We start from the raw sequence: 142,875 nt of genomic DNA, 5'->3' as shown, positions 1-142,875 counted from the left end.
CACACACATACACACACATACATACTTGTGAAGCAACGTGCTCCTCATGAAAATATAAATATCTGTGGTGAGAAGTCACAGTGTAAAGACAATAGTCTGTCTGTGGCTGAGATGACTACTGGAAGATCAGCTTAACATTGACTAGTGTCAGTGTGTAACAAGCTAAGGTCACTTCTAGCAGACCTTTTACACTGATTGTAATGTATGTTTTCTTCCATTCTTTGAATCTTCATGTCAGACAGAAAGTAGGATTCTATTTGTATTGACGTTGGTATCGATTGGTTGTTGGGTTTTTTAAAGGCACAGTCCACAGTTGAAACTATAAAAAAGCTGAATCCCGCCTCTGTTTTTGTAAAAAGCTGCGGGATGGGGCTGGAGAAATGTAACCGCTCTCAAAGACAGAGCTATGCATGCAATGACTGACCATCCAACGTTATAGCTTTATCCATGTTTTGAGGCTATACGGTGTTTGTTTACATTTACAAACATTGGAGCAAAACAAGCTTATATTTTGGGTTCTGATGGGGTACAACAGTTGAACTAAGCACAAGAAGCAGTCATAAGTTATATTCTTCTAGATCAAAAAATGGATGTATTAACTGCGGATTGCCCCTTTAATTGATTAACAATAATTGTTTTAATAAAGTTAATAATAACTTTGACTTTTGAGACGATAGTGGCCCTTGTTTCCAGAAACACACACATACACTTTAAAATATTTCTTTCTAAAATGTATTCACCTGAAAAAAGGCCTGTGTTACGTGTTCTATTGACCTTTCTTCCAAACACCAATGGACCAATGTTAGTAAAGAAATGACTGTCTGGTCTGCATTATGTTCTAATAGTCTAACTGAAGATGAGTCATGGTGATAATAGGCTGCTCATGCATGGTTAATGCTCTCTGCTGGCTACTAGGTTTTCTGTCTTCTCACTAACAAACGTATTTTCCAACCACAACGTTGTTTATCGAGAACTATTTCCCCTCAAACAACACACACACACACACACACACACACACACACACAACACACACACACACCACACACACACACACACTAACACTGGAACTAGTGATTGACCAACGGGTGTAGTTATTTTCCATCAGGCTTGTGTTCACTATTCAGCCACTTAAGATAACGTTGTTATCTCATCTGCCTCACACCTTCCTCATTCCTCCCCTCTGTGTATGCTCTCGTTCTCTTTCATACCTGGTTCACTTTCTCACGGTCTCGAGGGAGTAGCAGCTCTGATCTTTAGCTCCACACAGTCCACAGTACCTCGTCTCCTCCAGGACTCCTCGTCTGTTGGAATCACATGCTGCCAGTCGCAGCGGTTTTTGACGATTTTAATCATCATATTCCTGGTAAGATAATGATGTCTTGGTTAGTTTTCATGTTTAGTTTTAGTTTCTGTAGCGGACGAAAGTAATAATAATAAACCTTGGTTGGGAAAGGGGAAAGGCGATACAACTGAATACATTCAACTGCATTCAACCCAACGCCTCCTTAATCGACGTCCACGGCGCCTGGGGAGCAGTTGTTGTTGGGGGTTAACTGCCTTGCTCAAGGGAAGAACGGCAGATTGTTTCAGATTATAGGCCCAGTGCTTTTAACCTCTCTAGGCTATGTGTCACCCAGTTGTTGGCACTTGTAATGAGCTGTATGCACTTAAGATTGAGACTAAGTTAGTACTTCTGTTTTTAATCATTCTGATCTCTGCATGTTTGGATGTTCAACAGGCAACATTAGGACAGAGGGACAAATTACCCAGATTGCCCAGGACTAAATAGACAACAACAACGTGAGATATGAAGATAAGCCTACTATCTTTTTTAACCTTCAAGTTCACAACGTTATTTGAAATGTTCCAGGGTTTTGGAAGAACAGGACGAGGACTGTCACGGTCACTGAAGGATTAAAACGTAAGGGCGCTGGAGTAAAGCCTAGAGGCAGCATCCATCTAGGTGTGGTGCAGGCCATTGAAAACCCATACCCTGAAGGTATGGATTCTGAGGCTTGGAAACATCACAAGGGGGAAGTCTTGAGGAAACATCCTGAGACTCTGATAGTGGATTACAAAAAAGCACTGAGGAACAGAGTCAAAACCAACTATGTTTTCTACACGGCGCACCCCACAGCCTGGCGTAGTGCCCTGTGCCAAGCCTACCCCAACACTAAAGAGAGAGACATCAACAATGCCATACAGGTCAAAGCATATGTGGATGACAGTCACTTTAAGGATGTTATTACAGTGAATCTTTATCACACCGGTACCGTCGTGGTCCAAGGCTCTCAGACCCAGCTCAACAACTTTCAACAGGACTTTCAGGAACTGAAGGAAAAAGCTGAGCTGAATAAAAGTATTGTCACATACCAAGGAGCTTGTTAGAATTGCAAATTAATTGTGTTACAGTTGTGGCATATATAGTGTGTGTTTAGATAAGAAGCATTTTAAAAGCATACATTTGTACTTAATTGTCAATAATTGTATGCACTCATACATGCAATAAAATATGTATTTAAAAAGAAAGTGTCTGTGTTTGTGTGTATAATACATGCGTGCATACATCCGTGCGTGTGTGTGTGCACGTGTGTGTGTATAATACCGCACTACCAAGCAAAATAACATAACCCCAATTTTCACCAGAACACAATAGAATAGAGGCAGGATACTTGTCCACATGATTAAGCATGTATTTAATGTAGCAAAAATTACATTAACACATTTTTGACCAAATGAGCAGTTACTGACTTTTTGCTTGGTTGGGCAGAATACAGCTACTCACTGGTCCTGTAGGGTGTCTGAGTTGGGGTGGTACTGTGTGTATTATACAGCTACTCACTGGTCCTGTAGGGTGTCTGAGTTGGGGTGGTACTGTGTGTATTATACAGCTACTCACAGGTCCTGTAGGGTGTCTGAGTTGGGGTGGTACTGTGTGTATTATACAGCTACTCACTGGTCCTGTAGGGTGTCTGAGTTGGGGTGGTACTGTGTGTATTATACAGATACTCACTGGTCCTGTAGGTTGTCTGAGTTGGGGTGGTACTGTGTATATTATACAGCTACTCACTGGTCCTGTAGGTTGTCTGAGTTGGGGTGGTACTGTGTGTATAATACAGCTACTCACTGGTCCTGTAGGTTGTCTGAGTTGGGGTGGTACTGTGTGTATAATACAGCTACTCACTGGTCCTGTAGGTTATCTGAGTTGGGGTGGTACTGTGTGTATAATACAGCTACTCACTGGTACTGTAGGTTGTCTGAGTTGGGGTGGTACTGTGTGTATAATACAGCTACTCACTGGTCCTGTAGGTTATCTGAGTTGGGGTGGTACTGTGTGTATAATACAGCTACTCACTGGTCCTGTAGGTTGTCTGAGTTGGGGTGGTACTGTGTGTATTATACAGCTACTCACTGGTCCTGTAGGTTGTCTGAGTTGGGGGGGTACTGTGTGTATAATACAGCTACTCACTGGTCCTGTAGGTTGTCTGAGTTGGGGTGGTACTGTGTGTATAATACAGATACTCACTGGTCCTGTAGGTTGTCTGAGTTGGGCTGGTACTGTGTGTATTATACAGCTACTCACTGGTCCTGTAGGGTGTCTGAGTTGGGGTGGTACTGTGTGTATTATACAGCTACTCACTGGTCCTGTAGGTTGTCTGAGTTGGGGTGGTACTGTGTGTATTATACAGCTACTCACTGGTCCTGTAGGGTGTCTGAGTTGGGGTGGTACTGTGTGTATTATACAGCTACTCACTGGTCCTGTAGGGTGTCTGAGTTGGGGTGGTACTGTGTGTATTATACAGCTACTCACTGGTCCTGTAGGTTGTCTGAGTTGGGGTGGTACTGTGTGTATTATACAGCTACTCACTGGTCCTGTAGGGTGTCTGAGTTGGGGTGGTACTGTGTGTATTATATAGCTACTCACTGGTCCTGTAGGTTATCTGAGTTGGGGTGGTACTGTGTGTATTATATAGCTACTCACTGGTCCTGTAGGGTGTCTGAGTTGGGGTGGTACTGTATGTATTATACAGCTACTCACTGGTCCTGTAGGTTGTCTGAGTTGGGGTGGTACTGTGTGTATAATACAGATACTCACTGGTCCTGTAGGTTGTCTGAGTTGGGGTGGTACTGTGCGTCAGCCTTGATGCAAAGTGATCAAATGTGATGAATAAAAAAGGAGAATACGTTTGGGCTTCTATGCCTAAACATCAGTGCTGTTTATCACCTGTTAGCACTTTTCACTGGCACGTTTTGCATCTCGGCCTCCTTGGTTTTTCCTTTGCATGCTTTGTGGGTGAGTAGCTACGTATTACAGACAGTAGGGGGCGCCATAGGACAAAAAAAAGGACATTGTTACCATAGCAGGATCATTATTCATTAGTGCATACATGAGCAAAACGTAGGCAAACAATTTCCACTGGAAAACGAAAACGAGCGTTTCTTATTGGACAACCTCAGGTAGTCCATTTTCCTGTGTTTGGTACCTAATGAATAGGCTGCAACCCGGCTCAGCTGCTGCAAAGATGCCTGACAGAAATACTAGGATGGAAGCAAATGTAAGGGATTATAACGTCATAACGGATCATGCAAAAAAAATTACAGTCGTCAGGAATATGTTAGTTAAAGTAGAGACAAACGATTATGCATATTTTTTTGTCATAAAGTTAATTTGCGAAAATCGCGATTTAGCAAACTAGCGGACTAGCTAACAGTAGCCAGCTGGCTAGCTTTATGGGTGTTGTGACATGAGTATGAAATTGTAATTCGTGTTGTTTGTTTTAGGGACTCCTGAAACAACCAGCAAACCAGGCTGTCGTCTTGTGAAACAGTGGATCTAAATAATCTAGCTAGGTAAAGCATTTACTGCAAATTGAATGTACAATTTTGTAAGCTTGCCTTGTTGATAACGTAACTAGCAAACTATTTTCTTGTTTATTGTGTAGTGGAGGATAAAAATACCTGTATGCCTATGATGTGTAGCCGATCTGTGTATGGACCCAAACGTTTGGTATACATATTAGTTTAGAACCTAGCTATGAACCTCAGCTATCATAGCCGGTTGTATCAACTTCAAAACAGTCTGACTGGCATCAATGAAGCCTATGGATTGAGTAGAATATAATATAACTTTGTGCCAAGGATGCAAGTTATTACCAAGCATGGTATCCCCACATTGTAGCCTGTACATTGAATATATTCACTGATCATGTACTCTACCTTGGCAAATAAAGCTGCGGTTCAGGTATGAATGTCTGAGACATTATTTTCCAGTCATATCAAACGGCATTCTTTGAATGATGCTGTGTCTGCATGTATGTATTACAATTATACACTTCAACAGTGTTTACCAATCCTGGTATTGGGACATCAATGATTGGTTACACATTAACAATGCAATAGACTAGAAACATGATTAAACTAGTTAAAAGGCTGATTTGTAATTCATATATAATGTTCACACTTCCTTTGCATCATGTAAATAGGTTCATCTATCTAATTTCCTTCACTGAACTGAGGACAGGTGTGGTGTGGTATTTCATCAAATGAGAGACTTCATTCAAACAGTAGAGAATGTGAAACGTTTTATTGAAAGAAGTTCATTATCCAAGTGTTATAAATATTATAATTCTAATATTATTTTAAAATATTAGTACAATCTGTACTTCAATGCATAGCTGGTACAAATTATAATAACAGAGGAAGAAATGTGGGGAGAGAGGTGTGAGTGTAAAAGACAAAGGGAAAGAGGTAAGAACAGAGGAGCAGGGAAAGATTACAGTGCTACTACACTTAATTACATACGTGTCTCCTAACCAGCCTTGGGCCCCAAGTTGGCCTGAAGGTTATCTTAACAGCGGGTGAGGTGGCGATGATGGAACTGGGGGTTGGCATCCTCTCTCACATCAAAACATACCAGCAGACGAGAGACAGAAAAAACAAAAAAAACAAGGCTTAATCATGCCATCACTGTCAGTCATAATAATCAGGATGTGAAATTCTAAACTCTGGGACTACTACATCTCTATCTGTATTTCAATGTAAAGCATCTCTTTGATAATACTTCCTGTTGACCCAACCAAGTGACCTCTCACCTCTGATCATGCTGTACCCTCTATGTAGCCAGTTCAGATGCGGGAGGGGTTCACCGACACAGCTGATATAACCTACAGCAGGTATTCCCAAACAAAAATGTGATTCACATTTCAATAACACATTTTTTTTTTTTTTAACCATTATCGATTAACAAAAGGTTTTATATGTAAGATGGTTAAATAAATAGCAAATTTATTGAATTTTATTATATTATTTTGTGCCCTTGTCCTATAAGAGCTCTGTCAATTCCCATGAGCCAGGTTGTGAAAAACTCACACTCATTCTTATGTTTAATAAATGTATAGTGTGTGTGTGTGTGTGTGTGTGTGTGTGTGTGTGTGTGTGTGTGTGTGTGTGTGTGTGTGTGTGTGTGGGGCAGGCTTACAATGATGTCACAAATGAATACATAAATACCACTTGAAGCTTGATGATGACTTGATCATTTGAATCAGCTGGGTAACACTAAGGCAAAAATAAAAATGTGCACCCCTTTGAGACCCCAGGAACAGGACTGGGAACCATTGCTCTTCATCTGCAGACAGGGTTTTCACAGCTCTGTATCTGAGGACAGAAAACAGACTTCATTATACTAAAATTAGACCGCACTGAATATTATGTTACTATTATCTCCGTCCTCACTTCTTACTATGGAGTGGAACTACACAACAGTACCTGCCCAACCAGAATAGCCTACTCTGCCTTCTTTAACAGTTGGAGCAGCTTTCCTTTCACTCTCTTCCATGGCTGTTAGCTAGCTACCTACAAATGCATTTGGAGTTTGTTTTACAATTACATCAAGATAGCCATTATGAAGTTAGGTAACTGGTGATATTTAATTCAGTTAGCTAGCTATACAGTCTGTAAAGTTGGCTAAATAGCTAGCTACGTTAGCAGCTCATTTGAGTTAACTTGCACTGTAGCTAGTTAGCTAATAATACATAAACTATGTTCAAATACTTATACTAACCATACTGTAACCCAGAGTCATTACAATACTATTTGTGAAGTAAATTGACTGTAGTATGCTTATTGTTCATAGTATGGGTATAGTTAGTTTACCAAAAGTTCCCGCATTTCGTACTTCATTACCGAAAATACAAAGTATACAAGCAGTGGACAACATTTCCGTGCTTTTATGGCCCATAATGCAGTTCTTTCGAAAATGGGCTTCAACGTTTTCAGATTTGAAGAAAATGGCGAAAATATGCTGGCGAAGTCCGACGAGAAAAGATACGAATTCATTGCTTTAACTAATTATGACAAATGTTAAGGAAATGTCGAGCAATATAATAAAGTAATTACTTTTCAAATAAGTTACACATTATGTTGCCAGACGATTTGTTAGCTACGCTATCCTTACTTTTTTTTTTTTTTTACACTCAATAAGATTATTTATATTATTGTACAATCTGCATTTATAACAAATAATAGAAAAAGATTAGTAACTTGTACAGTATTCGAATGATCAGATCTGGACCGATGACCCCGCCTACCAAGTCTTCTCTAGTCCAACCAGAGCTCCAGTGATGGAAAGGGGAGGGGCCAGGGAATGGCGCATGTAGAAGTGATTGCATGGTTGTGGGTGTCTGCATTCGTGTGTTCGGCCACACGTACGTCCCTATGTGTGTGTGCGCTAGAGTGTTGGCTGGCGAATTCATGAAAATAAGGAGGGAGGTGGTGGATGGGATGAAAGGATAAACGCAAACAAAAGATGGAAAAGGAGAGTAGTAGCGTGGGCTCAGTTGGTGTAGATCTGGCCCTCTGGTGGCTGAGGGAGCGTCATGTTCTCCTTGCACACCATGAGTCGTCTGAGCTCCTGCAGGACTACACGGATGCTGTAGGAATTCTGCCACTTGGCCAGTGCAGACACTGCTCGTGTATCAACCACACCATTCAAGTTTATCTTAATTACAAATCTGACAAACGGTGGTGCCTCTGGATATCTCGGCCCACATTCAACCGCACGTAAGCCCTACGCTATCCTTACGAACCGCATAGCATATCAATATAGCACTATGTGCCGTTACGTTAGCTAGTTAAGTTACCCGTTAGTTGGCTACTAATACATCGAACTTGCCAGTATATTAACCAACTTATATGCTATCTACCCAACTGTGTTCGTAAATTGCGTTTAGATCTTGAAGCGTTCAGAACGCACACTGGACGCTCACAATGGCAGTCGAGCTAACTGGCTCGGTAACGTTACTTAATTTTACTCGCCCTAGCAGAACTGGTTAGGTTGTTTTCATGTTGTCCAGGGCGTTGGTGGCGAACTGTGCTGCTGGCAACAATTTAATTACGCCTTTCTGTCGATGTTTACTGATGTTCACCCGCCATATTGTATGGGTGTTAGGCGTTCGTAGATTCGTCAGTTATTCTTCGCTGTGGCACACAGACGAGACTGCTCTGAAATCGGAGTAGAGTGAATTTACATACGCAACCTATTGACTTAATTATTCACGTAATTCTTAGCTTAGCGGTATAGTCGTTGAGCTTTCATAATGGACATTGTTTTAATGAAGTTGTAAAATGTCTTGTCATTTGTTTTACTAACAAGCTAGCAAGAAGCTGCATAGTAACAGCATCAACTTCCGAATTGGAAGGATACCGTTCGTTTACAGTTTCCTAAAATTAACGAATAGTATATACACTCATTTAATATGTAGTATACAGTATGTTATGGGTATTCGAACACGGGTATAGTCTTTTTCACAAATTGTATATACTTACTTGAATAGCTTCTCCCAGCAGCAATGTGGACGATTGGAAACAGGGCGACAACGTTCGTCACCAGAGCGGTTTAGAGCACACTACTATTTAACTGTCTGTAAACTATTTACCCATTTAATAACCAGATCGTCATACAAACTTAATATGTTGAATTATTGTTGCACAACCGAACTGCTGCTGCCAGCATGCCCACAAGCGAGCCACGCCGTAGTGTACAGGCCATAACAAATATTATTTTAATTTTATGCACGTTATCACTCACTTTGCACTGTACACATAATATAAATGACGATGCGACACACAGCTTTTGTTTATATCGTAACTTAACTGTATTGCAGAAATACAGTTTGACATTTGCTATCATTGTTTTCTATGTTGCGTGAACGCTTCATAGTTTACGTGGTAACAGTCATTGGTATAATTTAACCATTATCATTCTCAAGTAAATAGTCACAGTTCAAAGTAATGTCTTGTTTACGTCTATTCCTCAGCAGTGATGGATGCCGCGGTGTTCTGATAAAGGAGGTCCGACCTGAATCCCAGGGTTAAAATACGGTTCCGGAAGGGCGTTGGGAAATGCCCACCCTCTGTTCATCCCAGGGGAATAATTTTTTCCCTTTGACGAGTTTAAAACAGCGAAGTACAGTAGTACATTTATATTGTGTAATGTTATTGTTAAAATAATGCTTGTATTTAACGTTATCATTATTGTAGAAATGTAAAACTTGATGGTTAGCAGACTTGCCTTGGAGCTCCCCTTATAGTCTCCGTGGAACGTCCCATCAGTGAGTTGATTTTTGGTTTATGTACGTTCTGTTGCTGCACGTTATAGCTTAGTTATTTTTAAGTTAATACTTTATAGGACAGTCCGTTTTTCAAGTAATTTAGCCCTTGGTATATTTTAAAGCACTTTGGTTTATTTCCTTGTCATAATTTGTATCATCCAAGTTTTGATAAATAAAAACCCTTATTGTTTAATTGTGACACTCACTTGATTTGATTGACAGCCTGACTCAGCGTTCTCTTCAACAGAGCCTGGATGCTCCTGATCAGCTCAACTTCCTGTGGCCCACAAACACAACCATCACGTTATTTTCAGATTGGTTTCTAGTGAAATAACGTCGAGGCAACATTTAGTAATGATACAAGTATTTAGGTGAACTAGAGCAAAGACAAAACATTTGTTTTATTTGTATCATCAGCAGCTCCTCTTCTACGCGGTCACTGTTACCGACAGGTTAGGTTATCCGTGGCGATGGCGAACGGGATCTCGGTGGCGTCCAGCGCCTTCAACAGCCTCCTCTTCTGCCCCAGGAGGAGGTCTGTCTCTGCCACCAGCTGTTCCATGTGCCGCTGCAGCTCTGACTTCCAAAAGTGGATATTCTGCAGTCTCTCGCCCAGGTGCCGCGTCCCCTCAGCTTGGGTGTGCAGAGCCCCAGCCTCGGTCTCCGTATCCAGTGTTTTGGACTCATGGTGAATCCTCTCTGCGTTGTTTCGGTCTGTAACCACCTGGTGAAGGGTAGAGAAAGGCTTGAAGTGCCTTTCCTCCGGGATGCCATTCCTCTGAACGGTACCCCGCGGTAGCCAAGCCGGAGGAGGGATACAAGTGTATGTGAGCGGGAGGCCACTCTAAAAGTGTGCAATGCCAAAGATGTCTTGAGGGAGCATGCAATTGGCACACTGACTGCAGGAATGTTCACCAGAGCTGTTGCCAGAGAATGTAATGTTCATTTCTCTACCATAAGCCACCTCCAACGTTGTTTTAGAGAATATGGCAGAATGTTGAATAACCACGCCAGTCCAGGACCTCCACATCCGGGTTCTTCACCTGCGGGATCGTCTGAGACCAGCCACCCAGACAGCTGATGAAACTGAGGACTATTTCTGTCTGTAATAAAGCCCTTTTGTGGGGAAACAAATCATTCTGATTGGTTGGGCCTGGCTCCCAAGTGGGTGGGCCTATGCTCTTCCAGGACCACGTATGGCTGCGCCCCTGGCCAGTCATATGAAATCCATAGATTAGAGCCTAATGAATTTATTTAAATTGACTGATTTACTGTAACTCAGTAAAACTGTTGAAATTGTTGCATGTTACGTTTATATTTTTGTTCAGTATACATTCTCAGGTAACAACAAATGGTGGATGGATGAACACACACACTTTTCTAAAATGTATTCACATGAAAATTGGCCTGTGTTAGGTGTTCTAATTACCCTTTTTCCAAACACCAATGGACCAATGTTAGTTAAGTTATATCTAGTCTGCATTATGTTCTAATATAACTGAAGATGACTCATCTCACCAACAAGCATATTTTCCATCCACAGCAATGTTGTTAATCGAGAACAATAACACATTAACGTTTAACACTGTGACTCACCACAGCCACTATTTCTGTGTTAAGCTCCCCCTTCTTTCCCTCATCTCTCTCTCTCTCTCACACACACAGACACACACACACACACACCATATTCACACCCCTCCACTACTTAATTTGAACCCTTTAGTGAGTCTGAGGTCTCTGGTCTATTGATGGGAATCACTGTCTTCAGGGCTGCGTCCCAAATGACACCCTGTTCCCCAGATACGGTAGTGCACTTATTTTGACCAGGGCTCAATGTCATTTGGGAAATGCCCTCTGGTGGAATATGTTTTTACCTCATCTGGCTCACACCTCCCCACTGTGTATGCGCTCGTTCTCGCTCTCTTTCCTACCTGGTTCACTTTCTCACGGTCTCGAGGGAGTAGCTCTGATCTTTAGCTCCACACAGTCCACAGTACCTCGTCTCCTCCAGGACTCCAGTCCACAGTACCTCGTCTCCTCCAGGACTCCAGTCCACAGTACCTCGTCTCCTCCAGGGCTCCTGTTCACAGTACCTCGTCTCCTCCAGGGCTCCAGTTCACAGTACCTCGTTTCCTCCAGGACTCCAAAAAGGTAAGGGGCAGTGTTGGGGGGTTTCAGAGTGGTTCTTTGCAGAATATAATAAAATATGAAAGAGTTGTGTGTAGGACTAGGAATATCTGTGTTTGTTTTGTGTGTGTTGCTATGTGAGAAGGAAAAGACTTGTTAGAAGAGGGGTGTTTTTTAAATTGGTTTAAAGAAAACAGCACCAGTCACCCTACCTTCTTCTAACTCTGTCTTGGTGCCTAATGTTTGACAGCGCTGTTAGATGTGTACACAGCCAGCGCTGTTAGATGTGTACACACAGACAGAGGGGAAAACAGTACTTCACACATCAGATATGGTTCCTGCCCATGGTAAATGGGTATAGTAAAGGTCAGGTTTGGGGTCAATTCGAATTGAGGTCAGTCAGTTCAGGAGATAATCTGAAACAATCTATATTCAATGACTTCTCAATAAATGGAAGAGAAGCTATTTATTTAAAAAGTTGTAACATTTTGTATTTAAAATTCAAAACACTTCCGGAATTGGGTGTCTTTAATTCTAATTAACCCACTGTTGACCAGGGCCCATAGGGTAGTGTACTACTGTTGACCAGGGCCCATACGGTAGAATACTACTGTTGACCAGGGCCCATACGGTAGTGTACCACTGTTGACCAGGGCCCATACGGTAGCGTACTACTGTTGACCAGGGCCCATACGGTAGTGTACTACGGTACTGCGGTGTGCTTTAGGACCATGCGGACGCCTCCGAGCGGTCAGGTAGGTTGTTTGGAGTGTTTATCCGAGTGGATAAAAATAATACAATTATGTCCCCCCACTTATAAAACCAAAGTTGCTCCCCTGGTTTTAACAGTGATCAAGTAGACTACTATTTGGTCATAATGTAGACCTACCAGTTTGGTCTACCATCAAAAACAATGGAGAAAATGCATCCCATAACATTTTAACATGGAAATAGCTGTTCTCTCATTCAGACAACAGTAGCAGCCAATGTGTGGTGTTCAATATAGGCGTACATTCTATGAGACGTTTGAAAAAAACATTCAGGGCTTAACATTAACCTGTTTATCCACTTGTCCTTCAGACAAGGAGGTGACTGAAAATGTTGTTGAGTCATTTGATGCAAGAAACCATTTTATTCCCATACCATTATTACAGAAAATCTGACAAATACAACAAAATACAACACTGCCCCTTTAAGACAAAAACGCTCTTTAACTGACTCAGGCCATTTGAAATGGGCACCTTTCATCCAAGCTACTCCTGCAGCCATAAGAAGTTAACTGACTCCCTTTTCAAAGATGTCTAGAAATGCACACGTGTTGTGCTCTTGTAGGAAGCAACCACTCCCCCATTGCTGACTCAAACGTATCTATAACTGGGCTAATAACTCACTAACTAGCAGAGGATATGAACAGATGTGGCTACATGCAGCTCTCGCTTTGATCTCAGAACAAGCTCATCTACTCACGACCGCTGATTCTGTAAAGACAGTAAGTTCAAACAGTGTTGCCAAATCCTCAGTAAGGAAAGTAGCTATTGGCTGTCCTAAAAGTCGCTAAATGACGCCATCACCTAATTTGCATAATTGGCCTTGTGCATGTAATTGTGATGGACGCCGTAGGAGAGAGGAATAATGTCGTGGGAGGGACAAAAAGTGAGTAAAAAACACCCTAAATATGTTTAGAACTACAAATGAACTTTCTTCTGTCGATTCTTGTTTTTTTTAATGTCACAATTTCAACCCTCCTCCTTTATCCGGGCTTGGGACCAGCAAAAGTGACCCAAAAGAGACACTCTGGCGGAGTTATTTAAAAATATATATATATATATATTTTTGTTTTTTTATTTTATTTTTGTGCAGTGATTTATTTTAGACAAAGAACATTTTACATGTACATCCTGCCCTGAATGTAAGCCAGGACGGGATCAGCCAGCGGCGGCTTCCCGCATGCGTGATTCATTTGCAGTCTGGACGTGGAGGGGTGAACATCTCCTGCTCTGACTGCAGCTGGAAGGGACTGCTGCGCTTTGGGACTAGAGCTCTGTCAGAGTGACCATCAGTCACCTCCCTGACCATGGTCCTTCTCCCCCGATTGCTCAGTTTGGCCGGGTGGCCAGCTCTAGGTAGAGTCTTGGTGGTTCCAATCTTCTTTCATTTAAGAATGATGGAGGCCACTGTGTTCTTGGTGACCTTCAATGCTGCACATTCTTTTGGTACCCTTCCCCAGATCTGTGCCTCGACACAATCCTGTCTCGGAGCTCTACGGACAATTCCTTCGACCTCATGGCTTGGTTTTTGCTCTGACATGCACTGTCAACTGTGAAACCTTATTTAGACAGGTGTGTGCCTTTCCAAATCATGTCCAATCAATTGAATTTACCACAGGTGGACTCCAATCAAGTTGTAGAAACATCTCAAGGATGATCAATGGAAACAGGATGCACCTGAGCTCAATTTAGAGTACATTTCATAGCAAAGGCTCTGAATACTTATGTAAATGAGGTATTTCTGTTTTTTTGTTTTTTAACATTTGCAAACATTTTTACGAACCTGTTTTTGCTTTGTCATTATGGGGTATTGTGATGTCATTATGTTGTATTGTGTGTAGATTTTGGAGGATTTAAATTTATTTAATCCATTTTAAAATAAGGCTGTAACTTAAATAAATGTAGAAAAAGTCAAGGGGTCTGAATACTTTCTGAATGCACTGTATGTATAGCGCAGTAGTATAATCTATGCATTTCCTTATAATACTTTGTTTTTAACGACTGACCTGGTTACTGTAAGTAAAGGTTATTGATGAGCCTGAGGTTAGACTGAATCATGAAGTTAGAATTTGTATTTATTTATTGAACCTTAATTGAACCAGGAAGTCCCATTGGGATCAGAAGACCTGTTTCCTAATGGAGACCACATAGTTCAATTATGTTTAGATCATGTGATGTATTACAGCTGATTCCAGATGACATACTGTACTGTGTATTATAGCTGATTCCAGATGACATACTGCACTGTGTATTATAGCTGATTCCAGATGACATACTGCACTGTGTATTATAGCTGATTCCAGATGACATACTGCACTGTGTATTATAGCTGATTCCACATGACATACTGCACTGTGTATTATAGCTGATTCCAGATGACATACTGCACTGTGTATTATAGCTGATTCCACATGACATACTGTACTGTGTATTATAGCTGATTACAGATGACATACTGCACTGTGTATTATAGCTGATTACAGATTACATACTGTACTGTGTATTATAGCTGATTACAGATGACATACTATACTATGTATTATAGCTGATTCCAGATGACATACTATACTATGTATTACAGCTGATTCCACATGACATACTGTACTGTGTATTATAGCTGATTCCACATGACATACTGCACTGTGTAATATAGCTGATTCCACATGACATACTGCACTGTGTATTATAGCTGATTCCACATGACATACTGCACTGTGTATTATAGCTGATTCCACATGACATACTGCACTGTGTATTATAGCTGATTCCAGATGACATACTGCACTGTGTATTATAGCTGATTCCAGATGACATACTGCACTGTGTATTATAGCTGATTCCAGATGACATACTGTACTGTGTATTATAGCTGATTCCAGATGACATGCTGTACTGTGTATTATAGCTGATTCCACATGACATACTGTACTGTGTATTATAGCTGATTCCACATGACATACTGTACTGTGTATTATAGCTGATTCCACATGACATACTGCACTGTGTATTATAGCTGATTCCAGATGACATACTGTACTGTGTATTATAGCTGATTCCAGATGACATACTGCACTGTGTAATACAGCTGATTCCACATGACATACTGCACTGTGTATTACAGCTGATTCCACATGACATACTGTACTGTGTATTATAGCTGATTCCACATGACATACTGTACTGTGTATTATAGCTGATTCCAGATGACATACTGCACTGTGTATTATAGCTGATTCCACATGACATACTGCACTGTGTATTACAGCTGATTCCACATGACATACTGCACTGTGTATTATAGCTGATTACAGATGACATACTGCACTGTGTATTATAGCTGATTCCACATTACATACTGTACTGTGTATATAGCTGATTCCAGATGACATACTGCACTGTGTTTGCCTATGACTGACTAGTGTCTAAAAACTATCTGAGGGGTCCATAATATGGCTTGGAACCTTTTACTGCAGTGAGTGATTTTTGGTAGTCTTTAACAAATCTACTTTGAAACCAAAGTATACACCTCACACACATGGTTATGGTCTTAAAAAAAGAAGACACCTGTACCATGTCAGGTATAGAGTTGAAATGTATTCAGTTTTGAGTTTGCATCCCAATATTACACTTTATATACATCACAGAAGACTGAAATATAACAAAACAGTTTGACATAGAAACACTGGATTTTCGTCATGAATAACATTCCACCCATGAGGTCACAGAGGGCACTTCTGAACATTGACTGCAGGAAAGGGCCATGAGGTCACAGAGGGCACTTCTGGACATTGACTGCAGGAAAGGGCCATGAGGTCACAGAGGGCGCTTCTGGACATTGACTGCAGGAAAGGGCCATGAGGTCACAGAGGGCACTTCTGGACATTGACTGCAGGAAAGGGCCATGAGGTCACAGAGGGCGCTTCTGGACATTGACTGCAGGAAAGGGCCATGAGGTCACAGAGGGCACTTCTGGACATTGACTGCAGGAAAGGGCTGCCTCTGTATTTTGTATTGTCAATTGATGTGTCATTGTGGATTGACACTTAAACGTTTTCTAACTGACTCTAACTGTTGATCATTCACCAGTAACATAGACCAGGGTTAGAGTTATTCTGATAGATTTAGTGGGTGTGTGGCATTCATTAGTGGTGGTGTTGTTTTTGGCTTGTACTACTCAGAGTCTACAGGCCAAGTCTTTGTCCCATGAAATGTCACCAAACCTGCCCGGTTGAATACATGGGTGTGTGTCATTGTTATAAGCAACAGCTTGAACAAGAAGTGTGTGTGTGTGTGTGTGTGTGTGTGTGTGTGTGTGTGTGTGTGTGTGTGTGTGTGTGTGTGTGTGTGTGTGTGTGTGTGTGTGTGTGTGTGTGTGTGTGAAGACAGGGGGGAGAGAAGGTGGGGGCAGAGACATATGTTTTCTCAATGTGATATTTTCATAAGGTGCTCACTGTCTTCCTCTCTCTCTCTCTCTTCACCCCAGACAGTATGGAGAAGAGCCAGTATGGACCCCCGCAGGACGTGTCTGCTCCCCCCTACCCCGGCCTCCCAGCGGGCTACCAGGGAAGTGGAGGGGGAACAGCCTACCCCCCTCAGCCTGGCTACCAGGGAAGTGGCGGGGGAACAGCCTACCCCCCTCAGCCTGGCTTCCAGGGAGGTAAGAGATCAGATCTACACTGATACTCTTAGGGACAGTTTAAGCTTACACTCCTAGAAAATAAGGTGATGTCTAGAACTTGAAAGGGTCCTACGACTGTCCCCATAGGAGAACCCTTTGAAGAGCTTTTCAGACCAGGACTAGGTTTCATCTGTGTTCAAGAAACCAGACCTTATTCTTTATGTATTATGTATATTAAAAATGTTCCTGGACAGCAACTCCCTTCAAAGTGTTTTCATTAAGCGTTTTGGAAGTGTCTGTTATGATAGCCATAGATGTCATGAACATCATTGTTAAGGGCTGGCCAACCACTCTGTATCCCTGGGTTTGTGTTCGCATAATGCCAGCCAACCACTCTGTATCCCTGGGATTGTGGTCCCATAATGCTGGCCAACCACTCTGTATCCCTGGGTTTGTGTTCCTGTAATGCTGGCCAACCACTCTGTATCCCTGGGTTTGTGTTCCCATAATGCTGACCAACCACTCTGTATCTCTGGGTTTGTGGTCCCATAATGCTGGCCAACCACTCTGTATCCCTGGGTTTGTGTTCCTATAATGCTGGCCAACCACTCTGTATCCCTGGGTTTGTGTTCCCATAATGCTGACCAACCACTCTGTATCTCTGGGTTTGTGTTCCCATAACGCTGGCCAACCACTCTGTATCCCTGGGTTTGTGTTCCCATAATGCTGGCCAACCACTCTGTATCCCTGGGTTTGTGATAAATGACACAGTGTATTGATGTATTTATTTATCCCTTATTTATCAGGTCCCCAACCCGGCATGTACCCACCACCTCCCCAACCCGGCATGTACCCACCACCTCCCCAATACGGCACGGGCATGGCACAACCTACAAACGCCCCCAGTGGTGAGTCACACACACACTGAAGAAAACTCCTAACTGTGTGACCAAAACTACCTCAATCGGGTACCCCTACTCCTACCCCGTGAAAAGAGAACCAAGTTGTACACACACAAGGTATTGGCTGGACGTCCTGGCCATAGCAACACCCATCCTTAGCAACCCTTCTAATCCTCTACCCTCTGTGGGGGGGTGAAATATAGAACAAAGAACACAATTTTGGGGGGGCCTAATTGGTTGTATCCAGTTCTGTTCTGTTATATTGTGTATTGTCCGGTTCTGTCCAGTTCTATCCAGACTATCCAATTCTATCTGGTTCTGACCAGTATTTCCCTCTCCCTACAGTAACCTGGGTGGTGGTGATTCTTTCTAGTCTTGTCCAGTTCTATCCAATTCTATGAAGTTCTATCCAGTTTTATCTGGTTTTAACCAGTATTCTCTTCCTTCTGCAGTAACCCAGGTGGTGGTTCTGTCCTGTTCTAACCAGTATTCTCTTCCCTCTGCAGTAACCCAGGTGGTGGTTCTGTCCTGTTCTATCTGGTTCTAACCAGTATTCTCCTCCCTCTGCAGTAACCCAGGTGGTGGTGATGCAGCAGCTGCTGCCTAGAGACGTACCCGGCCAGATGACGTGTCCCCACTGTCAGGTCCCGGTTCTGACAGAGACCACACACACCCCTGGACTGCGCACCTGGGTCCTCTGTGGAGTCCTCGGCATCTTTATGTAAGTTGGTACACGTGGCAAACATTATTTTTTTCTCTCTCTCATAAACAGCAAAGATGTCATCCAGACGTGGCAGGGGGTATTGGTCCACATGCAACATTGAATTCACAGTAGAGATGGATACACACACTGAATCCCTTCTCTCTCTCTCTCTACCCCACCTCTCTGTCTCTGTCTTTATCTCTCTCTCTCTGTCTCTTTGTCGCTCTCCTTCTCTAGGTGCTGGCCATGCTGTTTGATTCCGTTCTGTGTTGACTCCTGTAAGGACGTAGAACACCACTGCCCCAACTGCAAGAGAGTGATCCACATCCACAAACACATGTGAACAGACCAAGATGAGACACCTGCCACAAAGTGATCCACATCCACAACTAGCCCCGGCCCACAGATACTGCTGCCACAAAGTGATCCATACCAATACACCACTACTCTACACCACTAGTCTACACTACACCACTAGTCTACACTACACCACTAGTCTACACTACACCACTAGTCTACACTACACCGCTAGTCTACACTACACCGCTAGTCTACACTACACCGCTAGTCTACATCACAACTCTACACCTCTACACCACTAGTCTACACTACACCACTAGTCTACACTACACCGCTAGTCTACACTACACCGCTAGTCTACACTACACCGCTAGTCTACATCACAACTCTACACCTCTACACCACTAGTCTACACTACACCACTAGTCTACACTACACCACTAGTCTACACTACACCGCTAGTCTACACTACATCACTAGTCTACATCAGAACTCTACACCACTACTCTACACCACTAGTAGATCAAGAACGCTTTTAGTACCTGAGTAATGGTGACTCATTTCCAACCATAACACACACACACACACACTTGTGAAGCAACGTGCTCCTCATGAAAATATAAATATCTGTGGTGAGAAGTCACAGTGTAAAGACAATAGTCTGTCTGTGGCTGAGATGACTACTGGAAGACCAGCTTAACATTGACTAGTGTCAGTGTGTAACAAGCTAAGGCCACTTCTAGCAGACCTTTTACACTGATTGTAATGTATGTTTTCTTTCATTCTGTATTTGTATTGACGTTGGTATCGATTGGTTGTTGGGTTTTTTAAAGGCACAGTCCACAGTTGAAACAATAAAAAAGCTGAACCCCGCCTCTGTTTTTGTAAAAAGCTGTGGGATGGGGCTGGAGAAATGTAACCGCTCTCAAAGACAGAGCTATGCATGCAATGACTGACCATCCAACGTTATAGCTTTATCCATGTTTTGAGGCTATACGGTGTTTGTTTACATTTACAAACATTGGAGCAAAACAAGCTTATATTTTGGGTTCTGATGGGGTACAACAGTTGAACTAAGCACAAGAAGCAGTCATAAGTTATATTCTTCTAGATCAAAAAATGGATGTATTAACTGCGGATTGCCCCTTTAATTGATTAACAATAATTGTTCTAATAAAGTTAATAACTTTGACTTTTGAGACGATAGTGGCCCTTGTTTCCAGAAACACACACTTTAATATTTCTTTCTAAAATGTATTCATCTGAAAAAAGGCCTGTGTTAGGTGTTCTAATGACCTTTTTTCCAAACACCAATGGACCAATGTTAGTTAAGTAATGACTATCTGGTCTGCATTATGTTCTAATAGTCTAACTGAAGATGAGTCATTGTGATAATAGGCTGCTCATGCATGGTTAATACTCTCTGCTGGCTACTAGGTTTTCTGTCTTCTCACTAACAAACGTATTTTCCAACCACAACGTTGTTTATCGAGAACTATTTCCCCTCAAAACACACACACACACACACTAACACACACACACACACACACACACACACACACACACACACACACAAACACAGCATATTCCCACCTCTTCACTTTAAAACCCTTTAGTAAGTCAGAGGTCTCTGGTCTATTGATGGGAATCAGTGTCTTCAGGCCTGCGTCCCAAATGACACCCTGTTCCCTAGGTACAGGAGTGCACTGCATTTGACCAGGGTTCGTTGTCATTTTGGAAACACCCCTGGTGTGAGTGGAATTGACTGTTTCCTATTATACTGGGATTCGTCGTCACACAGTGATGATGCAATTACACTGGAACTAGTGATTGACCAACAGGTGTAGTTATTTTCCATCAGGCTTGTGTTCACTATTCAGCCACTTCAGATAACGTTGTTACCTCATCTGCCTCACACCTTCCTCACTCCTCCCTTCTGTGTGTGCGCTCGTTCTCACTCTCTTTCCTACCTGGTTCACTTTCTCACAGTCTCGAGGGAGTAGCAGCTCTGATCTTTAGCTCCACAGTACCTCGTCTCCTCCAGGACTCCAGTCCACAGTACCTCATCTCCTCCAGGACTCCAGTCCACAGTACCTCATCTCCTCCAGGACTCCAGTCCACAGTACCTCGTCTCCTCCAGGGCTCCAGTCCACAGTACCTCATCTCCTCCAGGACTCCAGTCCACAGTACCTCGTCTCCTCCAGGACTCCAGTCCACAGTACCTCATCTCCTCCAGGACTCCAGTCCACAGTACCTCGTCTCCTCCAGGGCTCCAGTCCACAGTACCTCATCTCCTCCAGGGCTCCAGTCCACAGTACCTCATCTCCTCCAGGACTCCAGTCCACAGTACCTCATCTCCTCCAGGGCTCCAGTCCACAGTACCTCATCTCCTCCAGGGCTCCAGTCCACAGTACCTCATCTCCTCCAGGACTCCAGTCCACAGTACCTCGTCTCCTCCAGGGCTCCAGTCCACAGTACCTCGTCTCCTCCAGGACTCCAAAAAGGTAAGGGGCTGTCTCTCTGCTCGAGGCTGGGTAAGGGTGCTCTCAGTTGAGGGGTTTCAGAGTGCTTCTTTGCAGAATATAATAAAATATGAAAGAGTTGTGTGTAGGACTAGGAATATCTGTGTTTGTTTTGTGTGTGTTGCTACGTGAGAAGGAAAAGACTTAGAAGAGGGGTGTTTTTTAAATTGGTTTAGAGAACAGCACCAGTCACCCTGCCTTCTTCTAACTCTGTCTTGGTGCCTAATGATAGATGTGTACACACAGACAGAGCTGTTAGATGTGTACACACAGACAGAGCTGTTAGATGTGTACACACAGACAGTGCTGTTAGATGTGTACACACAGACAGCGCTGTTAGATGTGTACACACAGACAGAGCTGTTAGATGTGTACACACAGACAGAGCTGTTAGATGTGTACACACAGACAGAGCTGTTAGATGTGTACACACAGACAGCTCTGTTAGATGTGTACACACAGACAGCGCTGTTAGATGTGTACACACAGACAGAGCTGTTAGATGTGTACACACAGACAGCGCTGTTAGATGTGTACACACAGACAGCGCTGTTAGATGTGTACACAGACAGCGCTGTTAGATGTGTACACACAGACAGCGCTGTTAGATGTGTACACACAGACAGAGGCAAACTGTACTTACATTTAAGTCATTTAGCAGACGCTCTTATCCAGAGCGACTTACAAATTGGTGCATTCACCTTATGATATCCAGTGGAACAACCACTTTACAATAGTGCATCTAACTCTTTTAAGGGGGGGGGGGGTTAGAAGGATTACTTTATCCTATCCTAGGTATTCCTTAAAGAGGTGGGGTTTCAGGTGTCTCCGGAAGGTGGTGATTGACTCCGCTGACCTGGCGTCGTGAGGGAGTTTGTTCCACCATTGGGGTGCCAGAGCAGCAAACAGTTTTGACTGGGCTGAGCGGGAACTGTACTTCCTCAGAGGTAGGGAGGCGAGCAGGCCAGAGGTGGATGAACGCAGTGCCCTTGTTTGGTTGTAGGGCCTGATCAGAGCCTGAAGGTACGGAGGTGCCGTTCCCCTCACAGCTCCGTAGGCAAGCACCATGGTCTTGTAGCGGATGCGAGCTTCAACTGGAAGCCAGTGGAGAGAGTGGAGGAGCGGGGTGACGTGAGAGAACTTGGGAAGGTTGAACACCAGACGGGCTGCGGCGTTCTGGATGAGTTGTAGGGGTTTAATGGCACAGGCAGGGAGCCCAGCCAACAGCGAGTTGCAGTAATCCAGACGGGAGATGACAAGTGCCTGGATTAGGACCTGCGCCGCTTCCTGTGTGAGGCAGGGTCGTACTCTGCGAATGTTGTAGAGCATGAACCTACAGGAACGGGTCACCGCCTTGATGTTAGTTGAGAACGACAGGGTGTTGTCCAGGATCACGCCAAGGTTCTTAGCACTCTGGGAGGAGGACACAATGGAGTTGTCAACCGTGATGGCGAGATCATGGAACGGGCAGTCCTTCCCCGGGAGGAAGAGCAGCTCCGTCTTGCCGAGGTTCAGCTTGAGGTGGTGATCCGTCATCCACACTGATATGTCTGCCAGACATGCAGAGATGCGATTCGCCACCTGGTTATCAGAAGGGGGAAAGGAGAAGATTCATTGTGTGTCGTCTGCATAGCAATGATAGGAGAGACCATGTGAGGATATGACAGAGCCAAGTGACTTGGTGTATAGCGAGAATAGGAGAGGGCCTAGAACAGAGCCCTGGGGGACACCAGTGGTGAGAGCACGTGGTGCGGAGACAGATTCTCGCCACGCCACCTGGTAGGAGCGACCTGTCAGGTAGGACGCAATCCAAGCGTGGGCCGCGCCGGAGATGCCCAACTCGGAGAGGGTGGAGAGGAGGATCTGATGGTTCACAGTATCAAAGGCAGCCGATAGGTCTAGAAGGATGAGAGCAGAGGAGAGAGAGTTAGCTTTAGCAGTGCGGAGCGCCTCCGTGACACAGAGAAGAGCAGTCTCAGTTGAATGACTAGTCTTGAAACCTGACTGATTTGGATCAAGAAGGTCATTCTGAGAGAGATAGCAGGAGAGCTGGCCAAGGACGGCACGTTCAAGAGTTTTGGAGAGAAAAGAAAGAAGGGATACTGGTCTGTAGTTGTTGACATCAGAGGGATCGAGTGTAGGTTTTTTCAGAAGGGGTGCAACTCTCGCTCTCTTGAAGACGGAAGGGACGTAGCCAGCGGTCAAGGATGAGTTGATGAGCGAGGTGAGGTAAGGGAGAAGGTCTCCGGAAATGGTCTGGAGAAGAGAGGAGGGGATAGGGTCAAGCGGGCAGGTTGTTGGGCGGCCGGCCGTCACAAGACGCGAGATTTCATCTGGAGAGAGAGGGGAGAAAGAGGTCAAAGCACAGGGTAGGGCAGTGTGAGCAGAACCAGTGGTGTCGTTTGACTTAGCAAACGAGGATCGGATGTCGTCGACCTTCTTTTCAAAATGGTTGACGAAGTCATCTGCAGAGAGGGAGGAGGGGGGGGGGGGGGGAGGAGGATTCAGGAGGGAGGAGAAGGTGGCAAAGAGCTTCCTAGGGTTAGAGGCAGATGCTTGGAATTTAGAGTGGTAGAAAGTGGCTTTAGCAGCAGAGACAGAAGAGGAGAATGTAGAGAGGAGGCAGTGAAAGGATGCCAGGTCCGCAGGGAGGCGAGTTTTCCTCCATTTCCGCTCGGCTGCCCGGAGCCCTGTTCTGTGAGCTCGCAATGAGTCGTCGAGCCACGGAGCAGGAGGGGAGGACCGAGCCGGCCTGGAGGATAGGGGACATAGTTAGTCAAAGGATGCAGAAAGGGAGGAGAGGAGGGTTGAGGAGGCAGAATCAGGAGATAGGTTGGAGAAGGTTTGAGCAGAGGGAAGAGATGATAGGATGGAAGAGGAGAGAGTAGCGGGGGGGGGGAGAGCGAAGGTTGGGACGGCGCGATACCATCCGAGTAGGGGCAGTGTGGGAAGTGTTGGATGAGAGCGAGAGGGAAAAGGATACAAGGTAGTGGTCGGAGACTTGGAGGGGAGTTGCAATGAGATTAGTGGAAGAACAGCATCTAGTAAAGATGAGGTCAAGCGTATTGCCTGCCTTGTGAGTAGGGGGGGAAGGTGAGAGGGTGAGGTCAAAAGAGGAGAGGAGTGGAAAGAAGGAGGCAGAGAGGAATGAGTCAAAGGTAGACGTGGGGAGGTTAAAGTCACCCAGAACTGTGAGAGGTGAGCCATCCTCAGGAAAGGAACTTATCAAGGCGTCAAGCTCATTGATGAACTCTCTAAGGGAACCTGGAGGGCGATAAATGATAAGGATGTTAAGCTTGAAAGGGCTGGTAACTGTGACAGCATGGAATTCAAAGGAGGCGATAGACAGATGGGTCAGGGGAGAAGGAGAGAATGTCCACTTGGGAGAGATGAGGATCCCAGTGCCACCACCCCGCTGACCAGAAGCTCTCTGGGTGTGCGAGAACACGTGGGCAGACGAGGAGAGAGCAGTAGGAGTAGCAGTGTTATCTGTGGTAATCCATGTTTCCGTCAGTGCCAAGAAGTCGAGGGACTGGAGGGAAGCATAGGCTGAGATGAACTCTGCCTTGTTGGCCGCAGATCGGCAGTTCCAGAGGCTGCCGGAGACCTGGAACTCCACGTGGGTCGTGCGCGCTGGGACCACCAGGTTAGAGTGGCAGCGGCCACGCGGTGTGAAGCGTTTGTATGGTCTGTGCAGAGAGGAGAGAAGAGGGATAGACAGACACATAGTTGACAGGCTACAGAAGAGGCTACGCTAATGCAAAGGAGATTGGAATGACAAGTGGACTACACGTCTCGAATGTTCAGAAAGTTAAGCTTACATTGCAAAAAATCTTATTGACTAAAATTATACGGTACTGCTGGCTGGTGAAGTAGGCTAGCTAGCAGTGGCTGCGTTGTTGACTTTGTTTGAAAGTGTAGCTGGCTAGGTAACCTCGATAACTGGCTAGGTAACCTCGATAATTACTCTAAACTACACAATTATCTTGGATACAAAGACAGCAAAGACAACTATGTAGCTAGCTAACACTACACTAATCAAGTCGTTCCGTTGTAATGTAATAGTTTCTACAGTGCTGCTACAGTGCTGCTATTCGGTAGAAGTTGGCTAGCTGGCTAGCTAGCAGTGTTGACTAGGTAGGAGAACGGCGGCGCGGCAGACGAAAATAGCTGGCTAGCTAACCTCGATAATTACTCTAAACTACACAATTATCTTAGATAGAAAGACAGCAAAGACAACTATGTAGCTAGCTAACACTACACTAATCAAGTCGTTCCGTTGTAATGTAATAGTTTCTACAGTGCTGCTATTCGGTAGAAGTTGGCTAGCTGGCTAGCTAGCAGTGTTGACTACGTTAGAAGGACGAAAATAGCTGGCTAGCTAACCTCGATAATTACTCTAAACTACACAATTAACTACACAACTACACAATTATCTTTGATACAAAGACGGCTATGTAGCTAGCTAAGAAAAAATTGCTAAGATCAAACAAATCAAACCGTTGTACTGTAATGAAATGAAATGAAATGTAATACTACCTGTGGAGCGAAGCGAAATGCGACTACTCGCTCCAACACATCAGTGAATTTGATAGCTAACCAAACCATGTTATCATTTATGGGGAAATGTCCAGCTGTTTTGTGAGATGTTGGATTAAGGAAATGAAAATAAAGCCTTGCGTAAATGATTAACTGACTAGGATGTGTGAGTTTGGGTTTCTGCCCATTGTAAATGGGTATAGTAAAGGTCAGGTTTGGGGTCAATTCGAATTGAAGTCAGTTAGTTCAGGAAGTAATCTGAAAAAATCTATATTCAATGACTTCTCAATAAAAAAAATTAAAAGATGTTAAATGTTTTACATTTAAAAATAAAATCACTGTGTGTGTCTTTAATTCTAATTAACCCTGGTAAATATTGACAACCAGATTATAATATCCTCTGGGAAATGGCTAGAAGTGATGGTGAACTGGTGTGTGTGTTATGTGTTTAGTAGATATGGTGAATTGGCGTTTGTGAAAAACAGCAGGTCCAATTGCATAATTCTCTGCATTGTTGGAAAGGGCCTATAAGTGAGCATTTCACTGTTCTTTATGAAGCATGTGACAAATACAATTTGATTTGATTACCATAATGAACTTTCCCAACTTCACAGTACAGCCCCCCAACTCACAGTCTGTCTGTCTGTCTGTCTGTCTGTCTGTCTGTCTGTCTGTCTGTCTGTCTGTCTGTCTGTCTGTCTGTCTGTCTGTCTGTCTGTCTGTCTGTCTGTCTCTCTCTCTCTCTGTCTCTCTCTCTGTCTCTCTCTCTGTCTCTCTCTCTCTCTCAAATACGGTTTGACACGCATTAACACACAGACCTCTTTTGCATCATTTTATCTTGTCAATCACATTAGCAAGAAACACCTCATCTAAGAATTTAAACTTCCCTTGATGGCCCACCCAACTTTAACTGTCTTGATCAGTCTCTCTCTCTCTCTTTACTCTCTCTCTCACACACACCATACAGCGAGCGGGCAGTCTGTATCAGGCTCCATTGTGTAGTGTATTTGGCAGCTGATTGTTGTTCTGTTTGGCATCCCTAATGGCCCCATGTTACCTTTTGTAGTGGACTACTGTTGACCAGGGCCCATAGGGTAGAGGACTACTGTTGACCAGGGCCCATAGGGTAGAGGACTACTGTTGACCAGGGCCCATAGGGTAGAGGACTACTGTTGACCAGGGCCCATAGGGTAGTGGACTACTGTTGACCAGGGCCCATAGGGTAGAGGACTACTGTTGACCAGGGCCCATAGGGTAGAGTACTACTGTTGACCAGGGCCCATAGGGTAGAGTACTACTGTTGACCAGGGCCCATAGGGTAGTGTTACAGATACAAGTATTCTGTGTGTATCCTGTGTGTATTTCTTTTCTCTCCTTCTCCCCTACTCACAGGTGACAATCATCATTCCCCAATCAGTCATCAATCAGTCGCTAATCGGAAGACACCTGCTCCTTTTCCCTTACCCAATCACAACCGCTCAATCTCTCTGTAAATGCCATATGTTTGTAGATATCTTGTGTGGTTTAGGATACATGTCACTTTGTCCCCACCTGTGAGTATTGTTTTTGGTTATGGTGTTGGAGTGTTTGTTTGATGGTGGGAAAAGGGTGTAACCAGACAGGTCGCCCATGGGCATACACTACCCGTAGGTAAACTGTTAAATACACTAGTTAGAACTGGGCGGACCACCCCCTGTATTTTTGGTTAGTTAGCTGTTGTTGAAATAGGCTAGTCTAGTTTAGGGGTGTTTTTGGATTATTATTCATTCTTTCCTTGGGTCCAACTCAGCCCCTTTTCCTGCCCCCCTTTACCGTGTGTTTAGAAATAAAACCTGAGTGTTTGACAGTAATTAAGTTGTCTGTGTTATTTCGTTCTCACCGTTACTTTGTCACTGTTACACTTTGCATGAGTTATGTTACGGGTCTCGTTACCATCCCCCCCTAGACTGTCGGGCCAAAGGGATTCGTAACAGGTAGTGGACTACTGTTGACCAGGGCCCATAGGGTAGAGTACTACTGTTGACCAGGGCCCATAGGGTAGAGGACTACTGTTGACCAGGGTCCATGGGGTAGAAGACTACTGTTGACCAATAGAGAAGGTGGGGGCAGAGACATGTGTTTTCTAAATGTGAAAACACAGCACCAGTCACACTACCTTTTAACTCTGTCTTGGTGCCTAATGTTTGACAGAGCTGTTAGATGTGTACACACAGAGTGGAAAACTGTACTCACACATCAGTGAATTTGATAGCTAACCAAACCATGATAGGGTAGAATACCCAGGGCCCATTATGTGGACATGTCCAGCTGTTCTGTGAGATGTTGGATTAAGGAAATGAAAATGAATCCTTGTGTAAATGTTTAACTGACTAGGGTGTGTGAGTTATGGTTCCTGCCCATGGTAAATGGGTATAGTAAAGGTCAGGTTTGGGGTCAATTTGAATTGAGGTCAGTCAGTTCAGGAAGTAATCTGAAATAATCTATATTCAATGACTTCTCAATAAATGGAAGAGGAGAAGCTACTTATTTAAAAAGTTGTAACATTTTGTATTTAAAATTCAAAACACTTCCTGAAATGGGTGTCTTTAATTCTATTAAGCCCACTGTTGACCAGGGCCCATGGGGTAGTGTACTACTGTTGACCAGGGCCCATGGGGTAGTGTACTACTGTTGACCAGGGCCCATGGGGTAGTGTACTACTGTTGACCAGGGCCCATGGGGTAGTGTACTACTGTTGACCAGGGCCCATGGGGTAGTGTACTACTGTTGACCAGGGCCCATGGGGTAGTGTACTACTGTTGACCAGGGCCCATAGGACTCCGGTTATTAAAAGTAGTGAACGACAGTATATAGGGAATAGGCTGTTCCCTCTAATGTTTTCATCACTGAGCAAATTTCAGGTCTGCTGAGCGTAACCTTCAACATTCTGTTTAACTTCTGGTGCGTGTTTACTGTGAGCACTGAGGCTGTACCCACTTTAAGTTAGTTTTAACCAGGGGCGCAACTTTCACTGGGGACATGTCCCCCCACATTCTGAAATTCCATTTTGAACCCCCCAGTTTTATCATTGGAATGTGATACAAAACGAGGCAACGGTGTGCTTTAGGACCATGCGGACGCCTCCGAGCCGTCAGGTAGGTTGTTTGGAGTGTTTATCCGAGTGGATAAAAATAATACAACTATGTCCCCCCACTTATAAAACCAAAGTTGCGCCCCTGGTTTTAACAGTGACATTGACTGCAGGAAAGGGCTGCCTCTGTATTTTGTATTGTCAATTGATGTGTCATTGTAGATTGACACTTAAACGTTTTCTAACTGACTCTAACTGTTGATCATTCACCAGTAACATAGACCAGGGTTAGGGTTATTCTGATAGATTTAGTGGGTGTGTGGCATTCATTAGTGGTGGTGTTGTTATAGGCTTGTACTACTCAGAGTCTACAGGCCAAGTCTTTGTCCCATGAAATGTCACCAAACTCTCTCTCTCTCTCAGTATGGAGAAGAGCCAGTATGGACCCCCGCAGGATGGTCTGCTCCCCCCGGCCTCCCAGCGGGCTACCAGGGAAGTGGAGGGGGAACAGCCTACCCCCCCTCAGCCTGGCTTCCAGGGTGGTAAGAGATCAGATCTACACTGATACTCTTAGGGACAGTTTAAGCTTACACTCTTAGAAAATAAGGTGCTATCTAGAACCTTCCTGGAACCTGAAAGGGTTTTTGGAACCTAAAAGGGTTCATCTTGGAACCTAAAAGGGTGCTCCTATGGGGACATTTTATGTGTGTGTGATGATAGCCATAGATGTCATGAACATCATTGTTAAGGGCTGGCCAACCACTCTGTATCCCTGGGTTTGTAATAAATGACAGTGTATTGATGTATTTATTTATCCCTTGTTTATCAGGTCCCCAACCCGGCATGTACCCACCACCTCCCCAACCCGGCATGTACCCACCACCTCCCCAAGCCTGCACGGGCATGGCACAACCTACAAACGCCCCCAGTGGTGAGTCACACACACACTGAAGAAAACTCCTGTGTGACCAAAACTACCTCAATCGGGTACCCCTACTCCTACCCCGTGAAAAGAGAACCAAGTTGTACACACACAAGGTATTGGCTGGACGTCCTGGCCATAGCAACACCCATCCTTAGCAACCCTTCTAATCCTCTACCCTCTGTGGGGGTGTGAAATATAGAACAAAGAACACAATTTTGGGGGGGGCCTAATTGGTTCTATCCTGTTCTGTTCTGTTATATTGTGTATTGTCCGGTTCTGCCCAGTTCTATCTGGTTCTGACCAGTATTTCCCTCTCCCTACAGTAACCTGGGTGGTGGTGATTCTTTCAAGTTCTATCTGGATCTAACCAGTATTCTCTTCCCTCTGCAGTAACTGTAGGAGTAATTGATACATATTTAGGTAGATATCACACTATTAAACAATAGACAGGTGTACACTAGAAAATAGGAGAAGATGGCAGACGTGAGTGCATTTGCCATTCTGGTAAATACAGGAAACCAAAGATTAGCAGATGGCCAAAGTCATACGTGCTTTAAAGTACATGTATGGAAAAAGCAGGACACCATTATGAAGATAAAATTGACAGGAACAGCCATAAGTGCTTAGGGTAAAGGCCATAAGTGCTTAGGGCAAGATAGACATATATTAATTTTAGGGGACAAGGGGGTCCTGCCCCCATTATAATCTAATCAAGAGCGGATACAGGCGTTATTGGGCGTAGACAAGCAGGAAGCCTGAAATGAAGGATAATGGTGGCAGATGACCATAGGAGAAGTAATTTAATTAATGTATGTAATGATCTCATGTGTGTGGATGTGTATAAAGAGCGAACCAGTGCTCTGGGAAGGGGTGGGATCCGCGGATCGTTCCGGCTTGTGATACATAGTATTAAAAGTCTATTTGAATTTACAAGTTCTTGTAAGTGTTATGGTTTGAACCGATTTTCCACGACATAACCCAGGTGGTGGTTCTGTCCAGTTCTATCTGGTTCTAACCAGTATTCTCCTCCCTCTGCAGTAACCCAGGTGGTGGTGATGCAGCAGCTGCTGCCTAGAGACGTACCCGGCCAGATGACGTGTCCCCACTGTCAGGTCCAGGTTCTGACAGAGACCACACACACCCCTGGACTGCGCACCTGGGTCATCTGTGGAGTCCTCGGCGTCTTAATGTAAGTTGGTACACGTGGCAAACATTCTTTTTTTTCTCTCTCTCATAAACACACATACACTGTAGAGATGGATACACACACTGAATCCCTTCTCTCGCTCTACCCCACCTCCGTCTCTGTCTCTGTCTCTCTCTCTCTCTAGGTGCTGGCCATGCTGTTTGATTCCGTTCTGTGTTGACTCCTGTAAGGATGTAGAACACCACTGCCCCAACTGCAAGAGAGTGATCCACATCCACAAACACATGTGAACAGACCAAGATGACACCTGCCACAAAGTGATCCACATCCACAACTAGCCCCGGCCCACAGCCACTGCTGCCACAAAGTGATCCATTCCAATACACCATTACTCTACTCTACACTACTACACTACACCACTAGTCTACACTACACCACAAGTCTACACTACACCACTAGTCTACACTACACCACTAGTCTACACTACACCACTAGTCTACACTACACCACTAGTCTACATCACAACTCTACACCACTAGTCTACACTACACCACTAGTCTACACTACACCACTAGTTTACACTACACCACTAGTCTACATCACAACTCTACACCACTAGTTTACACTACACCACTAGTCTACATCACAACTCTACACCACTAGTCTACACTACACCACTAGTCTACACTATACCACTAGTCTACATCACAGCTCTACACCACTACTCTACACCACTAGTAGGTCAAGAACGCTTTTAGTACCTGAGTAATGGTGACTCATTTCCAACCATAACTCATACACACACACATACACTTGTGAAGCAATGTGCTCCTCATGAAAATATAAATATCTGTGGTGAGAAGTCAGTGTAAAGACAATAGTCTGTCTGTGGCTGAGATGACTACTGGAAGACCAGCTTAACATTGACTAGTGTCAGTGTGTAACAATCTAAGGCCACTTCTAGCAGACCTTTTACACTGATTGTAATGTATGTTTTCTTTCATTCTGTATTTGTATTGACATTGGTATTGATTGGTTGTTGGGTTTTTTAAAGGCACAGTCCACAGTTGAAACAATAAAAAAGCTGAACCCCGCCTCTGTTTTTGTAAAAAGCTGCGGGATGGGGCTGGAGAAATGTAACTGCTCTCAAAGACAGAGCTATGCATGCAATGACTGACCATCCAACGTTATAGCTTTATCCATGTTTTGAGGCTATACAGTGTTTGTTTACATTTACAAACATTGGAGCAAAACCAGCTTATATTTTGGGTTCTGATGGGGTACAACAGTTGAACTAAGCAGTCATAAGTTATATTCTTCAAGATCCAAAAAAATAATGTATTAACTGTGGATTGCCCCTTTAATTGATTAACAATAATTGTTCTAATAAAGTTAATAATAACTTTGACTTTTGAGACGATAGTGGCCCTTGTTTCCAGAAACACACACACACACACTTTAATATTTCTTTCTAAAATGTATTCACCTGAAAAAAGGCTTGTGTTAGGTGTTCTAATGACCTTTTTTCCAAACACCAATGGACCAATGCTAGTTAAGTAATGACTGTCTGGTCTGCATTATGTTCTAATAGTCTAACTGAAGATTACTCATCATGATGATACTGTTTGATGCTCTGTCTGCTCACCAAAAACCAAATTTTCCAACCCCAACAATTTGTTTATAGAGAACTAACAGCATAACCACTATGTCTAAATCCCCCACACACACCATACAGACACACACCATACAGACACATGAACACACACACACACACCATACAGACACACGAACACACACACCATACACACACCATACACACACACACTATCTGTATTTCAATGTAAAGCATCTCTTTGATAATACTTCCTGTTGACCCAACCAAGTGACCTTTCACCTCTGATCATGCTGTACCCTCTATGTAGCCAGTTAAGATGCGGGAGGGGTTCACCGACACAGCTGATATAACCTACAGCAGGTATTCCCAAACAAAAATGTGATTCACATTTCAAAAACACGTTTTATATGTAAGATGGTTAAATAAATATCAAATTTATTGAATTTATTATATTATTTTGTGCCCTTGTCCTATAAGAGCTCTTTGTCAATTCCCATGAGCCAGGTTGTGACAAACTCACACTCATTCTTATGTTTAAGAAATGTATCATATAGTGTGTGTGTGGCAGGCTTACAATGATGGCAAAAAACATTTGAGAGTGTGCTGACCCTGGTGCTAGAGGGGGTACAGCTGGAGGTTGAATGTTTGAAGGGGTACAGGACTATAAAAAGTTTGGGAACCACTGACCTAGAGGATTACGGGAGAAAGGGATGGAGTGAAGGAGACTTAGAGAAAATAAGTCAGAGACTTATTGAATAACTGCAGTTGACATAGCTAAGTAAATGGAAGAATACACTTATTGCAATGTGGATGGCTCTTAAAAGAGCCTTTGGTTGTGCATAGTGTAGTCTGGTGTTGCCAGGGAACAGCATCCTCTTTGAAGAAGTAGGAGGTGAAGGTCTCCTGCACAGATTGCCTCCTGTGCTGCGTTGTTGGCCCCCATCCTGGCAACATCCTGCAGAGCAGCAGACCTCTCCTCTGGCACATGGTGGAGAGCAGCAGACCTCTCCTCTGGCACATGGTGGTGAGCAGCAGACCTCTCCTCTGGCGCATGGTGGAGAGCAGCAGTCCTCTCCTCTGGCACATTGTGGAGAGCTGCAGGTCCCCTCCTCTGGCACATGGTGGAGAGCAGCAGACCTCTCCTCTGGCACATGCTGGAGAGCAGCAGACCTCTCCTCTGGCACATGGTGGAGATCTGCAGACCTCTCCTCTGGCACATGGTGGAGAGCAGCAGACCTCTCCTCTGGCACATGGTGGAGAGCAGCAGACCTCTCCTCTGGCACATGGTGGAGAGCAGCAGACCTCTCCTCTGGCACATGGTGGAGAGCAGCAGACCTCTCCTCTGGCACATGGTGGAGAGCAGCAGACCTCTCCTCTGGCACATGATGGGGAGCAGCAGACCTCTCCTCTGGCACATGGTGGAGAGCAGCAGACCTCTCCTCTGGCACATGGTGGAGAGCAGCAGACCTCTCCTCTGGCACATGATGGGGAGCAGCAGACCTCTCCTCTGGCACATGGTGGAGAGCAGCAGACCTCTCCTCTGGCACATGATGGAGAGCAGCAGACCTCTCCTCTGGCACATGGTGGAGAGCTGCAGGTCCCCTCCTGTTCATCATCATGAAGTTATGCAGGACACAGGTAGCCTTCACAGATGCCTGAAATCCCCCACGAGACCAGGTGGCCCTGGTCACCCAACTGTGCAGTGCCCTACACAGTGACTGTAGGCAATCGTTTTGAAGAAATCTCAAGTTGCAAGGCATCTGTAGGAATATGGAAGATAATGTCATTAGACACTTAGGTCACCAGGTCATTGTGGATTACTAAAGTATAATATATCTTATAACAAACATGATAGCATTGGATAGATGCATGTGTAGCATGTGACAACAGCAGCATCATATCAAGGATAGCGTCACAAATGAATACATAAATACCACTTGAAGCTTGATGATGACTTGATCATTTGAATCAGCTAAGGCAAAAATAAAAATGTGCACCCCAGGAACAGGACTGGGAACCATTGCTCTTCATCTGCAGACAGGGTTTCACAGCTCTGTATCTGAGGACAGAAAACAGACTTCATTATACTAAAATTAGACCGCACTGAATATTATGTTACTATTATCTCCGTCCTCACTTCTTACTATGGAGTGGAACTACACAACAGTACCTGCCCAACCAGAATAGCCTACTCTACCTTCTTTGACAGTTGGAGCAGCTATCCTTTCACTCTCTTCCATGGCTGTTAGCTAGCTACCTACAAATGCATTTGGAGTTTGTTTTACAATTACATCATGATAGCCATTATGAAGTTAGGTAACTGGTGATATTTAATTCCGTTAGTCGTTGAGCGTTCTTAATGGACATTGTTAATGAAGTTGTAAGAGGTCTTATTTGTTTTTACTAACAAGCTAGCAATAAGTTGCATAGTAACAGCATCAACTAACGAATTGGAAGGATACCGTTCGTTTAGTTTCCTAAAATTAACTAATAGTATATACACTCATTTAATATGTAGTATACAGTATGTTATGGGTATTCGAACACAGGTATAGTCTTTTCCCCAAAGTGTATTTACTTACTTGAATAGGTTCATACAGCATCAATGTGGACGATTGGAAACAGGGCAGCAACGTTCGTCACCAGAGCGGTTTAAAGCACGCTACTATTTAACTGTCTTTAAACTGGTTTCCCATTTAATAACCAGATCGTCATACAAACTTACTATGTTGAATTATTGTTATAATATAAATGACGACGCGACACACAGCTTTTGTTTCTTATATCCCATATTTAGTGTCTTAGCTCTTATTACTTATTTATATAAGAAGAAAGAATCTGAATACAAGAAATGGACAATTTCAAATTCCAACATGACCTTCTTGTAGTTGCTGCAAAACCTGATGTTGGCATTTCTGGGGTATCATGACTCTCATTCCCCACATCAAACATCCTTGGTACGTTGTAATTTCCTTTCTCCGCTGGAAATACAGAGTCAGCTCCTCTCTGCCTGTAGCTGGCCATCCTGACATGGTGTAGGTGAACACTTTTGACAAGGTCACATCTTTGGTACGTTGTAATTTCATTTCTCCGCTGGAAATACGGAGTCAGCTCCTCTCTGCCTGTAGCTGGCCATCCTGACATGGTGTAGGTGAACACTTTTGACAAGGTCACATCTTTCCTTGTCTCCTGTTTGATAACTGTGCTTGTGACCGGTAGTGCCTCGAGCTGAGCGGTATGGAAAATGTCCACTGCATCCACACTCCTTTGTCTTTCTCTTGTACACGGCAGTCTGGATAATCCATCTGCATTTGTGTGGAGGGACGACGGCTTCAACTCAATGTCATACATTCATATGACTGGGAGGAACAAGGCATATCGCTGTAACCTGGCTGCTGGCATTCCCAGAATGCCTTTCTTTGGACTGAAAATGGAAAGCAACGGCTGGTGATCCGTAACCAGAGAAACGCTTGCCATATAGGTATGCGTGGAGTGTCTTGACGCCCCACACTAGCGCCAGTGCTTCTTTGTCGATTTGTGAGTAGTTTCTCTGCATCATTCAACGTTCGTGACGCAAATGCAACTGGCCTCTCTGACCCATCTTTCAGTGTGTGTGAAAGGACGGCCCCGCAGCCATAAGGGGACGCATCACAAGCCAACTTCACTGGCAGTTCAGGGTCGTAATGCATCAGGACCTGTTCAGATGTGATGAGCCGTTTTGCCTCAAGAAATGCAGTTTCACACTGTTCTGTCCACCGCCATGTCCTATTCTTTTCCAGGAGCTGATTTAGAGGCTGGAGTACTGCTGAAAGGTTTGGGAGGAATCTTCTGTAGTAATTGATCAGTCCAGTGAAAGATCTCACTTCTGTGATATTTTGTGGTCGTGGTGCCTGTACCACTGCCTCGATTTTGTCCTGTGTTTTGTGCAATCCATTGCGGTCGATTTCATGTCCACAGAAGACAATCTTGTCTTTGAAGAACTCACACTTCTGTAAGTTTGCCTGTAGACACCATACTCTTTCAGTCTTCTCAGGACCTCTTCCAGGTTAGCCAGGTGCTCTTTGTCGGTGCGTCCTGTTATGATACACTGGGTTCCTGGGATTCCTTGCAAAATCTGGTCAATAGTTCGTTGCCAAATGGCTGGGGCCGATGCAATGCCAAAAACCAGGCGGTTATACCTGTATAGACCTTTGTGTGTGTTCATTGTCAGGTACTGTTTGGAGCTCTCTTCAACCGGTAGCTACAGGTAAGCCTGTTTCAGATCAATTTTACTGAAGTGTTTCCCACCAGTTAGTGCAGCAAAGATGTCATCCAGGCGTGGCAGGGGGTATTGGTCCACATGCAACATTGAATTCACAGTTACCTTGAAGTCCCCACACATTCTAACAGACCCGTCTTTCTTCACAATAGGAACTATGGGTGTGGCCCATTCGCTTCTGTCCACTTTCGTCAGGATCCCTGTATCCTGCAAGCGATCGATTTCCGCTTCCACCTTTGGTCTCAGGGAGTATGGAACAGATCTGGCTTTGCAGAATTTTGGGGTTGCGTCATCTCTCAGTACAAGTTTAGCTGTGAAGCCTTTTACTGTTCCCATCTGATCACTGTGTTGTATTTCTTCCGCAAGTGTTCCAGTGTTTGGTCGGTGCCTTTCTCTTTGGACTGGAACGTGTGGAGCATTTTCAAGTCACACCAGTTCAGCTTCATTTTTGAAAGCCATTCCCTGCCAAATAATGGTGGGCCAGTTCCAGGCACCACATACAGCTGTAACTGCTGTGTTTGCCCCCCATACCGCACTCTGACCTGCAACGCCCCCATTGGGCTCAATCGCTCTCCTGAGTAGGTCTTCAGCAACACATTTGTGTTCTTCAGCATGATAGCCTTGAAGTGCTCATTGTAGACAGTAGTGGAAATTATAGACACTGCAGATCCTGTGTCCAGCTCCATTTTGGGGGGTTTGCCTTCGATATCTGGTGTCACCCATATTATGCTACTGCTGGGAGAAGTCACTGTGTTTAACTCCATTGTACCAATTCATCGTCCATTGTACCAATTCATCTGAATCACTGCCACTGTTCTCTGCTAGTGCATTCACAGACCCTTTAATTATCTCAGTTTTCCTGTTGTGACTGAACTTTGCTCTGCGTGCTCTTTGAATGTGCCCCCTTCTACTGCATTTGTGACAAATTTCGTCTTTGAAACGGCAGTCCTCTGCTCTGTGACCATCTCCGTCACACCTGTTGCATTTTTCGGCCACACGTGGGCGCTGTCGGCTGCGTGAAAACTTGTGCAGGGAAGTTTGTGATAGGTCAGTCTTTCTTTTACTTTGCAACTCAAATGCATCTTTAGTCGCGATTTCCATAGTCACAGCAATTTCAACAGCCTTTGCAAACGTGATATCTGATTCTGTGAGGAAACGTTTTTGAATGTGTTCATGTTTCAGTCCACAAACAAATCTATCCCTTAATGTGTCATTTAGGTTCTCTCCAAACTGGCAATGTTCAGACAGTTTCTTCAACTCTGCTACAAATGTACTAACACCCTCCCCTCATTCTGATCTCTCTTGTGGAAACGAAAACGTTCCGCGATGAGGAGTGGTTTAGGTGATTTTGCAATATCTCCACAATATCTGTGAATGTTTTATTTGAGGGCTTCAGAGGGGCAGTCAGATCTCTTAGCAAACTGTACGTATTTGGGGCAATTCAACTCAACAACGCTGGTACTCCCTTGTTGTCAGCAATGTCGTTTGCAATGAAGTACTGTTCCAGTCGTTCAATGTAAGTTGCCCAGTTTTTTTGCGTGTCATCAAACATCTATTTTCCCGATGCTAGACATTCTCTTTACCTCCGGCTCCACGGGTCTTTGACCTGCCGCCTCGTTCTCGCTCTCCCCTCGTCGTCACTGCTTGCTAGCTGTTGTGCTACAGGGTCAACATCTTCCTCTCTTACAGGGTCAACATCTTCCTCTCTTACAGGGTCAACATCTTCCTCTCTTCCAGGGTCAACATCTTCCTCTCTTCCTACGAGATCCATCTGCATTCGTGATGCACACTGCAGGTCATCATCCTCGTCGCCATTGTAGTGTCTTAGCTCTTATGACTTATTTATATAATAAAAAAGACTCTGAATACAAGAAATTGAACTGGAGCTTCACATTTACTAAAACGAGTTAGTACCAGAATAACATAGAACACTGCGCATGACCAAGGGTGCTCCATTCTTAAAGGGGACATCAGTAATTAACAGAACATAACACCATACGTAACTGTATTGCAGAAATACAGTTTGACATTTGCTATCATTGTTTTCTATGTTGCGTGAACGCTTCATAGTTTACGTGGTAACAGTCATTGGTATAATTTAACCATTATCATTCTCAAGTAAATAGTCACGTTTCAAAGTAATGTCTTGTTTACGTCTATTCCTCAGCAGTGATGGATGCCGCGGTGTTCTGATAAAGGAGGTCCGACCTGAATCCCAGGGTTAAAATACGGTTCCGGAAGGGCGTTGGGAAATGCCCACTCTCTGTTCACCCCAGTGGAACTCTTTTTCCCTTTGAGGAGTTTACAATAGCGAAGTACAGTTATACATTGATATTGTGTACTGTTATTGTTAAAATAATGCTTGTATTTAACGTTATCATTATTGTAGAAATGTAAAAATGGATGGTTTGCAGACTTGCCTTGGAGCTGGCCACTCCCCTTATAGTCTCCGTGGAACGTCCCACCAGTGAGTTGATTTTTGGTTTATGTACGTTCTGTTCCTGCACGTTATAGCGAAGTTCTTTTTCACGTTAATACTTTATAGGACAGTCCGTTTTTCAAGTCATTTAGCTCTTGCTATATTTTAAAGCACTTTGGTTTATTTCCTTGTCATAATTTGTATCATCCAAGTTTTGATAAATAAAAACCCTTATTGTTTAATTGTGACGCTCACTTGATTTGATTGACAGCCTGACTCAGCGTTCTCTTCAACAGAGCCTGGATGCTCCTGATCACCTCCACCTCCTGTGGTACACAAACACAACCATCACGTTATTTTCAGATTGGTTTCTAGTGAAGTAACGTCTAGGCAACATTTAGTAATGATACAAGTATTTAGGTGAACTAGAGCAAAGACAAATCAATATTTTTTTGTATCGTCAGCAGCTCCTCTTCTACGCGGTCGCTGTTACCGACCGACAGGTTAGGTTATCCGTGGCGATGGCGAACGGGGTCTCGGTGGCGTCCAGCGCCTTCAACAGCCTTCTCTTCTGCCCCAGGAGGAGGTCTGTCTCGGCCACCAGCTGTTTCATGTGCCGCTGCAGCTCTGACTTCCAGAAGTGGATATGCTGCAGTCTTTCGCCCAGGTGCCGCGTCCCCTCAGCTTGGGTGTGCAGAGTCCCGGACTCGGTCTCCTTATACAGTGTTTTGGACTCATGGCGAATCCTCTCTGCGTTGTTTCAGTCTGTAACCACCTGGTGAAGGGTAGAGAAATGCTTGAAGTGCCATTCCTCCGGGATGCCATTACTCTGAACGGTACCCCGCGGTAGCCAAGCCGGAGGAGGGATACAAGTGTATGTGGGCGGGAGGCCACTCTAAAAGTGTGCAATGCCACAGATGTCTCAAGTTTTGAGGGAGCATGTAATTGGCACGCTGACTGCAGGAATGTTCACCAGAGCTGTTGCCAGAGAATTTAATGTTAATTTCTCTACCATAAGCCACCTCCAACGTTGTTTTAGAGAATATGGCAGAATGTTGAATAACCACGCCAGCCCAGGACCTCCACATCCGGGTTCTTCACCTGCGGGATCGTCTGAGACCAGCCACCCAGACAGCTGATGAAACTGAGGACTATTTCTGTCTGTAATAAAGCCCTTTTTGTGGGGAAACAAATGATTCTGATTGGTTGGGCCTGGCTCCCAAGTGGGTGGGCCTATGCTCTTCCATGCCCATCTATGGCTGCGCCCCTGCCCAGTCATATGAAATCCATAGATTAGAGCCTAATACATTTATTTCAATTGACTGATTTACTGTAACTCAGTAAAACTGTTGAAATTGTTACATGTTACGTTTATATTTTTGTTCAGTATACATTCTCAGGTAACAACAAATGGTGGATGGATGAACACACACACTTTTCTAAAATGTATTCACATGAAAATAGGCCTGTGTTAGGTGTTCTAATGACCTTTTTTCCAAACACCAATGGACCAATGTTAGTTAAGTAATATCTGGTCTGCATTATGTTCTAATAGTCTAGCTGAAGATGAGTCATTGTGATAATAGGCTGCTCATGCATGGTTAATACTCTCTGCTGGCTACTAGGTTTTCTGTCTTCTCACTAACAAACGTATTTTCCAACCACAACGTTGTTTTTCGAGAACTATAAACACATTCATTCACCACAGCCACAATTTCCCCTCAAACCACACACACACACACACACACACACACACACACACACACACACACACACACACACACACACACACACACACACACACACACACACACACACACACACACACACACACACACACACACACACACACTAACACTAACACTGGAACTAGTGATTGCACAAACAGGTGTAGTTATTTTCCATCAGGCTTGTGTTCACTATTCAGCCACTTCAGATAACGTTGTTACCTCATCTGCCTCACACCTTCCTCATTCCTCCCTTCTGTGTGTGCTCTCGTTCTCACTCTCTTTCCTACCTGGTTCACTTTCTCACGGTCTCTCGAGGGAGTAGCAGCTCTGATCTTTAGCTCCACACAGTCCACAGTACCTCGTCTCCTCCAGGACTCCAGTCCACAGTACCTCGTCTCCTCCAGGGCTCCAGTCCACAGTACCTCGTCTCCTCCAGGACTCCAGTCCACAGTACCTCGTCTCCTCCAGGGCTCCAGTCCACAGTACCTCGTCTCCTCCAGGACTCCAAAAAGGTAAGGGGCTGTCTCTCTGCTCGTGGCTGGGAAAGAGTGCTCTGAGTTGAGGGGTTTCAGAGTGCTTCTTTGCAGGATGTAATAAAATATGAAAGAGTTGTGTGTAGGACTAGGAATATCTGTGTTTGTTTTGTGTGTGTTGCTACGTGAGAAGGAAAAGACTTAGAAGCGGGGTGTTTTTTAAATTGGTTTAGAGAAAACAGCACCAGTCACCCTACCTTCTTCTAACTCTGTCTTGGTGCCTAATGATAGATGTGTACACACAGACAGCGCTGTTAGATGTGTACACACAGACAGAGCTGTTAGATGTGTACACACAGACAGAGCTGTTAGATGTGTACACACAGACAGCGCTGTTAGATGTGTACACACAGACAGAGCTGTTAGATGTGTACACACAGACAGAGCTGTTAGATGTGTACACACAGACAGCGCTGTTAGATGTGTACACACAGACAGAGCTGTTAGATGTGTACACACAGACAGAGCTGTTAGATGTGTACACACAGACAGCGCTGTTAGATGTGTACACACAGATAGCGCTGTTAGATGTGTACAGACAGCGGTGTTAGATGTGTACACACAGACAGAGCTGTTAGATGTGTACACACAGACAGCGCTGTTAGATGTGTACACACAGACAGCGCTGTTAGATGTGTACACACAGACAGCGCTGTTAGATGTGTACACACAGACAGCGCTGTTAGATGTGTACACACAGACAGCGCTGTTAGATGTGTACACACAGACAGAGCTGTTAGATGTGTACACACAGACAGAGCTGTTAGATGTGTACACACAGACAGAGCTGTTAGATGTGTACACACAGACAGCGCTGTTAGATGTGTACACACAGACAGAGCTGTTAGATGTGTACACACAGACAGCTCTGTTAGATGTGTACACAGACAGCGCTGTTAGATGTCTACACACAGACAGCGCTGTTAGATGTGTATACACAGACAGCGCTGTTAGATGTGTACACACAGACAGCGCTGTTAGATGTGTACACACAGACAGCGCTGTTAGATGTGTACACACAGACAGCGCTGTTAGATGTGTACACACAGACAGCGCTGTTAGATGTGTACACACAGACAGCACTGTTAGATGTGTACACACAGACAGAGCTGTTAGATGTGTACACACAGACAGAGCTGTTAGATGTGTACACACAGACAGAGCTGTTAGATGTGTACACACAGACAGAGCTGTTAGATGTGTACACACAGACAGCGCTGTTAGATGTGTACACACAGACAGAGCTGTTAGATGTGTACACACAGACAGCGCCAGGGCCCATGGGGTAGAGTACTACTGTTGACCAGGGCCCATAGGGTAGTATACTACTGTTGACCAGGGCCCAAAGGGTAGTGTACTACTGTTGACCAGGGCCCATAGGGTAGAGTACTACTGTTGACCAGGGCCCACAGGGTAGTGTACTACTGTTGACCAGGGCCCATAGGGTAGTGTACTACTGTTGACCAGGGCCCATAGGGTAGAATACTACTGTTGACCAGGGCCCATAGGGTAGAATACTACTGTTGACCAGGGCCCATAGGGTAGAATACTACTGTTGACCAGGGCCCATAGGGTAGTGTACTACTGTTGACCAGGGCCCATAGGGTAGAGTACTACTGTTGACCAGGGCCCATAGGGTAGAATACTACTGTTGACCAGGGCCCATAGGGTAGAGTACTACTGTTGACCAGGGCCCATAGGGTAGAGTACTACTGTTGACCAGGGCCCATAGGGTAGTGTACTACTGTTGACCAGGGCCCATAGGGTAGAATACTACTGTTGACCAGGGCCCATAGGGTAGAGTACTACTGTTGACCAGGGCCCATAGGGTAGTGTACTACTGTTGACCAGGGCCCATAGGGTAGTGTACTACTGTTGACCAGGGCCCATAGGGTAGTGTACTACTGTTGACCAGGGCCCATAGGGTAGTGTACTACTGTTGACCAGGGCCCATACGGTAGTGTACCACTGTTGACCAGGGCCCATACGGTAGTGTACTACGGTACTGCGGTGTGCTTTAGGACCATGCGGACGCCTCCGAGCCGTCAGGTAGGTTGTTTGGAGTGTTTATCCGAGTGGATAAAAATAATACAACTATGTCCCCCCCACTTATAAAACCAAAGTTGCGCCCCTGGTTTTAACAGTGATCAAGTAGACTACTATTTGGTCATAATGTAGACCTACCAGTTTGGTCTACCATCAAAAACAATGGAGAAAATGCATCCCATAACATTTTAACATGGAAATAGCTGTTCTATCATTCAGCCAACAGTAGCAGCCAATGTGTGGTGTTCAATGTAGGCCTACATTCTATGAGACGTTTGAAAAAATCATTCAGGGCTTGACATGAACCTGTTTATCCACTTGTCCTTCAGACAAGGAGGTGACTGAAAATGTTGTTGAGTCGTTTGATGCAAGAAACCATTTTATTCCCATACCATTATTACAGAGAATCTGACAAATACAACAAAATACAACACTGCCCCTTTAAGACAAAAACGCTCTTTAACTGACTCCCTTTTCAAAGATGTCTAGAAATGCACACGTGTTGTGTCTTGTAGGAAGCAACCACTCCCCTATTGCTGACTAAAACTATCTATAACTGGGCTAATAGCTCACTAACTAGCAGAGGATATGATCTCAAAACAACTCATCTACTCACGACCGCAGATTCTGTAAAGACAGGCACGTTCAACGTGAATGGCACATATATGGCAGTGGTTTATTTGCATATAGGCCTACTGCAGCTCTGATTGGTTATGGCGCACCGGTCTGTTTAGATCAGAGTATGTGCATGTCAATGCAATAGAATCCTACTCTGATGTGTTCTGTCTACAACAAAGTCCGATGAATCGATGGTTTTGTTTCGGTATGTTGCATTGAAAGTAGCTAATATTGCGTTGATTAGATCCCAATTCCCACAGTAGAGGGAAACGTTGATAGTGTTAACTAACGGGGAAAACTAGAAAGTCGAGAGGTTCAATCTCGTGCTACTCTGCGCGGGCTGATTTTTCTTCTGCGCAGCAGCAGCTCCCCGCAACACACACACACACATACTAAACAACTCAACCTCACTTCCTCATGATCCCGTGGAACAAAGTCCAACAGATAAGCCTCCGGTACAGCTTCATAACAACACCATCGTCAACTACATGATGCTGTATAACATTTACTCATAGGCTTATGTCCCAAGTTGTAGAAACATTTCAAGGATGATCGATGGAAACAGGATGCACCTGAGCTCAATTTAGAGTAAATTTCATAGCAAAGGGTCTGAATACTTATGTAAATAAGGTATTTCTGTTTTTTTGAAAATTGCAATCATTTTTAAGAACCTGTTTTTGCTTTGTCATTATGGGGTATTGTGATGTCATTATGTTGTATTGTGTGTAGATTTTGGAGGATTTTTACAAATTTAATCCATTTTAAAATAAGGCTGTAATTTCTAAATAAATGTAGAAAAAGTCAAGAGGTCTGAATACTTTCTGAATGCACTGTATGTATAGCGCAGTAGTATAATCTATGCATTTCCTTATAATACTTTGTTTTTAACGACTGACCTGGTTACTGTAAGTAAAGGTTATTGATGAGCCTGAGGTTAAAATGAATCATGAAGTTAGAATTTGTATTTATTTATTGAACCTAAATTGAACCAGGAAGTCCCATTGGGATCAGAAGACCTGTTTCCTAAGGGAGACCACGTAGATCAATTATGTTTAGATCATGTGATGTATTATAGATGATTCCAGATGACATACTGCACTGTGTATTATAGCTGATTACAGATGACATACTGCACTGTGTATTATAGCTGATTCCACATGACATACTGCACTGTGTATTATAGCTGGTTCCACATGACATACTGTACTGTGTATTATAGCTGATTCCACATGACATACTGCACTGTGTATTATAGCTGATTACAGATGACATACTGCACTGTGTATTATAGCTGATTCCACATTACATACTGTACTGTGTATATAGCTGATTCCAGATGACATACTGCACTGTGTTTGCCTATGACTGACTAGTGTCTAAAAACTATCTGAGGGGTCCATAATATGGCTTGGAACCTTTTACTGCAGTGTGTAATTTTTGGTAGTCTTTAACAAATCTACTTTGAAACCAAAGTATACACCTCACACACATGGTTATGGGCTTAAAAAAAGAAGACACCTGTACCATGGCAGGTATAGAGTTGAAATGTATTCAGTTTTGAGTTTGCATCCCAATATTACACTTTATATACATCACAGAAGACTGAAATATAACAAAACAGTTTGACATAGAAACACTGGATTTTCGTCATGAATAACATTCCACCCATCAGGTCACAGAGGGCACTTCTGGACATTGACTGCAGGAAAGGGCCATGAGGTCACAGAGGGCACTTCTGGACATTGACTGCAGGAAAGGGCCATGAGGTCACAGAGGGCGCTTCTGGACATTGGCTGCAGGAAAGGGCCATGAGGTCACAGAGGGCACTTCTGGACATTGACTGCAGGAAAGGGCCATGAGGTCACAGAGGGCACTTCTGGACATTGACTGCAGGAAAGGGCCATGATGTCACAGAGGGCACTTCTGGACATTGACTGCAGGAAAGGGCCATGATGTCACAGAGGGCACTTCTGGACATTGACTGCAGGAAAGGGCTGCCTCTGTATTTTGTATTGTCAATGGATGTGTCATTGTAGATTGACACTTAAACATTTTCTAACTGACTCTAACTGTTGATCATTCACCAGTAACATAGACCAGGGTGAGGGTTATTCTGATAGATTTAGTGGGTGTGTGGCATTCATTAGTGGTGGTGTTGTTTTTGGCTTGTACTACTCAGATTCTACAGGCCAAGTCTTTGTCCAATGAAATGTCACCAAACCTGCCCGGTTGAATACAGGGGTGTGTATCATTGTTATAAGCAACAGCTTGAACAAGAAGTGTGTGTGTGTGTGTGTGTGTGTGTGTGTGTGTGTGTGTGTGTGTGTGTGTGTGTGTGTGTGTGTGTGTGTGTGTGTGTGTGTGTGTGTGTGTGTGTGTGTGTGTGTGTGTGTGTGTGTGTGTGTGTGAAAGAAGATAGGTGAGAGAGATAAGGGGGAGAGAAGGTGGGGGCAGAGGCATATGTTTTCTCAATGTGATATTTTCATAAGGTGTGCTCACTGTGTTTGTGCTCACTGTCTTCCACTCTCTCTCTCTTCCCCCCCCCCCCCCCCCCCCCCCCCCCCAGACAGTATGGAGAAGAGCCAGTATGGACCCCCGCTGGACGCGTCTGCTCCCCCCTACCCCTACCCCAGCTACCAGGGAAGTGGCGGGGGAACAGCCTACCCCCCTCAGCCTGGCTACCAGGGAAGTGGCGGGGGAACAGCCTACCCCCCTCAGCCTGGCTTCCAGGGAGGTAAGAGATCAGATCTACACTGATACTCTTAGGGACAGTTTAAGCTTACACTCTTAGAAAATAAGGCGCTATCTAGAACCTTCCTGGAACATGAAAGGGTTCTTCTTGGAACCTAAAAGGGTTCTTCCTGGAACCGAAAAGGGTTCTTCTTGGAACCTAAAAGGGTTCTTCCTGGAACCGAAAAGGGTGCTCCTATGGGGACAGCCGATGTGTGTGTAACGATAGCCATAGATGTCATGAACATCATTGTTAAGGGCTGGCCAACCACTCTGTATCCCTGGGTTTGTTCCCATAATGCTGGCCAACCACTCTGTATCCCTGGGTTTATGGTCCCATAATGCTGGCCAACCACTCTGTATCTCTGGGTTTGTGTTCCCATAATGCTGGCCAACCACTCTGTATCTCTGGGTTTGTGTTCCCATAACGCTGGCCAACCACTCTGTATATCTGGGTTTGTGGTCCCATAATGCTGGCCAACCATTCTTTATCTCTGGGTTTGTGGTTCCATAATGCTGGCCAACCATTCTGTATCCCTGGGTTTGTGTTCCCATAGTGCTGGCCAACCACTCTGTATCTCTGGGTTTGTGTTCCCATAACGCTGGCCAACCACTCTGTGTCCCTGGGTTTGTGTTCCCATAATGCTGGCCAACCACTCTGTATCCCTGGGTTTGCGGTAAATGACAGTGTATTGATGTATTTATTCATCCCTTGTTTATCAGGTCCCCAACCCGGCATGTACCCACCACCTCCCCAATACGACATGGGCATGGCACAACCTACAAATGCCCCCAGCGGTGAGTCACACACACACACTGAAAAAAACTCCAAACTGTCTGACCAAAACTACCTAAATCGGTTCCTTTTTTTATTATTCACAGTACCCCGTGACAAACGAGAACCAAGTTGTACAAACACAAGGTATTTGCTGGACGTCCTGGCCTTAGCAACAGCCAGCCTTAGCAACCCCTCGAATCCTCTACCTCTTTAGGGGTTTGAAATATAGAACTAACAACAAGCGACACAATTTTTTGGGGGCCTAAGTTGTTCTATCCAGTTCTATCCTGTTCTATCTCTGTCTGGTTCTGTCCAGTTCTATCCCATTCTATTGAGTTCTATCCAGTTCTGACCAGTATTTCCCTCTCCCTGCAGTAACCCGGGTGGTGGTGATTCTTTCTAGTCCTGTCCAGTTCTATCTGGTTCTGACCAGTATTTCCCTCTCCCTACAGTAACCTGGGTGGTGGTGATTCTTTCTAGTTCTGTCCAGTTCTATCCAATTCTATGAAGTTATATCCAGTTTTATCCAGTTCTATCTGGTTCTAACCAGTATTCTCCTCCCTCTGCAGTAACCCAGGTGGTGGTGATGCAGCAGCCGCTGCCTAGAGACGTGTCCGGCCAGATGACGTGTCCACACTGTCAGGTCCAGGTTCTGACAGAGACCACACACACCACTGCACTACTCACCTGGGTCATCTGTGGAGCCCTCTGCTGCTTCATGTGAGTTATGCACACACACGCACGCACGCACACACACACACACACACACACACACACACACACACACACACACACATATATACACTGCTCAAAAAAATAAAGGGAACACTTAAACAACACAATGTAACTCCAAGTCAATCACACTTCTGTGAAATCAAACTGTCCACTTAGGAAGCAACACTGATTGACAATAAATTTCACATGCTGTTGTGCAGATGGAATAGACAACAGGTGGAAATTATAGGCAATTAGCAAGACACCCCCAATAAAGGAGTGGTTCTGCAGGTGGTGACCACCGACCACTTCTCAGTTCCTATGCTTCCTGGCTGATGTTTTGGTCACTTTTGAATGCTGGCGGTGCTTTCACTCTAGTGGTAGCATGAGACGGAGTCTACAACCCACACAAGTGGCTCAGGTAGTGCAGCTCATCCAGGATGGCACATCAATGCGAGCTGTGGCAAGAAGGTTTGCTGTGTCTGTCAGCGTAGTGTCCAGAGCATGGAGGCGCTACCAGGAGACAGGCCAGTACATCAGGAGACGTGGAGGAGGCCGTAGGAGGGCAACAACCCAGCAGCAGGACCGCTACCTCCGCCTTTGTGCAAGGAGGAGCACTGCCAGAGCCCTGCAAAATGACCTCCAGCAGGCCACAAATGTGCATGTGTCTGCTCAAACGGTCAGAAACAGACTCCATGAGGGTGGTATGAGGGTCCGACGTCCACAGGTGGGGGTTGTGCTTACAGCCCAACACCGTGCAGGACGTTTGGCATTTGCCAGAGAACACCAAGATTGGCAAATTCGCCACTGGCGCCCTGTGCTCTTCACAGATGAAAGCAGGTTCACACTGAGCACGTGACAGACGTGACAGTCTGGAGACGCCGTGGAGAACGTTCTGCTGCCTGCAACATCCTCCAGCATGACCGGTTTGGCGGTGGGTCAGTCATGGTGTGGGGTGGCATTTCTTTGGGGGGCCGCACAGCCCTCCATGGGCTCGCCAGAGGTAGCCTGACTGCCATTAGGTACCGAGATAAGATCCTCAGACCCCTTGTGAGACCATATGCTGGTGCGGTTGGCCCTGGGTTCCTCCTAATGCAAGACAATGCTAGACCTCATGTGGCTGGAGTGTGTCAGCAGTTCCTGCAAGAGGAAGGCATTGATGCTATGGACTGGCATGCCCGTTCCCCAGACCTGAATCCAATTGAGCACATCTGGGACATCATGTCTCGCTCCATCCACCAACGCCACGTTGCACCACAGACTGTCCAGGAGTTGGCGGATGCTTTAGTCCAAGTCTGGGAGGAGATCCCTCAGGAGACCATCCGCCACCTCATCAGGAGCATGCCCAGGCGTTGTAGGGAGGTCATACAGGCACGTGGAGGCCACACACACTACTGAGCCTCATTTTGACTTGTTTTAAGGACATTACATCAAAGTTGGATCAGCCTGTAGTGTGGTTTTCCACTTTAATTTTGAGTGTGACTCCAAATCCAGACCTCCATGGGTTGATAAATTTGATTTCCATTGATCATTTTTGTATGATTTTGTTGTCAGCACATTCAACTATGTAAAGAAAAAAGTATTTAATAAGAATATTTCATTCATTCAGATCTAGGATGTGTTATTTTAGTGTTCCCTTTATTTTTTTGAGCAGTGTATATATATATGCCTGTACGTAGGGGTGGCAGGTAACCTAGTGGTTAGAGCTTTGGACTAGTAACCGAAAGGTTGCTAGATCGAATCCCCGAGCTGACAAGGTAAAAATCTGTCGTTCTGCCCCTGAACAGGGCAGTTAACTCACTGTTCCTAGGCCGTCATTGTAAATAAGAATTTTTTTCTTAACTGACTTGCCTAGTTAAATCAAATCAGATGTTAATGGTCACATACACATGTTTAGCAAATGTTAATGCGAGTGTAGTGAAATGCTTGTGCTTCTAGTTCCGACAGTGCAGTAATATCTAACAAGTCATCTAACAATTCCACAACAACTCCCTTATACACACAAGTGTAAAGGAATGATTAAGAATATGTACATATAAATATATGGATGAGCGATGGCCGAACGGCATAGGCAGTAGATGGTATAGAGTACAGTATATACATATGAGATGAGTAATGTAGGGTATGTAAACATTATATAAAGTGGCATTGTTTAAGTGACTAGTGATACATTTATTACATCCAATTATTAATTATTAAAGTGGCTAGAGATTGAGTCTGTATGTTGGCAGCAGCCACTCAATGTTAGCGATGGCTGTTTAACAGTCTGATGGCCTTGAGATAGAAGCTGTTTTTCAGTCTCTCGGTCCCAGCTTTGATAAACCTGTACTGACCTCGCCTTCTGGATGATAGCGGGGTGAACAGGCAGTGGTTGTTGTCCTTGATGATCTTTTTGGCCTTCCTGTGACATCGGGTGGTGTAGGTGTCCTGGAGGGCAGGTAGTTTGCCCCCGGTGATGCGTTGTGCAGACCTCACTACCCTCAGGAGAGCCTTACGGTTGTGGGCGGAGCAGTTGCCGTACCAGGCGGTGATACAGCCCGACAGGATGCTCTCGATTGTGCATCTGTAAAAGTTTGTGAGTGTTTCTGGTGACAAGCCAAATTTCTTCAGCCTCCTGAGGTTGAAGAGGCGCTGTTGCTCCTTCTTCACCACGCTGTCTGTGTGGGTGGACCATTTCAGTTTGTCCGTGATGTGTACGCCGAGGAACTTTCCACCTTCTCCACTACTGTCCCGTCGATGTGGATAGGGGGGTGCTCCCTCTGCTGTTTCCTGAAGTCCACAATCATCTCCTTTGTTTTGTTGACGTTGAGTGTGAGGTTATTTTCCTGACACCACACTCTGAGGGCCCTCACCTCCCTGTAGGCCGTCTCGTCGTTGTTGGTAATCAAGCCTAACGCTGTACTGTCGTCTGCAAACTTGATGATTGAGTTGGAGGCGTGCATGGCCACGCAGTCATGGGTGAACAGGGAGTACAGGAGAGGACTGAGAACACACCCTTCTGGGGCCCCAGTGTTGAGGATCAGCGGGGTGGAGATGTTACCTACCCTTACCACCTGGGGGCATACCGTCAGAAAGTCCAGGACCCAGTAGCACAGGGTCTCGAGCTTAATGACGAGTTTGGAGGGTACTATCATGTTAAATGCTGAGCTGTGATCAATGAACAGCATTCTTACATAGGTATCCCTCTTGTCCAGATGGGTTAGGGTAGTGTGCAGTGTGATTGCGATTGCGTCGTCTGTTGACCTATTGGGGCAGTAAGCAAATTGGAGTGGGTCTAGGGTGTCAGGTAGGGTGGAGGTGATATGATCCTTGACTAGTCTCTCAAAGCACTTCATGATGACGGAAGTGAGTAGCACGAAGCCTCCAGTGGTGATCCATGGCACGAAGCCTCCAACGAAGGCCTCCAGTCCGGAGCCTCCAGCGACGTTCTCCAGTCCAGAGCCTCCAGCGACGGCCTCCAGTCCGGAGCCTCCAGCGACGTTCTCCAGTCCGGAGCCTCCAGCGACGGTCTCCAGTCCGGAGCCTCCAGCGACGTTCTCCAGTCCGGAGCCTCCAGCAACGGTCTCCAGTCCAGAGCCTCCAGCGACGGTCTCCAGTCCGGAGTCTCCAGCGACGGTCTCCAGTCCGGAGCCCCCAGCGACGGTCTCCAGTCTGGGGCCTGCAACGAGGGTGCCCAGTCCGGGGCCCGCAACGAGGGTGCCCAGTCCGGGGCCCGCAACGAGGGTGCTCCGTCCGGGGTCGGCGACGAGGGTCCCCGCACCAGAGGTGCCACCAAAGTGGGGTGAGCCAGTGGTGGAGTGGGGTCTGCGTCTAAGGTCAGGGCGTGACAGTAGCCCCCCCAAAGGTGCAGCCGGAGTCCGCACCTTTGGGGGGGGGGGGGGGTACAGTCACGGCCTGACCTTAGAGATCCTTTTTATGTCTCTATTTTGGTTTGGTCAGGGTGTGAGTTGGGGTGGGTATTCTATGTTCTATTATTTGTATTTCTATGTTTTTGGGCGGGTAGGGTTCTCAATCAGGGACAGCTGTCTATCGTTGTCTCTGATTGAGGACCATACTTAGGTAGCCCTTTTTCCCACCTGTCTTTGTGGGAAGTTGACTTTGTTTATGGCACATAGACTTTAGCTTCACGGTTTGTTTTGTAGTGTTTATTGTTTTGTCGGCGTCATTTTTCAAATAAAAGAACATGTACGCTCACCACGCTGCACCTTGGTCCAGTTCTTTCAACGACCGTGACAGTAGCAATGATCTAGTGTTGCCAGCCCGGGTCGCGCATTCGATATGCTGATAAAATTTAGGGAGCCTTGTTTTTAGATTAGCCATGTTAAAATCCCCAGCTACAATAAATGCAGCCTCAGGATATGTGGTTTCCAATTTACATAGGGTCTAATGAAGTTCTTTCAGGGCCGTCGAGGTGTCTGCTTGGGGGGGATATACACAGCTGTGATTATAATCTAAGACAATTCTCTTGGTTGATAATGCGGTCGGCATTTGATCGTAAGAAATTTTAGGTCAGGTGAACAAAAGGACTTGAGTTCCTGTATGTTGTTATGATTACACCACAACTCGTTAATCATAAGGCATACAACCCCGCCCTTCTTCTTACCAGAGAGATGTTTATTTCTGTCGGCGCGATGTGTGAAGAAACCAGGTGGCTGTACCGACTCTGATAACGTATCCCGAGTGAGCCATGTTTCTGTGAAACAAAGAACGTTACAATCTCTGATGTCTCTCTGGAAGGGAACCCTTGCTCGAATTTCATCTACCTTGTTGTCAAGAGACTGGACATTGGCGAGTAGTATACTTGGGAGCGGTGAGCAGTGTGCCCGTCTGAAACTTCTGCGGCACCGTTGTTTTGGGTCGCCTACTGGGATCCGATCCAGGAATACACACACACAGGTTACAGGAATACACACACACAGGTTACAGGAATACACACACACACAGGTTACAGGAATACACACACACACAGGTTACAGGAATACACACACACACAGGTTACAGGAATACACACACACAGGTTACAGGAATACACACACACAGGTTACAGGAATACACACACACAGGTTACAGGAATACACACACACAGGTTACAGGAATACACACACACAGGTTACAAGAATACACACACACAGGTTACAGGAATACACACACACAGGTTACAGGAATACACACACAGGTTATATGAACACACACACAGGTTACAGGAATACACACACAGGTTACAGGAATACACACACACACACAGGTTACAGGAATACACACACACAGGTTACAGGAATACACACACACAGGTTACAGGAATACACACACAGGTTACAGGAATACACACAAACAGGTTACAGGAATACACACACACAGGTTACATGAACACACACACAGGTTGCAGGAATACACACACAGGTTACAGGAATACACACACAGGTTACAGGAATACACACACACAGGTTACATGAACACACACACAGGTTACAGGAATACACACACACAGGTTACATGAACACACACACAGGTTACAGGAATACACACACAGGTTACAGGAATACACACACACAGGTTACATGAACACACACACAGGTTACAGGAATACACACACAGGTTACAGGAATACACACACACAGATTACATGAACACACACACAGGTTACAGGAATACACACACACAGATTACATGAACACACACACAGGTTACAGGAATACACACACACAGATTACATGAACACACACACAGGTTACAGGAATACACACACAGGTTACATGAACACACACACAGGTTACAGGAATACACACACACTGAATCTTCATCTCTCTCTGTCTCTGTCTCGCTCTAGGTGCTGGCCATGCTGTTTGATTCCGTTCTGTGTTGACTCCTGTAAGGACGTAGAACACCGCTGCCCCAACTGCAAGAGAGTGATCCACATCCACAAACGCATGTGAACAGACCAAGATGAGACACCTGCCACAAAGTGATCCACCTGCCAGAAAGTGATCATCTACTGTATATATGAACAGCCACAGCCCACTGACAGTTCAGTGCGTAATCCACATCAGAAATACAATAGTCTACTGTCTCTCTGAAATGACTGCAGCAGTAAAGCTTCCTCTACTGTCTCTGAAATGACTACAGCAGGGCAGCTTCCTCTACTGTCTCTCTGAAATGACTACAGCAGGGCAGCTTCCTCTACTGTCTCTCTGAAATGACTACAGCAGGGCAGCTTCCTCTACTGTCTCTCTGAAATGACTACAGCAGGGCAGCTTCCTCTACTGTCTCTCTGAAATGACCACAGCAGGGCAGCTTCCTCTACTGTCTCTCTGAAATGACTACAGCAGGGCAGCTTCCTCTACTGTCTCTCTGAAATGACTACAGCAGGGCAGCTTCCTCTACTGTCTCTCTGAAATGACCACAGCAGGGCAGCTTCCTCTACTGTCTCTCTGAAATGACCACAGCAGGGCAGCTTCCTCTACTGTCTCTCTGAAATGACTACAGCAGGGCAGCTTCCTCTACTGTCTCTCTGAAATGACCACAGCAGGGCAGATTCCTCTACTGTCTCTCTGAAATGACTACATCAGGGAAGCTTCCTCTACTGTCTCTCTGAAATGACTACAGCAGGGCAGCTTCCTCTACTGTCTCTCTGAAATGACCACAGCAGGGCAGCTTCCTCTACTGTCTCTCTGAAATGACTACAGCAGGGCAGCTTCCTCTCTGTCAATGGGAATGTGTGACAGGATATTCTTCACCATATGTGCCGGCTGCAAAGTAAAAATGTACTATATCGTAAAAATTCATGAAACCAAAAATTTGTTTTTTGGTCTTAATTTAAGGTGAGGCATTAGGGTTAGCAGTGTGGTTATATTGGATGACTTTGTGGCTGTGCTACTGATTGTAATGACGTGTTTTAATTAAATGGATTTAAACAGAACGTATTGTTCTGTCCAGTGAAAAACAGTAAAGTTTGTTGATTGGTTGTTTGCTTTTTTGATTGATGAATTAACAAGGATTTTAATAATCTCAATAATAACTGAGACTTTTGAGATGATAATGGTTATTGTATTATTTCAGAAACACACACACACACACCACACACACACACACACACACACAAACACTCACACTCACACACCACACTCACACACACACACACACACACACACACACACACACACACTCACACACACACACCTCACACCACACACCACACTCACACACACCACACTCACACTCACACACACCACACTCACCACACTCACACACCACACTCACACACACACCACACACACACACACACACACACACTCACACACACCACACTCACACACACACACCACACACACACACACACCACACTCACACACACACCACACTCACACACACACACACCACACTCACACACACCACACTCACACACACACCACACTCACACACACACACCACACTCACACACCACACGCACGCACGCACACACACACCACCCCCTCTTCACTAATCTGTCTGCACTTTAACCCTTTAGTCACTAAAGCTTAGTGAGTCAGAGGTCTCTGGTCTGAGGTCCTGTTCCCTGGCATACTGGGCACTTTAACCCTTTAGTCACTACAGCTTAGTGAGTCAGAGGTCTCTGGTCTGAGGTCCCTGTTCCCTGGCATACTGGGCGTTGTCTCACAGTCGAATCAATATAGATGTTCAGATAACACCGCAGGTGCAGCGAAATGCTTGTGTTTCTAGCTCCAACAGTGCAGTAATACCTAATGCTTGTGTTTCTAGCTCCAACAGTGCAGTAATACCTAATGCTTGTGTTTCTAGCTCCAACAGTGCAGTAATACCTAATGCTTGTGTTTCTAGCTCCAACAGTGCAGTAATACCTAATGCTTGTGTTTCTAGCTCCAACAGTGCAGTAATACCTAATGCTTGTGTTTCTAGCTCCAACAGTGCAGTAATACCTAATGCTTGTGTTTCTAGCTCCAACAGTGCAGTAATACCTAATGCTTGTGTTTCTAGCTCCAACAGTGCAGTAATACCTAATGCTTGTGTTTCTAGCTCCAACAGTGCAGTAATACCTAATGCTTGTGTTTCTAGCTCCAACAGTGCAGTAATACCTAATGCTTGTGTTTCTAGCTCCAACAGTGCAGTAATACCTAATGCTTGTGTTTCTAGCTCCAACAGTGCAGTAATACCTAATGCTTGTGTTTCTAGCTCCAACAGTCCAGTAATACCTAATGCTTGTGTTTCTAGCTCCAACAGTGCAGTAATACCTAATGCTTGTGTTTCTAGCTCCAACAGTGCAGTAATATCTAATGCTTGTGTTTCTAGCTCCAACAGTGCAGTAATACCTAATGCTTGTGTTTCTAGCTCCAACAGTGCAGTAATACCTAATGCTTGTGTTTCTAGCTCCAACAGTGCAGTAATACCTAATGCTTGTGTTTCTAGCTCCAACAGTGCAGTAATACCTAATGCTTGTGTTTCTAGCTCCAACAGTGCAGTAATACCTAATGCTTGTGTTTCTAGCTCCAACAGTGCAGTAATACCTAATGCTTGTGTTTCTAGCTCCAACAGTGCAGTAATACCTAATGCTTGTGTTTCTAGCTCCAACAGTGCAGTAATACCTAATGCTTGTGTTTCTAGCTCCAACAGTGCAGTAATACCTAATGCTTGTGTTTCTAGCTCCAATAGTGCAGTAATACCTAATGCTTGTGTTTCTAGCTCCAACAGTGCAGTAATACCTAGTAATACAAAACAATACACACATAAACCACAAAGTTGAAAGAAAGAAATTAAGAAATATCAGAATGAGCAATGTCAGAGTCCAGGATATACACTGCCTTCAGGAAGTATTCACAGCAATGTCAGAGTCCAGGATATACACTGCCTTCAGGAAGTATTCACAGCAATGTCAGAGTCCAGGATATACACTGCCTTCAGGAAGTATTCACAGCAATGTCAGAGTCCAGGATATACAGTGCCTTCAGGAAGTATTCACAGCAATGTCAGAGTCCAGGATATACAGTGCCTTCAGGAAGTATTCACAGCAATGTCAGAGTCCAGGATATACACTGTCTTCAGGAAGTATTCACAGCAATGTCAGAGTCCAGGATATACACTGTCTTCAGGAAGTATTCACAGCAATGTCAGAGTCCAGGATATACAGTGCCTTCAGGAAGTATTCACAGCAATGTCAGAGTCCAGGATATACAGTGCCTTCAGGAAGTATTCACACCCCTTGACTTTTTCCACATTTTGTTGTGTTACAAAGTGGGATTAAAATGGATTTAATTATCATTATTGATACACACAGGAAACTATTGAGTGTGAAAAATCCAGCAGTTCTTGGCACACTCAAACCGGTGCGCCTGGCACCTACTTCCATACCCTGTTCAAAGGCACTTAGGACTTTTGTCACGCCCATCCACCCTCTGAATGACACACATACACACTCCATGTCTAATCTTTCTTTACCCTGTCTCCTCCCTTTCATCTACACTGCTTAAATTGGTTTCAACAGGTGACATCAATATGGGATCATAGCTTTCACCTGGATTCACCTGGTCAGTCTGTCATGGAAAGAGCAGGTGTTCTTAATGTTTTGTACACTCAGTATGGGTCAAACAGTATGTAAACATGTAAAAGTGTTCAGTGAGTCCATGTACACAGGGCAGCAGTCTCTAAGGTTCAGGGCAGGGCATGTAACTGGGCGCAGTGGTGACTGTTTAACAGTCTGATGGCCTTGAGATAGAAGATGTTTATAAAGTCTCTCAGTCCCAGCTTCGATGCACCTGTACCGTCTCCGTCTTCTAGATGGTAGCGGGGTGTACAGGCCGTGGCTCGTTTGGAGCAACTTAGAAATTTGACTTTTGGAGAAACGTAGACAAACGTCAGAAGCGGAAGTCAAATTGGTAAAACTGTGAGATCTTGTTGAGATCAAAGCTGAATGTCTGCAAGATTACATCATGTCAGCATTCTACATAACACAACCCAACATAATAGCCGTGTATAAAGTTGCTGTAAGACAAAACATACCACCTCATTTCCTAGGAGATTTTCGGATGATATTGCTGGCAGTTCTCTCATGCAGCCAGAACTCAACAGCGCACACCACTAGGACAAATATGTGCTTTAATAGAAACTAAACACAGGTATGCTACAGTTTGTTAAAACCATCTTCTTTCAAATGTGCTCACTGTACATCATTCAAATCAACACTGTACAACTCAACAAGATCTAAATACAGATCCCTGTTAAACTGATGGAGAACACATGGTTGGTACGCAGATGCTGCATGGACATTTCACTGGTAAAACTTGAAGAATTATCATTCACGATTGACAGGGAGAAATGTAAAGGGAGGGTGACCACAACAATGTGTGTGTAAAGTAGAGGTTAAGAGACACAAAACGTGATTGGGACCTTCAGCTGTTGGGAAGAGGCTTCCAGGAGGGCGGAACAGGGGCAGGACGGTTACCTACAGACATGTTTTCAGGCTTGTGTTGCTCATCATCACTTTTTATTTATCTGTTATTTTACCAGGTAAGTTGACTGAGAACACGTTCTCATTTACAGCAACAACCTGGGGAATAGTTACAGGGGAGGGGGATGAAAGAGCCAATTGTAAACTGGGGATTATTAGGTGACCATGATGGTTTGAGGGCCAGATTGGGAATTTAGCCAGGACACCGGGTGTTAACACCCCTACTCTTACAATGAGTCCCATGGGATCTTTAATGACCTCAGAGAGTCACCCATTTAACATCCCTTCCGAAAGACACCACCCTACACAATATCCCAATATATTTTTTAGAACAGAGGAAAGAGTGCCTCCTACTGGCCCTCCAACACCACTTCCAGCAGCATTTGGTCTCCCATCCAGGGGCTGACCAGGACCAACCCTGCTTAGCTTCAGAAGCCAGCCAGCCAGCAGTGGTATGCAGGGTGGTATCCTGCTGGCAGGTTATCTGAAGTGACTATTCAGTCACGATTGACAGTGAGACAGTGAGAAACAACCCAACATAATAGCCTAGTATAAAGTTGCTGTAAGACAAAACATACCACCTCATTTCCTAGGAGATTTTCGGATGATATTGCTCGCAGTTCTCTCATGCAGCCAGAACTCATTACCTTATCTACCTGACACCTCCCTAACAGCTTAGCCCGCCCCCTCTATAAATTCAATTTCAATTCAAGGGGCTTTATTGGCATGGGAAACACATGTTAACATTGCCAAAGCAAGTGAAGTAGATAATAAACAAAAGTGAAGTAAACAATAAAAATGAACGGTATATATTACACTCCAAAACAATAAAGACATTTCAAATGTCATATGTGCAAATAGTGAAAGTCTGTGTCTCTTCCTCTCTCGATCACACTCTCTCTCTTCGTCTCTCTATCACACTCGCTCTCTTCCTCTCTCTATCACACTCGCTCTCTTCCTCTCTCTATCACACTCGCTCTCTTCCTCTGTGCTTAAGTTTCTCTCTCTCTCTCTCTGTCTCTTTCTGCTTCAGTTTTTCTCTCTCTCGGTCTCTTTCTGCTTCAGTTGTCTCTCTCCTCTGGCACATGGTGGAGAGCTGCAGGTCCCCTCCTGTTCATCATCATGAAGTTATGCAGGACACAGGTAGCCTTCACAGATGCCTGAAATCCCCCACGAGACCAGGTGGCCCTGGTCACCCAACTGTGCAGTGCCCTACACAGTGACTGTAGGCAATCGTTTTGAAGAAATCTCAAGTTGCAAGGCATCTGTAGGAATATGGAAGATAATGTCATTAGACTTTTACGTCACCAGGTTATTGTGGATTACTAAAGTATAATATATCTTATAACAAACATGATAGCATTGGATAGATGCATGTGTAGCATGTGACAACAGCAGGATCATATCAAGGATAGCGTCGCAAATGAATACATAAATACCACTTGAAGCTTGATGATGACTTGATCATTTGAATCAGCTAAGGCAAAAATAAAAATGTGCACCCCAGGAACAGGACTGGGAACCATTGCTCTTCATCTGCAGACAGGGTTTCACAGCTCTGTATCTGAGGACAGAAAACAGACTTCATTATACTAAAATTAGACCGCACTGAATATTATGTTACTATTATCTCCGTCCTCACTTCTTACTATGGAGTGGAACTACACAACAGTACCTGCTCAACCAGAATAGCCTACTCTACCTTCTTTGACAGTTGGAGCAGCTATCCTTTCACTCTCTTCCATGGCTGTTAGCTAGCTACCTACAAATGCATTTGGAGTTTGTTTTACAATTACATCATGATAGCCATTATGAAGTTAGGTAACTGGTGATATTTAATTCCGTTAGTCGTTGAGCGTTCTTAATGGACATTGTTAATGAAGTTGTAAGAGGTCTTATTTGTTTTTACTAACAAGCTAGCAATAAGTTGCATAGTAACAGCATCAACTAACGAATTGGAAGGATACCGTTCGTTTAGTTTCCTAAAATTAACTAATAGTATATACACTCATTTAATATGTAGTATACAGTATGTTATGGGTATTCGAACACGGGTATAGTCTTTTCCCCAAAGTGTATTTAGTTACTTGAATAGGTTCATACAGCATCAATGTGGACGATTGGAAACAGGGCAGCAACGTTCGTCACCAGAGCGGTTTAAAGCACGCTACTATTTAACTGTCTTTAAACTGGTTTCCCATTTAATAACCAGATCGTCATACAAACTTACTATGTTGAATTATTGTTATAATATAAATGACGACGCGACACACAGCTTTTGTTTCTTATATCCCATATGTAGTGTCTTAGCTCTTATTACTTATTTATATAATAAGAAAGACTCTGAATACAAGAAATGGACCATTTCAAATTCCAACATGACCTTCTTGTAGTTGCTGCAAAACCTGATGTTGGCATTTCTGGGGTATCATGACTCTCATTCCCCACATCAAACATCCTTGGTACGTTGTAATTTCCTTTCTCCGCTGGAAATACGGAGTCAGCTCCTCTCTGCCTGTAGCTGGCCATCCTGACATGGTGTAGGTGAACACTTTTGACAAGGTCACATCTTTCCTTGTCTCCTGTTTGATAACTGTGCTTGTGACCGGTAGTGCCTCGAGCTGAGCGGTATGGAAAATGTCCACTGCATCCACACTCCTTTGTCTTTCTCTTGTACACGGCAGTCTGGATAATCCATCTGCATTTGTGTGGAGGGACGACGGCTTCAACTCAATGTCATACATTCATATGACTGGGAGGAACAAGGCATATCGCTGTAACCTGGCTGCTGGCATTCCCAGAATGCCTTTCTTTGGACTGAAAATGGAAAGCAACGGCTGGTGATCCGTAACCAGAGAAACGCTTGCCATATAGGTATGCGTGGAGTGTCTTGACGCCCCACACTAGCGCCAGTGCTTCTTTGTCGATTTGTGAGTAGTTTCTCTGCATCATTCAACGTTCGTGACGCAAATGCAACTGGCCTCTCTGACCCATCTTTCAGTGTGTGTGAAAGGACGGCCCCGCAGCCATAAGGGGACGCATCACAAGCCAACTTCACTGGCAGTTCAGGGTCGTAATGCATCAGGACCTGTTCAGATGTGATGAGCCGTTTTGCCTCAAGAAATGCAGTTTCACACTGTTCTGTCCACCGCCATGTCCTATTCTTTTCCAGGAGCTGATTTAGAGGCTGGAGTACTGCTGAAAGGTTTGGGAGGAATCTTCTGTAGTAATTGATCAGTCCAGTGAAAGATCTCACTTCTGTGATATTTTGTGGTCGTGGTGCCTGTACCACTGCCTCGATTTTGTCCTGTGTTTTGTGCAATCCATTGCGGTCGATTTCATGTCCACAGAAGACAATCTTGTCTTTGAAGAACTCACACTTCTGTAAGTTTGCCTGTAGACACCATACTCTTTCAGTCTTCTCAGGACCTCTTCCAGGTTAGCCAGGTGCTCTTTGTCGGTGCGTCCTGTTATGATACACTGGGTTCCTGGGATTCCTTGCAAAATCTGGTCAATAGTTCGTTGCCAAATGGCTGGGGCCGATGCAATGCCAAAAACCAGGCGGTTATACCTGTATAGACCTTTGTGTGTGTTCATTGTCAGGTACTGTTTGGAGCTCTCTTCAACCGGTAGCTACAGGTAAGCCTGTTTCAGATCAATTTTACTGAAGTGTTTCCCACCAGTTAGTGCAGCAAAGATGTCATCCAGGCGTGGCAGGGGGTATTGGTCCACATGCAACATTGAATTCACAGTTACCTTGAAGTCCCCACACATTCTAACAGACCCGTCTTTCTTCACAATAGGAACTATGGGTGTGGCCCATTCGCTTCTGTCCACTTTCGTCAGGATCCCTGTATCCTGCAAGCGATCGATTTCCGCTTCCACCTTTGGTCTCAGGGAGTATGGAACAGATCTGGCTTTGCAGAATTTTGGGGTTGCGTCATCTCTCAGTACAAGTTTAGCTGTGAAGCCTTTTACTGTTCCCATCTGATCACTGTGTTGTATTTCTTCCGCAAGTGTTCCAGTGTTTGGTCGGTGCCTTTCTCTTTGGACTGGAACGTGTGGAGCATTTTCAAGTCACACCAGTTCAGCTTCATTTTTGAAAGCCATTCCCTGCCAAATAATGGTGGGCCAGTTCCAGGCACCACATACAGCTGTAACTGCTGTGTTTGCCCCCCATACCGCACTCTGACCTGCAACGCCCCCATTGGGCTCAATCGCTCTCCTGAGTAGGTCTTCAGCAACACATTTGTGTTCTTCAGCATGATAGCCTTGAAGTGCTCATTGTAGACAGTAGTGGAAATTATAGACACTGCAGATCCTGTGTCCAGCTCCATTTTGGGGGGTTTGCCTTCGATATCTGGTGTCACCCATATTATGCTACTGCTGGGAGAAGTCACTGTGTTTAACTCCATTGTACCAATTCATCGTCCATTGTACCAATTCACCAATTCATCTGAATCACTGCCACTGTTCTCTGCTAGTGCATTCACAGACCCTTTAATTATCTCAGTTTTCCTGTTGTGACTGAACTTTGCTCTGCGTGCTCTTTGAATGTGCCCCCTTCTACTGCATTTGTGACAAATTTCGTCTTTGAAACGGCAGTCCTCTGCTCTGTGACCATCTCCGTCACACCTGTTGCATTTTTCGGCCACACGTGGGCGCTGTCGGCTGCGTGAAAACTTGTGCAGGGAAGTTTGTGATAGGTCAGTCTTTCTTTTACTTTGCAACTCAAATGCATCTTTAGTCGCGATTTCCATAGTCACAGCAATTTCAACAGCCTTTGCAAACGTGATATCTGATTCTGTGAGGAAACGTTTTTGAATGTGTTCATGTTTCAGTCCACAAACAAATCTATCCCTTAATGTGTCATTTAGGTTCTCTCCAAACTGGCAATGTTCAGACAGTTTCTTCAACTCTGCTACAAATGTACTAACACCCTCCCCTCATTCTGATCTCTCTTGTGGAAACGAAAACGTTCCGCGATGAGGAGTGGTTTAGGTGATTTTGCAATATCTCCACAATATCTGTGAATGTTTTATTTGAGGGCTTCAGAGGGGCAGTCAGATCTCTTAGCAAACTGTACGTATTTGGGGCAATTCAACTCAACAACGCTGGTACTCCCTTGTTGTCAGCAATGTCGTTTGCAATGAAGTACTGTTCCAGTCGTTCAATGTAAGTTGCCCAGTTTTTTTGCGTGTCATCAAACATCTATTTTCCCGATGCTAGACATTCTCTTTACCTCCGGCTCCACGGGTCTTTGACCTGCCGCCTCGTTCTCGCTCTCCCCTCGTCGTCACTGCTTGCTAGCTGTTGTGCTACAGGGTCAACATCTTCCTCTCTTACAGGGTCATAATCTTCCTCTCTTCCAGGGTCAACATCTTCCTCTCTTCCTACGAGATCCATCTGCATTCGTGATGCACACTGCAGGTCATCATCCTCGTCGCCATTGTAGTGTCTTAGCTCTTATGACTTATTTATATAATAAAAAAGACTCTGAATACAAGAAATTGAACTGGAGCTTCACATTTACTAAAACGAGTTAGTACCAGAATAACATAGAACACTGCGCATGACCAAGGGTGCTCCATTCTTAAAGGGGACATCAGTAATTAACAGAACATAACACCATACGTAACTGTATTGCAGAAATACAGTTTGACATTTGCTATCATTGTTTTCTATGTTGCGTGAACGCTTCATAGTTTACGTGGTAACAGTCATTGGTATAATTTAACCATTATCATTCTCAAGTAAATAGTCACGTTTCAAAGTAATGTCTTGTTTACGTCTATTCCTCAGCAGTGATGGATGCCGCGGTGTTCTGATAAAGGAGGTCCGACCTGAATCCCAGGGTTAAAATACGGTTCCGGAAGGGCGTTGGGAAATGCCCACTCTCTGTTCACCCCAGTGGAACTCTTTTTCCCTTTGAGGAGTTTACAATAGCGAAGTACAGTTATACATTGATATTGTGTACTGTTATTGTTAAAATAATGCTTGTATTTAACGTTATCATTATTGTAGAAATGTAAAAATGGATGGTTTGCAGACTTGCCTTGGAGCTGGCCACTCCCCTTATAGTCTCCGTGGAACGTCCCACCAGTGAGTTGATTTTTGGTTTATGTACGTTCTGTTCCTGCACGTTATAGCGAAGTTCTTTTTCACGTTAATACTTTATAGGACAGTCCGTTTTTCAAGTCATTTAGCTCTTGCTATATTTTAAAGCACTTTGGTTTATTTCCTTGTCATAATTTGTATCATCCAAGTTTTGATAAATAAAAACCCTTATTGTTTAATTGTGACGCTCACTTGATTTGATTGACAGCCTGACTCAGCGTTCTCTTCAACAGAGCCTGGATGCTCCTGATCACCTCCACCTCCTGTGGTACACAAACACAACCATCACGTTATTTTCAGATTGGTTTCTAGTGAAGTAACGTCTAGGCAACATTTAGTAATGATACAAGTATTTAGGTGAACTAGAGCAAAGACAAATCAATATTTTTTTGTATCGTCAGCAGCTCCTCTTCTACGCGGTCGCTGTTACCGACCGACAGGTTAGGTTATCCGTGGCGATGGCGAACGGGGTCTCGGTGGCGTCCAGCGCCTTCAACAGCCTTCTCTTCTGCCCCAGGAGGAGGTCTGTCTCGGCCACCAGCTGTTTCATGTGCCGCTGCAGCTCTGACTTCCAGAAGTGGATATGCTGCAGTCTTTCGCCCAGGTGCCGCGTCCCCTCAGCTTGGGTGTGCAGAGTCCCGGACTCGGTCTCCTTATACAGTGTTTTGGACTCATGGCGAATCCTCTCTGCGTTGTTTCAGTCTGTAACCACCTGGTGAAGGGTAGAGAAATGCTTTAAGTGCCATTCCTCCGGGATGCCATTACTCTGAACGGTACCCCGCTGTAGCCAAGCCAGGGGAGGGATACAAGTGTATGTGGGCGGGAGGCCACTCTAAAAGTGTGCAATGCCACAGATGTCTCAAGTTTTGAGGGAGCATGCAATTGGCACGCTGACTGCAGGAATGTTCACCAGAGCTGTTGCCAGATAATTTAATGTTAATTTCTCTACCATAAGCTGCCTCCAACGTTGTTTTAGAGAATATGGCAGAATGTTGAATAACCACGCCAGCCCAGGACCTCCACATCCGGGTTCTTCACCTGCGGGATCGTCTGAGACCAGCCACCCAGACAGCTGATGAAACTGAGGACTATTTCTGTCTGTAATAAAGCCCTTTTTGTGGGGAAACAAATGATTCTGATTGGTTGGGCCTGGCTCCCAAGTGGGTGGGCCTATGCTCTTCCATGCCCATCTATGGCTGCGCCCCTGCCCAGTCATATGAAATCCATAGATTAGAGCCTAATACATTTATTTCAATTGACTGATTTACTGTAACTCAGTAAAACTGTTGAAATTGTTACATGTTACGTTTATATTTTTGTTCAGTATACATTCTCAGGTAACAACAAATGGTGGATGGATGAACACACACACTTTTCTAAAATGTATTCACATGAAAATAGGCCTGTGTTAGGTGTTCTAATGACCTTTTTTCCAAACACCAATGGACCAATGTTAGTTAAGTAATATCTGGTCTGCATTATGTTCTAATAGTCTAGCTGAAGATGAGTCATTGTGATAATAGGCTGCTCATGCATGGTTAATACTCTCTGCTGGCTACTAGGTTTTCTGTCTTCTCACTAACAAACGTATTTTCCAACCACAACGTTGTTTTTCGAGAACTATAAACACATTCATTCACCACAGCCACAATTTCCCCTCAAACCACACACACACACACACACACACACACACACACACACACACACACACACACACACACACACACACACACACACACACACACACACACACACACACACACACACACACACACACACACACACACACACACTAACACTGGAACTAGTGATTGCACAAACAGGTGTAGTTATTTTCCATCAGGCTTGTGTTCACTATTCAGCCACTTCAGATAACGTTGTTACCTCATCTGCCTCACACCTTCCTCATTCCTCCCTTCTGTGTGTGCTCTCGTTCTCACTCTCTTTCCTACCTGGTTCACTTTCTCACGGTCTCTCGAGGGAGTAGCAGCTCTGATCTTTAGCTCCACACAGTCCACAGTACCTCGTCTCCTCCAGGACTCCAGTCCACAGTACCTCGTCTCCTCCAGGGCTCCAGTCCACAGTACCTCGTCTCCTCCAGGACTCCAGTCCACAGTACCTCGTCTCCTCCAGGGCTCCAGTCCACAGTACCTCGTCTCCTCCAGGACTCCAAAAAGGTAAGGGGCTGTCTCTCTGCTCGTGGCTGGGAAAGAGTGCTCTGAGTTGAGGGGTTTCAGAGTGCTTCTTTGCAGGATGTAATAAAATATGAAAGAGTTGTGTGTAGGACTAGGAATATCTGTGTTTGTTTTGTGTGTGTTGCTACGTGAGAAGGAAAAGACTTAGAAGCGGGGTGTTTTTTAAATTGGTTTAGAGAAAACAGCACCAGTCACCCTACCTTCTTCTAACTCTGTCTTGGTGCCTAATGATAGATGTGTACACACAGACAGCGCTGTTAGATGTGTACACACAGACAGAGCTGTTAGATGTGTACACACAGACAGAGCTGTTAGATGTGTACACACAGACAGCGCTGTTAGATGTGTACACACAGACAGAGCTGTTAGATGTGTACACACAGACAGAGCTGTTAGATGTGTACACACAGACAGCGCTGTTAGATGTGTACACACAGACAGAGCTGTTAGATGTGTACACACAGACAGAGCTGTTAGATGTGTACACACAGACAGCGCTGTTAGATGTGTACACACAGATAGCGCTGTTAGATGTGTACAGACAGCGGTGTTAGATGTGTACACACAGACAGAGCTGTTAGATGTGTACACACAGACAGCGCTGTTAGATGTGTACACACAGACAGCGCTGTTAGATGTGTACACACAGACAGCGCTGTTAGATGTGTACACACAGACAGCGCTGTTAGATGTGTACACACAGACAGCGCTGTTAGATGTGTACACACAGACAGAGCTGTTAGATGTGTACACACAGACAGAGCTGTTAGATGTGTACACACAGACAGAGCTGTTAGATGTGTACACACAGACAGCGCTGTTAGATGTGTACACACAGACAGCGCTGTTAGATGTGTACACACAGACAGCTCTGTTAGATGTGTACACAGACAGCGCTGTTAGATGTCTACACACAGACAGCGCTGTTAGATGTGTATACACAGACAGCGCTGTTAGATGTGTACACACAGACAGCGCTGTTAGATGTGTACACACAGACAGCGCTGTTAGATGTGTACACACAGACAGCGCTGTTAGATGTGTACACACAGACAGCGCTGTTAGATGTGTACACACAGACAGCACTGTTAGATGTGTACACACAGACAGAGCTGTTAGATGTGTACACACAGACAGAGCTGTTAGATGTGTACACACAGACAGAGCTGTTAGATGTGTACACACAGACAGAGCTGTTAGATGTGTACACACAGACAGCGCTGTTAGATGTGTACACACAGACAGCGCTGTTAGATGTGTACACACAGACAGAGCTGTTAGATGTGTACACACAGACAGCGCCAGGGCCCATGGGGTAGAGTACTACTGTTGACCAGGGCCCATAGGGTAGTATACTACTGTTGACCAGGGCCCAAAGGGTAGTGTACTACTGTTGACCAGGGCCCATAGGGTAGAGTACTACTGTTGACCAGGGCCCACAGGGTAGTGTACTACTGTTGACCAGGGCCCATAGGGTAGTGTACTACTGTTGACCAGGGCCCATAGGGTAGAATACTACTGTTGACCAGGGCCCATAGGGTAGAATACTACTGTTGACCAGGGCCCATAGGGTAGAATACTACTGTTGACCAGGGCCCATAGGGTAGTGTACTACTGTTGACCAGGGCCCATAGGGTAGAGTACTACTGTTGACCAGGGCCCATAGGGTAGAATACTACTGTTGACCAGGGCCCATAGGGTAGAGTACTACTGTTGACCAGGGCCCATAGGGTAGAGTACTACTGTTGACCAGGGCCCATAGGGTAGTGTACTACTGTTGACCAGGGCCCATAGGGTAGAATACTACTGTTGACCAGGGCCCATAGGGTAGAGTACTACTGTTGACCAGGGCCCATAGGGTAGTGTACTACTGTTGACCAGGGCCCATAGGGTAGTGTACTACTGTTGACCAGGGCCCATAGGGTAGTGTACTACTGTTGACCAGGGCCCATAGGGTAGTGTACTACTGTTGACCAGGGCCCATACGGTAGTGTACCACTGTTGACCAGGGCCCATACGGTAGTGTACTACGGTACTGCGGTGTGCTTTAGGACCATGCGGACGCCTCCGAGCCGTCAGGTAGGTTGTTTGGAGTGTTTATCCGAGTGGATAAAAATAATACAACTATGTCCCCCCCACTTATAAAACCAAAGTTGCGCCCCTGGTTTTAACAGTGATCAAGTAGACTACTATTTGGTCATAATGTAGACCTACCAGTTTGGTCTACCATCAAAAACAATGGAGAAAATGCATCCCATAACATTTTAACATGGAAATAGCTGTTCTATCATTCAGCCAACAGTAGCAGCCAATGTGTGGTGTTCAATGTAGGCCTACATTCTATGAGACGTTTGAAAAAATCATTCAGGGCTTGACATGAACCTGTTTATCCACTTGTCCTTCAGACAAGGAGGTGACTGAAAATGTTGTTGAGTCGTTTGATGCAAGAAACCATTTTATTCCCATACCATTATTACAGAGAATCTGACAAATACAACAAAATACAACACTGCCCCTTTAAGACAAAAACGCTCTTTAACTGACTCCCTTTTCAAAGATGTCTAGAAATGCACACGTGTTGTGTCTTGTAGGAAGCAACCACTCCCCTATTGCTGACTAAAACTATCTATAACTGGGCTAATAGCTCACTAACTAGCAGAGGATATGATCTCAAAACAACTCATCTACTCACGACCGCAGATTCTGTAAAGACAGGCACGTTCAACGTGAATGGCACATATATGGCAGTGGTTTATTTGCATATAGGCCTACTGCAGCTCTGATTGGTTATGGCGCACCGGTCTGTTTAGATCAGAGTATGTGCATGTCAATGCAATAGAATCCTACTCTGATGTGTTCTGTCTACAACAAAGTCCGATGAATCGATGGTTTTGTTTCGGTATGTTGCATTGAAAGTAGCTAATATTGCGTTGATTAGATCCCAATTCCCACAGTAGAGGGAAACGTTGATAGTGTTAACTAACGGGGAAAACTAGAAAGTCGAGAGGTTCAATCTCGTGCTACTCTGCGCGGGCTGATTTTTCTTCTGCGCAGCAGCAGCTCCCCGCAACACACACACACACATACTAAACAACTCAACCTCACTTCCTCATGATCCCGTGGAACAAAGTCCAACAGATAAGCCTCCGGTACAGCTTCATAACAACACCATCGTCAACTACATGATGCTGTATAACATTTACTCATAGGCTTATGTCCCAAGTTGTAGAAACATTTCAAGGATGATCGATGGAAACAGGATGCACCTGAGCTCAATTTAGAGTAAATTTCATAGCAAAGGGTCTGAATACTTATGTAAATAAGGTATTTCTGTTTTTTTGAAAATTGCAATCATTTTTAAGAACCTGTTTTTGCTTTGTCATTATGGGGTATTGTGATGTCATTATGTTGTATTGTGTGTAGATTTTGGAGGATTTTTACAAATTTAATCCATTTTAAAATAAGGCTGTAATTTCTAAATAAATGTAGAAAAAGTCAAGAGGTCTGAATACTTTCTGAATGCACTGTATGTATAGCGCAGTAGTATAATCTATGCATTTCCTTATAATACTTTGTTTTTAACGACTGACCTGGTTACTGTAAGTAAAGGTTATTGATGAGCCTGAGGTTAAAATGAATCATGAAGTTAGAATTTGTATTTATTTATTGAACCTAAATTGAACCAGGAAGTCCCATTGGGATCAGAAGACCTGTTTCCTAAGGGAGACCACGTAGATCAATTATGTTTAGATCATGTGATGTATTATAGATGATTCCAGATGACATACTGCACTGTGTATTATAGCTGATTACAGATGACATACTGCACTGTGTATTATAGCTGATTCCACATGACATACTGCACTGTGTATTATAGCTGGTTCCACATGACATACTGTACTGTGTATTATAGCTGATTCCACATGACATACTGCACTGTGTATTATAGCTGATTACAGATGACATACTGCACTGTGTATTATAGCTGATTCCACATTACATACTGTACTGTGTATATAGCTGATTCCAGATGACATACTGCACTGTGTTTGCCTATGACTGACTAGTGTCTAAAAACTATCTGAGGGGTCCATAATATGGCTTGGAACCTTTTACTGCAGTGTGTGATTTTTGGTAGTCTTTAACAAATCTACTTTGAAACCAAAGTATACACCTCACACACATGGTTATGGGCTTAAAAAAAGAAGACACCTGTACCATGGCAGGTATAGAGTTGAAATGTATTCAGTTTTGAGTTTGCATCCCAATATTACACTTTATATACATCACAGAAGACTGAAATATAACAAAACAGTTTGACATAGAAACACTGGATTTTCGTCATGAATAACATTCCACCCATCAGGTCACAGAGGGCACTTCTGGACATTGACTGCAGGAAAGGGCCATGAGGTCACAGAGGGCACTTCTGGACATTGACTGCAGGAAAGGGCCATGAGGTCACAGAGGGCGCTTCTGGACATTGGCTGCAGGAAAGGGCCATGAGGTCACAGAGGGCACTTCTGGACATTGACTGCAGGAAAGGGCCATGAGGTCACAGAGGGCACTTCTGGACATTGACTGCAGGAAAGGGCCATGATGTCACAGAGGGCACTTCTGGACATTGACTGCAGGAAAGGGCCATGATGTCACAGAGGGCACTTCTGGACATTGACTGCAGGAAAGGGCTGCCTCTGTATTTTGTATTGTCAATGGATGTGTCATTGTAGATTGACACTTAAACATTTTCTAACTGACTCTAACTGTTGATCATTCACCAGTAACATAGACCAGGGTGAGGGTTATTCTGATAGATTTAGTGGGTGTGTGGCATTCATTAGTGGTGGTGTTGTTTTTGGCTTGTACTACTCAGATTCTACAGGCCAAGTCTTTGTCCAATGAAATGTCACCAAACCTGCCCGGTTGAATACAGGGGTGTGTATCATTGTTATAAGCAACAGCTTGAACAAGAAGTGTGTGTGTGTGTGTGTGTGTGTGTGTGTGTGTGTGTGTGTGTGTGTGTGTGTGTGTGTGTGTGTGTGTGTGTGTGTGTGTGTGTGTGTGTGTGTGTGTGTGTGTGTGTGTGTGTGTGTGTGTGTGTGAAAGAAGATAGGTGAGAGAGATAAGGGGGAGAGAAGGTGGGGGCAGAGGCATATGTTTTCTCAATGTGATATTTTCATAAGGTGTGCTCACTGTGTTTGTGCTCACTGTCTTCCACTCTCTCTCTCTTCCCCCCCCCCCCCCCCCCCCCCCCCCCCCCCCCAGACAGTATGGAGAAGAGCCAGTATGGACCCCCGCTGGACGCGTCTGCTCCCCCCTACCCCTACCCCAGCTACCAGGGAAGTGGCGGGGGAACAGCCTACCCCCCTCAGCCTGGCTACCAGGGAAGTGGCGGGGGAACAGCCTACCCCCCTCAGCCTGGCTTCCAGGGAGGTAAGAGATCAGATCTACACTGATACTCTTAGGGACAGTTTAAGCTTACACTCTTAGAAAATAAGGCGCTATCTAGAACCTTCCTGGAACATGAAAGGGTTCTTCTTGGAACCTAAAAGGGTTCTTCCTGGAACCGAAAAGGGTTCTTCTTGGAACCTAAAAGGGTTCTTCCTGGAACCGAAAAGGGTGCTCCTATGGGGACAGCCGATGTGTGTGTAACGATAGCCATAGATGTCATGAACATCATTGTTAAGGGCTGGCCAACCACTCTGTATCCCTGGGTTTGTTCCCATAATGCTGGCCAACCACTCTGTATCCCTGGGTTTATGGTCCCATAATGCTGGCCAACCACTCTGTATCTCTGGGTTTGTGTTCCCATAATGCTGGCCAACCACTCTGTATCTCTGGGTTTGTGTTCCCATAACGCTGGCCAACCACTCTGTATATCTGGGTTTGTGGTCCCATAATGCTGGCCAACCATTCTTTATCTCTGGGTTTGTGGTTCCATAATGCTGGCCAACCATTCTGTATCCCTGGGTTTGTGTTCCCATAGTGCTGGCCAACCACTCTGTATCTCTGGGTTTGTGTTCCCATAACGCTGGCCAACCACTCTGTGTCCCTGGGTTTGTGTTCCCATAATGCTGGCCAACCACTCTGTATCCCTGGGTTTGCGGTAAATGACAGTGTATTGATGTATTTATTCATCCCTTGTTTATCAGGTCCCCAACCCGGCATGTACCCACCACCTCCCCAATACGACATGGGCATGGCACAACCTACAAATGCCCCCAGCGGTGAGTCACACACACACACTGAAAAAAACTCCAAACTGTCTGACCAAAACTACCTAAATCGGTTCCTTTTTTTATTATTCACAGTACCCCGTGACAAACGAGAACCAAGTTGTACAAACACAAGGTATTTGCTGGACGTCCTGGCCTTAGCAACAGCCAGCCTTAGCAACCCCTCGAATCCTCTACCTCTTTAGGGGTTTGAAATATAGAACTAACAACAAGCGACACAATTTTTTGGGGGCCTAAGTTGTTCTATCCAGTTCTATCCTGTTCTATCTCTGTCTGGTTCTGTCCAGTTCTATCCCATTCTATTGAGTTCTATCCAGTTCTGACCAGTATTTCCCTCTCCCTGCAGTAACCCGGGTGGTGGTGATTCTTTCTAGTCCTGTCCAGTTCTATCTGGTTCTGACCAGTATTTCCCTCTCCCTACAGTAACCTGGGTGGTGGTGATTCTTTCTAGTTCTGTCCAGTTCTATCCAATTCTATGAAGTTATATCCAGTTTTATCCAGTTCTATCTGGTTCTAACCAGTATTCTCCTCCCTCTGCAGTAACCCAGGTGGTGGTGATGCAGCAGCCGCTGCCTAGAGACGTGTCCGGCCAGATGACGTGTCCACACTGTCAGGTCCAGGTTCTGACAGAGACCACACACACCACTGCACTACTCACCTGGGTCATCTGTGGAGCCCTCTGCTGCTTCATGTGAGTTATGCACACACACGCACGCACGCACACACACACACACACACACACACACACACACACACACACACACACACATATATACACTGCTCAAAAAAATAAAGGGAACACTTAAACAACACAATGTAACTCCAAGTCAATCACACTTCTGTGAAATCAAACTGTCCACTTAGGAAGCAACACTGATTGACAATAAATTTCACATGCTGTTGTGCAGATGGAATAGACAACAGGTGGAAATTATAGGCAATTAGCAAGACACCCCCAATAAAGGAGTGGTTCTGCAGGTGGTGACCACCGACCACTTCTCAGTTCCTATGCTTCCTGGCTGATGTTTTGGTCACTTTTGAATGCTGGCGGTGCTTTCACTCTAGTGGTAGCATGAGACGGAGTCTACAACCCACACAAGTGGCTCAGGTAGTGCAGCTCATCCAGGATGGCACATCAATGCGAGCTGTGGCAAGAAGGTTTGCTGTGTCTGTCAGCGTAGTGTCCAGAGCATGGAGGCGCTACCAGGAGACAGGCCAGTACATCAGGAGACGTGGAGGAGGCCGTAGGAGGGCAACAACCCAGCAGCAGGACCGCTACCTCCGCCTTTGTGCAAGGAGGAGCACTGCCAGAGCCCTGCAAAATGACCTCCAGCAGGCCACAAATGTGCATGTGTCTGCTCAAACGGTCAGAAACAGACTCCATGAGGGTGGTATGAGGGTCCGACGTCCACAGGTGGGGGTTGTGCTTACAGCCCAACACCGTGCAGGACGTTTGGCATTTGCCAGAGAACACCAAGATTGGCAAATTCGCCACTGGCGCCCTGTGCTCTTCACAGATGAAAGCAGGTTCACACTGAGCACGTGACAGACGTGACAGTCTGGAGACGCCGTGGAGAACGTTCTGCTGCCTGCAACATCCTCCAGCATGACCGGTTTGGCGGTGGGTCAGTCATGGTGTGGGGTGGCATTTCTTTGGGGGGCCGCACAGCCCTCCATGGGCTCGCCAGAGGTAGCCTGACTGCCATTAGGTACCGAGATAAGATCCTCAGACCCCTTGTGAGACCATATGCTGGTGCGGTTGGCCCTGGGTTCCTCCTAATGCAAGACAATGCTAGACCTCATGTGGCTGGAGTGTGTCAGCAGTTCCTGCAAGAGGAAGGCATTGATGCTATGGACTGGCATGCCCGTTCCCCAGACCTGAATCCAATTGAGCACATCTGGGACATCATGTCTCGCTCCATCCACCAACGCCACGTTGCACCACAGACTGTCCAGGAGTTGGCGGATGCTTTAGTCCAAGTCTGGGAGGAGATCCCTCAGGAGACCATCCGCCACCTCATCAGGAGCATGCCCAGGCGTTGTAGGGAGGTCATACAGGCACGTGGAGGCCACACACACTACTGAGCCTCATTTTGACTTGTTTTAAGGACATTACATCAAAGTTGGATCAGCCTGTAGTGTGGTTTTCCACTTTAATTTTGAGTGTGACTCCAAATCCAGACCTCCATGGGTTGATAAATTTGATTTCCATTGATCATTTTTGTATGATTTTGTTGTCAGCACATTCAACTATGTAAAGAAAAAAGTATTTAATAAGAATATTTCATTCATTCAGATCTAGGATGTGTTATTTTAGTGTTCCCTTTATTTTTTTGAGCAGTGTATATATATATGCCTGTACGTAGGGGTGGCAGGTAACCTAGTGGTTAGAGCTTTGGACTAGTAACCGAAAGGTTGCTAGATCGAATCCCCGAGCTGACAAGGTAAAAATCTGTCGTTCTGCCCCTGAACAGGGCAGTTAACTCACTGTTCCTAGGCCGTCATTGTAAATAAGAATTTTTTTCTTAACTGACTTGCCTAGTTAAATCAAATCAGATGTTAATGGTCACATACACATGTTTAGCAAATGTTAATGCGAGTGTAGTGAAATGCTTGTGCTTCTAGTTCCGACAGTGCAGTAATATCTAACAAGTCATCTAACAATTCCACAACAACTCCCTTATACACACAAGTGTAAAGGAATGATTAAGAATATGTACATATAAATATATGGATGAGCGATGGCCGAACGGCATAGGCAGTAGATGGTATAGAGTACAGTATATACATATGAGATGAGTAATGTAGGGTATGTAAACATTATATAAAGTGGCATTGTTTAAGTGACTAGTGATACATTTATTACATCCAATTATTAATTATTAAAGTGGCTAGAGATTGAGTCTGTATGTTGGCAGCAGCCACTCAATGTTAGCGATGGCTGTTTAACAGTCTGATGGCCTTGAGATAGAAGCTGTTTTTCAGTCTCTCGGTCCCAGCTTTGATAAACCTGTACTGACCTCGCCTTCTGGATGATAGCGGGGTGAACAGGCAGTGGTTGTTGTCCTTGATGATCTTTTTGGCCTTCCTGTGACATCGGGTGGTGTAGGTGTCCTGGAGGGCAGGTAGTTTGCCCCCGGTGATGCGTTGTGCAGACCTCACTACCCTCAGGAGAGCCTTACGGTTGTGGGCGGAGCAGTTGCCGTACCAGGCGGTGATACAGCCCGACAGGATGCTCTCGATTGTGCATCTGTAAAAGTTTGTGAGTGTTTCTGGTGACAAGCCAAATTTCTTCAGCCTCCTGAGGTTGAAGAGGCGCTGTTGCTCCTTCTTCACCACGCTGTCTGTGTGGGTGGACCATTTCAGTTTGTCCGTGATGTGTACGCCGAGGAACTTTCCACCTTCTCCACTACTGTCCCGTCGATGTGGATAGGGGGGTGCTCCCTCTGCTGTTTCCTGAAGTCCACAATCATCTCCTTTGTTTTGTTGACGTTGAGTGTGAGGTTATTTTCCTGACACCACACTCTGAGGGCCCTCACCTCCCTGTAGGCCGTCTCGTCGTTGTTGGTAATCAAGCCTAACGCTGTACTGTCGTCTGCAAACTTGATGATTGAGTTGGAGGCGTGCATGGCCACGCAGTCATGGGTGAACAGGGAGTACAGGAGAGGACTGAGAACACACCCTTCTGGGGCCCCAGTGTTGAGGATCAGCGGGGTGGAGATGTTACCTACCCTTACCACCTGGGGGCATACCGTCAGAAAGTCCAGGACCCAGTAGCACAGGGTCTCGAGCTTAATGACGAGTTTGGAGGGTACTATCATGTTAAATGCTGAGCTGTGATCAATGAACAGCATTCTTACATAGGTATCCCTCTTGTCCAGATGGGTTAGGGTAGTGTGCAGTGTGATTGCGATTGCGTCGTCTGTTGACCTATTGGGGCAGTAAGCAAATTGGAGTGGGTCTAGGGTGTCAGGTAGGGTGGAGGTGATATGATCCTTGACTAGTCTCTCAAAGCACTTCATGATGACGGAAGTGAGTAGCACGAAGCCTCCAGTGGTGATCCATGGCACGAAGCCTCCAACGAAGGCCTCCAGTCCGGAGCCTCCAGCGACGTTCTCCAGTCCAGAGCCTCCAGCGACGGCCTCCAGTCCGGAGCCTCCAGCGACGTTCTCCAGTCCGGAGCCTCCAGCGACGGTCTCCAGTCCGGAGCCTCCAGCGACGTTCTCCAGTCCGGAGCCTCCAGCAACGGTCTCCAGTCCAGAGCCTCCAGCGACGGTCTCCAGTCCGGAGTCTCCAGCGACGGTCTCCAGTCCGGAGCCCCCAGCGACGGTCTCCAGTCTGGGGCCTGCAACGAGGGTGCCCAGTCCGGGGCCCGCAACGAGGGTGCCCAGTCCGGGGCCCGCAACGAGGGTGCTCCGTCCGGGGTCGGCGACGAGGGTCCCCGCACCAGAGGTGCCACCAAAGTGGGGTGAGCCAGTGGTGGAGTGGGGTCTGCGTCTAAGGTCAGGGCGTGACAGTAGCCCCCCCAAAGGTGCAGCCGGAGTCCGCACCTTTGGGGGGGGGGGGGGGTACAGTCACGGCCTGACCTTAGAGATCCTTTTTATGTCTCTATTTTGGTTTGGTCAGGGTGTGAGTTGGGGTGGGTATTCTATGTTCTATTATTTGTATTTCTATGTTTTTGGGCGGGTAGGGTTCTCAATCAGGGACAGCTGTCTATCGTTGTCTCTGATTGAGGACCATACTTAGGTAGCCCTTTTTCCCACCTGTCTTTGTGGGAAGTTGACTTTGTTTATGGCACATAGACTTTAGCTTCACGGTTTGTTTTGTAGTGTTTATTGTTTTGTCGGCGTCATTTTTCAAATAAAAGAACATGTACGCTCACCACGCTGCACCTTGGTCCAGTTCTTTCAACGACCGTGACAGTAGCAATGATCTAGTGTTGCCAGCCCGGGTCGCGCATTCGATATGCTGATAAAATTTAGGGAGCCTTGTTTTTAGATTAGCCATGTTAAAATCCCCAGCTACAATAAATGCAGCCTCAGGATATGTGGTTTCCAATTTACATAGGGTCTAATGAAGTTCTTTCAGGGCCGTCGAGGTGTCTGCTTGGGGGGGATATACACAGCTGTGATTATAATCTAAGACAATTCTCTTGGTTGATAATGCGGTCGGCATTTGATCGTAAGAAATTTTAGGTCAGGTGAACAAAAGGACTTGAGTTCCTGTATGTTGTTATGATTACACCACAACTCGTTAATCATAAGGCATACAACCCCGCCCTTCTTCTTACCAGAGAGATGTTTATTTCTGTCGGCGCGATGTGTGAAGAAACCAGGTGGCTGTACCGACTCTGATAACGTATCCCGAGTGAGCCATGTTTCTGTGAAACAAAGAACGTTACAATCTCTGATGTCTCTCTGGAAGGGAACCCTTGCTCGAATTTCATCTACCTTGTTGTCAAGAGACTGGACATTGGCGAGTAGTATACTTGGGAGCGGTGAGCAGTGTGCCCGTCTGAAACTTCTGCGGCACCGTTGTTTTGGGTCGCCTACTGGGATCCGATCCAGGAATACACACACACAGGTTACAGGAATACACACACACAGGTTACAGGAATACACACACACACAGGTTACAGGAATACACACACACACAGGTTACAGGAATACACACACACACAGGTTACAGGAATACACACACACAGGTTACAGGAATACACACACACAGGTTACAGGAATACACACACACAGGTTACAGGAATACACACACACAGGTTACAGGAATACACACACACAGGTTACAAGAATACACACACACAGGTTACAGGAATACACACACACAGGTTACAGGAATACACACACAGGTTATATGAACACACACACAGGTTACAGGAATACACACACAGGTTACAGGAATACACACACACACACAGGTTACAGGAATACACACACACAGGTTACAGGAATACACACACACAGGTTACAGGAATACACACACAGGTTACAGGAATACACACAAACAGGTTACAGGAATACACACACACAGGTTACATGAACACACACACAGGTTGCAGGAATACACACACAGGTTACAGGAATACACACACAGGTTACAGGAATACACACACACAGGTTACATGAACACACACACAGGTTACAGGAATACACACACACAGGTTACATGAACACACACACAGGTTATAGGAATACACACACAGGTTACAGGAATACACACACACAGGTTACATGAACACACACACAGGTTACAGGAATACACACACAGGTTACAGGAATACACACACACAGATTACATGAACACACACACAGGTTACAGGAATACACACACACAGATTACATGAACACACACACAGGTTACAGGAATACACACACACAGATTACATGAACACACACACAGGTTACAGGAATACACACACAGGTTACATGAACACACACACAGGTTACAGGAATACACACACACTGAATCTTCATCTCTCTCTGTCTCTGTCTCGCTCTAGGTGCTGGCCATGCTGTTTGATTCCGTTCTGTGTTGACTCCTGTAAGGACGTAGAACACCGCTGCCCCAACTGCAAGAGAGTGATCCACATCCACAAACGCATGTGAACAGACCAAGATGAGACACCTGCCACAAAGTGATCCACCTGCCAGAAAGTGATCATCTACTGTATATATGAACAGCCACAGCCCACTGACAGTTCAGTGCGTAATCCACATCAGAAATACAATAGTCTACTGTCTCTCTGAAATGACTGCAGCAGTAAAGCTTCCTCTACTGTCTCTGAAATGACTACAGCAGGGCAGCTTCCTCTACTGTCTCTCTGAAATGACTACAGCAGGGCAGCTTCCTCTACTGTCTCTCTGAAATGACTACAGCAGGGCAGCTTCCTCTACTGTCTCTCTGAAATGACTACAGCAGGGCAGCTTCCTCTACTGTCTCTCTGAAATGACCACAGCAGGGCAGCTTCCTCTACTGTCTCTCTGAAATGACTACAGCAGGGCAGCTTCCTCTACTGTCTCTCTGAAATGACTACAGCAGGGCAGCTTCCTCTACTGTCTCTCTGAAATGACCACAGCAGGGCAGCTTCCTCTACTGTCTCTCTGAAATGACCACAGCAGGGCAGCTTCCTCTACTGTCTCTCTGAAATGACTACAGCAGGGCAGCTTCCTCTACTGTCTCTCTGAAATGACCACAGCAGGGCAGATTCCTCTACTGTCTCTCTGAAATGACTACATCAGGGAAGCTTCCTCTACTGTCTCTCTGAAATGACTACAGCAGGGCAGCTTCCTCTACTGTCTCTCTGAAATGACCACAGCAGGGCAGCTTCCTCTACTGTCTCTCTGAAATGACTACAGCAGGGCAGCTTCCTCTCTGTCAATGGGAATGTGTGACAGGATATTCTTCACCATATGTGCCGGCTGCAAAGTAAAAATGTACTATATCGTAAAAATTCATGAAACCAAAAATTTGTTTTTTGGTCTTAATTTAAGGTGAGGCATTAGGGTTAGCAGTGTGGTTATATTGGATGACTTTGTGGCTGTGCTACTGATTGTAATGACGTGTTTTAATTAAATGGATTTAAACAGAACGTATTGTTCTGTCCAGTGAAAAACAGTAAAGTTTGTTGATTGGTTGTTTGCTTTTTTGATTGATGAATTAACAAGGATTTTAATAATCTCAATAATAACTGAGACTTTTGAGATGATAATGGTTATTGTATTATTTCAGAAACACACACACACACACCACACACACACACACACACACACAAACACTCACACTCACACACCACACTCACACACACACACACTCACACACACACACACACACACTCACACACACACACCTCACACCACACACCACACTCACACACACCACACACCACACTCACACACACCACACTCACACTCACACACACCACACTCACCACACTCACACACCACACTCACACACACACCACACACACACACACACACACACACTCACACACACCACACTCACACACACACACCACACACACACACACACCACACTCACACACACACCACACTCACACACACACACACCACACTCACACACACCACACTCACACACACACCACACTCACACACACACACCACACTCACACACCACACGCACGCACGCACACACACACCACCCCCTCTTCACTAATCTGTCTGCACTTTAACCCTTTAGTCACTAAAGCTTAGTGAGTCAGAGGTCTCTGGTCTGAGGTCCCTGTTCCCTGGTATACTGGGCACTTTAACCCTTTAGTCACTACAGCTTAGTGAGTCAGAGGTCTCTGGTCTGAGGTCCTGTTCCCTGGCATACTGGGCACTTTAACCCTTTAGTCACTACAGCTTAGTGAGTCAGAGGTCTCTGGTCTGAGGTCCCTGTTCCCTGGCATACTGGGCGTTGTCTCACAGTCGAATCAATATAGATGTTCAGATAACACCGCAGGTGCAGCGAAATGCTTGTGTTTCTAGCTCCAACAGTGCAGTAATACCTAATGCTTGTGTTTCTAGCTCCAACAGTGCAGTAATACCTAATGCTTGTGTTTCTAGCTCCAACAGTGCAGTAATACCTAATGCTTGTGTTTCTAGCTCCAACAGTGCAGTAATACCTAATGCTTGTGTTTCTAGCTCCAACAGTGCAGTAATACCTAATGCTTGTGTTTCTAGCTCCAACAGTGCAGTAATACCTAATGCTTGTGTTTCTAGCTCCAACAGTGCAGTAATACCTAATGCTTGTGTTTCTAGCTCCAACAGTGCAGTAATACCTAATGCTTGTGTTTCTAGCTCCAACAGTGCAGTAATACCTAATGCTTGTGTTTCTAGCTCCAACAGTGCAGTAATACCTAATGCTTGTGTTTCTAGCTCCAACAGTGCAGTAATACCTAATGCTTGTGTTTCTAGCTCCAACAGTCCAGTAATACCTAATGCTTGTGTTTCTAGCTCCAACAGTGCAGTAATACCTAATGCTTGTGTTTCTAGCTCCAACAGTGCAGTAATATCTAATGCTTGTGTTTCTAGCTCCAACAGTGCAGTAATACCTAATGCTTGTGTTTCTAGCTCCAACAGTGCAGTAATACCTAATGCTTGTGTTTCTAGCTCCAACAGTGCAGTAATACCTAATGCTTGTGTTTCTAGCTCCAACAGTGCAGTAATACCTAATGCTTGTGTTTCTAGCTCCAACAGTGCAGTAATACCTAATGCTTGTGTTTCTAGCTCCAACAGTGCAGTAATACCTAATGCTTGTGTTTCTAGCTCCAACAGTGCAGTAATACCTAATGCTTGTGTTTCTAGCTCCAACAGTGCAGTAATACCTAATGCTTGTGTTTCTAGCTCCAACAGTGCAGTAATACCTAATGCTTGTGTTTCTAGCTCCAATAGTGCAGTAATACCTAATGCTTGTGTTTCTAGCTCCAACAGTGCAGTAATACCTAGTAATACAAAACAATACACACATAAACCACAAAGTTGAAAGAAAGAAATTAAGAAATATCAGAATGAGCAATGTCAGAGTCCAGGATATACACTGCCTTCAGGAAGTATTCACAGCAATGTCAGAGTCCAGGATATACACTGCCTTCAGGAAGTATTCACAGCAATGTCAGAGTCCAGGATATACACTGCCTTCAGGAAGTATTCACAGCAATGTCAGAGTCCAGGATATACAGTGCCTTCAGGAAGTATTCACAGCAATGTCAGAGTCCAGGATATACAGTGCCTTCAGGAAGTATTCACAGCAATGTCAGAGTCCAGGATATACACTGTCTTCAGGAAGTATTCACAGCAATGTCAGAGTCCAGGATATACACTGTCTTCAGGAAGTATTCACAGCAATGTCAGAGTCCAGGATATACAGTGCCTTCAGGAAGTATTCACACCCCTTGACTTTTTCCACATTTTGTTGTGTTACAAAGTGGGATTAAAATGGATTTAATTATCATTATTGATACACACAGGAAACTATTGAGTGTGAAAAATCCAGCAGTTCTTGGCACACTCAAACCGGTGCGCCTGGCACCTACTTCCATACCCTGTTCAAAGGCACTTAGGACTTTTGTCACGCCCATCCACCCTCTGAATGACACACATACACACTCCATGTCTAATCTTTCTTTACCCTGTCTCCTCCCTTTCATCTACACTGCTTAAATTGGTTTCAACAGGTGACATCAATATGGGATCATAGCTTTCACCTGGATTCACCTGGTCAGTCTGTCATGGAAAGAGCAGGTGTTCTTAATGTTTTGTACACTCAGTATGGGTCAAACAGTATGTAAACATGTAAAAGTGTTCAGTGAGTCCATGTACACAGGGCAGCAGTCTCTAAGGTTCAGGGCAGGGCATGTAACTGGGCGCAGTGGTGACTGTTTAACAGTCTGATGGCCTTGAGATAGAAGATGTTTATAAAGTCTCTCAGTCCCAGCTTCGATGCACCTGTACCGTCTCCGTCTTCTAGATGGTAGCGGGGTGTACAGGCCGTGGCTCGTTTGGAGCAACTTAGAAATTTGACTTTTGGAGAAACGTAGACAAACGTCAGAAGCGGAAGTCAAATTGGTAAAACTGTGAGATCTTGTTGAGATCAAAGCTGAATGTCTGCAAGATTACATCATGTCAGCATTCTACATAACACAACCCAACATAATAGCCGTGTATAAAGTTGCTGTAAGACAAAACATACCACCTCATTTCCTAGGAGATTTTCGGATGATATTGCTGGCAGTTCTCTCATGCAGCCAGAACTCAACAGCGCACACCACTAGGACAAATATGTGCTTTAATAGAAACTAAACACAGGTATGCTACAGTTTGTTAAAACCATCTTCTTTCAAATGTGCTCACTGTACATCATTCAAATCAACACTGTACAACTCAACAAGATCTAAATACAGATCCCTGTTAAACTGATGGAGAACACATGGTTGGTACGCAGATGCTGCATGGACATTTCACTGGTAAAACTTGAAGAATTATCATTCACGATTGACAGGGAGAAATGTAAAGGGAGGGTGACCACAACAATGTGTGTGTAAAGTAGAGGTTAAGAGACACAAAACGTGATTGGGACCTTCAGCTGTTGGGAAGAGGCTTCCAGGAGGGCGGAACAGGGGCAGGACGGTTACCTACAGACATGTTTTCAGGCTTGTGTTGCTCATCATCACTTTATATTTATCTGTTATTTTACCAGGTAAGTTGACTGAGAACACGTTCTCATTTACAGCAACGACCTGGGGAATAGTTACAGGGGAGGGGGATGAAAGAGCCAATTGTAAACTGGGGATTATTAGGTGACCGTGATGGTTTGAGGGCCAGATTGGGAATTTAGCCAGGACACCGGGTGTTAACACCCCTACTCTTACAATGAGTCCCATGGGATCTTTAATGACCTCAGAGAGTCACCCATTTAACATCCCTTCCGAAAGACACCACCCTACACAATATCCCAATATATTTTTTAGAACAGAGGAAAGAGTGCCTCCTACTGGCCCTCCAACACCACTTCCAGCAGCATTTGGTCTCCCATCCAGGGGCTGACCAGGACCAACCCTGCTTAGCTTCAGAAGCCAGCCAGCCAGCAGTGGTATGCAGGGTGGTATCCTGCTGGCAGGTTATCTGAAGTGACTATTCAGTCACGATTGACAGTGAGACAGTGAGAAACAACCCAACATAATAGCCTAGTATAAAGTTGCTGTAAGACAAAACATACCACCTCATTTCCTAGGAGATTTTCGGATGATATTGCTCGCAGTTCTCTCATGCAGCCAGAACTCATTACCTTATCTACCTGACACCTCCCTAACAGCTTAGCCCGCCCCCTCTATAAATTCAATTTCAATTCAAGGGGCTTTATTGGCATGGGAAACACATGTTAACATTGCCAAAGCAAGTGAAGTAGATAATAAACAAAAGTGAAGTAAACAATAAAAATGAACGGTATATATTACACTCCAAAACAATAAAGACATTTCAAATGTCATATGTGCAAATAGTGAAAGTCTGTGTCTCTTCCTCTCTCGATCACACTCTCTCTCTTCGTCTCTCTATCACACTCGCTCTCTTCCTCTCTCTATCACACTCGCTCTCTTCCTCTCTCTATCACACTCGCTCTCTTCCTCTGTGCTTAAGTTTCTCTCTCTCTCTCTCTGTCTCTTTCTGCTTCAGTTTTTCTCTCTCTCGGTCTCTTTCTGCTTCAGTTGTCTCTCTCCTCTGGCACATGGTGGAGAGCTGCAGGTCCCCTCCTGTTCATCATCATGAAGTTATGCAGGACACAGGTAGCCTTCACAGATGCCTGAAATCCCCCACGAGACCAGGTGGCCCTGGTCACCCAACTGTGCAGTGCCCTACACAGTGACTGTAGGCAATCGTTTTGAAGAAATCTCAAGTTGCAAGGCATCTGTAGGAATATGGAAGATAATGTCATTAGACTTTTACGTCACCAGGTTATTGTGGATTACTAAAGTATAATATATCTTATAACAAACATGATAGCATTGGATAGATGCATGTGTAGCATGTGACAACAGCAGGATCATATCAAGGATAGCGTCGCAAATGAATACATAAATACCACTTGAAGCTTGATGATGACTTGATCATTTGAATCAGCTAAGGCAAAAATAAAAATGTGCACCCCAGGAACAGGACTGGGAACCATTGCTCTTCATCTGCAGACAGGGTTTCACAGCTCTGTATCTGAGGACAGAAAACAGACTTCATTATACTAAAATTAGACCGCACTGAATATTATGTTACTATTATCTCCGTCCTCACTTCTTACTATGGAGTGGAACTACACAACAGTACCTGCTCAACCAGAATAGCCTACTCTACCTTCTTTGACAGTTGGAGCAGCTATCCTTTCACTCTCTTCCATGGCTGTTAGCTAGCTACCTACAAATGCATTTGGAGTTTGTTTTACAATTACATCATGATAGCCATTATGAAGTTAGGTAACTGGTGATATTTAATTCCGTTAGTCGTTGAGCGTTCTTAATGGACATTGTTAATGAAGTTGTAAGAGGTCTTATTTGTTTTTACTAACAAGCTAGCAATAAGTTGCATAGTAACAGCATCAACTAACGAATTGGAAGGATACCGTTCGTTTAGTTTCCTAAAATTAACTAATAGTATATACACTCATTTAATATGTAGTATACAGTATGTTATGGGTATTCGAACACGGGTATAGTCTTTTCCCCAAAGTGTATTTAGTTACTTGAATAGGTTCATACAGCATCAATGTGGACGATTGGAAACAGGGCAGCAACGTTCGTCACCAGAGCGGTTTAAAGCACGCTACTATTTAACTGTCTTTAAACTGGTTTCCCATTTAATAACCAGATCGTCATACAAACTTACTATGTTGAATTATTGTTATAATATAAATGACGACGCGACACACAGCTTTTGTTTCTTATATCCCATATGTAGTGTCTTAGCTCTTATTACTTATTTATATAAGAAGAAAGAATCTGAATACAAGAAATGGACAATTTCAAATTCCAACATGACCTTCTTGTAGTTGCTGCAAAACCTGATGTTGGCATTTCTGGGGTATCATGACTCTCATTCCCCACATCAAACATCCTTGGTACGTTGTAATTTCCTTTCTCCGCTGGAAATACGGAGTCAGCTCCTCTCTGCCTGTAGCTGGCCATCCTGACATGGTGTAGGTGAACACTTTTGACAAGGTCACATCTTTCCTTGTCTCCTGTTTGATAACTGTGCTTGTGACCGGTAGTGCCTCGAGCTGAGCGGTATGGAAAATGTCCACTGCATCCACACTCCTTTGTCTTTCTCTTGTACACGGCAGTCTGGATAATCCATCTGCATTTGTGTGGAGGGACGACGGCTTAAACTCAGTGACATACATATGACTGGGAGGAACAAGGCATATCGCTGTAACCTGGCTGCTGTCATACATATGACTGGGAGGAACAAGGCATATCGCTGTAACCTGGCTGCTGTCATTCATATGACTGGGAGGAACAAGGCATATCGCTGTAACCTGGCTGCTGTCATTCATATGACTGGGAGGAACAAGGCGTATCGCTGTAACCTGGCTGCTGGCATTCCCAGAATGCCTTTCTTTGGACTGAAAATGGAAAGCAACGGCTGGTGATCCGTAACCAGAGAAACGCTTGCCATATAGGTATGCGTGGAGTGTCTTGACGCCCCACACTAGCGCCAGTGCTTCTTTGTCGATTTGTGAGTAGTTTCTCTGCATCATTCAACGTTCGTGACGCAAATGCAACTGGCCTCTCTGACCCATCTTTCAGTGTGTGTGAAAGGACGGCCCCGCAGCCATAAGGGGACGCATCACAAGCCAACTTCACTGGCAGTTCAGGGTCGTAATGCATCAGGACCTGTTCAGATGTGATGAGCCGTTTTGCCTCAAGAAATGCAGTTTCACACTGTTCTGTCCACCGCCATGTCCTATTCTTTTCCAGGAGCTGATTTAGAGGCTGGAGTACTGCTGAAAGGTTTGGGAGGAATCTTCTGTAGTAATTGATCAGTCCAGTGAAAGATCTCACTTCTGTGATATTTTGTGGTCGTGGTGCCTGTACCACTGCCTCGATTTTGTCCTGTGTTTTGTGCAATCCATTGCGGTCGATTTCATGTCCACAGAAGACAATCTTGTCTTTGAAGAACTCACACTTCTGTAAGTTTGCCTGTAGACCATACTCTTTCAGTCTTTTCAGGACCTCTTCCAGGTTAGCCAGGTGCTCTTTGTCGGTGCGTCCTGTTATGATCAGGTCATCCAGGATACACTGGGTTCCTGGGATTCCTTGCAAAATCTGGTCAATAGTTCGTTGCCAAATGGATGGGGCCGATGCAATGCCAAAAACCAGGCGGTTATACCTGTATAGACCTTTGTGTGTGTTCATTGTCAGGTACTGTTTGGAGCTCTCTTCAACCGGTAGCTACAGGTAAGCCTGTTTCAGATCGATTTTACTAAAGTGTTTCCCACCAGCTAGTGCAGCAAAGATGTCATCCAGGCGTGGCAGGGGGGTATTGGTCCACATGCAACATTGAATTCACAGTTACCTTGAAGCCCCCACACATTCTAACAGACCCGTCTTTCTTCACAATAGGAACTATGGGTGTGGCCCATTCGCTTCTGTCCACTTTCGTCAGGATCCCTGTATCCTGCAAGCGATCGATTTCCGCTTCCACCTTTGGTCTCAGGGAGTATGGAACAGATCTGGCTTTGCAGAATTTTGGGGTTGCGTCATCTCTCAGTACAAGTTTGGCTGTGAAGCCTTTTACTGTTCCCATCTGATCACTGAACAATGTGTTGTATTTCTTTCACAAGTGTTCCAGTGTTTGGTCGGTGCCTTTCTCTTTGGACTGGAACGTGTGGAGCATTTTCAAGTCACACCAGTTCAGCTTCATTTTTGAAAGCCATTCCCTGCCAAATAATGGTGGGCAAGTTCCAGGCACCACATACAGCTGTAACTGCTGTGTTTGCCCCCCATACCGCACTCTGACCTGCAACGCCCCCATTGGGCTCAATCGCTCTCCTGAGTAGGTCTTCAGCAACACATTTGTGTTCTTCAGCTTGATAGCCTTGAAGTGCTCATTGTAGACAGTAGTGGAAATTATAGACACTGCAGATCCTGTGTCCAGCTCCATTTTGAGGGGTTTGCCTTCGATATCTGGTGTCACCCATATTATGCTACTGCTGGGAGAAGTCACTGTGTTTAACTCCATTGTACCAATTCATTGTTCATCTGAATCACTGCCACTGTTCTCTGCTAGTGCATTCACAGACCCTTTCATTTTCTCAGTTTTCCTGTTGTGACTGAATTTTGCTCTGCGTGCTCTTTGAATGTGTCCCCTTCTACTGCATTTGTGACAAATTTCGTCTTTGAAACGGCAGTCCTCTGCTCTGTGACCATCTCCGTCACACCTGTTGCATTTTTCGGCCACACGTGGGCGCTGTCGGCTGCGTGAAAACTTGTGCAGGTTAGTTTGTGATAGGTCAGTATTTATTTTACTTTGCAACTCAAATGCATCTTTAGTCGCGATTTCCATAGTCACAGCAATTTCAACAGCCTTTGCAAACGTGATATCTGATTCTGTGAGCAAACGTTTTTACACGTGTTTGAATGTGTTCATGTTTCAGTCCACAAACAAATCTATCCCTTAATGTGTCATTTAGGTTCTCTCCAAACTGGCAATGTTCAGACAGTTTCTTCAACTCTGCTACATATGTACTAACACCCTCCCCCTCATTCTGATCTCTCTTGTGGAAACGAAAACGTTCCGCGATGAGGAGTGGTTTAGGTGATTTTGCAATATCTCCACAATCTCTGTGAATGTTTGATTTGAGGGCTTCAGAGGGGCAGTCAGATCTCTTAGCAAACTGTACGTTTTTGGGCCAATTAAACTCAACAACGCTGGTACTCTCTTGTTATCAGCAATGTCGTTTGCAATGAAGTACTGTTCCAGTCGTTCAATGTAAGTTGCCCAGTTTTCTTGCGTGTCATCAAACACATCTATTTTCCCGATGCTAGCCATTCTCTTTACCTCCGGCTCCACGGGTCTTTGACCTGCCGCCTCGTTCTCGCTCTCCCCTCGTCGTCACTGCTTGCTAGCTGTTGTGCTACAGGGTCAACATCTTCCTCTCTTAAAGGGTCAACATCTTCCTCTCTTCCTACGAGCTCCATCTGCATTCGTGATGCACACTGCAGGTAATCATCCTCGTCGCCATTGTAGTGTCTTAGCTCTTATTACTTATTTATATAATAAAAAAGACTCTGAATACAAGAAATTGAACTGGAGCTTCACATTTACTAAAACGAGTTAGTACCAGAATAACATAGAACAACACTGCGCATGACCAAGGGCGCTCCATTCTTAAAGGGGACATCAGTAATTAACAGAACATAACACCATACGTAACTGTATTGCAGAAATACAGTTTGACATTTGCTATCATTGTTTTCTATGTTGAGTGCACGCTTCATAGTTTACGTGGTAACAGTCATTGTTATAATTGAACCATTATCATTCTCAAGTAAATAGTCACAGTTCAAAGTAATGTCTTGTTTACGTCTATTCCTCAGCAGTGATGGATGCCGCGGTGTTCTGATAAAGGAGGTCCGACCTGAATCCCAGGGTTAAAATACGGTTCCGGAAGGGCGTTGGGAAATACCCACCCTCTGTTCACCCCAGTGGAACTCTTTTTCCCTTTGACGAGTTTAAAATAGCGAAGTACAGTTATACATTGATATTGTGTACTGTTATTGTTAAAATAATGCTTGTATATAACGTTATCATTATTGTAGAAATGTAAAACTTGATGGTTAGCAGACTTGCCTTGGAGCTGGCCACTCCCCTTATAGTCTCCTTGGAACGTCCGATCAGTGAGTTGATTTTTGGTTTATGTACGTTCTGTTCCTGCACGTTATAGCTTAGTTATTTTTTACGTTAATACTTTATAGGACAGTCCGTTTTTCAAGTCATTTAGCTCTTGCTATATTTTAAAGCACTTTGGTTTATTTCCTTGTCATAATTTGTATCATCCATGTTTTGAGAAATAAAAACCCTTATTGTTTAATTGTGACACTCACTTGATTTGATTGACAGCCTGACTCAGCGTTCTCTTCAACAGAGTCTGGATGCTCCTGATCAGCTCAACTTCCTGTGGCCCACAAACACAACCATCACGTTATTTTCAGATTAGTTTCTAGTGAAATAACGTCTAGGCAACATTTAGTAATGATCCAAGTATTTAGGTGAACTAGAGCAAAGACGAATCAATATTTTTTTTGTGTCATCAGCAGCTCCTCTACGCGGTCGCCGTTACCGACCGACAGGTTAGGTTATCCGTGGCGATGGCGAACGGGGTCTCGGTGGTGTCCAGCGCCTTCAACAGCCTCCTCTTCTGCCCCAGGAGGAGGTCTGTCTCGGCCACCAGCTTCTCGATGTGGCGCTGCAGCTCCGACTTCCAGAAGTGGATATTCTGCAGTCTCTCGCCCAGGTGCCGCGTCCCCTCAGCTTGAGTGTGCAGAATCCCGGACTCGGTCTCCTTATACAGTGTTTTGGACTCATGGTGAATCCTCTCTGTGTTGTTTCAGTCTGTAACCACCTGGTGAAGGGTAGAGAAAGGCTTGAAGTGCCATTCCTCTGAACGGTACCCCGCGGTAGCCAAGCCAGAGGAGGGATACAAGTGTATGTGGGCGGGAGGCCACTCTAAAAGTGTGCAATGCCACAGATGTCCCAAGTTTTGAGGGCGCATGCAATTGGCACGCTGACTGCAGGAATGTTCACCAGAGCTGTTGCCAGATAATTTAATGTTAATTTCTCTACCATAAGCCACCTCCAACGTTGTTTTAGAGAATTTGGCAGAATGTTGAATAACCACGCCAGCCCAGGACCTCCACATTCAGGTTCTTCACCTGCGGGATCGTCTGAGACCAGCCACCCAGACAGCTGATGAAACTGAGGACTATTTCTGTCTGTAATAAAGCCCTTTTGTGGGGAAACAAATCAGTCTGATTGGCTGGGCCTGGCTCCCAAGTGGGTGGGCCTATGCTCTTCCAGGCCCATCTATGGCTGCGCCCCTGCCCAGTCATATGAAATCCATAGATTAGAGCCTAATACATTTATTTCAATTGACTGATTTACTGTAACTCAGTAAAACTGTTGAAATTGTTGCATGTTACGTTTATATTTTTGTTCAGTATACATTCTCAGGTAACAACAAATGGTGGATGGATAAGCACACACACTTTTCTAAAATGTATTCACCTGAAAATTGGCCTGTGTTAGGTGTTCTAATGACCTTTTTTCCAAACACCAATGGACCAATGTTAGTTAAGTAATATCTAGTCTGCATTATGTTCTAATAGTCTAGCTGAAGATGAGTCATGGTGATAATAGGCTGCTCATGCATGGTTAATGCTCTCTGCTGGCTACTAGGTTTTCTGTCTTCTCACTAACAAACGTATTTTCCAACCACAATGTTGTTTATCGAGAACTATAAACACATTCATTCACCACAGCCACAATTTCCCCTCAAAACACAAACACACACACACACACACACACACACAGTCTTGCATTTCTAACCAATTTAGGACTCCTCACATTTACATACCTTTTTAGGACCCTGCTTTCCAGACATCATAGAAGCACAGAAATTACACTCATGAGCTAGAAAAAAAATCTAATATGAGGAAATCACCGAAAGTTGCTGACTTCTTGAAAAAAGATCACTTGTAATTTTACCACCTACTTGAGACCGCACATTGCAAATCAAATCAAATCAAATTGGTCAAATACACATGGTTAGCAGACGTTAATGCGAGTGTAGCGCATTGCTTGTGCTTCTAGTTCCGACCGTGCAGTAATATCTAACAAGTAATGTAACAATTTCACAACAACTACCTTTTACACACAAGTGTAAAGGAATGAATACGAATATGTGCATATAAATATATGAATGAGCGATGGCCGAACGGCATAGGCAAGATGCAGTAGATGGTATAGAGTACAGTATATACATATGAGATGAGTAATGCAGGGTATGTAAACATTATATAAAGTGGCATTGTTTAAAGTGACTAGTGATACATTTATTACATCGATATTTGATGCATTCATTCTATTTTATGACTGAAAATATTGCATGTAGAATGCCACAATGATGCAACACGGATGGCAACTCAACGGCTGTAGTGTAGTTCTACTGTAGTGTAGTTCTACTGTAGTGTAGTTCTACTGTAGTGTAGTTCTACTGTAAAGTATTTAAACTGGAACAACCATTTCAGTAATGGAGTCATTATATCCAAGTAACAGATTAATAGTTTAGAAAAATGTATTTTATTTTTCTGTAACATTCAAAGTCAGCAGGCTTTGTATTCTTGAGACCTTAGTCACTCCAAAAGTGAACAACCCACCTGGGAAAACTTCCCCCAAACAGAGTGAGATGGAGGACATTCATCAACTGCCTATGAGCTTAAGTCAAGTAAGTCCCATTAAATCCTCAGAGGTACACCAAGATAGAAGCATCTTATACACTTATTATCTCTGATCTGCAACTATTTTGTTGTGTACATAGAACTTTACTGCTCTCCAGTCCCTGTTTACTAGCGCTTGGGGAGAAGCAGCAATGCATTTCTCACAGTCTTGTTTTCCAGGCCTTTTTCCCATTCGGATAAAATTCATCAAGGAATCTTCAACTGCATCCACCTCTATTGTCGACCAAAACCTTTTTGTTCCTTTGGCACCTTTGGAAAGAGATGACATTATGAATGACTACATTAAATAAAGGTTGAGTACAATACAGTATGTGTTCATCTCTGTATTAACTCTACCAGGTTGCAGCTGTATCTGCAGAGAGTGTTGAGGTTAAACTAACAATCCCAACTAAATAACTACATAGAGAAGGATGTGAGAGAAGAATGTGCAATGCTGACATCAAGGCAGAGTCAATCTGTATGAAATCTAAGCCCATCAAAAGGTTTGCAATGTAATCCTTCTAATAAAAGCAATACTTATTAAATTAAGTTCCCTCACCCAGGAAAAACAATGTAAAGTGTGGTAATCCTTCTGTGTTATCATCTATCCTGACACACTAGTTCAGATCTAACGTCTTGACTTGTGTCCAATCCAAACTGAACCGTTCTGTGCTGGCATGGTTGGAAATACACTAACTGATGAAAACAGGATTGATCTGGACCAGCACAGTACCATAAGCTGACACTACAGAGTGAAAACGCACTGACTGAAGGCAGCAGGAAACATGCTTACTGTGTGAGCCTCTCCTTTGTCCCAGCTTTCCCTTGGTCATTGGCTGTTTGGCCCGAATCGCTGACATCTCTCCTGGAAAACATCAGTGGAAATCATGTCAGTTTCACCCAATCCAACCTATCAACCAATCCATAAGCGATAACTGTTGGAAAAACTCAAAATGCAGGTTTATAACAGCTGTGCCATTCAAGCCTATTGAATATGGTATGAGAGGGACGGCTACAGCCACCCAAACCCTACAGATACAGCCATGTATTGAGAGGGGAAAGCACAATACCATGCTGAAATGAAGGCAGACTCCATCCTAACCTTTTTCACACCACTGTACAATCCAAACTGAACCGTTCTGTGCTGGCATGGTTGGAAATACACTAACTGATGAAGACAAAACAGATCTGGACCAGCACAGTACGGCCAGAATACTTATGGCACCGACAGAGATGGTCGCCTCGCTTCGCGTTCTTAGGAAACTATGCAGTATTGTTTTTTAATGTGTTATTTCTTACATTGATACCCCAGGAAATCTTAAGTTTTATTACATACAGCCGGGAAGAACTACTGGATATAAGAGCAACGTCAACTACCAACATTAAGTCCAGGAATATGACTTTCCCAAAGCGGATCCTCTGTTTCGACTATCACCCAGGGCAATGCATCAGATCCCAGTAGGTGACCCAAAACAACGGCGCCACAGATGGCAGATGGCGCGGTCTTCTGGTCAGGCTCTGTAGACGGGCACATCGCCCACATCTCACGAGTATACTACTCGCCAATGTCCAATCTCTTGACATCAAGGTAGACGAAATTCGAGCAAGGGTTGCCTTCCAGAGAGACATCAGAGATAGTAACATTCTCTGTTTCACGGAAACATGGCTCACTCGGGATACGTTATCAGAGTACGTAGAGTCACCCGGTTTCTTCACGCATCTCAGAAACAAACATCTCTCTGGTAAGAAGAAGGGCGGGGGTGTATGCCTTATGATTAACAATTCGGGGTGTGATCATAACAACATACAGGAAACTCAAGTCCTTTTACTCACCTGACCTAGAATTCCTCACAATCAAATGCCGGCCGCATTATCTACCTAGAGAAATCTCTTCGATTATAATCACAGCCGTGTATATCCCCCCCAAGAAGATACCTCAACGGCCCTGAAAGAACTTCATTGGACTCTATGTAAACTGGAAACCACATATCCTGAGGCTGCTTTTATTGTAGATGGGGATTTTAGCGAGGCTAATCTGAAAACAAGCTCCCTAAATTTTATCAGCATATGGAATGCGTGACCCGGGCTGGCATGATTCTGGTTCATTGCTACTCTAACTTCTGCGACGTATACAAAGCCCTCCCTCGCCCTCCTTTCGCAAATCTGACCACGACTCCATTTTGTTGCTCCCAGCCTATAGACAGAAACTAAAACAGGAAACGCCTGTGCTCAGGTCTGTTCAACGCTGGTCCGACCAATCTGATTCCACGTTTCAAGATTGCTTCGGTCACGTGGACTGGGATCGAGTTTATTTGAAAGTGCATCAGTGATGTTGTACCCACGGTGACTATTAAAACCTTCCCCAACCAGAAACCGTGGATTGATGGCAGCATTCGCGCAAAACTTGAAAGCGCGAACCACTGCTTTTAATCATGGCAAGGCGACCGGAAACATGACCGAACACAAACAGTGTAGCTATTCCCTAGGCAAGGCAATCAAACAAGCTAAGCGTCAGTATAGAGACAGAGTAGAGTCGCAATTCAACGGCTCAGACACAAGACGTATGTGGCAGGGTCTACAGTCAATCACGGATTACAAAAAGAAAACCAGCCCCGTTGCGGACACCGATGTCTTGCTCCCAGACAAACTAAACAACTTCTTTGCTTGCTTTGAGGACAATACAGTGCCACTGACACGGCCCGCTACCAAAACCTGCGGGCTCTCCTTCACTGCAGCCAACGTGAGTAAAACATTTAAACGTGTTAACCCTCACAAGGCTGCTGGCCCAGACGGCATTCCTAGCCGCGTCCTCAGAGCATGCGCAGACCAGCTGGCTGGTGTGTTTACAGACATATTCAATCAATCCTTATCCCAGCCTGCTGTGCCCACATGCTTCAAGAAGGCCACCATTGTTCATGTTCCCAAGAAAGCTAAGGTAACTGAGCTAAATGACTAGCACCCCGTAGCACTCACCTCCGTCATCATGAAGTGCTTTGAGAGACTAGTCAAGGACCATATCACCTCCACCCTACCTGACACCTAGACCCACTCGAATTTGCTTACCGCACCAATAGGTCCACAGACAACGCAATCGCAATCACACTGCCCTAACCCATCTGGACAAGAGGAATACCTATGTAAGAATGTTGTTCATCGATTACAGCTCAGCATTTAACACCATAGTACCCTCCAAACTCGTCATTAAGCTCGAGACCCACCGCCCTGTGCAACTGGGACCTCGACTTCCTGACGGGCCACCCCCAGGCGGTGAGGGTAGGAAACATCTCCACCCCGCTGATCCTCAACACTGGGTCCCCACAAGGGTGCGTTCTCAGCTCTCTCCTGTACTCCCTGTTCACCCATGACTGCGTGGCCATGCACTCCTCCAACTCAATCATCAAGTTTGCAGACGACACTACAGTGGTAGGCTTGATTACCAACAACGATGAGACGGCCTACAGGGAGGAGGTGAGGGCCCTCGGAGTGTGGTGTCAGGAAAATAACCTCACACTCAACATCAACAAAACAACCTCAGGAGGCTGAAGAAATTTGGCTTGTCACCAAAAACACTCACAAACTTTTACAGATGCACAATCGAGAGCATCCTGTCGGGCTGTATCACCGCCTGGTACGGCAACTGCTCCGCCCACAACCGTAAGGCTCTCCAGAGGGTAGTGAGGTCTGCACAACGCATCACCGGGGGCAAACTACCTGCCCTCATGGACAACTACACCACCCGATGTCACAGAAAGGCCAAAAAGACCATCAAGGACAACAACCACCCGAGCCACTGCCTGTTCACCCCACTATCATCCAGAAGGCGAGGTCAGTACAGGTGCATCAAAGCTGGGACTGAAAAACAGCTTCTATCTCAAGGCCATCAGACTTACACTGACTGAAGGCAGCAGGAAACATGCTTACCGTGTGAGTCTCTCTTTTGCCCCAGCTTTCCCTTGGTCATTGGCTTTTTGGCCCGAATCACTGACATCTCTCCTGGAAAACATCAGTGGAAAACATGTAATTTTCAAACAGGACATTGTAATTAAGAATAGGTCCATGTGTATGTAAAGTATAGACATACCTGTCAGATTTTCTTCATAAAAATTGCCTTCCTCTGATGATCCTGGGACATAACCATCTACACTGTTGCCAATGCTGGTTATTGAGTCATCAGTCTTGTATCCAAGCATAGCTTTGGTCAACTGTATTGAAGAAAAAAATTATATTGGATAACTAGACAGATGACAAAGTATTTGGACACCGGCACATTTTGATTAGTTACGACTGTGCTCCTCTACTTGTTTATGTTATAATACTATGAATATGGGATGAAAGTGCACACTTGCCCATCTTTGATTTACAAAGCTGATTCACAAGAACTTACAGTATGTGCTGGTGTTGAATGACACTTTAACTTACGTATATACTGTCTGTTCTGATCAACGGTGGTGCATCATCCAACACATTGACTATCGACCCAGAAGTACTGGCAGCCTCAGAGGTACTGGCAGCCTCAGAGGTACTGGCAGCCTCAGAGGTACTGGCAGCCTCAGAGGTACTGGCAGCCTCGGTGTCTGACATCTAAGGATACAATAAAATGATATTAGTCATGTGCAAATTAGGCAATAGGATATGATAACGATTCAACCATCCCCAGTATCCTCATTCTAAACAACTGACAAACCTGCGCTTCGGGATTTATCTTTTCCTTTTCAAATCTGGCCTCACAAGTTGAACTATGCTTCTTTAGATTTTACATGCGCCTTCTTAGCCTCTGCAGTGCCTTTGTAAAGGAAGACAAAAAGAATAGTTGAGACTTAATAGAATGACAAGATTGCTCGGCACACAACAGGGGATGGGCTGGGGGACACCAATGACTGTTATCATTGACTAATAGAGGTCCAACAAACATCTATTACAATTTCTGTTTTTTTAAACTACTTTCAAGGTAAAAAAGCAAGTATAAGCATAACATAAGCACATTATGCAAGTTCCTGCATGCAACTAAAGCTGAATCTGTTTTTATGGATGGACTAAAAGAGAATCAGTATGAGTGGTTTGGCTAAAGCAAGGCAAGCGTACTCTAAATACTAGGCAAATCAGAAAACATACCGCATTGGTTACTTTGTAGGTTCCTGGACTCTTATCTTCCATTATGTTTTAGATCTTAAAAAATCTGTGTAAGAAATAGGGATTTGGTTAAAGAATCTGCCAATATATGTATGTATTGTATGTATGTATTTTTCAAGACAGTGAATTGTCACAGTCCTACCAAAATTGACACTTTCCACAACCCTTATTCTTGTTGTGGTGTTTCACTCTTTTATGTGCAAAAAAAAAAAGAACTAGGAACCGCACCACGCCCCTCCCCCCACCCAAACTAATGTCCATGGTTTTCAATAAAAAAAATCTGGTCACTTATTTCTTAATTAGTTTAACATATTTCTTATTTTCATCTGAATTATTTCAATGTAAAAAACGGTATTTGGGTAAGAAAGGGCTATAAAAAACGGGCGCAACTTCAATACATGAATTTAATGAGGGGGTTTAAATATTTTAACACACATACAGGCTTATAACTTGACAAAATAGATGAAAAGGAACTGGCTTTTCTTGCTAGCTTGTTACACTATAGCAATATTATTTTCCAATGCATGTAACATTGTTAACCACAATCATGTATTCTGAATCAAAGACACGTTTACCAATTATGCTAAACTTATTAGCTAGCTTGCAACCATAGCTAGCATATTATTATTTTTTAACTAGCATGGGTAGCATGCTAACCGTTAGCTAGCACGCTAACCGTTAGCTAGCACGCTAACAGTTAGCTAGCACACTAACCGTTAGCAAGCCACAAATAACTATAAGGTAGAAACATGCAAAGTAACAATTGCGCATTAATGAATTGTTTGGATAAACCTGCCAATTTCAATCTGTCATGACGCAGTATATCTGACACAATGCGGCTTTCAGACATGTCAATGCATGTTGGATTCCACCGAAAGACATACATGACTGACATTAATTCATTAAAAATAAAGACAACGAGAACATGCATTGCTTGTCAATACACCAAATACAATTTTAGCTAAAATATTGGTTAACAGTTTAGTTAATAGCTTACCTTCTTGCATGAATGCAAACATCTGCAACCATCCTCCTCTTCCTTAAAACACGTGCTGCACAGCTACTTCAGTGGTGATCACGCTCAGGCAGGGACAGGCTTGCCAGGTCAATTTCAAATTTCTAGGAGTCTGCTCAAAACCAGACTTCAAAACCCACCTTCACTAGCACAATTTTAGCAGAATACAGGGAAATTAATGATTTTTTAAAAATGCCATGTTGGTAACGTTGCAATATAGAAGTAGTATAACAACTTCCACCTAGCGACCAAAACCTTTCACCTGCCGCAAAGTTTTAAAAGTACATCAATAAACCACAAAATAGTGTACATGGCAACCTTGGGCAGAGATTTATGCTGCAACATGGGGGAGGGGGAACTGTGTATCTTTTATTATTATTATATTTTTATTAACAACAAATCAATACAGGAAGTACATATGGGAACACAAGTATATATAAATAATATACAAAGGACAGGGGAGGGGGGGGACTGTGTTGACCTATAAAACCTTTGATAGTTTGGTACTTTTGTGCACTTTGCAGTGGGGGAGGGGCAGGACCTCAAGCGGAAATTATGGCCAGTAGATATGCATAACAATGATTCCATCAGCCCAGATTTCTGAATATGTCTGCAATGTTATTACTGTTAGCCACATTTCCTTAGACAATTTGGGTTTGTAGCTTACACAATCAGTATCAGTGAGGTGTTAAGTGCAGCTACTTGAATGGTCTGTACATGAGAGATGGAGTGGTGGATATGTACATTTTTCACTGGGGAGACTTGCTGACACAAAAGTAGCTTATGGCAGGTTAATATTCGATCTAGCAACCTAACCCATCAGCAATCAGATGAATTACCTGCCCACAGACCACTCAAACAGCCTACTGATATTAACAACAGAGAGTTATGGGGAGGGAGGTATAATCAAAATGTCTGCTTAATGCTTTTGAGGGAGCAGCAGAAAAGTGTACCCAACCTGGGGTACAACTTGCTAGAATTGGTAGTTGAAGCAGTAGTAGTAGCCATGCAATGGCAGTAGTGTTGTAGTTGAGTCACAAAAGTCAGAGTCAATTCACAAGACCCTATGGCTACTCTGAGTTGAGTCAAAGTCACCAATGTTGGAGTCAGGAGTCGAGTCACAAGTCCCTATGGCTGAAATCAGAGTCCCACTGTTTGGTCCAAGAGTTCAAGTCTAAGACAATGGGTCCATATTAACTTAATATTAAGTTATTAACCCAGTCAGATAGTGGCAGGAGGAATTTGATCAATCATTTTTCATATCCCCTTTCTTTCTGTGCCAACAAATGTTTATATGCTACAGGTCAACCAGATTGTCAGCTAGCTAGCTAATTAGGTAACATGTTGAACATGGTGTGGCTGCACAGCTTCTTCATATTTGATGTAGTCTAAATAGAAACTGAAAGACACAGACAGACAGATACACCTCTATAAACTATACTGATGTCAGATATTAGTGGCTAATGTGCACATTCTGTGGAGGTCAACTAGATCTGTTAAAAGGTCTACAGCAACAACAACACATTTTATGTTTGTGTTAGAGAGCACATAACATGCCTATCTGAATTTAACTTAATCATTTGAAATCACATATTTCAATGTTAAGCTTTGATTTGTAACATTAACTGTTTTTCAGTGCATAGTAGTCTACAAGAGTCTGTAGAACAGGTTCATATTAGTGGTACAGTTGAGTGAAAATTCCAGCCAGCAGTTGAAATTTTGATACATTGTATGACACACCCTACACTACAGCCAATCATTGAGCAGCCTCCCATCCCCCTCTCCTTTACCAGGTCATATGCTGTATATTAAGGCCACATATAAGTATTAATGAACAAACAGCTATAGACTGTACTGAAGTCAGATATTAGTGGCTAATGTTAACATTCTGTGGAGGTCAACTGCTCCTAGATCTGTTAAAAGGTCTACAGCAATAACAACACATTTTATGTTTGTGTTAGAGAGCACATAACATGCCTATCTGAATTTAACTTAATCATTTGAAATCACAAATTTCAATGTTAAGCTTTGATTTGTAACATATTAACTGTTTTTCAGTGCATAGTAGTCTACAAGAGTCTGTAGAACAGGTTCATATTAGTGGTACAGTTGAGTGAGAATTCCAGCCAGCAGTTGAAATCCACCCACAACCACAAAGTCATATACACTGCTCAAAAAAATAAAGGGAACACTAAAATAACACATCCTAGATCTGAATGAATTAAATATTCTTATTAAATACTGTTTTCTTTACATAGTTAAATGTGCTGACAACAAAATCACACAAAAATGGTCAATGGAAATCAAATTTATCAACCCATGGAGGTCTGGATTTGGAGTCACACTCAAAATTAAAGTGGAAAACCACACTACAGGCTGATCCAACTTTGATGTAATGTCCTTAAAACAAGTCAAAATGAGGCTCAGCAGTGTGTGTGGCCTCCACGTGCCTGTATGACCTTCCTACAACGCCTGGGCATGCTCCTGATGAGGTGGCGGATGGTCTCCTGAGGGATCTCCTCCCAGACCTGGACTAAAGCATCCGCCAACTCCTGGACAGTCTGTGGTGCAACGTGGTGTTGGTAGATGGAGCGAGACATGATGTCCCAGATGTGCTCAATTGGATTCAGGTCTGGGGAACGGGTGGGCCAGTCCATAGCATCAATGCCTTCCTCTTGCAGGAACTGCTGACACACTCCAGCCACATGAGGTCTAGCATTGTCTTGCATTAGGAGGAACCCAGGGCCAACCGCACCAGCATATGGTCTCACAAGGGGTCTGAGGATCTCATCTCGGTACCTAATGGCAGTCAGGCTACCTCTGGCGAGCACATGGAGGGCTGTGCAGCCCCCCAAAGAAATGCCACCCCACACCATGACTGACCCACCGCCAAACCGGTCATGCTGGAGGATGTTGCAGGCAGCAGAACGTTCTCCACGGCGTCTCCAGACTCTGTCACGTCTGTCACATGTGCTCAGTGTGAACCTGCTTTCATCTGTGAAGAGCACTGGGCGCCAGTGGCAAATTTGCCAATCTTGGTGTTCTCTGGCAAATGCCAAACGTCCTGCACGGTGTTGGGCTGTAAGCACAACCCCCACCTGTGGACGTCGGGCCCTCATACCACCCTCATGGAGTCTGTTTCTGACCGTTTGAGCAGACACATGCACATTTGTGGCCTGCTGGAGGTCATTTTGCAGGGCTCTGGCAGTGCTCCTCCTACTCCTCCTTGCACAAAGGCGGAGGTAGCGGTCCTGCTGCTGGGTTGTTGCCCTCCTACGGCCTCCTCCACGTCTCCTGATGTACTGGCCTGTCTCCTGGTAGCGCCTCCATGCTCTGGACACTACGCTGACAGACACAGCAAACCTCCTTGCCACAGCTCGCATTGATGTGCCATCCTGGATGAGCTGCACTACCTGAGCCACTTGTGTGGGTTGTAGACTCCGTCTCATGCTACCACTAGAGTGAAAGCACCGCCAGCATTCAAAAGTGAACAAAACATCACCCAGGAAGCATAGGAACTGAGAAGTGGTCTGTGGTCACCACCAGCAGAACCACTCCTTTATTGGGGGTGTCTTGCTAATTGCCTATAATTTCCACCTGTTGTCTATTCCATTTGCACAACAGCATGTGAAATTTATTGTCAATCAGTGTTGCTTCCTAAGTGGACAGTTTGATTTCACAGAAGTGTGATTGACTTGGAGTTACATTGTGTTGTTTAAGTGTTCCCTTTATTTTTTTGAGCAGTGTATATTAAGGCCAAATATAAGTCTTAATGAAGAAACTGCTATAGACAATACTGAAGTAAGATATTAGTGGCTCATGTTAACATTATGTGGAGGTCAACTGATCCTAGATCTGTGACTTTAAGTGCCTAAAGCCAACTCTAATATACAGTACCAGTCAAAAGTTTGGACACACAAACTCATTTAAGGGTTTTTCTTTATTTTTACTATTTTCTACATTGTAGAATAATAGTGAAAACATCAAAACTGAGAATAATACATATGGAATCATGTTGTAACCAAAAAAGTGTTAAACAACTCAAAATATATTTTATATTTGAGATTCTTCAAACCCTTTGCCTTGATGACAGCTTTGCACACTCTTGGCATTCTCTCACCCAGCTTCACCTGGAATGCTTTTCCAGCAGTCTTGAAGGAGTTCTCACATATGCTGAGTACTTGTTGGTTGCTTTTCCTTCACTCTACGGTCCAACTCATCCCAAACCATCTCAATTGGGTTGAGGTCGGCTGATTGTGTAGGCCAGGTCATCTGATGCAGCACTCCATCACTCTCCTTGGTCAAATAGCCCTTACACAGCCTGGAGGTGAGTTTTGGGTCATTGTCCTTTTGAAAAATAAATGATATCCCCACTAAGCGCAGACAAGATGGGATGGTGTATCGCTGCAGAATGCTGTGGTAGCCATGCTGGTTAAGTGTGCCTTAAATTCTAAATAAATCTCTGACAGTGTCACCAGCAAAGCACCACCACACCTCCTTCTCCATGCTTCACGGTGGGAACCACACATGCATAGATAATCCGTTCACCTGCTCTGCGTCTCACAAAGACACAGTTGGACCCAAACATTTCAAATTTGGACTCATCAGACCAAAGGACAGATTTCCACCGGTCTAATGTCCATTGCTAGAGTTTCTTGGGCCAAACAAGTCTCTTCTTATTTTTGGTGTCCTTTAGTAGTGGTTTCTTTGCAGCAATTCGGCCATGAAGGCCTGATTCACGCATTCTCCTCTGAACAGTTGATGTTACTTGAACTCTGGGAAGCATTTATTTGGGCTGCAATCTGAGGCTGGTAACTCTAATGAACTCATCCTCTGCAGCAGAGGTAACTCTGGTTCTTCCTTTCCTGTGGCGGTCCTCATGAGAGCCAGTTTAATTATAGCGCTTGATGGTTTTTGTGACTGCACTTGAAGAAACTTTTAAAAAGTTATTGACATTTTCCTCATTGACTGACCTTCATGCCTTAAAGTAATGATGGACTGTTGTCTCTGTTTCCTTACTTGCGCTGTTCTTGCCATAATAGGGACTTGGTATTTTACCAAATAGAGCTATCTTCTGTATACCACCCCTACCTTGTCACAACACAACTGATTGGCTCAAACGCATTAAGAAAGAAAGAAATTCCACAAATGTACTTTTAACAAGGCACACCTGTTAATTGAAATGCATTCCAGGTGACTACCTTATGAAGCTGTCAAGAGTGTGCGAAGAGAGTGCCAAGAGTGTGCGAAGCTGTCATCAAGGCAAAGGGTGTTTACTTAAAATAATGTCAAATCTCAAATATATTTTTATTTGTTTAACACTTTTTTGGTTACTATGTGATTCCATATGTGTTATTTCATAGTTTTGATGTCTACAATATTATTCTACAATGTAGAAAATAGTAAAAATATAGAATCCCTTGAATGAGTATGTGTGTCCAAACATTTGACTGGTACTGTATATCTATTTTGCGGTTGGCTAAAGCCTCAAGTATGAAGGTAGGGTGGCCACGCCCATCTCGTTTATGAACTTTATGGGGCCTAAGGCCATTTCTAATATATAGATGCTGCTATTGGCTCAGTATTCAAGTATGATGTCGGGGGTGCCACGTTGTGCCACCCAGTTAAGTTACAAGTGTCCAGGGGCAAGCCTTCTTATATCAATGGTCTGATTAGCTCGAGACTCACATACGCATCTCCCCTCATTGCCATAGACATGTTTAAGCTATGACCCCCTAGACAAATCCCCTCAATAGCTTTGAAGACTAGAAATGTACGAATACCCTTAGTTAGATAGAATTTGTAAACGTTCCAAAAAGGGCCAAAAAAAACGGATAAAAATCTGTTTTTATAATATGTACCAGTTCATGAGGGTTGCCTAATCGCACACATGACATTTTAGAAAGATGTGACCTTTTTAACCCTTTGAAACAGCCCCTATGACCCCAATTCAAGGCACTTCCGGTTGTCACAGGAAGCTGAAAATAAACACATATCCTCATTGGGGTAGGCTTTTACAGAATCCTGAGTTTCAAGTCTTTACGTTAAGAACTGACTGATTTACAGAGGGTTGAACTCAGTGTTTATACAAACTGCAGGTTGGGTATATCAAAACCACTTTTAGGGTAATTTAACCACTTCCGGTTGCTCTAGGAAGCTTAAACTCAACACAGGTAATCCTCATAGTGGCCTGATGGATTGTCATTGAAGACAGCTTGAGATGGCAATCATAACCCACATAGGCATCAGGTTGAATTTAGGGCAGCAGGCAATGTATTCCTATGGGGAGAGATGTCAATGTAAACTGTTAGAAGAAAACACCCTGTTTTCACTGTTAAGGGTTAATTCCACACTGTCAAGGTTAGGCTTGCACAGATCGGGAGGACCTTGGGAAGGTTCCTGTGATTGAATTGTGCTTCTAGCCTCAACGGTTCTGCCGCTGTCACCCAAAAGCACCTCACATTTAGGTCAGGCTTCGTTTTGGGCCTTGTGCTAAGACCTTTCTGGATGTCAATATCGTTCCCCAAAAACGTCAGAGACAGCTGCTCTTCACATATGTGGCTCTGTATATGGCCCCCAACCATAATCTGGAAATATATTAAATTCAGACTATACATGGATACATAGCACTACCTAGGTGGAACTTGTAAGTCCTCCAAAAAGAGCCAAAAAAAACGGATAAAAATCTGTTTTTATAATATGTACCGGTTCATGAGGGTTGCCTAATCACACACATGACATTTTAGAAAGATGTGACCTTTTTAACCCTTTGAAACAGCCCCTATGACCCCAATTCAAGGCACTTCCGGTTGTCACAGGAAGCTGAAAATAAACACATATCCTCATTGGGGTAGGCTTTTACAGAATCCTGAGTTTCAAGTCTTTACGTTAAGAACTGACTGATTTACAGAGGGTTGAACTCAGTGTTTATACAAACTGCAGGTTGGGTATATCAAAACCACTTTTAGGGTAATTTAACCACTTCCGGTTGCTCTAGGAAGCTTAAACTCAACACAGGTAATCCTCATAGTGGCCTGATGGATTGTCATTGAAGACAGCTTGAGATGGCAATCATAACCCACATAGGCATCAGGTTGAATTTAGGGCAGCAGGCAATGTATTCCTATGGGGAGAGATGTCAATGTAAACTGTTAGAAGAAAACACCCTGTTTTCACTGTTAAGGGTTAATTCCACACTGTCAAGGTTAGGCTTGCACAGATCGGGAGGACCTTGGGAAGGTTCCTGTGATTGAATTGTGCTTCTAGCCTCAACGGTTCTGCCGCTGTCACCCAAAAGCACCTCACATTTAGGTCAGGCTTCGTTTTGGGCCTTGTGCTAAGACCTTTCTGGATGTCAATATCGTTCCCCAAAAACGTCAGAGACAGCTGCTCTTCACATATGTGGCTCTGTATATGGCCCCCAACCATAATCTGGAAATATATTAAATTCAGACTATACATGGATACATAGCACTACCTAGGTGGAACTTGTAAGTCCTCCAAAAAGAGCCAAAAAAACCGGATAAAAATCTGTTTTTATAATATGTACCGGTTCATGAGGGTTGCCTAATCACACACATGACATTTTAGAAAGATGTGACCTTTTTAACCCTTTGAAACAGCCCCTATGACCCCAATTCAAGGCACTTCCGGTTGTCACAGGAAGCTGAAAATAAACACATATCCTCATTGGGGTAGGCTTTTACAGAATCCTGAGTTTCAAGTCTTTACGTTAAGAACTGACTGATTTACAGCGTTCGCCACAATAACATCTGCTAACCATGTGTCTTTATATACGGTATGTTATACCATATATGGCATCTTGCCTATGCCGCTCGGTCATTACTCATCCATATATTTATATGTATATATTCTATTCCATCCCTTTACTTGATTTGTGTGTATTAGGTAGTTGTTCTGGAACGGTTGTTGTTGAATTGCTAGATTACTTGTTAGATATTACTACAATGTGTCCTAAAATGGTTACAAATACAAGACTGTGTGTGTGTGTGTGTGTGACAAGAACATTTGATTTGATTTGTTTTGATACGCTGCAGTATGGTATGTTACCACCAGGTGGCTTACAAAAATACCCCCTTCTTAGGACCCTGACAGTTTTGTGTGATTTTCAAACCAGGCATATTAGCATGCTATTTGCAGGCTATTCCAATGGTTTCCCTAGTTGAGACCATGGTTTTGGACCTAACTTGGTCAAAGGTCCTAATATGGAAGGTGTTTATATAAGTTGAGGTCCTAATACGATCTCAAAAACGAGAACACACACACACACACACACACACACACACACACACACACACACACACACACACACACACACACAGCATATTCCCACCCCTCCACCTCTTCACTTTAAAACCATTTAGTAAGTCAGAGGTCTCTGGTCTATTGATGGGAATCAGTGTCTTCCGGGTTGCGTCCCAAATGACACCATGTTCCCTAGGTACAGGAGTGCACTTCATTTGACCAGGGCTCATTGTCATTTGGGAAATGCCCCTGGTGTGAGTGGAATTGACTGTTTCCTGTTATACTGGGATTCGTCGTCACACAGTGATGATGCAATTACACTGGAACTAGTGATTGACCAACGGGTGTAGTTATTTTCCATCAGGCTTGTGTTCACTATTCAGCCACTTAAGATAACGTTGTTACCTCATCTGCCTCACACCTTCCTCACTCCTCCCTTCTGTGTGTGCTCTCGTTCTCGCTCTCTTTCCTACCTGGTTCACTTTCTCACGGTCTCTCGAGGGAGTAGCAGCTCTGATCTTTAGCTCCACAGTACCTCGTCTCCTCCAGGACTCCAAAAAGGTAAGGGGCTGTCTCTCTGCTCGTGGCTGGGAAAGGGTGCTCTGAGTTGAGGGGTTTCAGAGTGCTTCTTTGCAGAATATAATAAAATATGAATGAATTGTGTGTAGGACTAGGAATATCTGTGTTTGTTTTGTGTGTTTTTTGTTTGTTTGTTTTGTGTTGCTACGTGAGAAGGAAAAGACTTGTTAGAAGAGGGGTGTTTTTTAAATTGGTTTAGAGAGAACAGCACCAGTCACCCTACCTTCTTCTAACTCTGTATTGGTGCCTAATGATAGATGTGTACACACAGACAGCGCTGTTAGATGTGTACACACAGACAGCCAGCGGTGTTAGATGTGTACACACAGACAGAGCTGTTAGATGTGTACACACAAACAGAGCTGTTAGATGTGTACACACAGACAGCGCTGTTAGATGTGTACACACAGACAGCGCTGTTAGATGTGTACACACAGACAGCGCTGTTAGATGTGTACACACAGACAACGCTGTTAGATGTGTACACACAGACAGCGCTGTTAGATGTGTACACACAGACAGCGCTGTTAGATGTGTACACAGACAGAGCTGTTAGATGTGTACACACAGACAGAGGCAAACTGTACTTCACACATCAGTGAATTTGATAGCTAACCAAACCATGATAGGGTAGAATACCCAGGGCCCATTATGTGGACATGTCCAGCTGTTCTGTGATGTTGGATTAAGGAAATGAAAATGAATCCTTGTGTAAATGTTTAACTGACTAGGGTGTGTGAGTTATGGTTCCTGCCCATGGAAAATGGGTATAGTAAAGGTCAGGTTTGGGGTCAATTTGAATTGAGGTCAGTCAGTTCAGGAAGTAATCTGAAATAATATATATTCAATGACTTCTCAATAAATGGAAGAGGAGAAGCTACTTATTTAAAAAGTTGTAACATTTTGTATTTAAAATTTAAAACACTTCCTGAAATGGGTGTCTTTAATTATATTTAACCCACTGTTGACCAGGGCCCATGGGGTAGTGTACTACTGTTGACCAGGGCCCATGGGGTAGTGTACTACTGTTGACCAGGGCCCATGGGGTAGTGTACTACTGTTGACCATGGCCCATGGGGTAGTGTACTACTGTTGACCAGGGCCCATGGGGTAGTGTACTACTGTTGACCAGGGCCCATGGGGTAGTGTACTACTGTTGACCAGGGCCCATGGGGTAGTGTACTACTGTTGACCAGGGCCATTGGGGGTAGTGTACTACTGTTGACCAGGGCCCATGGGGTAGTGTACTACTGTTGACCAGGGCCCATAGGACTCCGGTTATTAAAAGTAGTGAACGACAGTATATAGGGAATAGGCTGTTCCCTCTAATGTTTTCATCACTGAGCAAATTTCAGGTCTGCTGAGCGTAAACTTCAACATTCTGGTGTACGTTTACTGTGAGCACTGAGGCTGTACCCACTTTGTTAGTTTTAACCAGGGGCGCAACTTTACTGGGGACATGTCCCCCCACATTCTGAAATTCCATTTTGAACCCCCCAGTTTTATCATTAGAATGTGATACAAAACGAGGCAACGGTGTGCTTTAGGACCATGCGGACGCCTCCGAGCCGTCAGGTAGGTTGTTTGCAGTGTTTATCCGAGTGGATAAACATAATACAACTATGTCCCCCCACTTCTAAAACCAAAGTTGCGCCCCTGGTTTTAACAGTGATCAAGTAGACTACTATTTGGTCATAATGTAGACCTACCAGTTTGGTCTACCATCAAAAACAATGGAGAAAATGCATCCCATAACATTTTAACATGGAAATAGCTGTTCTATCATTCAGCCAACAGTAGCAGCCAATGTGTGGTGTTCAATGTAAACCTACATTCTATGAGACTTGTGATAAAAACATTCAGGGCTTAACATGAACCTGTTTATCCACTTGTCCTTCAGACAAGGAGATGACTGGAAATGTTGTTGAGTCGTTTGATGCAAGAAACCATTTTATTCCCATACCATTATTACAGAGAATCTGACAAATACAACAAAATACAACACTGCCCCTTTAACACAAAAACGCTCTTTAAACCTCTTAAGGACAGGGGGTGCTGTCTTCACTTTTGGGGAAAATCGTATCCAATTTAAACGGCCTCGTACTCAATTCTTGCTCGTACAATATGCATATTATTATTAATATTGGATAGAAAACACTCTCTAGTTTCTGAAACCGTTCTAATTATTTCTCTAAGTGAAACAGAACTCTTTTTACAGCCCATTTCCTATCCGGAAGTGAGATTTCCAAAAGCGAGGTCTCTCTTCAAGAGCTTGTCTATAAAAGGGCATGTCACTTATGACTGTAGAAACACGTCATACACCTTCCCCTGGGTGTCATGCGGAAGTGAGAGCAGAAATGACTTGATTATCTCGTTCTGGGATTGAATACAACCTCTTGGAGTGAGAGGTCCGCCATTATTTTTTTTTGGAAGGCGCGAAGTTGGACCTGGAATCGCCTCCTGGAAAACCGTCGTTATAGGTGAATATGATCTCCGGCTTCGATTTTATTTGATACATGTCACAATATCATCCTAAAGTATGTTTTTTCAATATAGTTTAATTATATTATTGAAATTTATTCGGGACTTTAGACGTGATGCGTTGGAGGAATTTGTTCAAGAAGGAGAGGTTAGCGCCGCACGGCCAGTGTGCTTGCTAATTCAAGAGGGAAATAGTTCGTTCTGGATCCAAACAAAGACGGTTCTGAACAAAGGACCCCTTGTACAACATTCTGATGGAAGATCAACAAAGATAAGGACCCAATTTGGGATGCTATTTCATATATCTGTCGAACTGTGCTATCGCTACCGTTTGCCTTGAATCAATGCTGTTGTGTGATAGCTATTGTAGTAAGCTAATATAACGATATATTGTGTTTTCGCTGTAAAACAGTTCAAAAATCGGAAATATTGGCTATATTCACAAGATCTTTGTCTTTCATTTGCTATCCACCATATATTTTTCTGAAATGTTTTATGATGTGTAATTAGGTAGTTGACGTTGGTGTCTGTATTTACTCTGGCTACTCCCGTGCTATTTCTGACTGTAGCTATGATGGTAGCTATGATGGTAGCAGTAATGTAAAACTGATTTATAGCTCAAATATGCACATTTTTTGAACAAAACATAGATTTATTGTGTAACATGTTATAGGACTGTCATCTGAGGGAGTTGTTTCTAGGTTAGTTAGGTTGGTTCTAGGTTAGTTAGGTTGGCTTTGTGCATGCTACCTGCATGCTACCGGTGCTGTGAAAAATGTCTGTCTGTCTTTTGTATTTGGTGGTGAGCTAACATAAATATACGTGGTGTTTTCGCTGTAAAACATTTTAAAAATCGGAAATATTGGCTATATTCACAAGATCTTTGTCTTTCATTTGCTATCCACCATATATTTTTCTGAAATGTTTTATGATGTGTAATTAGGTAGTTGACGTTGGTGTCTGTATTTACTCTGGCTACTCCCGTGCTATTTCTGACTGTAGCTATGATGGTAGCTATGATGGTAGCAGTAATGTAAAACTGATTTATAGCTCAAATATGCACATTTTTTGAACAAAACATAGATTTATTGTGTAACATGTTATAGGACTGTCATCTGAGGGAGTTGTTTCTAGGTTAGTTAGGTTGGTTCTAGGTTAGTTAGGTTGGCTTTGTGCATGCTACCTGCATGCTACCGGTGCTGTGAAAAATGTCTGTCTGTCTTTTGTATTTGGTGGTGAGCTAACATAAATATACGTGGTGTTTTCGCTGTAAAACATTTTAAAAATCGGAAATATTGGCTATATTCACAAGATCTTTGTCTTTCATTTGCTATCCACCATATATTTTTCTGAAATGTTTTATGATGTGTAATTAGGTAGTTGACGTTGGTGTCTGTATTTACTCTGGCTACTCCCGTGCTATTTCTGACTGTAGCTATGATGGTAGCAGTAATGTAAAACTGATTTATAGCTCAAATATGCACATTTTTTGAACAAAACATAGATTTATTGTGTAACATGTTATAGGACTGTCATCTGAGGGAGTTGTTTCTAGGTTAGTTAGGTTGGTTCTAGGTTAGTTAGGTTGGCTTTGTGCATGCTACCTGCATGCTACCGGTGCTGTGAAAAATGTCTGTCCTCTTTTGTATTTGGTGGTGAGCTAACATAAATATACGTGGTGTTTTTGCTGTAATACATTTAAAAAATCGGACATGTTGACTGAATTCACAAGATGTCTATCTTTCATTTGCTGTATTGGACTTGTTAATGTGTGAAAGTTAAATATTTCTAAAAAATATTTTTTGAATTTCGCGCTCTGCCTTTTCAGTGGAATGTGGGAGGAGTTCCGCTAGCGGAACACCAGTCCTAAACTGACTCCCTTTTCAAAGATGTCTAGAAATGCACACGTGTTGTGTCTTGTAGGAAGCAACCACTCCCCCATTGCTGACTAAAACTTATCTATAACTGGGCTAATAACTCACTAACTAGCAGAGGATATGATCTCAAAACAGCTCATCTACTCACGACCGCAGATTCTGTAAAGACAATCACGTTCAACGTGAATGGCACATATATGGCAGTGGTTTATTTGCATATAGGCAGCTCTGATTGGTTATGGCGCACCGGTATGTTTAGATTAGAGTATGTGCATGTCAATGCAATAGAATCCTAGTCTGATGTGTTCTGTCTACAACAAAGTCCAATGAATCGATGGTTTTGTTTCGGTATGTTGCATTGAAAGTAGCTAATATTGCGTTGATTCGATCCCAATTCCCACAGTAGAGGGAAACGTTGATAGTGTTAACTTTCTAGTTTTCCCCGTTAGTTGAGGGAGGTTCAGTCTCGTGCTTCTCTGCGCGGGCTGATTTTTCTTCCGCGCAGCAGCAGCTCCCCGCAACACACACACACACACTAAACAACTCTACCTCTCTTCCTCATGATCCCGTGGAACAAAGTCCAACAGATAAGCCTCCGTTACAGCTTCATAACAACACCATCGTCAACTACATGATGCTGTATAACATTTACTCATAGGCTTATGTCCCAAATGGCAGCCTGTTTCATATTTAGTGCACTGCTTTTGACCAGGACCCATAGGGAATAGTGTACTACCTTTGACCAGGACCCATGGGGAATAGTGTGTCATTTGGGATGAACTCATACAGAGTATTCGGAAAGTATTCAGAACCCTTGACTTTTCCCACATTTTGTTACGTTACAGCCCTATTCTTAAATTGATTAAATCGTTTCCCCCTCATCAATCTGCACATAATACCCCATAATGACAAAGCAAAACCCGTTTTTTAGAAATGTTAGCTAATGCATTAAAAAAGATATTTTTTTTTTTACATAGCACATTTACATAAGTATTCAGACCCTTTACTCAGTAATTTGTTGAAGCACCTTTGGCAGCGATTACAGCCTCGGGTCTTCTTGGGTATGACACTACAAGTTTAGCACACCTGTATTCCTCTCATTCCTCTCTGCAGATCCTCTAAAGTTCTGTCAGGTTGGATGGGGAGTGTCGCTGCACAGCTATTTTCAGGTCTCACCAAAGATGTTCGATTGGGTTCAAATCTGTGCCTCGACACAATCCTGTCTCAGCGCTCTAAGGACAATTCCTTCGACCTCATGGCTTGGTTTTTGCTCTGACATGCACTGTCAACTGTGGGACCTTATATAGACAGGTGTGTGCATTTCCAAATCATGCCCAATCAATTGAATTTACCACAGGTGGACTCCAATCAAGTTGTAGAAACATTTCAAGGATGATCAATGGAAACAGGATGCACCTGGGCTCAATTTAGAGTAAATTTCATAGCAAAGGGTCTGAATACTTATGTAAATAAGGTATTTCTGTTTTTGTTTTTTTTAAATTTGCAAACATTTTTAAGAACCTGTTTTTGCTTTGTCATTATGGGTATTGTGATGTCATTATGTTGTATTGTGTGTAGATTTTGGAGGATCTTTACAAATTTAATCCATTTTAAAATAAGGCTGTAACTTAAATAAATGTGGAAAAAGTCAAGAGGTCTGAATACTTTCTGAATGCACTGTATGTATAGCGCAGTAGTATAATCTATGCATTTCCTTATTATGTGTAGATTTTTATAAAAGATGGTTTGTTTTTAACGACTGACCTGGTTACTGTAAGTAAAGGTTATTGATGAGCCTGAGGTTAGAATGAATCATGAAGTTAGAATTTGTATTTATTTATTGAACCTAAAATGAACCAGGAAGTCCCATTGGGATCAGAAGACCTGTTTCCTAATGGAGACCACGTAGATCAATTATGTTTAGATCATGTGATGTATTATAGCTGATTCTACATGACATACTGTAGTGTGTATTATAGCTGATTCCAGATGACATACTGTAGTGTGTATTATAGCTGATTCTACATGACATACTGTACTGTGTATTATAGCTGATTCCAGATGACATACTGTAGTGTGTATTATAGCTGATTCTACATGACATACTGTACTGTGTATTATAGCTGATTCCAGATGACATACTGCACTGTGTATTATAGCTGATTCCAGATGACATACTGCACTGTGTATTATAGCTGATTCCACATGACATACTGCACTGTGTATTATAGCTGATTCCACATGACATACTGCACTGTGTATTATAGCTGATTCCAGATGACATACTGTACTGTGTATTATAGCTGATTCCAGATGACATACTGCACTGTATTATAGCTGATTCCAGATGACATACTGCACTGTGTATTATAGCTGATTCCAGATGACATACTGTACTGTGTATTATAGCTGATTCCACATGACATACTGTACTGTGTATTATAGCTGATTCCACATGACATACTGTACTGTGTATTATAGCTGATTCCAGATGACATACTGCACTGTGTATTACAGCTGATTCCACATGACATACTGCACTGTGTATTATAGCTGATTCCAGATGACATACTGTACATTACAGCTGATTCCACATTACATACTGCACTGTGTATTATAGCTGATTCCACATGACATACTGTACTGTGTATTATATCTGATTACACATGACATGACACATGACATACTGTACTGTGTATTATAGCTGATTCCACATGACATACTGTACTGTGTATTATAGCTGATTCCACATGACATACTGCACTGTGTATTATAGCTGATTCCAGATTACATACTGTACTGTGTTTGCCTATGACTGACTACAGTGTCTCAACTATCTGAGGGGTCCATAATATGGCTTGGAACCTTTTACTGCAGTGTGTGATTTTTGGTAGTCTTTAACAAATCTACTTTGAAACCAAAGTATACACCTCACACACATGGTTATGGGCTTAAAAAAAGAAGAGACCTGTACCATGTCAGGTATAGAGTTGAAATGTATTCAGTTTTGAGTTTTCATCCCAATATTACACTTTATATACATCACAGAAGACTGAAATATAACAAAACAGTTTGACATAGAAACACTGGATTTTCGTCATGAATAACATTCCACCCATGAGGTCACAGAGGGCACTTCTGAACATTGACTGCAGGAAAGGACCATGAGGTCACAGAGGGCGCTTCTGGACATTGACTGCAGGAAAGGGCCATGAGGTCACAGAGGGCACTTCTGGACATTGACTGCAGGAAAGGGCCATGAGGTCACAGAGGGCACTTCTGGACATTGACTCCAGGAAAGGGCTGCCTCTGTATTTTGTATTGTCAATTGATGTGTCATTGTAGATTGACACTTAAACGTTTTCTAACTGACTCTAACTGTTGATCATTCACCAGTAACATAGACCAGGGTTAGGGTTATTCTGATAGATTTAGTGGGTGTGTGGCATTCATTAGTGGTGTTGTTGTTATAGGCTTGTACTACTCAGAGTCTACAGGCCAAGTCTTTGTCCAATGAAATGTCACCAAACCTGCCCGGTTGAATACAGGGGTGTGTATCATTGTTATAAGCAACAGCTTGAACAAGAAGAGTGTGTGTGTGTGTGTGTGTGTGTGTGTGTGTGTGTGTGTGTGTGTGTGTGTGTGTGTGTGTGTGTGTGTGTGTGTGTGTGTGTGTGTGTGTGTGAAAGAAGACAGGTGAGAGAGAAGGTGGGGGCAGGGACATATGTTTTCTCAATGTGATATTTTCATAAGGTGCTCACTGTCTTCCTCTCTCTCTCTCTCTCTCAACCCCAGACAGTATGGAGAAGAGCCAGTATGGACCCCCGCAGGACGTGTCTGCTCCCCCCTACCCCGGCCTCCCAGCGGGCTACCAGGGAAGTGGCGGGGGAACAGCCTACCCCCCTCAGCCTGGCTTCCAGGGAGGTAAGAGATCAGATCTACACTGATACTCTTAGGGACAGTTTAAGCGTACACTCTTAGAAAATAAGGTGCTATCTAGAACCTTCCTGGAACCTGAAAGGGTTCTTCTTGGAACCTAAAAGGGTTCTTCCTGGAACTGAAAAGGGTTCTTCTTGGAACCTAAAAGGGTTCTTCCTGGAACCGAAAAGGGTGCTCCTATGGGGACAGCCGATGTGTGTGTCACGATAGCCATAGATGTCATCAACATCATTGTTAAGGGCTGGCCAACCACTCTGTATCCCTGGGTTTGTTCCCATAATGCTTGCCAACCACTCTGTATCCCTGGGTTTGTGGTCCCATAATGCTGGCCAACCACTCTGTATCCCTGGGTTTGTGTTCCCATAATGCTGGTCAACCACTCTGTATCTCTGGGTTTGTGTTCCCATAACGCTGGCCAACCACTCTGTATATCTGGGTTTGTGGTCCCATAATGCTGGCCAACCATTCTGTATCTCTGGGTTTGTGTTCCCATAACGCTGGCCAACCAGTCTGTATCTCTGGGTTTGTGTTCCCATAACGCTGGCCAACCACTCTGTGTCCCTGGGTTTGTGTTCCCATAATGCTGGCCAAACACTCTGTATCCCTGGGTTTGCGGTAAATGACAGTGTATTGATGTATTTATTTATCCCTTGTTTATCAGGTCCCCAACCCGGCATGTACCCACCACCTCCCCAACCCGGCACGGGCATGGCACAACCTACAAACGCCCCCAGCGGTGAGTCACACACACACTGAAAAAAACTCCAAACTGTCTGACCAAAACTACCTAAATCGGTTCCTTTTTTTATTATTCACAGTACCCCGTGAAAAACGAGAACCAAGTTGTACACACACAAGGTATTGGCTGGATATCCTGGCCATAGCAACACCCATCCTTAGCAACCCTTCTAATCCTCTACCCTCTGTGGGGGTGTGAAATATAGAGCAAAGAACACAATTTTGGGGGGGCCTAATTGGTTCTATCCAGTTCTGTTCTGTTATATTGTGTATTGTCCGGTTCTGTCCAGTTTAATCCAGTTCTATCCAGTTCTGTTCTGTTATATTGTGTATTGTCCGGTTCTGTCCAGTTCTATCCAGACTATCCAGTTCAATCTGGTTCTATCCAGACTATCCGATTCTATTGAGTTCTATCCAGTTCTGACCAGTATTTCCCTCTCCCTACAGTAACCTGGGTGGTGGTGATTCTTTCTAGTCCTGTCCAGTTCTATCTGGTTCTATCCAGTTCTGACCAGTATTTCCCTCTCCCTACAGTAACCTGGGTGGTGGTGATTCTTTCTAGTTCTGTCCAGTTCTATCCAATTCTATGAAGTTATATCCAGTTTTTTCCAGTTTTATCTGGTTCTAACCAGTATTCTCTTCCTTCTGCAGTAACCCAGGTGGTGGTTCTGTCCAGTTCTATCTGGTTCTAACCAGTATTCTCCTCCCTCTGCAGTAACCCAGGTGGTGGTGATGCAGCAGCTGCTGCCTAGAGACATACCCGGCCAGATGACGTGTCCCCACTGTCAGGTCCAGGTTCTGACAGAGACCACACACACCACTGGACTGCTCACCTGGGTCATCTGTGGAGCCCTCGGCTTCTTCCTGTAAGTTGTACACGCATACACACACACACAGACACACACACACACACACACATACATACATACATACACACACACACACACACACACACACACACACACACACACACACACACACACACACACACACACACACACACACACACACACACACACATGTACCATATGCAGACATGTGGCACACATTCTTTCTTTCTCTCTCTCACAAACACACATACACTGTACAGATGGATACACACACTGAATCCCTTCTCTCTCTCTCTCTCTCTCTCTCTCTCTCTCTCTCTGTCTCTACTACACCTCTCTCTCTCTCTCTCTGTCTCTGTCTCTCTCCTTCTCTAGGTGCTGGCCATGCTGTTTGATTCCGTTCTGTGTTGACTCCTGTAAGGACGTAGAACACCGCTGCCCCAACTGCAAGAGAGTGATCCACATCCACAAACACATGTGAACAGACCAAGATGAGACGCCTGCCACAAAGTGATCCACATCCACAACTAGCCCCGGCCCACAGCCACTGCTGCCACAAAGTGATCCATACCTTTATGAATCCATTCCAATACACCATTAGTCTACACTACACCACTAGTCTACACCACTAGTCTACACTACACCACTAGTCTACACCACTAGTCTACACTACACCACTAGTCTACACTACACCACTACTCTACACCACTAGTCTACTCTACACCACTAGTCTACACTACACCACTAGTCTACACCACTAGTCTACACTACACCACTAGTCTACACCACTACACTACACCACTAGTCTACACCACTAGTCTACACTACACCACTAGTCTACACTACACCACTAGTCTACATCACAACTCTACACCACTAGTCTACACCACTACACTACACCACTAGTCTACACTACACCACTAGTCTACATCACAACTCTACACCACTAGTCTACACTACACCACTAGTCTACACCACTACACTACACCACTAGTCTACACTACACCACTAGTCTACATCACAACTCTACACCACTACACAACTAGTCTACACCACTAGTCTACACCTCTACACAACTAGTCTACACAACTAGTCTACACCACTACTCTACACCAATACACCACTAGTCTACACAACTAGTCTACACCACTAGTCTACACCACTAGTCTACACCACTAGTCTACACCACTACATTACTAGTCTACACCACTAGTCTACACCTCTACACAACTAGTCTACACCACTAGTCTACACCACTAGTCTACACCACTACACTACACCACTAGTCTACACTACACTACTAGTCTACATCACAACTCTACACCACTACACAACTAGTCTACACCACTAGTCTATACCTCTACACCACTAGTCTACACCACTAGTCTACACCACTAGTCTACACCACTAGTAGGTCCAAGAACGCTTTTAGTACCTGAGTAATGGTGACTCTTATTTCCAACCATAACACACACACACACACACACACACTTGTGAAGCAACGTGCTCCTCATGAAAATATAAATATCTGTGGTGAGAAGTCACAGTGTAAAGACAATAGTCTGTCTGTGGCTGAGATGACTACTGGAAGATCAGCTTAACATTGACTAGTGTCAGTGTGTAACAAGCTAAGGCCACTTCTAGCAGACCTTTTACACTGATTGTAATGTATGTTTTCTTTCATTCTGTGAATCTTCATGTCAGACAGAAAGTAGGATTCTATTTGTATTGACGTTGGTATCGATTGGTTGTTGGGTTTTTTAAAGGCACAGTCCACAGTTGAAACAATAAAAAAGCTGAACCCCGCCTCTGTTTTTGTAAAAAGCTGCGGGATGGGGCTGGAGAAATGTAACCGCTCTCAAAGACAGAGCTATGCATGCAATGACTGACCATCCAACGTTATAGCTTTATCCATGTTTTGAGGCTATACAGTGTTTGTTTACATTTACAAACATTGGAGCAAAACAAGCTTATATGTTGGGTTCTGATGGGGTACAACAGTTGAACTAAGCACAAAAGCAGTCATAAGTTATATTCTTCAAGAACCAAAAAAAGTATGTATTAACTGTGGATTGCCCCTTTAATTGATTAACAATAATTGTTCTAATAAAGTTAATAATAACTTTGACTTTTGAGACGATAGTGGCCCTTGTTTCCAGAAACACACACTTTAATATTTCTTTCTAAAATGTATTCATCTGAAAAAAGGCCTGTGTTAGGTGTGTTAACTACCTTTTTCCAAACACCAATGGACCAATGTTAGTAAAGTAATATCTAATCTGCATTATGTTCTAATAGTCTAACTGAAGATTACTCATCATGATGATACTGTTTCATGTTTGATGCTCTGTCTGCTCACCAAAAACCACATTTTCCAACCCCAACAATTTGTTTATAGAGAACTAACAGCATAACCACTATGTCTAAATCCCGCACACACACACACCATACAGACACACGAACACACACACACGCACGCACACACACACACACACCATACAGACACACGAACACACACACACACGCACGCACACACACACACGCACACACACACACACACACGCACGCACGCACACACACACACACACACACACACACACACACACACACACACACACACACTCTCTCTGTCTGTCTCTGCTTCAGTTTCATTGTCTCTTGAGGGAGTTTCAGATCTTATCTTTAGCTCCACAGTACCTCGTCTCCTCCAGGACTCCAGACAGGTAAGGGGCTGTCGCTCTGCTCCTTGCTGGGAAAGGGTGTTCTGAGCTGGGGTAAGGTGTGAGGGGGTCAGAGTGGATAAGGATAAATACTTGTTAGAAGAGGGGTGTCTTTTAATTTTGTTTAGAGAAAACACACAACTCGTCCCTACCTTATTTCAGAGGTGAGGATGTTTTTGTATGGAGGTCAATGAGAAAGTGTTCAGTTTGGTTACCAAAAGCTGCCCTGACTTACTTGCAACATTTGGCTTATTTGATGGAATATACGTTTAGTAATGATTAGGTTGTTACAAGAGTACTGATATAAGTAGGACATGTGACATCCCGACAACTTTGAGAAAAAACACTTTATATCAGAATTGTGCCTGGTCACCACTAGTTACTACAACCACAAAGTCCTAAACCCCACTTAAAAATGTATCTTCTTAAAATGTGATTTTAAACCGAACCCTAACCACGCTGCTAACCTTATATCTAACCCTAACCTTAAAATAATACCAAAGAAGCTTTTAGTTTTCATGCATTTTTTACGATATAGCTAATTTTGACTCTGTGTTTGTGGTAACTAGTATAAACCGTTGTGTCTGTTGTTCACACGTGTATCTACCCTCTCATTGGCTAGAATGGTCTCACCTGAGCTTTATTTTTTATTTTTACAACTCCTCCCGACAGCAGCACTCCACCAGCCCCCGGCAGCTAAAGAGATATTTATTGGTGGATTTATTCATTGACATTTATCTCTTATCAGTTCTCCAACCAGACATGAACCAACAACCTCCCCAGACACAACCTACAATCACCCCTGGTGGTGAGTCACGCACACACCAACCCTCACACACACACACACACACACACACACACACACACACACACACACACACACACACACACACACACAGACCCACACACACACACACACACACACACGCAGACCCACACGCACACACGCACACACCAACCCTCACACACACACACACGCACACAGACACAGACCCACACAGACCCACCCACACAAACACACACAAACACAGACCCACACCCGCGCGCACACACACACAGTTCCCTAACACACACAGACACCCACACTGAAGTAAACCCGTAACTGATGCACCAGAACTAACTAAATCGGTTCCTCATTTTGTTATTCACAGTTCCCCATGTGGAGAACCAGAGAACAGTTGTTATTGGCAGGACATTCTGACATAAGCAACACCTGGCCTTAGCAAACTGGCCTTAGCAACCCCTCTGACATGAAATGAGGTCGTCGGGGTGCTAGTTCCTCATCCTCTACCCCGCATCTCTGAGGAGGTGTGACAGAGATCAAACAACAGAAACAGTTAACTGTAAATCAAATTCAATCCACCATTAAAATGGTGACCTCCCATAGAAATATAATCTCATTCTAGTTCTGGGATAACTCCATCCAAAGAGCTTCTCTCCGGTTCTGACTAGTTCTATCCGGTTCTGACTAGTTCTATCCTGTTCTGACCAGTTCTATCCTGTTCTGACCAGTTCTATCCTGTTCTAACCAGTATTCTCCTCCCTCTGCAGTAACCCAGGTGGTGGTGATGCAGCAGCCGCTGCCTAGAGACGTACCCGGCCAGATGACGTGTCCCCACTGTCAGGTCCAGGTTTTGACAGAGACCACACACCCCACTGGACTGCTCACCTGGGTCATCTGTGGAGCCCTCTGCTGCTTCATGTGAGTTATGCACACACATATATATGCCTGTACATAGGGGTGGCAGGTAACCTAGTGGTTAGAGCGTTGGACTAGTAACCGAAAGGTTGCTAGATCGAATCCCCGAGCTGACAAGGTAAAAATCTGTCGTTCTGAACAGGGCAGTTAACCCACTGTTCCTAGGCCGTCATTGTAAATAAGATTTTTTTTCTTAACTGACTTGCCTAGTTAAATCAAATCAAATGTTATTTGTCACATACACATGGTTAGCAGATGTTAAGGCGAGTGTAGTGAAATGCTTGTGCTTCTAGTTCTGACCGTGCAGTAATATCTAACAAGTAATCTAACAATTTCACAACAACTACCTTATACACACAAATGTAAAGGAATGAATAAGAGTATGTACATATAAATATATGGATGAGCGATGGCCGAACGGCATAGGCAAGATGCAGTAGATGGTATAGAGTACAGTATATACAGTGGGGGGAGAACCTGCAAAATCGGCAGTGTTTCCTACTTACAAAGCATGTAGAGGTCTGTAATTTTTTATCATAGGTACACTTCGACTGTGAGAGACGGAATCTAAAACAAAAATCCAGAAAATCACATTGAATGATTTTTAAGTAATTCATTTGCATTTTATTGCATGACATAAGTATTTGATACATCAGAAAAGCAGAACTTAATATTTGGTACAGAAACCTTTGTTTGCAATTACAGAGATCATACGTTTCCTGTAGTTCTTGACCAGGTTTAAACACACTGCAGCAGGGATTTTGGCCCACTCCTCCATACAGACCTTCTCCAGATCCTTCAGGTTTCGGGGCTGTCGCTGGGCAATACGGACTTTCAGCTCCCTCCAAAGATTTTCTATTGGGTTCAGGTCTGGAGACTGGCTAGGCCACTCCAGGACCTTAAGATGCTTCTTACGGAGCCACTCCTTAGTTGCCCTGGCTGTGTGTTTCGGGTCGTTGTCATGCTGGAAGACCCAGCCACGACCCATCTTCAATGCTCTTACTGAGGGAAGGAGGTTGTTGGCCAAGATCTCGCGATACATGGCCCCATCCATCCTCCCCTCAATACGGTGCAGTCGTCCTGTCCCCTTTGCAGAAAAGCATCCCCAAAGAATGATGTTTCCACCTCCATGCTTCACGGTTGGGATGGTGTTCTTGGGGTTGTACTCATCCTTCTTCTTCCTCCAAACACGGCGAGTGGAGTTTAGACCAAAAAGCTCTATTTTTGTCTCATCAGACCACATGACCTTCTCCCATTCCTCCTCTGGATCATCCAGATGGTCATTGGCAAACTTCAGACGGGCCTGGACATGCGCTGGCTTGAGCAGGGGGACCTTGCGTGCGCTGCAGGATTTTAATCCATGACGGCGTAGTGTGTTACTAATGATTTTCTTTGAGACTGTGGTCCCAGCTCTCTTCAGGTCATTGACCAGGTCCTGCCGTGTAGTTCTGGGCTGATCCCTCACCTTCCTCATGATCATTGATGCCCCACGAGGTGAGATCTTGCATGGAGCCCCAGACCGAGGGTGATTGACCGTCATCTTCAACTTCTTCCATTTTCTAATAATTGCGCCAACAGTTGTTGCCTTCTCACCAAGCTGCTTGCCACAATTTTATCCCTGATGTCCTTACACAGCTCTCTGGTCTTGGCCATTGTGGAGAGGTTGGAGTCTGTTTGATTGAGTGTGTGGACAGGTGTCTTTTATACAGGTAACGAGTTCAAACAGGTGCAGTTAATACAGGTAATGAGTGGAGAACAGGAGGGCTTCTTAAAGAAAAACGAACAGGTCTGTGAGAGCCGGAATTCTTACTGGTTGGTAGGTGATCAAATACTTATGTCATGCAATAAAATGCAAATTAATTACTTAAAAATCATACAATGTGATTTTCTGGATTTTTGTTTTAGATTCCGTCTCTCACAGTTGAAGTGTACCTATGATAAAAATTACAGACCTCTACATGCTTTGTAAGTAGGAAAGCCTGCAAAATCGGCAGTGATTAAATACTTGTTCTCCCCACTGTACATATGAGATGAGTAATGTAGGGTATGTAAACATTATATAAAGTGGCATTGTTTAAGTGACTAGTGATACATTTATTACATCCAATTATGAATTATTAAAGTGGCTAGAGATTGAGTCTGTATGTTGGCAGCAGCCACTCGATGTTAGCGATGGCTGTTTAAAAGTCTGATGGCCTTGAGATAGAAGCTGTTTTTCAGTCTCTCGGTCCCAGCTTTGATACACCTGTACTGACCTCGCCTTCTGGATGATAGCGGGGTGAACAGGCAGTGGTTGTTGTCCTTGATGATCTTTTTGGCCTTCCTGTGACATCAGGTGGTGTAGGTGTCCTGGAGGGCAGGTAGTTTGCCCCCGATGATGCGTTGTGCAGACCTCACTACCCTCAGGAGAGCCTTACGGTTGTGGGCGGAGCAGTTGCCGTACCAGGCGGTGATACAGCCCGACAGGATGCTCTCGATTGTGCATCTGTAAAAGTTTGTGAGTGTTTCTGGTGACAAGCCAAATTTCTTCAGCCTCCTGAGGTTGAAGAGGCGCTGCTGCGCCTTCTTCACCAAGCTGTCTGTGTGGGTGGACCATTTCAGTTTGTCCATGATGTGTACGCCAAGGAACTTAAAACTTTCCACCTTCTCCACTACTGTCCCGTCGATGTGGATAGGGGGGTGCTCCCTCTGCTGTTTCCCAAAGTCCACAATCATCTCCTTTGTTTTGTTGACGTTGAGTGAGAGGTTATTTTCCTGACACCACACTCCGAGGGCCCTCACCTCCTCCCTGTAGGCCGTCTCGTCGTTGTTGGTAATCAAGCCTACCGCTGTACTGTCGTCTGCAAACTTGATGATTGAGTTGGAGGCGTGAATGGCCACGCAGTCATGGGTGAACAGGAAGTACAGGAGAGGACTGTGAACACACCCTTGTGGGGCCCCAGTGTTGAGGATCAGCGGGGTGGAGATGTTGTTACCTACCCTCACCACCTGGGGGCATCCCGTCAAAGTCCAGGACCCAGTTGCACAGGGTCTTGAGCTTAATGACGAGTTTGGAGGGTACTATCATGTTAAATGCTGAGCTGTGATCAATGAACAGCATTCTTACATAGGCATTCCTCTTGTACAGATGGGTTAGGGCAGTGTACAGTGTGGTTGCGATTGCGTCGTCTGTGGACCTATTGGGGCAGTAAGCAAATTGGAGTGGGTCTAGGGTGTCAGGTAGGGTGGAGGTGATATGATCCTTGACTAGTCTCTCAAAGCACTTCATGATGACGGAAGTGAGTGGCACGAAGACTCCAGTGATGATCCATGGCACGAAGCCTCCAGCGAGGAGTCAAGGCACGAAGCCTCCAGCGACGTTCTCCAGTCCGGAGCCTCCTGCGACGGCCTCCAGTCCGGAGCCCCCTGCGACGGCCTCCAGTCCGGAGCCCCCTGCGACGGCCTCCAGTCCGGAGCCCCCAGCGACGGTCTCCAGTCCGGGGCCCGCAACGAGGGTGCCCAGTCCGGGGCCCGCAATGAGGGTCCCCGCACCAGAGGTGCCACCAAAGTGGGGTGAGCCAGTGGTGGAGCGGGGTCTGCATCCCGCACCTGAGCTGCCACCGCGGATAGATGCCCACCCAGACCTCCCCTATAGGTTTAGGTTTTGCGGCCGGAGTTCGCACCTTTGGGGGGGGGGGGGTACTGTCACGCCCTGACCTTAGAGATCCTTTTTATGTCTCTATTTTGGTTTGGTCAGGGTGTGATTTGGGGTGGGTATTCTATGTTCTATGTTTTGTATTTCTATGTTTTGGCCGGGTAGGGTTCTCAATCAGGGACAGCTGTCTATCGTTGTCTCTGATTGAGAACCATACTTAGGTAGCCCTTTTTCCCACCTGTCTTTGTGGGAAGTTGACTTTGTTTATGGCACATAGACTTTAGCTTCACGGTTTGTTTTGTAGTGTTTATTGTTTTGTCGGCATCATTTTTCAAATAAAAGAACATGTACGCTCACCACGCTGCACCTTGGTCCAGTTCTTTCAACGGCCGTGACAGTAGCAATGATCTAGTGTTGCCAGCCCGGGTCGCGCATTCGATATGCTGATAAAATTTAGGGAGCCTTGTTTTTAGATTAGCCATGTTAAAATCCCCAGCTACAATAAATGCAGCCTCAGGATATGTGGTTTCCAATTTACATAGAGTCTAATGAAGTTCTTTCAGGGCCGTCGAGGTGTCTGCTTGGGGGGGATATACACGGCTGTGATTATAATCTAAGACAATTCTCTTGGTAGATAATGCGGTCGGCATTTGATCGTAAGAAATTCTAGGTCAGGTGAACAAAAGGACTTGAGTTCCTGTATGTTGTTATGATTACACCACAACTCGTTAATCATAAGGCATACACCCCCGCCCTTCTTCTTACCAGAGAGGTGTTTATTTCTGTCGGCGCGATGTGTGAAGAAACCGGGTGGCTGTACCGACTCTGATAACGTATCCCGAGTAAGCCATGTTTCTGTGAAACAAAGAATGTTACAATCTCTGATGTCTCTCTGGAAGGGAACCCTTGCTCGAATTTCATCTACCTTGTTGTCAAGAGACTGGACATTGGCGAGTAGTATACTTGGGAGCGGTGAGCAGTGTGCCCGTCTGAAACTTCTGCGGCACCGTTGTTTTGGGTCGCCTACTGGGATCCGATCCAGGAATACACACACACAGGTTACAGGAATACACACACACAGGTTACAGGAATACACACACACAGGTTACAGGAATACACACTCACAGGTTACAGGAATACACACACAGGTTACAGGAATACACACACAGGTTACAGGAATACACACACACAGGTTACAGGAATACACACACAGGTTACAGGAATACACACACAGGTTACAGGAATACACACACACAGGTTACAGGAATACACACACAGGTTACAGGAATACACACACACAGGTTACAGGAATACACACACACAGGTTACAGGAATACACACACACACAGGTTACAGGAATACACACACACAGGTTACAGGAATACACACACAGGTTACAGGAATACACACACAGGTTACAGGAATACACACACACACACAGGTTACAGGAATACACACACAGGTTACAGGAATACACACACACAGGTTACAGGAATACACACACACAGGTTACAGGAATACACACACACACAGGTTACAGGAATACACACACACAGGTTACAGGAATAAACACACACAGGTTACAGGAATACGCACACACAGGTTACAGGAATACACACACACAGGTTACAGGAATACACACACACACACAGGTTACAGGAATACACACACACACAGGTTACAGGAATACACACACACACACACAGGTTACAGGAATACACACACACACACAGGTTACAGGAATACACACACACACACAGGTTACAGGAATACACACACACACAGGTTACAGGAATACACACACACACAGTATACAGGAATACACACACACACACAGGTTACAGGAATACACACACACACAGGTTACAGGAATACACACACACACACAGGTTACAGGAATACACACACACACACACAGGTTACAGGAATACACACACACACACACACACACACACACACACACACACACACACACACACACACACACACACACACACACACACACACACACACACAGGTTACAGGAATACACACACACACACAGGTTACAGGAATACACACACACACACACACACACAGGTTACAGGAATACACACACACACACACACACACACACAGGTTACAGGAATACACACACACACACACAGGTTACAGGAATACACACACACACACAGGTTACAGGAATACACACACACACACAGGTTACAGGAATACACACACACACACACACAGGTTACAGGAATCCACACACACACACAGGTTACAGGAATACACACACACACACAGGTTACAGGAACACACACACACACACACACACACACACACACACACACACACACACACACACACACACACACACACACACACACACACACACACACACACACACACACACAGGTTACAGGAATACACACACACACACACACAGGTTACAGGAATACACACACACAGGTTACAGGAATACACACACACAGGTTACAGGAATACACACACACACACACACACACAGGTTACAGGAATACACACACACACACACACACACACACACACACACAGGCTACAGGAATACACACACACACACAGGTTACAGGAATACACACACACACAGGTTACAGGAATACACACACACACACACACACACACACACACACACACACACACACACACACACACACACACACAGGAATACACATACACACACACACACACACACACACACACACAGGAATACACATACACACACACAGGTTACAGGAATACACATACACACACACAGGTTACAGGAATACACACACACACACAGGTTACAGGAATACACACACACACACACAGGTTACAGGAATACACACACACACACACAGGTTACAGGAATACACACACACACAGGTTACAGGAATACACACACACACACACACACACAGGTTACAGGAATACACACACACAGGTTACAGGAATACACACACACACACACACAGGTTGCAGGAATACACACACACACACACACACACACACACACACAGGTTACAGGAACACACACACACTGAATCTTCATCTCTCTCTGTCTCTGTCTCGCTCTAGGTGCTGGCCATGCTGTTTGATTCCATTCTGTGTTGACTCCTGTAAGGACGTAGAACACCGCTGCCCCAACTGCAAGAGAGTGATCCACATCCACAAACGCATGTGAACAGACCAAGATGAGACGCCTGCCACAAAGTGATCTACCTGCCACAAAGTGATCATCTACTGTATATATGAACAGACCTAGCCACAGCCCACTGACAGTTCAGTGCGTAATCCACATCAGAAATACAATAGTCTACTGTCTCTCTGAAATTACTGCAGCAGGAAAGCTTCCTCTACTGTCTCTCTGAAATGACTACAGCAGGGCAGCTTCCTCTACTGTCTCTCTGAAATGACCACAACAGGGCAGCTTCCTCTACTGTCTCTCTGAAATGACTACAGCAGGAAAGCTTCCTCTACTGTCTCTCTGAAATGACTGCAGCAGGAAAGCTTCCTCTACTGTCTCTCTGAAATGACTACAGCAGGGCAGCTTCCTCTACTGTCTCTGAAATGACTACAGCAGGGCAGCTTCCTCTACTGTCTCTCTGAAATGACCACAACAGGGCAGCTTCCTCTACTGTCTCTCTGAAATGACTACAGCAGGAAAGCTTCCTCTACTGTCTCTGAAATGACTACAGCAGGGCAGCTTCCTCTACTGTTTCTCTGAAATGACTACAGCAGGGCAGCTTCCTCTACTGTCTCTCTGAAATGACTATAGCAGGGAAGCTTCCTCTACTGTCTCTCTGAAATGACTACAGCAGGGAAGCTTCCTCTACTGTCTCTCTGAAATGACTACAGCAGGGAAGCTTCCTCTACTGTCTCTCTGAAATGACTACAGCAGGGCAGCTTCCTCTACTGTCTCTCTGAAATGACTACAGCAGGGCAGCTTCCTCTACTGTCTCTCTGAAATGACCACAACAGGGCAGCTTCCTCTACTGTCTCTGAAATGACTACAGCAGGGAAGCTTCCTCTACTGTCTCTCTGAAATGACCACAACAGGGCAGCTTCCTCTACTGTTTCTCTGAAATGACCACAGCAGGGCAGCTTCCTCTACTGTCTCTCTGAAATGACTACAGCAGGGCAGCTTCCTCTACTGTCTCTGAAATGACTACAGCAGGGCAGCTTCCTCTACTGTTTCTCTGAAATGACCACAGCAGGGCAGCTTCCTCTACTGTCTCTCTGAAATGACTAAAGCAGGGAAGCTTCCTCTACTGTCTCTCTGAAATGACTACAGCAGGGCAGCTTCCTCTACTGTCTCTCTGAAATGACCACAGCAGGGAAGCTTCCTCTACTGTCTCTCTGAAATGACTACAGCAGGGCAGCTTCCATATGTGCCGGCTGCAAAGTAAAAATGTACTATATCGTAAAAATTCATGAAATCAAAAATGTGTTTTTTTAAGGTGAGGCATTAGGGTTAGCAGTGTGTTTATATTGGATGACTTTGTGGCTGTGCTACTGATTGTAACGACGTGTTTTAATTAAATGGATTTAAACAGAACATATTGTTCTGTCCAATGAAAAACAGTCAAGTTTGTTGATTGGTTGTTTGCTTTTTTGATTGATGAATTAACAAGGATTTTAATAATCTCAATAATAACTGAGACTTTTGAGATGATAATGGTTATTGTATTATTTCAGAAACACACACTCACACACACTCACACACCACACACACACACCACACACACACACCTCACTCACACACCACACACACACACCACACACACACACACACACACCACACACCACCCCCTCTTCACTAATCTGTCTGCACTTTAACCCTTTAGTCACTAAAGCTTAGTGAGTCAGAGGTCTCTGGTCTGAGGTCCCTGTTCCCTGTTCCCTGGCATACTGGGCACTTTAACCCTTTAGTCACTAAAGCTTAGTGAGTCAGAGGTCTCTGGTCTGAGGTCCCTGTTCCCTGGCATACTGGGCACTTTAACCCTTTAGTCACTACAGCTTAGTGAGTCAGAGGTCTCTGGTCTGAGGTCCCTGTTCCCTGGCATACTGGTCACTTTAACCCTTTAGTCACTACAGCTTAGTGAGTTAGAGGTCTCTGGTCTGAGGTCCTGATCCCTGGCATACTGGGCACTTTAACCCTTTAGTCACTAAAGCTTAGTGAGTCAGAGGTCTCTGGTCTGAGGTCCCTGTTCCCTGGCATACTGGGCACTTTAACCCTTTAGTCACTACAGCTTAGTGAGTCAGAGGTCTCTGGTCTGAGGTCCTGATCCCTGGCATACTGGGCACTTTAACCCTTTAGTCACTAAAGCTTAGTGAGTCAGAGGTCTCTGGTCTGAGGTCCCTGTTCCCTGGCATACTGGGCACTTTAACCCTTTAGTCACTAAAGCTTAGTGAGTCAGAGGTCTCTGGTCTGAGGTCCCTGTTCCCTGGCATACTGGGCACTTTAACCCTTTAGTCACTACAGCTTAGTGAGTCAGAGGTCTCTGGTCTGAGGTCCTGATCCCTGGCATACTGGGCACTTTAACCCTTTAGTCACTACAGCTTAGTGAGTCAGAGGTCTCTGGTCTGAGGTCCCTGTTCCCTGGCATACTGGGCGTTGTCTCACAGTCAAATCAACATAGATGTTCAGATAACACCGCAGGTGCAGCGAAATGCTTGTGTTTCTAGCTCCAACAGTGCAGTAATACCTAATGCTTGTGTTTCTAGCTCCAACAGTGCAGTAATATATAATGCTTGTGTTTCTAGCTCCAACAGTGCAGTAATACCTAGTAATACAAAACAATACACACATAAACCACAAAGTTGAAAGAAAGAAATTAAGAAATATCAGAATGAGCAATGTCAGAGTCCAGGATATACACTGCCTTCAGGAAGTATTCACAGCAATGTCAGAGTCCAGGATATACACTGCCTTCAGGAAGTATTCACAGCAATGTCAGAGTCCAGGATATACAGAGCCTTCAGGAAGTATTCACAGCAATGTCAGAGTCCAGGATATACACTGTCTTCAGGAAGTATTCACAGCAATGTCAGAGTCCAGGATATACACTGCCTTCAAGAAGTATTCACAGCAATGTCAGAGTCCAGGATATACACTGTCTTCAGGAAGTATTCACAGCAATGTCAGAGTCCAGGATATACACTGTCTTCAGGAAGTTTTCACACCCCTTGACTTTTTCCACATTTTGTTGTGTTACAAAGTGGGATTAAAATGGATTTAATTATCATTATTGATACACACAGGAAACTATTGAGTGTGAAAAATCCAGCAGTTCTTGGCACACTCAAACCGGTGCGCCTGGCACCTACTACCATACCCTGTTCAAAGGCACTTAGGACTTTTGTCTCGCCCATCCACCCTCTGAATGACACACATATACACTCCATGTCTAATCTTGTTTTACCCTGTCTCCTCCCCTTCATCTACACTGCTAAAATGTGGGATCATTTATGGGATGAAAGCTATGATCAATATGGGATCATAGCTTTCACCTGGATTCACCTGGTCAGTCTGTCATGGAAAGAGCAGGTGTTCTTAATGTTTTGTACACTCAGTATGGGTAAAACAGTATGTAAACATGTAAAATGTAAAAGTGTCCAGTGTTCAGTGAGTCCATGTACACAGGGCAGCAGTCTCTAAGGTTCAGGGCAGGGCAGGTAACTGGGCGCAGTGGTGACTGTTTAACAGTCTGATGGCCTAGAAGATAGAAGACGTTTATAAAGTCTCTCAGTCCCAGCTTCGATGCACCTGTACCGTCTCCGTCTTCTAGATGGTAGCGGGGTGTACAGGCCGTGGCTCGTTTGGAGCAACTTAGAAATTTGACGTTTGGAGAAACGTGGACAAACGTCAGAAGCTGAAGTCAAATTGGTAAAACTGTGAGATCTTGTTGAGATCAAAGCTGAATGTCTGCAAGATTACATCATGTTAGCATTCTACATAACACAACCCAACATAATAGCCGAGTATAAAGTTGTTGTAAGACAAAACATACCACCTATGAGATTTTCGGATGATATTTCTGGCAGTTCTCTCATGCGGCCAGAAGTCAACAGTGCACACCACTAGGACAAATATGTGCTTTAATTGGAACTAAACACAGGTATGCTACAGTTTGTTAAAACCATCTTCTTTCAAATGTGCTCACTGTACATCATTCAAATCAACACTGTACAACTCAACAAGATCTAAATACAGATCCCTGTTAAACTGATGGAGAACACATGGTTGGTAGGCAGATGCTGCATGGACATTTCACTGGTTAAACGTGAAGAATTATCATTCACGATTGACAGGGAGAAACGTGAAGGGAGGGTGACCACAACAATGTGTGTGTAAAGTAGATTGGGACCTTCAGCTGTTGGGAAGAGGCTTCCAGGAGGAGGACGGTTACCTAAAGACATGTTTTCAGGCTTGTGTTGCTCATCATCACTTTATATTTATCTGTTATTTTACCAGGTAAGTTGACTGAGAACACGTTCTCATTTACAGCAACAACCTGGGGAATAGTTACAGGGGAGAGGAGGGGGATGAAAGAGCCAATTGTAAACTGGGGATTATTAGGTGACCGTGATGGTTTGAGGGCCAGATTGGGAATTTAGCCAGGACACCGGGTGTTAACACCCCTACTCTTACAATGAGTCCCATGGGATCTTTAATGACCTCAGAGAGTCACCCATTTAACATCCCTTCCAAAAGACACCACCCTACACAGGGCAGTGTGTCCCAATCACTGCCCTGGGGCATTGGGATATTTTTTAGACCAGAGGAAAGAGTGCCTCCTACTGGCCCTCCAACACCACTTCCAGCAGCATTTGGTCTCCCATCCAGGGGCTGACCAGGACCAACCCTGCTTAGCTTCAGAAGCCAGCCAGCAGTGGTATGCAGGGTGGTATGCTACTGGCAGGTTATCTGAAGTGACTATTCAGTCACTTCAGATAAAGTTATTACCTTATCTACCTGACACCTCCCTAACAGCTTAGCCCGCCCCCTCTATAAATTCAATTTCAATTCAAGGGGCTTTATTGGCATGGGAAACACATGTTAACATTGCCAAAGCAAGTGAAGTAGATAATAAACAAAAGTGAAGTAAACAATAAAAATGAACAGTAAATATTACACTCACAGAAGTTCCAAAACAATAAAGACATTTCAAATGTCATATGTGCAAATAGTCTCTTCCTCTCTCTATCACACTATCTCTCTTCCTCTCTCTATCACACTCTCTCTCTTCCTCTCTCTATCACACTCTCTCTCTTCCTCTCTCTATCACACTCGCTCTCTTCCTCTCTCTATCACACTCGCTCTCTTCCTCTGTGCTTAAGTTCCTCTCTGTCTCTCTCTGCTTCAGTTTCGTTGTCTCTTGAGGGAGTTGCAGCTCTTATCTTTAGCTCCACAGTACCTCGTCTCCTCCAGGACTCCAGACAGGTAAGGGACTGTCGCTCTGCTTGTGGCTGGGATAGGGTGTTCTGAGCTGGGGTAAGGTGGGCTGGGATAGGGTGTTCTGAGCTGGGGTAAGGTGGGCTGGGATAGGGTGTTCTGAGCTGGGGTAAAATGGGCTAGGATGGAGGGCTCTGAGCTGGGGTAAGGTGGGCTGGGATAGGGTGTTCTGAGCTGGGGAAAGGTGGGCTGGGATAGGGTGTTCTGAGCTGAGTAAGAGGGTTGGGATAGGGTGTTCTGAGCTGAGTAAGAGGGTTGGGATAGGGTATTCTGAGCTGAGTAAGAGGGTTGGGATAGGGTGTTCTGAGCTGAGTAAGAGGGGCTGGGATAGAGTGTTCTGAGCTGGGTAAGAGGGGTTGGGATAGAGTGTTCTGAGCTGGGTAAGAGGGGTTGGGATAGAGTGTTCTGAGCTGGGTAAGAGGGGTTGGGATAGAGTGTTCTGAGCTGGGTAAGAGGGGTTGGGATAGAGTGTTCTGAGCTGGGTAAGAGGGGTTGGGATAGAGTGTTCTGAGCTGAGTAAGAGGGGTTGGGATAGAGTGTTCTGAGCTGAGTAAGAGGGTTGGGATAGGGTGTTCTGAGCTGGGTAAGAGGGGTTGGGATAGAGTGTTCTGAGCTGGGTAAGAGGGGTTGGGATAGAGTGTTCTGAGCTGGGTAAGAGGGGTTGGGATAGAGTGTTCTGAGCTGAGTAAGAGGGGTTGGGATAGAGTGTTCTGAGCTGGGTAAGAGGGGTTGGGATAGAGTGTTCTGAGCTGGGTAAGAGGGGTTGGGATAGAGTGTTCTGAGCTGGGTAAGAGGGGTTGGGATAGAGTGTTCTGAGCTGGGTAAGGTGGGCAGTTTTTTTTAGCTTGTCTGTGTGTGTGTGTGTGTTCTACATTTGTGTTTGTCTGAAAGAAAAGAGAACGGTAGGCAAGTCAGTTAAGAACAAATTCTTATTTACAATGGCGGCCTACCACGGCCAAACCCGGACGATGCTGGGCCAATTGTGCGTCACCCTATGGGACTCCCGATCACGGCCGGTTGTGATACAGCCCGGAATCAAACCAGGGTCTGTAGTGATGCCTCTAGCACTACGATGCAGTGCCTTAGACCTCTGCGCCACTCTGTCCATGCAGTCTTATGAATAAGACTGCATGGACAGATCCCAGAACAGGACTCCTACTGTGAGAAGCTTTGTGGATATGGGCCCAGGTCCCTTCTGCCCATGTAATCAGATTTTCTGAAGGGCAAAACTGATGCCAGATCAGTACTCCTCCTACCCCTACTACCATGGCTGACCCTGTAAAACAACACATTACTGCACCTATCCGGTGTATAGTCGTGGCCAAAAGTTTTGAGAATGACACAAATATTAATTTCCACAAAGTTTCCTGCTTCAGTGTCTTTAGATATTTTTGTCAGATGTTACTTTGGAATACTGAAGTATAATTAACAAGCATTTCATAAGTGTCAAAGGCTTTTATTGACAATTACATGACGTTGATGCAAAGAGTCAATGTTTGCAGTGTTGACCCTTCTTTTTCAAGACCTCTGCAATCCGCCCTGGCATGCTGTCAATTAACTTCTGGGCCACATCCTGACTGATGGCAGCCCATTATTGCATAATCAATGCATGAAGTTTGTCAGAATTTGTGGGTTTTTGTTTGTCCACCCGCCTCTTGAGGATTGACCACAAGTTCTCAAATGGGATTAAGGTCTGGGGAGTTTCCTGGCCATGGACCCAAAATATCGATGTTTTGTTCCCCGAGCCACTTAGTTATCACGTTTGCCTTATGGCAAGGTGCTCCATCATGCTGGAAAAGGCATTGTTCGTCACCAAACTGTTCCTGGATGGTTGGGAGAAGTTTCTCTCGGAGGATGTGTTGGTACCATTCTTTATTCATCGCTGTGTTCTTAGGCAAAATTGTGAGTGGGCCCACTCCCTGGCTGAGAAGCAACCCCACACATGAATGGTCTCAGGATGCTTTACTGTTGGCATGACATAGGACTGATGGTAGCGCTCACCTTGTCTTCTCCGGACAAGCTTTTTTTCCGGATGCCCCAAACAATCGGAAAAGGGATTCATCAGAGAAAATGACTTTACCCCAGTCCTCAGCAGTCCAATCCCTGTACCCTTTGCAGAATATCAGTCTGTCCCTGGTGTTTTTCCTGGAGAGAAGTGGCTTCTTTGCTGCCCTTCTTGACACCAGGCCATCCTCCAAAAGTCTTCGTCTCACTGTACGTGCAGATGCACTCACACCTGCCTGCTGCCATTCCTGAGCAAGCTCTGTACTGGTGGTGCCCCGATCCCGCAGCTGAATCAACTTTAGGAGACGGTCCTGACGCTTGCTGGACTTTCTTGGGCACTCTGAAGCCTTCTTCACAACAATTGAACCGCTCTCCTTGAAGTTCTTGATGATCCAATAAATGGTTGATTTAGGCGCAATCTTACTGGCAGCAATATCCTTGCCTGTGAAGCCCTTTTTGTGCAAAGCAATGATGACGGCACATGTTTCCTTGCAGGTAACCATGGCTGACAGAGGAAGAACAGTGATTCCAAGCACCACCCTCCTTTTGAAGCTTCCAGTCTGTTATTCGAACTCAATCAGCATGACAGAGTGATCTCCAGCCTTGTCCTCGTCAACACTCACACCTGTGTTAACGAGAGAATCACTGACATGATGTCAGCTGGTCCTTTTGTGGCAGGGCTGAAATGCAGTGGAAATGTTTTTGGGGGATTCAGTTCATTTGCATGGCAAAGAGGGATTTTGCAATTCATCTGATCACTCTTCATAACATTCAGGAGTATATGCGAGTTGCCATCATACAAGCTGAGGCAGCAGACTTTGGGAAATGTAATATTTGTGTCATTCTCAAAACTTTTGGCCACGACTGTATGTAACAACAGAACATAGGGCATAGGGGGCCATTTAGGACACACCCATAGATAGAGAGGAGTTATATAACCTCTGCATTTCCTTATTACGTTCAGATTGTTATAAAATATGTTCTCAAGACTGACATGGTTACTGTTAGTAAAGATTAAACAGATTGTTTTATAGTACAAGGTTAGTATGAATCATGAGGTTAGAATTTGTATTTATTTATTGAACCTTTTATTGAACCAGGAAGTCCCATTGGGATCAGAAGACCTGTTTCCTGATGGAGACCACGTAGATCAATTATGTTTAGATCATGTGATGTATTATAGCTGATTCCACATGACATACTGCACTGTGTATTATAGCTGATTCCACATGACATACTGCACTGTATATTACAGCTGATTCCAGATGACATACTGCACTGTGTATTATAGCTGATTCCAGATGACGTACTGTGTATTATAGCTGATTCCACATTACATACTGTACTGTGTATTATAGATGATTCCAGATGACATACTGTAGTGTGTATTATAGCTGATTCCACATGACATACTGCACTGTGTATTATAGCTGATTACAGATGACATACTGTAGTGTGTATTATAGCTGATTCTACATGACATACTGTACTGTGTATTATAGCTGATTACAGATGACATGCGGCACTGTGTATTATAGCTGATTCCAGATGACATACTGCACTGTGTATTATAGCTGATTCCACATGACATACTGCACTGTGTATTATAGCTGATTCCAGATGACATACTGCACTGTGTATTATAGCTGATTCCAGATTACATACTGCACTGTGTATTATAGCTGATTCCACATGACATACTGCACTGTGTATTATAGCTGATTCCAGATGACATACTGCACTGTGTATTATAGCTGATTCCAGATGACATACTGCACTGTGTATTATAGCTGATTCCAGATGACATACTGTACTGTGTATTATAGCTGATTCCAGATGACATACTGTACTGTGTATTATAGCTGATTCCACATGACATACTGTACTGTGTATTATAGCTGATTCCAGATGACATACTGTACTGTGTATTATAGCTGATTCCAGATGACATACTGCACTGTGTATTATAGCTGATTCCAGATGACATACTGTACTGTGTATTATAGCTGATTCCACATGACATACTGTAGTGTGTATTATAGATGATTCCAGATGACATACTGCACTGTGTATTATAGCTGATTCCACATGACATACTGTACTGTGTATTATAGCTGATTCCAGATGACATACTGCACTGTGTATTATAGCTGATTCCACATGACATGCTGTACTGTGTATTATAGCTGATTCTACATGACATACTGTACTGTGTATTATAGCTGATTCCAGATTACATACTGCACTGTGTATTATAGCTGATTCCAGATGACATACTGCACTGTGTATTATAGCTGATTCCACATGACATACTGCACTGTGTATTATAGCTGATTCCAGATGACATACTGCACTGTGTATTATAGCTGATTCCAGATGACATACTGCACTGTGTATTATAGCTGATTCCAGATGACATACTGTACTGTGTATTATAGCTGATTCCAGATGACATACTGCACTGTGTATTATAGCTGATTCCAGATGACATACTGTACTGTGTATTATAGCTGATTCCAGATGACATACTGTACTGTGTATTATAGCTGATTCCAGATGACATACTGTACTGTGTATTATAGCTGATTCCAGATGACATACTGCACTGTGTATTATAGCTGATTCCAGATGACATACTGTACTGTGTATTATAGCTGATTCCAGATGACATACTGTACTGTGTATTATAGCTGATTCCAGATGACATACTGCACTGTGTATTATAGCTGATTCCAGATGACATACTGCACTGTGTATTATAGCTGATTCCACATGACATACTGCACTGTGTATTATAGCTGATTCCAGATGACATACTGCACTGTGTATTATAGCTGATTCCACATGACATACTGCACTGTGTATTATAGCTGATTCCAGATGACATACTGTACTGTGTATTATAGCTGATTCCAGATGACATACTGCACTGTGTATTACAGCTGATTCCAGATGACATACTGCACTGTGTATTATAGATGATTCCAGATGACATACTGCACTGTGTATTATAGATGATTCCACATGACATACTGTAGTGTGTATTATAGCTGATTCCAGATGACATACTGCACTGTGTATTATAGCTGATTCCACATGACATACTGCACTGTGTATTATAGCTGATTCCACATGACATACTGTACTGTGTATTATAGCTGATTCCAGATGACATACTGCACTGTGTATTATAGCTGATTCCAGATGACATACTGCACTGTGTATTATAGCTGATTCCAGATGACATACTGCACTGTGTATTATAGCTGATTCCAGATGACATACTGTACTGTGTATTATAGCTGATTCCACATGACATACTGCACTGTGTATTACAGCTGATTCCACATGACATACTGCACTGTGTATTATAGATGATTCCAGATGACATACTGTACTGTGTATTATAGCTGATTCCAGATGACATACTGCACTGTGTATTATAGCTGATTCCACATGACATACTGCACTGTGTATTATAGCTGATTCCAGATGACATACTGTACTGTGTATTATAGCTGATTCCAGATGACATACTGCACTGTGTATTATAGCTGATTCCAGATGACATACTGCACTGTGTATTATAGCTGATTCCAGATGACATACTGCACTGTGTATTATAGCTGATTCCAGATGACATACTGTACTGTGTATTATAGCTGATTCCAGATGACATACTGCACTGTGTATTATAGCTGATTCCAGATGACATACTGCACTGTGGTTGCCTATGACTGACTACGGTTTCTCGAAACTCCATTTGAATGGTCCATAATATGGCATTTGAAACTGTATTTAGTATTGTCAACTGATGTGTCATCTTTGTGGAGTGACGCTTAAAGGTTTTCTAACTAACTTCAACTGTTGATAATTGAATAGTACATTGCAAATGAATTGATTTTGAACATGGACCAAGTTAATGTTTTTTCTGCAAGACAAGTGTTACGTTCTGGTGATGCTAACTGTCCCCTTTAAGGACGGAGAGACTTTTTATGGTTCTGATTATGAGCTGGGTACGTCATGTGATGTTTGCTGAAGGTTTATTAGTAATAGTGCTGTCATAAATGAAGCTCACTGGGAGAATCTCAATTGCATACTCCTCGCGTCCTCTCTCCTCGCCTCCTTCTCAAAACCCATTGGAGGAGAAAGAGGAGAGGAGAGAGAGAGCAGAGAGAGGAGAGAGTAGAGAGGACCCCATTGAGATTCTGACACTGTGTTTGCTATCTCCCTCTCTCTTCTCTCTCTCTCTGCTCCCTTTATCTCTCTCTCTCCCACCTGTCTTCTCTTTTTCCCCTCCCCCTCTCTCCCTCAATTCAATTCAATTCAAAGGGCTTTATTTGCATGGAAACACATGTTAACATTGGCAAAGCAAGTGTAGTAGATAATAAACAAAAGTGAAATAAACAATAAAAATGAACAGTAAACATTACACATACATAGTTCCAAAAGAATAAAGACATTTCAAATGTCATATTATGTATATACACAGTGTTGCAACAAGTACAAACGGGAAAATAAATAAACATAAATATGGGTTGTATTTAAAATGGTGTTTGTTCTTCATTGGTTGACCCCCCCCCTCTCTCTCCCTCTTCCCCTCTCTTTCTCACTCCCTCACCTCTCTCCCCTCATCTCTCTCTCTCTCTCTTCCACCTGTCTTACCTTTTCCCCCTACCTCTCTCCCCCTCCTCTCTCCACTCTGCCCCCCCCATATATCTCTCCCCCTCCTCTCTCTCTCTCTCTCTCTCTCTCTCAAACACTTCCGCATGAAATTATTATGTTGTCTTAACCCTGGATGTCTTCAACCTAGGGCGACGCTCCGCTACCCCGACAGTATGGAGAATGGTCAGCAGTATAGAAGTCAGTATGGATCCCCCCAGCACATCCCAGCTCCCTCCTACCCCGTCCCTCCCGCGGCCTACGGCTTACAGGGAGGCGACAAGGGTGCAGCCTACCCCCCTCAGCCTGGCTTCCAGGGAGGTGACAGGGGTGCAGCCTACCCACCCCAGCCTGGCTTCCAGGGAGGTGAGAGACCAGATCTACACTGATACTCTTAGGGACAGTTTAAGCCCTAGACTAAAGAGCTATTTCAATAGAGATTCTCCGTTGAGCATGCTTTTCAGACCAGGACTAGGTTTATTCTGCGTCCAGGAAACCAGCCCTTACTCTTGATGTAAATTAAAATGTTACTGGACAGCAACTCCCTTCAATAGTGTTTTCATTAAGCGTTTTGGAAGTGTGTCACGATAGCCATAGATATCATGAGACTCATTGTTAAGGGCTGGCCAACCACTCTGTATCCCTGGGTTTGTGTCCCATAATGCTGGCCAACTACTCTGTATCCCTGGGTTTGTGTTCCCATAATGCTGGCCCTCAAATCTGTATCCCTGGGTTTGTGTCATCATAATGCTGGCCAACCACTCTGTATCCCTGGGTTTGTGTCCCCATTACGCTGGCCAACCACTCTGTATCCCTGGGTTTGTGTTCCCATAACGCTGGTCAACCATTCTGTATCCCTGGGTTTGTGTTCCTATAATGCTGGCCAACCACTCTGTATCCCTGGGTTTGTGTTCCCATAACGCTGGTCAACCACTCTGTATCCCTGGGTTTGTGTTCCCATAACGCTGGCCAACCACTCTGTATCCCTGGGTTTGTGGTCCCATAACGCTGGCCAACCACTCTGTATCCCTGGGTTTGTGGTCCCATAACGCTGGCCAACCACTCTGTATCCCTGGGTTTGTGGTCCCATAATGCTGTCCAACCACTGTATCCCTGTGTGGTGGTACATTATGCAAGATGGTTTCTGTTTAATTAATTAATTTATTGATGTATTTATTTAT

At 44.4% G+C, this 142,875-nt stretch overlaps 6 protein-coding genes, 3 long non-coding RNA genes and 1 pseudogene across 36 annotated transcripts in view; 8 read left to right on the top strand and 2 right to left on the bottom strand.

The window, feature by feature from the left end:
* The first annotated feature begins 7,644 nt into the window (after positions 1–7,644).
* On the top strand, positions 7,645–9,801 carry LOC120032894. Its single transcript, XR_005473868.1, has 2 exons — positions 7,645–8,058; positions 9,315–9,801. It is a non-coding gene; the product is annotated as an uncharacterized LOC120032894 (long non-coding RNA).
* Positions 9,802–21,449: 11,648 nt separating this feature from the next.
* Positions 21,450–31,635, top strand: LOC120032384 (annotated as a pseudogene).
* Positions 31,636–33,429: 1,794 nt separating this feature from the next.
* LOC120032379 lies at positions 33,430–90,508 on the bottom strand. 22 transcript variants are annotated; one of them, XM_038978428.1, is made up of 5 exons: positions 90,227–90,508; positions 86,262–86,386; positions 85,899–86,087; positions 60,199–60,232; positions 33,430–34,448 (listed from the first exon to the last, which is right to left on the bottom strand). In XM_038978428.1, the coding sequence occupies exons 2-5, from the start codon at positions 86,346–86,348 to the stop codon at positions 33,661–33,663; spliced, it is 1,098 nt and encodes a 365-aa protein (XP_038834356.1). In that variant the 5' UTR covers positions 86,349–86,386; positions 90,227–90,508; the 3' UTR covers positions 33,430–33,660. The 22 variants fall into 22 exon arrangements, 21 of the variants coding, with proteins under 21 accessions (XP_038834356.1, XP_038834361.1, XP_038834357.1 ...); XM_038978433.1 differs by having other exon boundaries at positions 86,325–86,386; XM_038978429.1 differs by lacking the exon at positions 90,227–90,508 and adding an exon at positions 87,206–90,220.
* Positions 41,655–54,918, top strand: LOC120032382 (cell death-inducing p53-target protein 1 homolog). 3 transcript variants are annotated; one of them, XM_038978453.1, is made up of 6 exons: positions 41,655–41,762; positions 47,014–47,181; positions 47,901–47,975; positions 48,060–48,099; positions 48,525–48,675; positions 54,497–54,916. In XM_038978453.1, exons 2-6 carry the CDS (start codon positions 47,035–47,037, stop codon positions 54,600–54,602), a joined length of 519 nt encoding a protein of 172 aa, XP_038834381.1. In that variant the 5' UTR covers positions 41,655–41,762; positions 47,014–47,034; the 3' UTR covers positions 54,603–54,916. The 3 variants fall into 3 exon arrangements, with proteins under 3 accessions (XP_038834381.1, XP_038834382.1, XP_038834384.1); XM_038978454.1 differs by lacking the exon at positions 48,060–48,099 and having other exon boundaries at positions 54,497–54,917; XM_038978456.1 differs by lacking the exon at positions 48,060–48,099 and having other exon boundaries at positions 41,660–41,762; positions 47,018–47,181; positions 54,497–54,918.
* Positions 41,668–119,167, top strand: LOC120032383 (cell death-inducing p53-target protein 1 homolog). 4 transcript variants are annotated; one of them, XM_038978460.1, is made up of 6 exons: positions 41,668–41,750; positions 67,277–67,416; positions 72,704–72,867; positions 73,587–73,661; positions 74,211–74,361; positions 80,185–80,592. In XM_038978460.1, exons 3-6 carry the CDS (start codon positions 72,705–72,707, stop codon positions 80,288–80,290), a joined length of 495 nt encoding a protein of 164 aa, XP_038834388.1. In that variant the 5' UTR covers positions 41,668–41,750; positions 67,277–67,416; position 72,704; the 3' UTR covers positions 80,291–80,592. The 4 variants fall into 4 exon arrangements, with proteins under 4 accessions (XP_038834388.1, XP_038834387.1, XP_038834386.1 ...); XM_038978457.1 differs by lacking the exon at positions 41,668–41,750 and adding an exon at positions 73,746–73,785 and having other exon boundaries at positions 67,062–67,416; positions 72,700–72,867; XM_038978459.1 differs by lacking the exons at positions 41,668–41,750; positions 74,211–74,361; positions 80,185–80,592 and adding exons at positions 118,403–118,553; positions 118,893–119,167 and having other exon boundaries at positions 67,050–67,416; positions 72,700–72,867.
* On the top strand, positions 89,767–92,042 carry LOC120032385. Its single transcript, XR_005473820.1, has 3 exons — positions 89,767–90,390; positions 90,766–91,065; positions 91,314–92,042. It is a non-coding gene; the product is annotated as an uncharacterized LOC120032385 (long non-coding RNA).
* Positions 93,508–101,839, bottom strand: LOC120032381. 2 transcript variants are annotated; one of them, XM_038978452.1, is made up of 8 exons: positions 99,791–101,839; positions 98,776–98,839; positions 98,348–98,446; positions 98,083–98,244; positions 97,745–97,865; positions 97,585–97,656; positions 94,457–94,528; positions 93,508–93,933 (listed from the first exon to the last, which is right to left on the bottom strand). In XM_038978452.1, exons 4-8 carry the CDS (start codon positions 98,242–98,244, stop codon positions 93,728–93,730), a joined length of 633 nt encoding a protein of 210 aa, XP_038834380.1. In that variant the 5' UTR covers positions 98,348–98,446; positions 98,776–98,839; positions 99,791–101,839; the 3' UTR covers positions 93,508–93,727. The 2 variants fall into 2 exon arrangements, with proteins under 2 accessions (XP_038834380.1, XP_038834379.1); XM_038978451.1 differs by having other exon boundaries at positions 98,776–101,839.
* On the top strand, positions 107,534–117,685 carry LOC120032386. The gene is made up of 3 exons (XR_005473821.1): positions 107,534–108,634; positions 116,806–116,934; positions 117,611–117,685. It is a non-coding gene; the product is annotated as an uncharacterized LOC120032386 (long non-coding RNA).
* A 2,161-nt stretch (positions 119,168–121,328) lies between the features above and the next one.
* LOC120033015 (lipopolysaccharide-induced tumor necrosis factor-alpha factor homolog) lies at positions 121,329–129,992 on the top strand. The gene is made up of 3 exons (XM_038979303.1): positions 121,329–122,045; positions 122,789–122,939; positions 129,649–129,992. Exons 1-3 carry the CDS (start codon positions 122,000–122,002, stop codon positions 129,752–129,754), a joined length of 303 nt encoding a protein of 100 aa, XP_038835231.1. The 5' UTR covers positions 121,329–121,999; the 3' UTR covers positions 129,755–129,992.
* Positions 129,993–141,870: 11,878 nt separating this feature from the next.
* LOC120032452 (lipopolysaccharide-induced tumor necrosis factor-alpha factor homolog) overlaps positions 141,871–142,875 on the top strand; it is a 5,545-nt gene continuing 4,540 nt past the window's right edge. Inside the window, exon 1 of the mRNA XM_038978556.1 lies at positions 141,871–142,015. Coding sequence (XP_038834484.1) covers positions 141,871–142,015 — 145 coding nt within the window. The remainder of the gene's footprint in view (positions 142,016–142,875) is intronic.

Source organism: Salvelinus namaycush, chromosome 39 (assembly GCF_016432855.1).
Source record: "Salvelinus namaycush isolate Seneca chromosome 39, SaNama_1.0, whole genome shotgun sequence".
NCBI classification, from domain to species: domain Eukaryota; kingdom Metazoa; phylum Chordata; class Actinopteri; order Salmoniformes; family Salmonidae; genus Salvelinus; species Salvelinus namaycush.
Note: the sequence above shows the minus strand (reverse complement) of the source record. Positions and strands in the feature narration are given on the sequence as shown.

Excerpts from the sequence above, each read along its gene's own strand:
- LOC120032382 (XM_038978453.1), top strand. The coding sequence starts at position 47,035 with ATGGACCCCCGCTGGACGCGTCTGCTCCCCCCTACCCCTACCCCAGCT. Across the intron at positions 47,976-48,059 it reads ACCTACAAATGCCCCCAGCG|TACCCCGTGACAAACGAGAA; the intron begins GTGAGTCACACA and ends TATTATTCACAG. Across the intron at positions 48,100-48,524 it reads CCAAGTTGTACAAACACAAG|TAACCCAGGTGGTGGTGATG; the intron begins GTATTTGCTGGA and ends CTCCCTCTGCAG.
- LOC120032383 (XM_038978457.1), top strand. The coding sequence starts at position 72,721 with ATGGACCCCCGCTGGACGCGTCTGCTCCCCCCTACCCCTACCCCAGCT. Across the intron at positions 72,868-73,586 it reads TCAGCCTGGCTTCCAGGGAG|GTCCCCAACCCGGCATGTAC; the intron begins GTAAGAGATCAG and ends CTTGTTTATCAG. Across the intron at positions 74,362-80,184 it reads GGAGCCCTCTGCTGCTTCAT|GTGCTGGCCATGCTGTTTGA; the intron begins GTGAGTTATGCA and ends GTCTCGCTCTAG.
- LOC120032379 (XM_038978428.1), bottom strand. The coding sequence starts at position 86,348 with ATGGTTCCCAGTCCTGTTCCTGGGGTGCACATTTTTATTTTTGCCTTA. Across the intron at positions 86,088-86,261 it reads TCATCATCAAGCTTCAAGTG|ATGCCTTGCAACTTGAGATT; the intron begins GTATTTATGTAT and ends ATATTCCTACAG. Across the intron at positions 34,449-60,198 it reads CTCTCCACCATGTGCCAGAG|GAGGGGACCTGCAGCTCTCC; the intron begins GAGAGAGACAAC and ends GATGATGAACAG.
- LOC120032381 (XM_038978451.1), bottom strand. The coding sequence starts at position 98,244 with ATGTCAGACACCGAGGCTGCCAGTACCTCTGAGGCTGCCAGTACCTCT. Across the intron at positions 94,529-97,584 it reads GCAAAAGAGAGACTCACACG|GAGAGATGTCAGCGATTCGG; the intron begins GTAAGCATGTTT and ends GATGTTTTCCAG. Across the intron at positions 93,934-94,456 it reads ACAAAGGAGAGGCTCACACA|GTGCCAAAGGAACAAAAAGG; the intron begins GTAAGCATGTTT and ends CTCTTTCCAAAG.
- LOC120033015 (XM_038979303.1), top strand. The coding sequence starts at position 122,000 with ATGAACCAACAACCTCCCCAGACACAACCTACAATCACCCCTGGTG. Across the intron at positions 122,046-122,788 it reads ACCTACAATCACCCCTGGTG|TAACCCAGGTGGTGGTGATG; the intron begins GTGAGTCACGCA and ends CTCCCTCTGCAG. Across the intron at positions 122,940-129,648 it reads GGAGCCCTCTGCTGCTTCAT|GTGCTGGCCATGCTGTTTGA; the intron begins GTGAGTTATGCA and ends GTCTCGCTCTAG.